The following is a 113,396-nucleotide window of genomic DNA, read 5'->3' on the forward strand; positions in this document are numbered from 1 at the left end:
GTTATTACCACCATAATAACCAGCTTGAAGTGCCTTAATTCCAGTTCTGACACATTTCCCATCATCCTAAAAACTTTAGTCATGGACAGCATTTTCAAAGCATTCTGTCCACATAAAATACAGAGGTAACTGGCTTGAAAGGGCACCATTTGCTTGGTTGATTGCTTATGCTAACACTTTTCAGTCAGTGTCTGTTTAAACTCGTACTGAATCGCTTTGTGTGGACAGAATGTTGTTTCCACTGTGAACATGCTATGACTGACTAAATATTATAGGTGTTATTTTGAATAGCAAATATGTTTTCAGGCTGAGAATGTGACCTTTCAGGCCTATTATGCTAGCAAGAGGAGAGAGGACGTATCCACATTAGACATCTGGTCACACTAGAAAAGTACACAGGAATCACTTTTACTCCTAGTCCTGTACCCTGTATAGATATGAATAGGCATCAGCTGAAGAAAGTTTTGAGAACTGGCTCTACTTAGTAAACCATATACAGTTAAGTTCTACCATGTGAATGAATATTGCAGAATATAAGTGAATCATTTACTTTTTTTCTTTACATGACGACTGTGGAAGCCCATTTCCACTCCAGGAGAAAAAATATATAGCCATTTAGTGTCAAAATAGTGAGTATTATATCATAATTATGACTTATTCTCATAATGAAATTCTGACTCAGTACCTCATGACTCACAATAAGAATGTCATAGTTATGACTTAATGTCATAATAACTCCTGTCAGAAGGAGAAAGTGTTCTCAAAACTTTGACAGTTAGAGTTTTGATACAGTAAGCCATAGATACCAAGTCATAAGATTGTCATAATCATCATACACTCAAGATATTACGTTGCAATTATTAGATTGTAAGTCATAATTATGACATAGTAAGTCATTATTGCTAGATATCAAGTCGTACTTATGAGATTGTAAGTCGTACTTATTAGATTGTAAGTCGTGAACATGAGATTGCACGGCATAATTATGACAGTATTTCATTAATACTAGACATTAAGTAAGAACTATGAGATGCCAAGTTATAACTATGAGACAGTCATAAATTATCAGGATGTAACTAATAATTATAAGGACGTTATAAGTATGAGAGACTATTGACTTCCTATTATTATGAGATGCTAAGTCATAATAATGAGATATTAGGTCATAATTATGGAAAACTCTCATTGCAATGACTTAATAAACGGCTACATATTATTTCAGTGGAGGAAACGGGCTTCTATACACCGGAGGACAACACATCCCTGTCGCAGTGTCTGCGCAAAAAAACACTCACAATTTTTTGCCCTGAAGTTTGGAGCTGATGGAAAAAATGTACACCGCCTCACTATTTCGCAGGAAGGCTGGGCCCGTTGCGCCAGGACGCGGCCAACGGCGGAGCACTATTTTGCCGAGCAAGAGAGGAGGGGAGGGGAAGGCAGGGCCGCCTTCTGCTCATCAAACGGAGAACCAAGGGGGGAGAGTGAGAGAGAGAGCAGGAGAGGAATAATTTCCCCCATAGCATGCTAAAACAAATTTCCAATAAAAAGAGGGTAAGCTGACAAATAACGTCCGACATGCATATGTTTAGCGCTGCGGGAGAAGTGTGAATACAAGATTGCGCGGGCGAGAATAGAGGGATTTTGGGAAGCGTTTACAGTAAGGCTGTCGGAGGCTGGATGCAGACATGGCTTTTTTTCCTGCTTTCGTTTGAAATGGGTTTCTCGTCAGGCAGAGGCTGCATTACAGTCCCTCCTTTGTTCGGCTGCGGCCGCTCCGCTGCTCCGGCTCTGCTGCTGCGGGGATTGTGGCTAAATAATAGTGAGGCAACATGGCTGACGCGGCGGCTGCTGCTGCTGCTTAGCTGGCTAATGTCTCTGCTTTCAGGCTGATGTGCTGGTTGTCCACTGTTTTTGGTTGCTTCAGTTATATGGCTTTTTCTTGACGTCCCTCTGGAATGATAACCTCTGCTGTTGCTAATGTTGGCTGGGGTAGCTGTTGGTGCATCGTTAGCCAGCTAGGTTAGCTACCTGCAGAGCGTTAGCTTCCATTAGCTAACGTTAACTAGAAAGCCAAAACAGGGCTGTTTGGTTTGTAGTAGCTAGTAATCATGACACATAGCGTATGCCTTTTTTACCATCTGGTAAAGAAGTCGTCTGGGGCTCCGTGCATCTACCACAATGGCAAAGTTATGTTTTACAAGGTATTTTGTTCATGGGAACAAGCTAGCTAGCTTGACTAGCTCTCATTCGCCAGCTTCTTATTCGAATTTTCCCGTTCCACCTTAAATGGTGCAGCAGTTACATTCTAGCACCTGAGGCGCCAGACTGTAAGTGCTGCACCATTTAAGGTGGAACGGGAAAATGCGAAGAAGGCGCCGACTTCAGCTTCGTATCGCTCCTGCGCTTTCTAGAACATTTCCATCTGCGAGCCTGTTTTTCTTCTTTAATAAATACCCCATGCTAGACTACCTCGTAACCTGTCTGTGAAAACTCCCAGGCCTGCAGACAGCGTTTAATGAAACGGTGAAGTAACTTGTCAACATAACTGTTCTCCCGCTGTCTCTGTCCTATTAGCCACCTTCGCCTTTGGCAGGCGACGCGGTGAAATGCGATCAGGCTGAACTGATCTCTCCCTGCATTGTTGAAACGTCCTCCTCGCCAGGTTGAACTGTAAGGCGAGCGGCTCTCCGTCTCCTGAAACATCAGCCCGTAAAGAAAGCCTCAGGTCAAATTGCTCCCCGAAACACGACTGCAGAAGGCGAGATGAATCATTCGTGACGGAAACCGTGGTTTGTTTGGAGGGCGGTCGATTCATTTGTCTTTTCTGATGAACGTTTTGTAGGGCACCTCTTCAGGATTAATTGGCCAATTAACTTAAGGCGGCAAAGCGAGTGGGCCCTACTCAAGGTGCCACTTTCCCCCAACACAGAGCAGCTGTGTTATCTGTCCCACGATGGAAGAGCGAACCAAAAACAAGGGATGTTGAACAGATGTTTATATTTGATTGATAGGTCAAACCAATAGTAGATGATGTATTCGTGGTACTCCAAAAGAGCAGAATGTTTCACTAATGCTGGCCTGCTTCGCTAAAATATCTGGATTTTATTCATTTTAGTGCATTTGCAACCCAAAAGAAACAAATGTTGTATTACTCTGTAATGTTATTCCAGGTGGACCTGCTCCCAGTTTCTGCATTTTATAAATGTTTGTGTCAGGTATTGTTGGATACCTACATGAAAAGTACCAGATATTGGTATCAGCCCACAATTCCCATTTCACGACACGGATGAGCTTGCCTACAGGTTACTGGTTCGCTATTATATAAAATCTGAAATTAGAAAATTGGCTAAAAGCTGCCCAAAGATCTAATGTAGTCCTGCCAGTAGAACATCTGGGCACAACCATTAGAAACACTGGGCTAAATGTATAAGAGTAGAAGCAAACAAGCGTCAAAGCTCAACATTGTCCAAAAAAGACTGTTGTTAGCCCATGGATATGACGTAAGTTATCATGGTAAAAAAGCCCCCCAAGAATGCACGTATATGTGTGCCGCGTGTGCATAAAACACATTCTGTAAAAATAAGCATCTCTTTTAAAGGAAAAAAATCTTCTGTTGGCTAACAATCACATATGATTGTGGTCCAGACATTAAAAAAGCGCAGACTAGAGGATTGTGGAAGCAGGTTTTAGAGGGGGCGCACCCTTGTCTGCACTCTTGTTATGATTTCAAATCACAGGAGTATGTCTAACGTGAAATAACGTAAAAGGGAATTTAAAAGCTGTGCTACCCAAAGGCGCCTTACTGTGAAGGTTAAACTGGAAGAGAGTGTTCAGTATGACGCTCGCACTACCATTTAAGAATCATCCTAGTGCAAAAGTGCATTTGGGAAAACCAATCCAGGGTGGTTTGATGTGCAATAATACGTTGTAAATGAACTTACTGACTCAGATTTCTTCACAGCAGAGGTGATGGGAACTAGGGGTTGCAATATCTACAGTGCAGATTTTGCCCATTTTATTCACCATCTGAAAAGACCAGTGGACGTACATGTGTCTTCTGACCTTTTATATAAAGGTTAGTAATGGTAAAATAGTGGTAAATCTAAAAAATTGGGGAATGTTTTGCCTGACGATGCCATAAATGGCCTCTCTGCCATGAAAAATACATTGTAGGCCAAAGTTTTGTCTCAAAATTGCTAAACAATGTCTCAGGCATCAGGAGTATTTGTCCTGGTTTGGTTTGTCCTTCATTGAGTTGTTCAAATAGGATACAGGCTAGCTGTTATCCATATGTTGTCAATAAGTCTAGTTTGTTGAAAGAAATTCTTCTCAGCTGATAACAGTGATTGGGCATGTGATTTATTTTTATGCTGCATTTTCATTTCGTCTTCTGTAGCCACGTGTGTTGCCGTCAGGTCATCAGGAGTCCGTCAACAGAAAGATACAAGTTCATTGTGCTTGTGATCTTGTTCCAGCCATAACTTTAAGATCCTGATTGTGCTTGAGTGTTCTGGTTGTCGTACACTTTATTTAGCCTCCTCTCTGTGGATGTTATCTAAGGGAATAATGCATGAGCCTATTCTCACTGATCGGTTAGCTGTGACCATTAGCAGCGTAACAGCATGCAAAAGTGCTCAGCCTGGATTTTGAAAGGAGATTGAATGAGAAGGAACACAAAAGAGTGATGTGCTTATGCAAACTGAAGATGACATTAAGGGTTCATGCACTTACTTTTGGTTAAAAGGGGAATTTGACAGATTTTTCTGATTCAATATAATTCAGTTGTTGAGATGTAAACAAGCTATTCAGAGTGGTTCACTGTGAAGTGGTGCGTTGTAGAGTAACGTATTGACCTACTATTTCATGTAATAATCTTCAATGAGGAACCTTTTAGAGGTGTCAAACGGTCTAGTTGTCTGGTTCCTATCATCGGCACACTGAACAGTATTCTACAAAGGAGCTTTCACGTCAAACCACTCTGAGTGACTTTGTTTACATATCATCAGGTTAATTATTGGGAGAATAAATCAGTGGAATTCCCTTTAAACAACTGTTCTGTGAATCCCTGTGATTTACAGTATCTATTTCTAGTTTCACTTGTGTCTAATGACATTACAAATAAGGAAAACCTTCTAGTTTGGATAAGGCTTCTTGCCCTAATGCAAGTTCAGTCTCTTCACAGAGGTGACCAAATACAATTGATGTACCATTAAATTCAAATTTAGTTAAATATCTGGTTGAATGATCTCTGAGTGTAATGCTAAACTCTGCAGGGTCTCCAGGATTTGAATTCAGTTTGTGTTAATGATGCTTGGATATCCATTTTGGCAAATTGTAACCACTTTTGCACAGTCATTTATGCTTTTTTGTGGAGCAGAAGGTATTGTGAGCTTGCCGCCCAGCTGTGGTCATTTGCTCTAATCGAGCTACAGAGTGAAATTCTGTGGATCCAGGATCTGAAGAGAGGTGGAATTGAGACAAGGGTCATGATGATGCATATTATGTTCATTTCTACTTTGATTCATCAACTGTGTTCATTTGGCTTGGGCAAATTGGCTGAGTGAAAATGTTCTCTTTAGACACTAATGTAGTTTTTCTCTGACACATCTTTTTACTGATGGGAGATGCAGTCTGTAATAACGGTATTTCTCTCTAATCGGGAGACATTTTTCTCCTCGAGTCTAAGGTCTGTCTCAGCCAGCTTGAGCTACAATTCACTTGAAATATGTTTGATGGTTCTGAGTAAGGCTGCCTGGTCAAGTTAGCTCATAATACATAATGTTATGCAGCTGTTCCTGGTATGCTGTTTTTTCTTATAGTTAAAATCAGACAAACTCAGATTTGATTACCCAGCAGAGCAAATTGTGACTGCTATTTTGGTTTGGCTGTCTGTGTAACTTGCAGCACCGCTAAAGGTTAACACCACAGTAGCTGCTGGCTGCCTTTGCGTATAGAATGATCCTGATGTGTTACGCAACAGCTTCGTCTTAGCTGACTAAATAATATATGTCTTATGTCAATGCACGTTTGATCCTATTTCTAAGTAACTCCAAGTGTCTGGATCTCTGAGGCAGCCATAAGGACAGATAAGGAAGGGCCTCAAATCAGTTTTAGAAATGCCACCTATTTTAAGGCTTTCATGTCAGTCTAATTTAAAAATAATCAATTTCCGTCCAAGTATGGAGTCCTGACAGAGACGTCTGTTAAGCATTATGCATGAAAATGTTTAGATGGATTCTGTTTAGCTCATGTGTAGTACAGTTTTACTTAGTTAGTGTTCATGCATATATTTACTTTAAAAAGTCTTACTCTTGGAGATGTAAAGCTTGCAGTGAATCTCCTTCAGTGTCAAATCTGTTAAATCTCCTTCTTGGGTTTTTTTTTTCTTCAGGTTTTTGAAGCCCTTCCTCAAAAGTAAAAGACTGGACAGCCATCCGCTGGCAGAGCCCTGTGTGGGCTGCTGATAACCCAGCTGTCAGCTTTAAACCAAGAATTACACATTTCTGTCTGTTGGTGTCGTACCACAGGATTATATGCCAGCGTTTCCCCCCATTGTGATCTTTCCCCCTTTTATTTGAACCCCTGTATACTCTTTCATTCATCAGAAAGGGTACAATCAATATTTTCACCCTAGTCCGGCAGCACAGCTGCTCCCCTACATCCAGATGAATGAAGACCCCATTCGGGAAGAACGCAGGCCAGAGATCCAGAGCTGATGCAGGTATAATTGGTCGTGGTGCTGTGGATTTGTTTTTATATGCGATTCACTTTATTTGAGATATTTAATAATATTTGTGTGGGTCTTTTTGTTTAATTTACTTAAGGACATGCTGGTGTCTCTGCAAATATGATGAAGAAAAAGAATTCGCACAAGTAAGTTTCCAAACCTAGATGCTGTAAATCTTATAAAATAACATTTGCCAAGAAGCACAGTTTAAATTATGAAATTTATTTTCCTTATAAATATTATAAGAGCTTTACAGGATTTGTGTAGGATTTAGATGTAATATTTGACTAGTTTGTTTTCTTGTGTGGTCACTTTGATTAAATTTTTGTAGCAGCCAGCAAAATCTCTCAAGGTCACAGTGGATTTTTAGGAGCTTGGTTTTATAGCACTTCGGAATATGATTTGTGTGGTTGCTCTGCATTTTCGCAGAAAACACAAGAGCACCGTCGGACCTACCAAGGTGTCCCAGCCACGGCGGAACATAGTAGGCTGCCGCATTCAGCACATTTGGAAGGAGGGCAGTGGAGCAGCCTCTCAGTGGAAAGGAACAGTGCTAGACCAAGTGCCCGTTAACCCATCGTTGTACCTTATCAAGTACGATGGCTTCGACTGTGTTTACGGGTTGGAGCTGCATAAAGATGAGCGAGTGCAGGGGCTGGAGGTCCTGCCAGACCGTCTAGGTAAGTCTTGTTTGCTGTTTGTTTGTTTTTCCTGAATTTAATGCTTTCAGTATTTTGTCTCCTATATACTGTATTAATGCATTCATAAGGCCATGTTGTTTTGCGTATGTTCTCACGCAATATCCTTCTTCCTTTCACCCATTAGCATCTACGCGCATAAGTGATGCCCACCTGGCTGACACTATGATAGGCAAGGCCGTCGAGCATATGTTTGAGACTGAAGAGGGCTCAAAAGACGAGTGGCGGGGGATGGTGCTGGCCAGAGCTCCTATTATGAACACATGGTTTTATATCACATATGAAAAAGACCCCGTCCTCTACATGTATCAGCTCCTCGATGACTACAAGGATGGAGACCTGAGGATCATGCCAGATTCAAGTAAGTTTGGTTTGTTTAGTGCAGTGGTCTCTAGCCCTGGTCCTGGAGAGCTACCTTCCTGCAAAACCAAAGTTTCAACACAGTTTGCCACTCCTGCTCCGCCTAATCAACGTCTTCCCATGTCCCTGACAGGCTGGATCAGATGTATTAGAGTTAAGTAAAGAGTGGGAACTAAACTCCACAGGAAGGTGCCTCTCCAGGACCAGGATTGGTTTAATCTCTCAAGCCGTTTGTTTGGCTTTGTCCTTTGTAATACACTCTTTTGTGGCTCTTCTCAAGGTGTGTGCTGTACCTAGTTTCAGAGCTTTGCTCTGACATATTTTGGTATGATATTGAGTAAAATGAGTAGCTCAAAGGGGTATTCCAGCTTAAATATTTACTTTAATGTTCTTTATGTTATGCACTGTTTGCTAGCGCAACACTGTAGCCAGTTCCTCAGCCAGTTTGACAGATTTCACAGTTTTAGCATTTTTATGCTTGTTCAGTGTTTTCTCGATACTATATTCAGCATGCATTATGCAAGTGCAGGATACAAGCTTTGGAACTCCTTGCAGTGTCATCCTATCCTGACTCTATAGGCTAAAACACAACCAAGCTAGGATTAGTGTAACTCTTACCCCAGTTGCCAAATAAAATTGTAAAGAAAACAGCGATTCTCTTTATTTAACACAAAATGGATGCCAGAGACATGATTTTACTAGTAATGCTCATTCTGAGTCATTCCAAATGTCAGAGCCTTTCAAAATGCTTAGGTTTCGCAGGTGACCTGATGTCGCATCACTAAAGTTATCAATAATCATGTTTGCACATGGTACAAACAGGGAGCTCTGTTAAAAGTGCTTATACATGGTGTCTTTGTAGTTAGATATGTGTCGATTTTATAGATGTAAAAATATAATCCACTGAGCTTATTTATTTCTGACATTCACCTGCTGAGAATTCATCCTGAAAGCTTAAAGACTATTTGAGATAAAGTTTGCCTTATTTATTGTGGAAGACACATGTAATCAGTATTATTGTATCCAGAATCGTTAAAGAAACAAGCAGTTCTGATTGATGTGAGCTCAGTCGGATATGTGATGTTGAGAATGTATGTTTGGAGGATCTCAAAAGCCAACAGCTTGTTGATCGTCACCCTCATCATCTGATGAGTCGCTTCTGTCATCTGAGTAATCCATTCCATTGTAATGATGATTTGAAGAAAGTTATGACAGTTGTACAGCTGCATTAATATATTTAGCTTTCTAGCAGTAACATCAAATATTATAAAATCTCTGCATTCACCAGTTGATTGGGGAAAAAAAATTGAAAATAGCCCCACAACAATTTGCCCCAAGCAGTGGTAGTTTCTCAAAAGTTTCTCACATCTTCAAGATACATCAGAAGGGGGTTCTCATAGTCTGGAAACTAGAAAATCTCACTGAGCAGAGCCACTGTGGAATACTGTTGCTCTGCTGTAGGAGGAGTGTAGACTTGTTTACAACAGATTCTTCACATTTTGGACACCATTTTTGTAACTCATTTCTGTATTAGGTGTCTAACGCTTCTCCTTTGCGTATCGCAGATGACTCGCCCCCAGCGGAACGGGAGCCCGGAGAGGTAGTGGACAGCCTCGTCGGGAAGCAGGTGGAGTATGCCAAAGAGGATGGCACGAAACGGACTGGCATGGTCATCCACCAGGTGGAGGCCAAGCCCTCCGTTTATTTCATCAAGTTCGATGACGACTTTCACATTTACGTGTACGACTTGGTGAAAACGTCATAGGCCGGGCGCACCAGCGAGAGCAAGGGAGGAAGTCGCTGTAGCGAAGGAGGAGACTGACTTGGGATGTGATCCACAAACTCTGCCAAAAGTTCTCGTGGAACGTTTCTTTGCACCATCTTGTGGAGACGTAACGATGGATATTTCACTGGAGCCTTGGATTGCCACTAGTTAAGTGTCTTTTTATTGTTTTTCAGATGAAGGGATAGCTGTGTTTGACATGATATTCCCTAAACAAAAGTAGCTTAATATTCAAATGGTTGTCTTTTAGTATTGTTCATTCCTGTTGATAACCAGTGAAGATAATGAGCATACATCATTTCCACTAGCGAAAGGGGGGGCAAAAAAAAAACAAAAAAACACAGGTCCCAGAATCAGTTGTCTGCCTTCAAGAGTTAACATGTTCTCTGTTTGAAATGGGATGAATCGGGTGGTTTGATGACTGACAGAACAGAAGTGTGACTGTTACAGCTCCGTGCGGAGTTCAGCCTTTATGTGTCACCCAAAGTTTTTTTTCCTTGTTTTTTTTTTCGCTTTGCTGAAGTCAACAGCAGCTCCCAGCAGTGGGGATGACTTGCTCAGTTTCCCTTTTAACATCGTTTTACTATCACTATGAATTTTACTTGTCATCTGTTTGTTAGATGATATGTATATTTGTAGTGTGCACACCAGCTTCTTCTTCTTCTTCTTCTCCTTTTTTTTTTTTTAACAACGGTGTCTTGTACTTACCATATGATAAACTGCTAATGCAGCTTATCAATGAATTAATTATATTAAGCACTAATGTCATTTTACCTCTATGGAAGATTGGAGCACTTGATTATCTTTTTTCCTCAAATATGTGATTTATCACATTCAGTCACTTATTTAAAAAGCTATTTACAAATGAGCATTTTTAAGCTTCGACAGAACTTATTGTATGCGTCTTGTGGAATTCCGCTGTGGCTCAGCTATAGCTTATGTACTGACGGTGTTTTAAGTGTTTTGCGACTTGTATTTACTTTCTTCATCTAATATACATGGACGCTTGTCTTAATTTTCTTATCCAACATATGACAAAACAATTTGTGGGTTAGATTTATGATCTTTTATTTTATTTGGAAGATTGGCCGCCTATTTCAAGAACTATTGTGACAAAGACCAGTTTAAAAAAAAAAAAAAAAACTAACTAAATTGATGCAATAATAATTCAAAAGTATTCAGGAAACACATTCAGGAAGTGCACTGCAATCTTTACGGCCCACTCTGATCTCATTTGATGAGTAATGCTTTCTTACACAATTAGCCTTTTGAGATTTTTTTCAATTTTTTTCACTTTATGTGTAAATGTGCGTGCCTCGCTGTTCGATTGTCAAATGTTTTAACGTTTTGTGTGTTCCCAACCAATTTCTATTTTCAAGCTGACCTGAGGGCCCCCTCTCAGGAATGTTACAATGTTTAAAGTAACACATCCACATTCACAGCCACATGTTTTTCATTTACCTCATGCTCCTCGTTCATGAGCGTTCGGCCCACTACAGCTCACTCCTCCTTTTCTTTTTTAGCCGCGTATAGAAGCTCGGCTTCTGAAGGGAACGGCAGCGCGACTGCAAAGGTCACCCAAAGCTGTTGTATTTTGCTTTTGATATGCACAATGGAAAAAAAACAATGTCACTGCAGCACCACAGACAGTGGAACTGATGTCGCTTTGTATTTCTTTTATGTTCCATTCTCCCAGTATTGACCCTAAGACCTTAAGCCTGCTTAACTTACCAAAAAAAGAAAAAGAACCATCATCGATTAAACCGTCGTGATTCTTACACGGTTGGGGGAGCATCGTCCTCTGTTGCCGCGCGGGACTTGTCATGTTCTGTTAGTTTAAGGGGAGACTGTGGGCCCTGTAACAAAACTTTATGCACCCCCAGTATCTGTTGCAGCTACATGTACTTATCAAGTCTGTTTTTTGTTTTTTTTGGGGTTTTGTTTTGTTTTTTAAAGTAGGATTCTGTCTTATCAGTGGCATATGGACGTGTCATTATGCAAACGGACATTCAGAAAAGACATGTTCGACGGATTGGCCTTTTATTACATTTACCTACTGTAGTATTGTACCGTGTTTGATGTCAGGTCGACGTGGGAAATTGAAACAAAGAAGAAAAAAACGAACGCTAGGCCATTCTTTTTGCATGATATGAGTAGAGTTGTAAGTGTATGTTAGTGTGATGCATGTGTACCTGTCTTTTTATTTCAGTTATTTGTTCCCTAAATGAAAGTTTATTGTGTTGCTAATTGTGAATTTCCTGTTATTGGTTATTATAATTATTATTTTTATTTGTTTCCAATTTTTTCCCATTTCTTAAAAAAAACAAAAAAGTATTTTATTTTCTACTATGCTCTATCGGATCAAATGCACTGGTGTTCTATGTGGAGTGCCAATTTGAAGGGCAAGGTACCAGTGTTACACAGCATTTGAGGGATCATATCTTTAACGTTTCTACATTTGTATGCATTAAGAGTCCCAGAATTAACATTGAGAAAAAGGCCTTAAATGATTGGGATGAAATTGTTAATACATAAAAAAATCCTATGTGAAGTATGTAAGCGTATGCCTGTGAGCGTGTATGGAACTTCACGCTAATGACCACACATATCCGTTTCAGCCTTGTACATATCGAATTGGAGAAAACGAGGGGGTTTTTCTGTTTAGTGCACAACTTTACGCTGCTTGAAGAGAACGGTGGCCAATTTGAGAATATGATCCCTTTGAGATGCTGTTGCTCTTTGATTACTTTGTAAAAAACAAAAAAAAAACACAAAAAAAACAGTGCAATTTGATGATTGTCGCAGATACATGTATAGTTCAAATTTTCATGTTCTCCTTCACGTATAGTTAAATGGCTTCTATTGGACCGCATTTTTTTTCTAAACATTGTAGATAGTTCATTTTATTTGCATTTAGAAGTATAAACACATTTTAAAACCTGTTACTTAATTCTGTAAGTAATTTTTATAATTATTATGTAAGTCTATCCTTATAAGATTAAAAAAATAAAACTTCATGTGAAACAAGAGCGTCATTGTATCTGGTCTCCCCTGTACCGCGTTTATTTGATCCGTAGAGTTCAGTCGTTTCAGACTTGCCTGGTCAGGATTGTTTACAGTGGTGGCGATGGGAACCAGACATCTGAAAGCTACATTACAGCTTTACAAATATGTTGCCTGACGATTGAGATGTTGATTTTTTCATAGTTTTGAGAAGCTTTTGGCCTAAAAAGTAATTTTTTTGGTGGAGAGGTGCTTGTAGGGTGTTGTAAGGCAGAATAATCCCCAAAGAAAACTATTTGCTATTCTTTTACCATTATCACCATGTAAAAACAGACATGTAGATTCACTACACGCTTTTGCATAGTAAATAAAATGGTTCTATAGTTGCATTGTAGACGTTGCAGCCACTGGTTCCTGTTACGACCACCGTAAAGAAACCTGAGTCAGTTTGTTTCTATTTATTTCAGATCAAACCGCTATGAATGATGCAAGGATTGAATTATATCAGTGGAATTCCTTCTTATTTCATTTCTCCAATCGCAGTTACTTGTTAAGCTGTGTAGTGCAGTATACTAGTATCTAAGCTACTAAGTGTCTTAGAAAAGTCCAAAACACATTTCAAGACAATAATAAAAAAATTCAGTGTAAACCTCAAGAAGAAAATGAGGGCTATATATAGATCATCCTACAGACTTTTAACTGACTTGGACTTTAGACTAAAATCCTTTTTCGTTGAGGGAACCAATAGATTAGGTATGTCTGTTTTATTAAAATAATGATAGAACATTCCATTTTGTCACTAACAAGACAATCAAAACTCTGCTGAAAGTTTACCAAATGTTTCATTAGTGACCATTTTAACTAATTTTGAGCAGAACTCAAAAATATGAGCCAGTGCACAGCTAATAAACACAGCTCTGAACAGTTGTACTCACATAACTGTAGAAAATATGTTTCCTTAGTGATGATTCTTAATGTTCCACACTGACTTTCAGACTTGGGACTGTTTGGGAAATGTTTACTTCAAAACAATCGGATCTAACACAGGAATGCAGTCTCACTTCTTGCTCTAAAATGCAGGGGTTCGGCAAAATGAAGGCTCCTTGTGTTTCGGTAGTGACATAAACATGTGTGGCATTTTTGGAATCAAATTGTTTTGTTTGGGTTTTTTTTGGTTTTTTATTTAAATTAAATCTAAGTCTTTCAACTTTAAAATACATCGAAAAAGATCTTTTAAAAAACAACTTTGAACAAAAAAAATTTTATTTTCACAAGTTGAGATGGTCGTCCACTGTGTTTGCATAATGCATGCTGGGTGTTGTAGTGAGAGAACACTGATGAATGAAAATATATCAGCGATATAAAACCGTGAAGTCTGTCAAACCGAGAAGACTGAAGGGTTTTAGGCTACATTACAGATTATCACATAATATGACAAATAACATAAACTAGTTTTACGTTCCATTTTAACTTCACCAGCTATGAAGAGTTTAGGTAATAAGATAAGGAACACATATTGGGCCAACTGTACATTAAATCAATTCTCATATCTGTTTATCATTAATAACTTGCGCAGAATATTTATTGATTGTGCTTAAGAACTGCAGTTACTCATGTTTCTTAAGTAGATTGCATCTTTCTCCATACAAAACCAAGGAACATGGGCAAACGCAAAGGCCCATATCCTGCACATTTCACATATTTTATATTGTTTCGAATATTAAAAGGTCCAGGTTCTTGTACCAAAAACAGTCATAATTCACATTCACAGGACCATTTCTTTATCTCTTAGAATTAAACTGGCTGTTTTTTTATTACTGTGCTTTTAGGACAGATATATACAAGTCACCTCTGTTCTGATTGGCTGTCACTCATTTAAAAACCCATTAAGCACCCTAAGCTTTGCAGCCCTCTCCAAAGTCTGCACTTCTGTAGATGTAGAGAGCAAGAGGCCAGGTGCATTTAGGCTATATGTGAACTTAATTGGCAAAAATGTCTTACTCATTTTTAAAAGAGCTAGTTTGCTGATCGAAAGTGTCTCAATATAGATTTCAAACATGAAGCAGACCAATGAAAAGTTAATAAAAAAAAATGCATTTTGGCTCAAACTTGAAAATCTTGTTGGTCAGACAGCTGCAAAGCCTTCCAGTCCTAGCCTTGTTCTTCAAGGAATTTTGGGTAAGAGGCCACTGCAGAATCAGAGCCAGTGCAAGGTGAGCCTGGCCTCTTGCTATTTCTACTATTATATCGGAAACATGACTGCAAAACGATAGAGGGCGCCCACAGAAGAGTCCTCAATCAATGGAAGTGAATGGAGCTAAATGGCTAATGATGTATTAGCATTACTGCTGAGTTGATTGGTTGGTGAGCTATGGAGAGGAATTTATGCCAGACTGAAAAACTGCAATGCACATGCCTTACTTTTCCATAGTGGCATGCAGAATACATGCCAAAATGAAAAAGAAGCCATGAAAAACAAAAAACAATGACTGTTTTCACGTCACTTGACCTTTTAACTGAAATGAATTAGGATTTGCATATAAAAATCATACAAAGACAATATATTAGATGTTAAAACAGAGTTTTAATTGTTTTTTTTAATATATGCCCATTTTGATGTTACCAACACATTTCAAAAGAATGGGGCAACAAAAGGCTGGTAAATTTGTGTAATGCCCAAAAAATTGGCAACAGGTCAATAACATGATTGGTATGAAAGAACAACCCAAAGAGGCTTTCAGAAGTAATAATGGTAGGGCTTTACCACTCTGCTGAAGATGGGTAAATAGTGCAACAACTCAAGAATAACGGTTCTCAAACTAGCAAAGAATTTGTTTTTCATTGTACATTAAATATCATGATACATAATATCATTAAAAGATTCAAAGAATCCGAAGGAATCTCTGTATGCAAAGGACAAGGCTGACAACCAATACTGAATGGCTGGAAATCACTGCATGGGCTCAGGAACACTGTCTGTGAGCAGTTTGTTGCTGCATCCACAAATGCAGAAACTCTAAGATGCAAAGAAGAAACCTAATATAAACAGATTCCAGAAATGCTGCCGCCTTCTCTGGGTCTGAGCTCATTTAATATTGCACTGAGGCGAAGTGGAAAAGTGTCCTGTGGTCTGGCAAATCAAAATTTTGAATTCTTTTTTGGAAATTATGGACTCTGTGTCCTCCGGGCTAAAGAGGAGAGGAACCCTCCAGATCACAGTTTAAAAGGCTGCATCCATGATGCTATGGGGGTACATTAGTGTACATGGCATGGGTGACTTGCATATCTGTGACAATGCCAATACATTCTGCACATATTACAACAACATGGCTCTGAAGTAAAAGTCTGGATGCCAAACTGGCCTGCCAACAGTGCAGACCTGTCACTCATTGAAAGCATTTGCTGAGTTATAAAATTAGAAAAAGGCAAATGGCAAAAATATGAAAAATTCTTAAATGAAGTGCTGATGCAGCACAGTGGTAAACATGCCCATGTGTTAACTTTTTTGAAACGTGTTGCTGGCATCAAATTCAAAATAAGCATATATTTTTCAAAAGCAGCAGCCCTGGGAGCAGGACCAGAGGTATCTGCTCCAGTTGTAGTTGGTACCCCAGGGGACGTGGCTAGAAGAGCCACCACTGACGAGGTGTCTTGGTATGCCACCACAGCCATACTAGCTCAGCGTGGAATGATGAAGGCAGGCATCGACTCCCCGCCTCATAAATGGGAGCCTCCTCCTCTTTCAGCAGCAGGCCAAAAGCAGACTGGAAGGAGCTCCAGAACTTCTCTAGTGAGTGAGCCACCTTGCTATGTGAAATCCATGTGTGAGCTCCCAGTCTAAGGCAGACCGCAGTAAAAGTACCACAAAGGCCACTGTGTGTAATGGAGGAGTGGGTGGAGCTGGAAAAGAGAAAAACAAAAGCACATGGCCAAGCCCTGTGCACTACCTCACAGGCCCAGGAGGGGGTAGATTGTGACACATACTCTCCATCTAATTTTACAAATATTAGCCAGAGACCACCGAGTTACTTAGCATACTATAACATACTCTCCATCTAATCTCACAAACATCAGACAGAGGCCACCAAGTTACTTAGCATGTTATAATACTCTCCACCTAATCTCACAAACATTAGCCAGGGACCACCAAGTTACTTAGCACGCTATAATACTCTCCACGTAATCTCACAAACATTAGCCGGGGTCCTATAGCTAAATACAGACTATAGTTAAAGGCAGATAAATGTTTATAACAACACATATTAGGAAACTGATCCTCTATGTTTTGTGTCCACAAGGTGACACGGTGATTATTTTTTAATACTTTTTTGATTAGTGGTTGGTTAGTGTAGTGGGTAACACCTCTGCCTTCTACGCTGTAGACTGGGGTTCAATCCCCACTTGGGTCAGCACCCTACACTACACCAATAAGAGTCCTTGGGCAAGATTCCTAACACCACCTTCGCCTACCTGTGTAAAATTATCATACTGTAAGTCGCTCTGGATAAGAGCGTCAGCCAAATGCCGTAAATGTAATATGGTATACCCACAAATCAATGAGGCCACAAAATAATATATTAAGCCTGCAAATTACTATAAAACTGATTTCATAGCTATGTTTGTTTTGTTTTTTCCTCAACCGCCAGAGCATTTGTAAACCAATAAGAAACGGCGGTAAATCAACCTGTATTTTATCGACTAGTTTTCCTCCAATATTCTCGATTTTATACCCTCATTTCACAGCTGTATGAGCTCAGTTATAACAGCGTTGTCATGGTTAACGCTACACTGTGCGAGTTAAACCGTAAAGGCAAGTAAAACTGGAATTAAATGATAAAAAATGTAAGTCATGATGTAATGATTAGTCATCGCCTTTCTTTTTGTTAAATAATAACTGATATTTCCACCCTGACACACATCGTTGATAAATGATAAACCATGGCTCATATTTGATCACATCAACACTTTTTTAATACAATAATGGCTGACTTTATTAAATCAGAACTCTCACATTTTCAATCCATGTGCATTTTAATCTGCTCATTTTTCCATCCCTCATCCCAGGCAGCGCAAAAAAATAAACGAGTCCTGACCCAGACTTTCTCGGAAACTGCACTAGAACTCGGCTCCTGCTGGAGCGATGTCTGCGGAGTTTCACCTCACCTGGCAACCACGGCGGCTGCGTGTCGCCGTGGAGATAATCGAGAGTGCTGATTGGTTCTATCCAACGTCATCTATTTTGCATAAGGCGGGTCTTAGCAGGTTTGTCTGCTCGTCCAATGAAAGTAAAAGCCGTTGATCTAAACAGTCGATTTTGGGAGTGTTGCCAGTATTTGTCTCTTCTCCCCGTTTCTCTGCAGGCTGGGTTTAGCGTACTCACACATTTCGGGTTGGGTGCCTTAAGTGAACGACTTATTGGCACACAGTTATTTAGCTTAATCTAACCAGAGTCAGAAGGCGTTAAAAAGTGCTGCTGCGTACATTAGGTAAGTATGGTGGAGGTTTTCTCGGGCCGAGCACTTATCAACAAAGAAGGCGACCTCGTCGACCCAGAACAGGCTCTCCGGAACAAAGTTGTGGGTCTGTATTTTTCCGCCGGGTGGTGTCCACCTTGCCGGGACTTCACCCCGGTGCTGTGTGATTTTTACACCGAGCTGGTGGAGGAGAGCGACCCTCCGGCACAGTTCGAGATAGTTTTTATATCCTCTGACAAGTCCACAGAAGACATGGTGGAATACTACCATGACATGCACGGAGACTGGCTCGCCCTGCCTTGGACCGACCAGTATAAACAGTGAGTGGATATTACAAGTTAAAGGGGAATTCAACCCAATTTTAAAACTTTCTCTATAATTAAATGGCCGACATGTAAATAAAGTCATTCCAAGTGTTTTTTGTAAAATGTTTCTTTTTAGTAAATTCTTACGGAGTCAGAATTGGTCACAGTGGTGGTGATAGGAACCAGATGTCTGAAGAGTTTAATGCCTCTTTAAAACTCGACAAAAAGTTATTTCCTGAAATGATTGCGAACATGCTGCCTGATGCCTGAGACATTGTTTTGCAGTAGTTTTCAGAAAAGATTTTGGCCAACAATTATTATTTTCATTCATTTATGGTGGAGTGATACATGTAGTGTGTTCTAAGGCATTATAGTTCTCAATGAGAACCTGTTCTTTCAGATTTATAACTGTTTTACTAACTCAGACAACACATTAAGGTTAAGTGATTGTTTTGAATAGTAAATAAAATGCCTGTATACTGTAACTCCACACATTTGGTTTGTGTACTGAATACAATGTACTTGAACATAAATACTCTTAATTATACAAATTCATCAAACTGAATAGCTGGATAGCCTCCACTAGAGGTAGCCCACAATAAGTCTAGTCATTTGTAAAGTAGGCTAACCCTTCTTTGTCTCCTTTGTAAGAGGTTTAGTGAACACCCTTTGGAGGATTAGGTGTAAAAGTAGGCTAATATCCCTCTGCCTGACCTGGACTGTCCATTAAATTGTGGCTTTGACAGCTCGTGTTTGGAAATAATTACAAGGCCAATACTAACCTTATGTTGTCCTTGTGTCTTTCAGTGAGCTCAAGAAGAGGTACAACATCAATGCTGTCCCCAAGCTGGTGATAGTGAAAGAGAACGGACAGGTAATCACAGACAAAGGCCGGAAGCAGATCCGAGACCAAGGCCTGGCGTGCTTCAGGAACTGGCTGGAGGTGGCTGAAATCTTCCAGAACTTTAAATGCTGATGTTGGGCAAGAACAATTGCTTTTGCGATGCCACAGAACCAAAGGGCTAGTGAAAAACTGTGAATTTTGAATCAAGCACTTTGAGAGAAGATCTGGACACTTTTATGCCACCATAGCCATAAGCTTTAAGAAGGCCTTATATCAGGAGGCCGGTAAACTTGAATGTGACTGAATGTGAAAGAATGTGACAAAATGCTCTTGCAACTTCTGAAAAATGATATTATTTGCACTGCTGCATTTGTATTAGTGTTTTTCTTTATTTTAGGACAAAAGATCAATGTGCTGCTGAGTTTCTTGGGGACTTGCAGCTGTTGTTTTTATGCATAGCATTGTCATGGTGCTACAGAGTCATTTAGCATCCCCAGCGTTTCATTAAAGCACTGTGATATATCCCTGAGAGAGTCTTTTTTCCGCCGTGCTTTGCTCCCAGTCTGCCGCTGTTTTCCTGCAGTTTGCAAAACATTCAGTGACTATGAGAACAATGTTGGGTCTCAGGTGAAAAGCAGTCCTGAGGGAGTCCTTCACTTCCTTTGGTCTTTGTTGCGAAAGAGCTGCTTTTAGGCTTCAACACCTAATGACCAAGGAAGGTTTTTTCAGAAGTCCAAAGGCTGTTCAACAGGAGACAGGAGTTCAGGGAGATCCCTTATTAGACAATCCTCACTTAAGGCTTAAGTTAGCTGATTTACTGAGAAAGCTTACTGCTTTGAGAAACAGCCGCCGTGTCAGGAGTGGGCAATATCATGATATTTAGCGGTACTATGATAAATCATGTCATGTTTACAAGACCTGCATGTTACCATATATCGTCAGTACTAAAAGAACTCTGATCGACTGAATGTTTCATTACAAAGAGAGAATAAATAGGCCTGTTTTGATTGGATTTCTCACAATATAGCTGGTGAAGTATTGAATAAATCCACTGTATTTAGTTTTTGATACAATTCTTAAAATGTGGCACTATCATTTTATTTGCTGGTTTCCACTCAAGCCTCAGAAAAAGCAAACTAACATGATGCATGTTGTGTATCATGTATGGTTTTATTATTGAAACATCACCTACATCTACTTTAAGTTGTTGGGAAATTAATGATGGATGAACATGATTCACAAATCGTGTCCATGATGTTCGTATCTTAAAACAGGGGTCAGAAACATGCGACTCTTTTACTGCCCTGTTGCAGCTCCACAGCAGAATAACATTTTTAGGTAAAAAATAAAAACTGCTTTCTGCATTCTACCTCACATGGTGCCACAGTTACATTCTGGCACATCGGGCGCCATTTGAGGTGGAACGGGAAAAAAGCGACTTCAGCCTCAAAAAAGTGGAACGTCGCAAGACATTTTACAAGAAACTTATACTTTTGGAAAAGTTTTCTGCCAGAGAAAACCGACTATAGTTGAGCTAAAGCTGAAAGCAGAGCAAAGTAAGCCTGCGTTTTCCTTTATATTAACTTTGTTAGTCTATAATAACACAGCACATACTGAGACATATTTGCAGGCAAGATGGTAAAACAGATCAAATGTGGCTCCCAAGGTGGTTTGATTTGAACAAAGGACAATATGGCTCTTAACATTTGGGTTGCCAACCCCTGTACTAAACGATTGCCAATGCAGTTGAATGTTCATTCCCATCTGTGAAAGCAAAGCTTCATGTAACAATAAGGTTATGTCAATATTGGATTAGAATATTGGAATAGAGGACTTCATAGTCCTCACAGGGGACTGATGTCATTCACCGCATCCAGATCTTTCCATGCATGTCCTCCATGCACCACTGGAGGGCAATAAAACAATAGCAACATGTCACACTCAATCTCTGTACTACGAGGCTGTGCAAATTTTCGCTGCAAAAATATCAGTACTGTCCTCAAATATTAATGCTATGATGCATTATTATTAATGTCATTAAATATTTTTTTATACTGTGAGAATTTTATTTGGAGAGGTTCCTTGGACCATGGATGAAACCAGTCCCATTAAAATCCTATTTAGTCACACTTAGCTTGATCTGGACCTGGACAACCAGACAGTTTAATTTCCTTTCATGTATTGCTGCTATAGTGCCTGGTTCTTGAAGGGGAATTCCATCTTACTTCCCAAAATTTCTGTGTAAATAAATTGTTAAGATGAAAACAAAGAGGTGTTTGACGCGAAATGCTTCACCCTAGAGAAACGTGCTGAGTCAGAATGGCTCACGGTGGTGGTGATAGGAAGAGTTTGGAAGAGCTCATTGCCTAAATACATGCTGCTTGATGTCTGACACATTTTGTCAGTGATAGTTGTTTCGTAATAAGGTTTAGGCTTACAATGTATTTATGTGCTTTACTCCATTCACCACCCCTGTAAAGAAATCTGAGTTGGTAAGTTTCACAATGAACCATTTATTATCAAACCACTCTGAATGACTTTACATGTCAGGGACTGAATTATTCAGACATTTCAAAAAATTGTTGGAATTTGCCTTTAATAACGGATCATTTAGCTGAAAGATGGCATTGCTATATGTCATGCAGGGAGGCTCCAGGATAAGGACTACAGATCAAGTTTATAGCCAGCTGATATATAATGTAAAATGTTATAATGTAAAAACCAAGTGAACCAGAACTATAAAATGAATTAAGAACTAGGCACTGACCATAAGAACACCCAAGACAGATCCCTCCTTGATGGAACCTGGTAGAGCAGTATTACAGTAAAATGCTGATTTTGTTCTATTAGTTCTTTTGCATCATGATGTAACACAATTCTACTGTTAAGGAGATCAGTTATGATCAACAACTTCATGCTCTTATATTAGTCTGATTTTGTCAGACTTTTTTTTCCCTACTGAAAGTCAACCCTTTTCCCACAAATCTGAGCTATAAACCATTAATAGATGGTGTCTCTTCAGTTATCTGCCCGGTAAAAATGATTTTTATAAAAAAAATTTGATTTTCAGCAGTAAATTGTAAACATATAGCAATATGTGTAGATCATTAAACACATGTTCTGTTAATTTGAAAGAGCTTTTACAAATATAAAACGAAAACTTACATTTATTTCATGCAGTTACTGAATAATTTGCTTTATGATTTGGTCACGTAAAGTCAGATGGACAAAGCAAAATATTCCCTGGAGAATAAGAGGTTAAAAAAGAAAAGCTTTTCAGATTTATTGGAAAACAATGTCTCCGTAATCTTTCGACATATTTATAACCATTTCATTAAACAACTTTACATGAGGGAACTTTAAGGGGCATTAAACTCTTCAGACCTCTAGTTCCTATCACCAGCACTGTGGACAATTCTGACTCTACAGTCATGGCCAAAAGTTTTGAGAATGATACAAATATTAATTTTTACAAAGTCTACTGCTTCAGTTTTTATAATGGCAATTTGCATATACTCCAGAATGTTATAAAGAGTGATCAGCTTAACAGCAATTAATTGCAAAGTCAATATTTGCCTAGAAAATGAACGTTATCCCCCAAAACACACTTCAACTTCATTGCAGCCCTGCCTTAAAAGGACCAGCTAACATCGTTTCAGTGATTGCTCCATTAACACAGGTGTGGGTGTTGATGAGGACAGGGCTGGAGATCAATCTGTCATGATTAAGTAAGAATGACACCACTGGACACTTTAAAAGGAGGCTGGTGCTTGGCATCGTTTCTCTTCTGTTAACCATGGTTATCTCTAAAGAAACACGTGCAGTCATCATTGCACTGCACAAAAATGGCCTAACAGGGAAGAGTATCGCAGCTAGAAAGATTGCACCTCAGTCAACAATCTATCGCATCATCAAGAACTTCAAGGAGAGAGGTTCCATTGTTGCCAAAAAGGCTCCAGGGCGCCCAAGAAAGACCAGCAAGCGCCAGGATCGTCTCTTAAAAGTGTTTCAGCTACGGGATCGGGCTACCAGCAGTGCAGAGCTTGCTCAGGAATGGCAGCAGGCAGGTGTGAGTGCATCTGCACGCACTGTGAGGCAGAGACTCTTGGAGCAAGGCCTGGTCTCAAGGAGGGCAGCAAAGAAGCCACTTCTCTCCAGAAAAAACATCAGGGACAGACTGATATTCTGCAAAAGCTACAGGGAGTGGACTGCTGAGGACTGGGGTAAAGTCATTTTCTCTGATGAATCCCCTTTCCGATTGTTGGGGACATCTGGAAAACAGCTTGTTCGGAGAAGACGAGGTGAGCGCTACCACCAGTCTTGTCTCATGCCAACTGTAAAGCATCCTGAAACCATTCATGTGTGGGGTTGCTTCTCAGCCAAGGGAATCGGCTCTCTCGCAGTCTTGCCTAAAAACACAGCCATGAATAAAGAATGGTACCAGAATGTCCTCCGAGAGCAACTTCTCCCAACCGTCCAAGAGCAGTTTGGTGATCAACAATGCCTTTTCCAGCATGATGGAGCACCTTGCCATAAAGCAAAGGTGATAACTAAATGGCTCAGGGAACAAAACATAGAGATTTTGGGTCCATGGCCTGGAAACTCCCCAGATCTTAGTTCCATTGAGAACTTGTGGTCAATCATCAAGAAACGGGTGGACAAACAAAAACCTACAAATTCTGACAAAATGCAAGCATTGATTGTACAAGAATGGATTACTATCAGTCAGGATTTGGTCCAGAAGTTGATTGAGAGCATGCCAGGGAGAATTGCAGAGGTCCTGAATAAGAAGGGTCAACACTGCAAATATTGACTTGCTGCATTAACTCATTCTAACTGTCAATAAAAGCTTTTGTTACTCATATGATTGCAATTATATTTCTGTATGTGATAAAAACATCTGACAAACACCCATAAAAACCAGAGGGCAGCAAATCATGTGAAAATATAATATTTGTGTCATTCTCAAAACTTTTGGCCATGACTAAGTTTCTCTAGAACGAAGCATTTCATAACAACCCACTCTGAATGACTACATCGTATTTATGTAATTATGCCAAAATATTGGAAAAAAGTGTGGGAATACCCTTTATTACTGAGAAGTTCTACCCCCTGTGCTTCAATATTGTAATTAAGACAGCAAGTTTCTGCTATTTAAGACATCTAACTGACAGTCATTAAGGATTGTATAACTAAAATAGTAGTCTGTTTAATTTGTAACCATATTAAATGATGTCCATTTTATCAGCTCCACTCACCATTCGGGTGCACTTTGTAGTTCTAACATTACAGACTGTAGTCCATCTGTTTCTCTGCATACTTTGTTAGCCCCCTTTTACCCTGTTTTTAATGGTGAGGACCCCCACAGGACCACCACGCAGGTATTACTTGGGTGGTGGATCATTCTCAGCGCTACAGTAACACTGACGTGGTGGTGGTGTGGTAGTGTGGTGTGTGTGTGTGCTGGTAAGAGTGGATCAGACACAGCAGTGCTGCTGGAGTTTTTAAACTCTGTCCACTTACTGTCCATTCCTTTAGACACACCTACATTGTCAGTCCACCTTGTAGATGTAAAGTCAGAGACGATAGCTCATCTGCTGCTGCAGTTTGTGTTGGTCTTCCTCTAGTCCTTCATCAGTGGTCACAGGACACTGCCCTCAGGACTCTGTTGGCTGGATGTTTTTGGTTGGTGGACTATTCAGTCCAGCAGTGACTGAGGTGTCTATAAACTCCAGCAGCACTGCTGTGTCTGATCCTTTCGTACCAGTACTACACCTTTCACACACTTCACGCCACCACCATGTCAGCGTCACTGCAGTGCTGAGAATGATGCACCATCCAAATAGTACCTGCTCTGTGGTGAGTCCTGTGGGAGCCCTGGCCATATAAGAAAAGGGTTGTGGCATGCTGCCCCTGGGCCCTGACGATGACGGCCACAAGAGCCGGTAGGAAGACGTGGCCTAGACACCCAGTGGCGACGAACCACGCTGAGGACGCCAGGGAGAGAGCCATGAGTGTGGAGGAGACGGAGCGCAAAGCCCCCCCGAAATATACGAGTCGCAGGAGTGACTCTGTCTGTAATTGTAGAACTACAAAGTGCACCTATAAAGTAAGTGGAGCTGATAAAATGGACAATGAGTGTAGAAACAAGGAGGTTGTTTTAATGTTATGGCTGGTCAGTGTAAATGGGTGGGCTATCAGACATGGAATTTGACTCGTCATAATTTTAAAATATAGTCATAATTTTTAAATAACACAGTATACCTCATTACCGTTATACCGCTCAATCTTAACTTCTTAAGTACTCCATTACTGTAATATGATATAAAATATCTTTTGCAGTGGTTTCTTGGCCATGTCTTGGACTAATTTACTAATCCATTAAAAATCCTAGTTAGTCTAATCTTAAAATTAATCTGGAGCTGGGAAATCAGCCAAAAATAGCCAGTTTAATTTGCTTTGGCCTAATGCTACTGTAGTGTCTGGTCCTTAAAGTGTCTGACTGTTGAATAGGCTACCTGATGTCTGAGACATTGTTTAAAAATGGTTTTGAGATCAAATTTTGGTACAAAATCTATGTTAAAAACACATTGATGGCAGGATTAACCACTGTTTTACCATCATCAACATTACATATAAAAACATGCCTGTAGGTTCACTAATTGTTTTGTATTTTGACTGAGTGTAATGTATTTTAATCCATTCATGGTGGAGGGATACAAATACACAGGGCAAAATAGTCCATGACTATAGATCTATGACTATTTTATCATCATCAACATTACATATAAAAACATCCCGTAGGTTCACTAATTGTTTTGTATTTTGACTGAGTGTAATGTATTTTAATCCATTCATGGTGGAGGGATACAAATACACAGGGCAAAATAGTCCATGACTATAGATCTATGACTATTTTATCATCATCAACATTACATATAAAAACATGCCCGTAGGTTCACTAATTGTTTTGTATTTTGACTGAGTGTAATGTATTTTAATCCATTCATGGTGGAGGGATACAAATACACAGGGCAAAATAGTCCACAAAAAAAACATATTTTTTTCAGATCTATGACTATTTTATCATCATCAACATTACATATAAAAACTCAGAAGGCACATATAGGTTCACTGATTGTTTTGGATAGTAAATAAAATGGCTGTATTTGTGTTGTAGTCATTGCGACCCCTGGTTCCTATCACCACCACTGTAATTAGAGTTGAGGAGTTTCTCTACAATTAATTGTGACAAACCACTGTGAGTAACTGTTTGCATCTCAATCATTGAATTAAGCAGACATTTTTAATTCTCCAGTAATTAGTATTGGTTTTCACATTGGTGACACTTGATCACTCAGCAAGATAGAAACTTGACCTTATTTGGCTTGAGATAATCAGTGGAGGGATGGTCGGGTTTTCCTAGACGTTAGGAATTGGTAGGTCAATGACGCTTCATCATTTTGATAAATAAGTTACAACATATGTGTCACAGTTTTAGTGTCAGTTTCTGTTGGGCAACTATGGGCGTGTCTCTCTGACTTTTATGGCTTCACTTACAGCACAGTTTAGAAGTGAGCTTAAGAAATGAGGCCTGTGTTCAACAGATCCAGACCAGTTTCGGTGTAACAAAGTATTTTGATGCTAGCAAAGGGTCAGTCCAAGTCAGTAAGCAATAATTTAAAAAAATGTTCTCATATATTTGCAAAATGAAGTGATAGTCAAATAGAACACTCACACAATAACGCACAAATACCCTACAAAACCAATCCTAACCTTTGAATCATGGCTGAAAAAGCAGAATCAGAGTTTGTGCTGTAAGTGATTAACCTGCAGTAGTCAAAGGATATTGCTGTGACACCCCCAGCATGGTCATTTTCTTGTTTTATGACTGAAACTGTACATTTGCTCTCAGTGAGAGAGCGTCACACACCCAGGCCATAAAACCCGCAGAGCTGATAAAAGAGTCTAAAGGACATCGCTCGGGCAGAGGTTCAGAAATCGAGGATATAATCATTCCTGCTGGTGCAAAGAAAGGAAAAAAGCAGCACGAACCAGGGCTACAAAATGAATTCTCAACCAACTTTCCGGTTTTTGTTGCTGGCGGTCGTGTGTGCCATTGCAGTGGCAGTAGGTGAGTTGTATCATTTGTATTGCTTTTGTGACTTCAGTGATTATGTTGGATTGTATGAGGTCGTGCGCATCACTAGAGCCTTAAATTGAATCCGAAACTGCATTTGAAACTTTTCTTACACTCAAATAATAACAAATGTAAGGCCAAGTACTGAAGGCCTTAACCTGAGTTAAAGGGACATTTAACCTCAGTGATATTGTTTGTTAGGGTTGTCTGTCCACTGTTAAATCGAAGAAAAAACACACTGAAAACTATATGCATGTTAAGAATAAGAAAGCTGGACTTTTATTTAGTTTTAATTCATCAGTCCTGTATTGCTGGTCATTCTAAATGGAGACCCCATTAGAATAAGCATGTTTTGCGAACGTCGGCCCACTTGGTGGGCTTGGTGACTTTGAAATGCTCCAGGAAGCTTAAATATAAATGGCAGAGAATTACAGCGAAAAGGTCTATAGGAGTTTTAGGAGAAATTTCCCTTTAATGTAGTGATCATTTGATAGAAAATTGGAATGGTAGGGATAAAATGAGGAAATGGTGAGGAATGAAAGCAAAATTCATCGCAAGGAAAAATTTCTAATTTTATTTCATGAGAAACGAAAGCAACTGTTCGTCGAGAGTTGAGTGTGCAGTGCCTTATTTCAGAAGAATTTCAGTCCTTAAATGTAAATATTTCAGTGCTTATTGTCTCCTTGATGGGTTTGCAGAGATCAGGCTGCTCCATTTCAACTCTGTAAATGATTACACAAACAAGAAAATCCCTAAAAGCAGATGTGATGTGACGCTGGACGAAGAACAGGAAAGCACATAAAAAAATCCTCTAAAACCAATTACAGCCATATGGAAAAAATATATGGACATGTACTTTTATATATTTGAAATACATTTTAAATACATTGCAATGCATGTGGAAATATATTCTAAAATGCATTTATTTTACAATGTAAGGGGAGATATTACACATAGAAATGTACTATAGAAAATAGCCAAAGTACTAGTCTAACACTTTACCGTTTGGATACCTTTTGAAATGAATTTGTAGTCCAGATATTATTGCCAAATGAACCTTTAACCTGATTAAAGCAAGTGTTATAGATATTGATACACTGTTAATGGTTTGATCCTGTTTATTTGAAATACATTTTGCGTGAGCTGTCTTACTGCATACGTACATGGCTAATGCAAAGTATAGTGCAAAGCACAGAGGTCAGTACAGTTCATTTATGTATATGTAATTATATCTGTAACCTCTGTTAAAACTACATACAGTTGAAAAATACAGCAAATACAAATGAATGCATTTTAAATATAGATTTAAGAAATACATTTTTGACCATTTTCATATATTGCAAAAGTAGATTTGATAAAAATATTTGGAATATATATTTTTTTCCATATGGGTCAAAATTCTTTCCACCGCTGACTTTTACGCTACTGACTTAAGTCGCCAGTGAGTTATTCTACACCACTGACTTATGTGACCATTGACTTGTTCGACATCATTTATTTATTTTACACCAATTAGTTCTAAACCACTGGCATAATAAATCAATATTGATTTATTCTATACTACTGACTCATTTTATACAACTGACTATTCCTCTGACCTTTTCTGTACAAGTCACTTCAGTCACCATTGATTTTTTCCATACCAGTGACATATTCTATACTGTCTCATTCTATACCCCTGACGCAAGTCACCATTGACTTATTCCATACCATTGACATGTTCTGCACCACTGACTTTTGTCATCATTGATTTATTCTAAACCACTGACTTATTCTCATTCTTCTAACAGCTATGATTGATTTTAAAATCTTTTTCATCTTTAAAATTTCTTAACGACCAGTCTACTTGCCTGTGTGTTTAACTATATGCATTCCTAAATGCGACCTTAGATCTGTTGATGTTCCCCTCCTCCAGGTCCCTTGAGTTTCATATAAAAACCTCTTACTATTTTTTATGTTTTTAACTGGTTTAAAAAATGTAAGTTACTGTTTTTGATTTCTTTGATATATTTTTATTTATTTATTTATAAAATGTTCCTTTTTATTTTTCTATTCTATTCGATCATATTCTATTTTTCTTTCTCTGACATATTTTACTTGTGTATTTGTGATTTGACATGTTTTTTCTTATTGAGGTATGTGACTTTTGATTTAAATTACTCTCATTTTCTTTGAGTATTCAGTTGCTACATGCATTTCTTAGCAGTTAAGTGATGAGATAATCCACCTGCATTTGGACGGGGAAAGTCTAAGGAAAAAGTAGTTTCCATAATTGGAAAAAGGTTGACCCCTTAAAATCCCAGGCTTATTACATACAAAGGCTTATTATTCAGGAACTACAGGAACTTCAGTGCAAACTGTCTAAGCTAATCTTAGATTATAGAGGTGTGTAATACAACTTTGGGCCTGCTCGTGGACCCTGGCCATTTAAGGGGTTCAAAGACAATGCAACCAACATCTAAGACTGAACCTTGTAGGTGTGAAAAAATATCCTTGCACATTTCTTTAAAAAAAACTGATATCAAGTCTTCTGCTTCTGTGTAATTTTCTGTCTAATGCATTTTCTGACACTGAAAAATTAATCATTTGTACTTAATGGCTGTTTTATAATTAAATTTAAATTTAAATACATGAAGAGTGTCTTTGACTTCTGCACATAATGTTTATTATGGTTATATCATCATTATTATTCTACGTAAGCAGTTGATAAAATATGACTGCATTATTTCACTATTCCATAGATCCAAAATGCAGCTTAGCCCCGGAGAGAGAAACGGGAGAGGACAGAACAGTGAAATTTTACTACGACGACCAACTAAGATTTTGCGCCCCCTTCTTCAACAAAGGAAACTGTAACGGAGGCAACTGCTTCAATTCTGACAGAGACTGCATGGCGTCATGTTCAGCGGAGTACCAGGATTTGTACCCAGAAGGAGGTAAAACCTGGCATGCTTTAAGGATACAGTGAATGGCTGCGGTTCCAGATAATCTTGGGGGACAGGGGGGCAAACAGATGTTGATACTTTGCATGTACATCAACCATCCTCTTTATGGGTTCCACCTTCTTTATACACAATTAGAAAAGATGGTTCCTCAAGGGTCCTGGAGTAAAGGCAGTGGTTCTATGTAGAACTATGAGTTCCTAAATGTGTGTTTGTATGGGGAAATGGTTCTTCAGATTGATGGAGAAAGTATTACATATGGTTCTATCTAGAACCTTTTTATAAATGGTTCGATATAGCCCCAAAAAGGGTTCTGCTATTGTTACAATATGACAGCAGAAGAACCCATTTTGGTGCTACATAAAACCCTTTACAAAAAGGTTCCATGTAGATCCCTATATAACACATTTTCCAACAATCTGAAGAACCATTACACTAACAACCATTGAAGAATACAAATGGTTCTTTGAGTGTTCATAGTTCTACCATTGTGTAACATTAGAAGAACCCCATTTGGTGCTATATAGAACGGTTTTCAGAAGGATTCAATGCAGAACCATATACAAAACATTCTCCATTAGTCCGAAGACCCAGTTCACCATGTAAAGTACCACTTAATAATGCAAATGGCTCATTTACTGCTCATGGTTCTATATAGAACCACTGTCTTTACTAAAGAGCCCTTGAAGAACCATCTTTTTTAAATGTGTCAGTCCACTATATAGGGGTATAGTTACAGACCGTAGCCCCTCTGTCATCATGCACAGTTTGTCAGTGACCCTGTTCAGTTTCTGACCTCAGGGCTGGTGTTGACCAGACGTTGGCAGGGTAGTTGAGAGTGGTCGACCCAAAAATGGCTCTGTGGCTCTGTGGTCAGAAACTGGCCATTAATAAAGGGATAGAATGTGGCTGTAGTAAATTAGGATCTAGTCTAATTATACACCAGTAAAGTCTGTCTACAATTTGGAGATGGAGCTGCTGGGTAGAAGGAGAAGGTTGGTGTGAAAGTAGAGGAGGCAGTGGATAGGGCAAGATGGAGGCAGATGATCCGCTGTGGCGACCCCTAAAGGGAGCAGCCAAAAGAAGAAGAAGAAGAAGAAAGTCTGTCTACAATTTGCGAGTTTCTGATAAAGTGACCAGTGGGTTAATGTTTCCTGGCCTCTCTGAAGGTGTTCTCCACTCATCTTTCAGGTGCAGTGTGCGCTTTAAAGATGGATCCAGGCAACTGCTACGCCACCATTGCCATGTATTACTACGACAGCGAAGAGAAAATCTGCCGCATGTTCCTTTACAGAGGCTGCCATGGGAATGGAAATCGCTTTGCATCCAGAGAGGAATGTCAGCAGATATGTGAAGGTCAGTGCTCTTTCTTCTTTATGTCCATTATCTGTCCTCCTCTTCTCTCTTATTCTCTTCACTTCTTTCCTCTTTTCTCTTCTCCTCCCTTATGTATCTTTATCCTCTTTTCTGTTTTCTTCTCTTCTCGTTTTTTCTTTTCTCATCTTTTCTCTTCTCTTGCCTTTCCATCTTCATTCCCTTTATTCCCTCTTATTCTCTTCACTTATCTCCTTTCTCTTATTCCCTTCTCCACCGTGCCATTATCTTTTCTCATTTCACTTCATCCCTTTCTTCTCCCTTCCCTTTTATCTTTTCACGTTTATTCTCTTTTGTCTTGCCTTTCTCTTCCCTTCTTTTCACTTGCCCTCTTTTTTCCTTTCTCGTCTGTTCTCTTCTTTTCCCTCCTTTTTTTTCTCTTCCTTTCTTCTCCATCTTTTCCTCTTTTTCTTTTCTGTTCCCTTCTCTTTTGCCTTCAATTCTCCACTGTTATGTTTTCTTTTCTCTTCTATTCCTTTCTCTTCTCTCCTTATCCATTCTTTCTCCTCATCTTTTTTCCCTCTTCCCTTCTATTTTCTTCCTTTTTCTACTCTCTTAACTTTGCTTGCTTCTTTTCTGTTTTCTTCCCTTTCCTTATCTTTCCTTCTCTTCCTTTCTCTTGTCTTGTCTTCTCTTATTTGTCCTCTTCTCTCCTCATCTCATCTCTTCTCTCCTTGTATTTTATCTCTTCTTCTCTTCTTGCATATTCTCTCCTCGTGTCTTTACTTCTCATTTCTTCTCTCCTCTTCTCTTCTGTCTTTGTCTCTTCTCTCTTCGTCTCTTCTCTTCCTGTCTCCTCCCTTCTCTTCTCTCCTTCTCTTTTCTTCCTCCTTTATACATGTACTCACGTGTTGCTCTCTCTTCTTCTTCCTGCTTCTGAGCCATCTTTTCATCAGTCTCTCGCCCCATTATCATATTATGACTTTGTGTAAACCACACAAAGCGCTGAAGTCATTATAACCATCCAGTGTTTTAGACGCCACTGATTAAACCCGGCCTAGTTCATATAAGTTAAACATTAAACACAATGCCATAAAGATAGAGGCACTTCTCCTTTGAGAAGCATCACATTTATGCACAAATGCAGCCATTTAGGAACAGCAACACTGTCTGTATGCTTCTTTTTATGTGGAATGAGATAAATGGAATAGTTGTATTTCAGCTGGGCTGTAATTGCGCAGACACTTTGTGGGCGTAGTTAGAGTCTGAACCACCAGCTTGAGTAAAAGCTTTGCATGAATAAGACCAAAAGACTTCACAGTAAACCTTAATGGCAATATCATCTGAGTTGGAATATTTTATGTATTTACTGGATCTTAAGTGAGTTTTTCAGAGACCACATTCAGATGCACCGATTGTAGATGAATATATGTGGGTTGCATTTTTGAATTGTGGCTCATTCCTTTGTTGTCCACTAGAGGTCAGCACAATCCCACTGCAACAAACTCATTCCCTGCTCTATTTTACAGCGAAGTCTGGTCGATCAGTGCTAGCAGGGGACTCTCCCAACCCTGACCAGCAAACAGTTGATGCAGGTAAGTGGTCAGTGAAGTTCAGATGGGTCATTCCTACTAATAAATTTAATATATATTTTGTATGTGTATCTTTTTTGTTCACCTTGTCATTGTGTTCCTCTTCGTCTAAATCACCTAAATCATGACATGTGGGTGTTTGTTTTGTGACAGGTTTGATTGTTGGCATTCTGGGTGGGATTATATTTGCAGTGGCGGCAATTTCTGCTATTGTTCTACTTGTTAAGCAAAGGTAAGAACCATCGTAGACAAAGACCTTTACAGTACTGCATAAAATGAACACAGGAAGATGTCCAGTGTTGAATGAAAAGTATAATGGTCATTTAAGTCCAGCTAGATGTGACTGACCAGTGTTGGAGTGAATTTAAGACAAACAAAGGCAAGATGTACGTATAAATACATAAATACAAAAACACATTTTTTCAAGTCATTTTGGGCCATTTCTTTTGGTCCATTCATCATGAATTTTACATCGAATGTAAAGGGCAATAGGCAAATTATGTGACTAACTGAAAAACAAAAACAACAAAAATGGAGATACAAGGTTTTGTTCCAACAGCAGTTCTCTCTCTCTCTCTCTCTCTATATATATATATATATATATATATATATATATATACCCTTCCTGGATTGGGGCCTTGTCGTGGCAGAAGGGCTTGTGTGGTCTAGAGATCTTCAGAGCTAAGTCATTGGGAGCAATATGCTCCTGGTAGGGTCTCCCAAGGTGAAAAGGTCTGGAGTGAAGACCCAGACTAACGCGATCCAAACTACTCCATGCAAATCGGGCACAAAAAAAGCGTGTACCCTGCCTGGGAAAGGGTCATCGGGATCTACCCCTGGAGCCAGGCCTGGGGGTAGTGTTCCACGGCGAGCGCCTGGTGGCCGGGCAGCCCACGTAACCCGGCCGGGCTCAGCCCGAAGCGGCAACGTGGCGAGGCCCACCACCCGCAAGGTCCAGCATGGGGGAGTGATGCAGTGCCGTTTTGGCAGTGGGAGATTGTGGAGAAGGCTTGGAGAAGGCTTATGACCATGTTCCTTGAGATATCTTGTGGGAGGTCCTTTGGGAGTATGGGGTGCCGGGCCTACTACTCCGGGCCATCCAATCTCTGTACTCCCGGAGTGAGAGCTGTGTCCGTAGACTCAGCATTAAGTCAGACTCTTTCAGTGTTAGCATTGGACTCTGCCAGAGTTGTGCCCTGTCTCCACTCTTGTTCATGATATTCATGGACAGAGTGTCAGGGCATAGCTGGGGTCAGGAGGGCATTATGTGTGGAGGCCGGAGGGTGGCATCTCTGCTATTTGCAGATGATGTTGTTCTTTTAGCGGAATCACATGTATGCCTCCAGCGCTCCCTGGAGCAGTTTGCAGCTGAGTGTGAAGCTGTTGGTATGCGGATCAGCACCTCCAAGTCTGAGTCCATGGTCTTGGCCCGGAAAAGGATGGCATGCCCACTCCAGGTAAGGGGAAAGGACCTGCCCCAGGTGGAGGAGTTTAAGTATCTTGGGGTCTTGTTCACGAGTGACAGGAAGAGGGATAATGAGATCGGCCACAGGCTGGGACAGGCGGCAGCAGTAATGTGGTCACTGTACTGGACTGTAGTGGTGAAGAGGGAGTTGAGCCAAAAGGCGAAGCTCTCTGTTTACTGGTCAATCTACATCCCAACCCTCACCTATGGTCATAACCTGTGGGTAATGACCCGAAAGAACGAGAATGCAAATACAAGCGGCGGAAATGAGCTTTCTTTGTCGGGTAGCGGGCTACACGCTATGTGATAGAGTGAGGATCTCGGCCATCCGGGAGGAGCTCAGAGTAGAGCCGCTACTCCTCCGCATTCAGAGGAGCCAGCTGAGGTGTTTCGGGCATCTGATCCGGATGCCCCCTGTTCCAGGCACGGCCTACCGGGACAAGACCCTGGGGTCGCCCTAGGACCCGCTGGAGGGATTATGTCTCCAAGTTGGCCTGGGGGTGGCTTGGGGTCCCCAGGAACGAGCTGGAGGAAGTTGCGGGGGACAGTGTCATCTGGGATTCTCTGCTCTCCCAACTGCTACCGCGACCCTATCTGGACTGACGCCGATGAGATATACACATATATATATATATATATATATATATATATATATATATATATATATATATATATATATGTGTGTGTGTGTGTGTGTGTGTGTGTGTGTGTGTGTGTGTGTGTATATATATATATATATATATATATATATATATATATATATATATATATTTACATATATGCTTTTGCATTTATTGACATGTAAATAAAGACAATTTAATATAATATGCTATAATTTATTCTTTTTTAACATTTTTATTCTTTCTGCCAATCCTGATATGATTCCGGTGTCATTGTTTATTCCCACCTGCAATGCCATACTGCATAACAGTAGTTATTGGAATAGAATTGAGTGAACAAGGTAAAATATTGTGTTGTTTCTTTTTATCAACAGGAAGGCAAAACGTCATGAGATGAAAAAAGTGTCGACAAATGATGTCGAGATGAGCTAGACGAGACTACAACTTGAACTGCTCGCTCTGCTTTTTTGTATGACAGCTTAATTTTATTTGATCTCTGAATAGCAATAACCTGAATGGCCTCCAATACTCCATGGCTAAGAAGCATCTCGGTCTTAAGAATATCTTAAGCACTGTATATCTGTTAGACGATTATTATATGCCACATGTTTGTTTGTCTTAGTGATGTAAAATCTAAGAATGTAAAACTGCTTTATAAACGTTTTTGGCTAAATAATCACATAAAACAAAGGCCAGCTTTGTCTTTTTAGACCAACTGTAGATATTATCAGCAAATATAAGATCACAAACAGTCATTAATTTACAGTAGCCTGTAAATATTACCGTGTGGCTGGTGTATTGTTTAATCATGGAATTTTATATGGTATAATATCTTTCATACTGTTTTTTGTCATTTGTTTGCTTTACCGAAAAGGCAAATAAAAGGTGTTTTTCAATTAAAACATCTAGTTCTTTAATATGTCACCTTGCATTTACTTACTAACTCCTGTATTTCCCTGTGAACTACAAATCTCACTTCCCAAGGCATTGGAACAACATGTGAAATGCAGAAAAAGATAAAAAGCAGGGATTAGTAAATGCTCTTTGACCTGCATTTACACAAAAACAATATAAAGACAAGATAACGAATTATTAACCTTATCAATGTTGTTTTTTATAATAAATATATGCTCATTCTGAAATTGATGCCTATATCCCACTCCAAAAAAAGTAATGCAATCATGCTTGAGTGTAAAAGGAGAATCCAGGAAAAGGTGAGATGGGTCAAGGCACTCCATTATGCCAAGAAATGCGGCAGGAAAAGCCAAATAATTTAAGAGTATCATAAGTGCAAGGCTGAAAACTAGTACTGTATGCCTGTGACCTTCAATCCCTCAGACAGCACTGCGATACAAAAACAGAAAGCTTCTGTGATGGACATCACCACATGGGTTCAGGAATACTTTCAGAAAAACTGTCAAGAAAAAACATTCATCACTGTATCTATAAACATAAGTTATGGCTGTACAAAGCACAGCAGAACCTATTACTCAACAATATCCAGAAACATCGCTGAGTTTTTGGGGCTCAAGCTCATCTCAAATGGACTGAAACAGGTCGTCTGACAAGTCAACCTTTTAAATTGTTTTTGGAAATATGTATTTTGTGGTCACTTTGCCAGAGGAATGGGACCATCCACATTGTTACCAGTATAAAGTTCAAAAGCCAGGGTCTGTCATATGAGGTGTTTTAGTGCCTATGATATGGGTAACTTGCCCATCTGTGAAGGCACCATTAATGGTAAAAGATATGTACACAATTTGGAGCAAGATATTTTGCTTTCTGGATGATATCTTTTTCAGGGATGTCCATGCTTCTTTCAACATGACAACACTAAGCCACATTCTCCATGTGTTACAGCATGGCTACATAATAAGAGGGCAGATGGGGGAGGCAGTACAGACTCACTGAAAACATATGGTGCATTATGAAGCACAAAATATGATATGACAATAAAGGCCTCTTACAGCTGTGCAGCTAAAGACATGCACAATGGAATAAAATCTGTTTTCAAAGATGTTTTCAGTTGTGTCTTCAGTCCCTAAACGATTACTCCATGATGTTAAAAGGAACGTTGATCCAGGTGATGCTGCTGTCCCAATCTGTTGGAATATGTTGCAGGTATAAAAGGCGCAGTGTGTAATTCAGTTGCATTTTTAGTCACATTGCAGCCAACTGTCTACCTCTCCCTTGCACCTCCCTGTCCAAGCATGTAGTAGAACCTATGGTAGCCATCATGTTTTCACTCCTTTGATGAGGATTTGCCCTTACTTGCTTTTTCTTGACCTAAATAATTAGACTGACCCTCCATTTGTCAGAATTTGGATTCTCAAACTTCTCACAACACAAAATGGTTAGCCAGCACTGGCAACAACCATTGACTCTTCTTCTTTCTATATCTTTCAGGCACCAGATTCAAGCTTACTTGAATCTTACTTTTAGTTAAGGTAAAATGTGAAAGACACTCTCTAGCTAGTGCTCGGTTTGTCCATTCTGGGCCACTGTATGGCGGCCTCTGTTGAAAGAGGACCAGGTTCTTAGGTGGACATGAAGGGCTCATTCAAAGCTAACGATAACACAATGATTCATAGTTCCAGGTGATTATACACTAATAAATATGTGGTTCTGTATACTATATTCAATTTCTGATAATAAACCTCCCTTAATTTTACACATTGTTCCTTTAATTTTGAAATTAAAGTATTTTACACACTGTCCCAACGTTTTTGGAATTGAGATTTGTTTATGACCCTTGCAGATCAATGACAAATCTGCACATTGAAGTACTAAAGGCCTTTCAAAACCAGTGAACAAATGTCAACGTGGAATACTGAAATAAGGTCACTACTTACAGACAAATTACAGCATGGGCAGGCAAAATGCCCGATGTTTACTCTATATAAAGCAGAACAAACTAGAACTATAGTAACTCAGGCCTGTGAATACCCAAAGGAGTCCACTTTCCACTAGTAGGCTAAGCTAAATTTTAAAAAAGCTAATGCAGTGAGCTTTTCTTTGTCAAGTTTTTGAAAAGGTTTGCCATCTTAGAGGCCATTACTCGTCTTGATAAAGGGAGTAAATCGGCAAATTCGTCGAACTGAGTAAAATGTTCACAAGAAGCCACTGGGTAGGCAAGAGTTAACAGTGCTAAGTTGCTACTAAGAGATATTGCTATTTGAGATTTCCCTCAGCGCACAGCTTGGTTAAGAACCTGAACGCGTTGTTTTCCCTACACCCGTATTGCGGAACATCCCGCCTCCCGCGCATATACAACTCACGTTTCTTCTGCTAGCCAATCATAGCGCCATATTTAAATAAGCCCCTGCGTCTGTGAATTAGAGCCATGCTGAGGTTCCGCCGTGAATAAGAAACTTCTAGCCAATCCTTGGGCAGCATGCAAATCATCGTCTAATGTTTATGAAATAATAGCCTATCCCAAAGCTGGAGGCGGGGCTTGTCATAATATGGGTGGGTTAAAAACACACAACTCGGCTTATCAGAGACAGCAGAGAGCACCTAAACTGTCTCAGCGGTGAAGGAGGAAGGAGTGAGTCGACGACTTGGAGAATTAAAGAGATGTTTTAAGTAATGAGGAGCGCTGAAACAAGGCAGTCACCTTTCACTGAACTGAAATAAGTTCTAGACAAACCATGGAGGAACATTTGCAAGAGGATTTAGCGAGTCTGTCAGATTTGGACGAGAAAAGTTTGCTCGAGTCCCTGACCGGCCGTTTCAGCCACAACCACATTTACGTGAGTAACTTAACTTGCACGTATGAGTTGTTCTTGAGGTAGACAGAGTCTAGCACTGCAGTCTAGAACCATCTTAACTTTGACTTAGATAACCACACCTTTACTGGACTGTTTTTAACTTTACTTACGAACACTTAGGTTCAAAATGGTAGCATATGGGCAACGGTTTTGCTGTACACTCTTAAAAAATATGGTTCTATAGTTGTATATAGAACCATTTCATGCTTAAATGGTCCTCAGGCTGATGGAGAATGTGTTTTATGGTTCTATATAGAATCATTTTGAAAGTGATTCTGTATAACACCAAGAAGGGTTCTTTTACTATTACAAGCTTGGCAGTGTAACAAAACAGAACCCTTCTTGGTTCTACACATATGCAACAGGAAAAGAATCATTTAAGCATGAAATGCTTCTATATAGAATTCATGGTTCTAAATAGAATCATTTCCCATACTAAAGAACCTTTGAAGAATCCTCTTTTTTATGAGTGTAGTTGACACTAGAACACACACACAAACATTAATATGTTTCTGAGGCAGAACCGAGACAGACAGAATGTTCTGGTAAGCTTTAACATCTTTTTTCTGTTGTACAGACATATATTGGGGACATCTTGGTTGCAGTGAACCCATTTAAACAGCTTCCACTGTATGAAAAGGAGGTGAGACCGTGATATCCGTTTGTATTAATTCAGTCAGATGTTATCTAGAATGACACACACACACACACACACACACACATCCATCCATCCATCTATATATATATGTGTGTGTGTATGATGTATGTATGTGTGTGTATATATATATATATATATATATATATATATATATATATATATATATATATATACATGTATGTATGTGTGTGTATATATGTATATACATACACACACACACACACATTTTTGCCATTTTTCAGTTTTTGATATAATTTGAAAGTGTCTGTTACTCTTTACATTGTAAAATTGTCAATTTTATGATGAATGGCCTAAAAGAAATTACCCAAAATGACATGAAAAAATTCTGGTTCCATTGACTTACATTTAAAGTAAAGTAAGTTTTTTTGCTTCTCCTGTAAAGTTGTTATTTTCGAGATACAAGGTTTTCTTCCAACAGCAGCGATATGTATGGAACCGTTTTCAGAACGGTTCTATATTGAACCAAAAAGGGTTCTGCTATTGCTATGATATCAAGCTTGTAACAATAGAAGAACCCTTTTTGATGCTTTATAGAACCAGTTTCAGAAAGTTCTATGTAGAGCCATATACAGCCCATTCTCACCATGCAAAGAGCCATTTAAGCATTAAATGGCTCTGTATAGAACTCATTGTTCTAAATACAACCACTGCTTTGATTAAAGAACCCTAGAAGAACCATCTGTTCTAAGTGTGTGGAAAATAAATCACTCAGACACTCTTTATTGTCATTTTCCTTCATACGTACTTTGGCTTAAAGATCAGGTGAGCAAACCATCTAAATGTCTTTCAGGTGTCTGAGAGGTACAAATGCCGTGAGAAGAGTTCTCTGCCTCCACATATATTTGCTGTGGCAGACCGAGCGTATCAGTCCATGCTGGGCCGCCTCGGCACGGGGCCTAAAAACCAGTGTATAGTCATCAGGTGAGTCCCTGAATTCTCTGTGCTGGTGCATTTTAGAGCAAGAACCTCAGACCTCGTTCATGGAGGCCTTTTTGCGTTCCTGCTTGGTTCACCCATAACCAGACATGCGGAGACAGGTCTGTTTCTGGCATGTCGTGGCTGATGAGGAATTATGGAAAGAACTTCAAATGTGGTGTAGTTTGTTTGACAGTAAAATAGAGGTTAAAGCTTGTTTTATAGACTTGCCCTTTGTAGTATTGTGCAAGTCACCATTTCATTTCATTTCCAGTCCAAAATGGCCATTAAAGAGACTGGATTTAAGAAAAGTCCACTTGCTTAAGAAAAGGAGAAAAAAACAGGCATTTTTCGAAACTCAAGTTCCAAAAAATGATTAAAAGACAGTGAAACTTCAACTTCAGTGAGAAAGTGAACTTCAAACCACCATTTTGTGTATAAACCACCAAAAGTGTGACCTCAGATGATCAGTACCACAGTGCTCTGAAAGGGTGTGAAGCTGTCAACAAACTGTTACTGTGAAAAGGAAATGGACAAGAACAGTAACAGTTTCAAATCATAGAAAGAAGCTGCTGGCGTTCTCGGATCACTACACCGGCAACCCCAGAGCCCACACCTCACTGTTGAGCATGTTTGGGATTACTTGGATTGGAAGAAAATGAAAACATCTTCTAAGACTGAACTTTGGAGGTGTCGAAAAACATTGCTGTGAAAATCTGAAAGCAAGTCTTCTGAAAAAAAAGCTGTGATGATGACAAAACGTGGAGCATGCATACTGAACAATTTGAAACATTTAGTTGTAATATTCTGGTAAACGTATGGTTCCTGCAGGCAACCCCATCCATTCACAAGCTCTTAAATATCCTAACAACCTCAGCTGCACACTGTGGTCAGCTATTGTAGTAAATCTAGGGACCAAAGAGAGTATAATGCAAGTATTTCTCTGTTAAAAAGCCACTGTATGTAAAAATCGCTAGTAATACTCTGATGTCTTGGTCGCTACCTGGTGAAATTTCCCATTAAACCTTAAATGGTTAGGCACTGAGGTTGCTGCACCATTTGAGGTGTAACATGAAAATTTGATCATGAAGCTGGCGATTAAAAAGACAAGTTCAGCTTCATATCACCGAAGAATTCTTGGTAGCAATAATAAGTAATTGCCCCCCTCTCTCCTACAGAGCAGCGCTTAGTAGCTGTAGTAATGTAATGTAGTTTTTTGTTTGTGCTCTTTTTTTATTCTGTGACTCGTTTGATTGATTGATGCGTAAAACTGAAGTGAATGAATCGCGAGCGCCCACGCTTTCCAGTCTCCTTCGGATAAATGGCAAATGTCAGTGTGATTATACCATTATTGCTGTAGTCTGGAGACAAAGCAGGAAAACATGTCCTGATTATTTTTACAGGCTATTTTATATATGATTCTATATATATGAACCTGTCCTGTCATGTGACAAACAAGTGAGATCTCCACAGCTGGAGGCGGCGTATTGGAAATGACCGGAAAACCTCGTCTCGTCTGTTTACGTAAAAGTGACTGACGAGAACTGATGATATATCAGGTTCTTGAAGGGTTGTCCCATTTCATAGGGTGAAGATTTCAACCACTACCCCTTGTAACTCGGTTTCAAGGGGGAGGGTTACACTCGAAAACAAGGGGTAGGGGTAAAAATAAGACATGGGATTGGGCCTTAGATTGAGTCAGCTATATCCTGCATTCTAAATGTGCCACTCCTTGCCATGGTGAGGAAAAGAATTTGCCAACATTTGAGTCCTGTTGTATTTTTGCATCCTCCATGTGACACCGTGGTAAGCCGCTTGTTTTTCCATCAATAGCGTAACTACTGGCCCTCTGCCTATCTCTGCTTACGCAATTTACACCCATCAGTAATATGTAGCTAAAAATATACCTCAACCCATAGCCTGCTTAAGAGCAAGAGGCTCGTAAGACCCTGCCATCATCACTGGAAAGGTTCACTGAGCACAAACATCCTTTTTGAGCATGAGGCTGCATTTTTAGCTGACCGCAATGTGCGTTTGTGTTCGGTATTGCAATCAGTCTCCAGGTTTTTCAGAGAAGAGCTGTCCACATGTGTAGATGTAAGATACTGCTCTAATGCGTTTCGCAGAGGCTTGCTGCTCAACCTATGTCTTTTCCAAGTGTAGTATTTGTTAAATAGGTGGTTTGCTGGATAAATGCAAGACTGCATTTGTAATTGTGTATGATATTGAAATTTCTAAGGTTTATAGGGTGCCCCTCTTGTCATTGGGGTGGTATGCTCAAGGGTACATCTTAGTACCTTTACTCAGGAAAAACATAATTGTACCATAACGCAGACAGTTGTATTGACTCCACACACCCCCGCTCGTCTCCAGGCGTTTTATTTCATTTCTCTGTTTTAAAACGTCATGAATATGTGGAAATATAGAATTTTCCACTGGGAAAAACTGTTTAAGATACACAATCGGACCTTAAAACCTTTGAGGGTATATTTACCTTGTTTGCATCATGATGAATGAGAAAGGTACCTGCATAGTATCTTTATTTATTTATCTAACATTGTAAGAAAAAAAAGTAATAAAGTGTAAAAAAATGCTTTGTGGGATAATTGAAAGCTTTGGATTGCAATTGTATTGGTTTTGGTAATAAGTTGTGCTAAAGGCCAACCTGAGACTATAAAGCATGTGCTGGTTTCTAGGAAATGAGGCATAAGCCTGCGGTGATTCAGCAAAGGAATTTCACTTGCTGTCAATGTGTTTTGCTTTCTTAATTGCTAAAGTGACTTGCTCTTTAAAGATTCTTCTCCGAGACAGTGAGCAAAGCCTGTGGTTCAGTTTTCCAGGGGTCTGCTTGGGTTCAATAGCAAGCCCCACCAACCCCCAGCAGGGTACAATAGTGCCATCTCCCCTAGTTACCATGCAGCTGGAGATGAATGAGGAGGGGGGGTTGGGGGATGTCTGTGGTCAGTGGTGTAGAGAGTCCGATAATTGCCCAGACGACAAAGCAAGAACACACTCGTGCACACAATGACGACATAAGAAAACATCCCTATACGCATTTGTATACCTGACTGTGTTGACAGATGTAAGCAAGGGTTGTATTTGTAATGATTAAGGTATAAAAAGAAAGGCATGATCTCATCGACCCAGTACTGCTACAGTATTGCTTTATGGTATTGATGGATAACAAGCTTTAAATGCGTGATATTCAATGTGTATAACATAAAACAAACATAAAAACATAAACAAAAACAGAATACGATGATTTGCAAATCCTTTTCGACCTATATTCAATTGAATACACTACAAAGACAAGATATTAAATGTTAAAACTGATACATTTTGTTGTTGAATTCAAAATTTTATTCACTCATTTTGAATTCGATGCCTACAACATGTTCCAAAGAAGTTGGAGGGGCAACAAAAGACTGGGAAAGTTGAGGAATGCTAAAAAAACACCTGTTTGGAACATTCCACAGGTGAACAGGTTAATAAGAAACAGGTGAGTGTCATGATTGGGTATAAAGGGAGCATCCCTGAAAGGCTCAGTCGTTCACAAGCAAGGATGGGGCGAGGTTCACCACTTTGTAAACAACTGCATGAACAAATAGTCCAACAGTTTAAGAACAACGTTTCTCAACGTGCAATTACAAGGAATTATCTACAGTCCATGTATAAAAATACATTTTTATAAATATAATATGTGTGTGTAATTTTTTTTCCCCCCTAATATGTTAAATTCCACAGAACACAGAATTTGTGCACTACAATTAGCATAAAATGTCATATTTGAGTTAGTTCCCTGTAAGGGATGTGTCAACTTAATTAACTCTTAACTCTTGCATACGACCATATCAGCATTTTTCTCCCTTATAAAGAGCAGGTGCTGAGATGTGGCCCTATGACGTTGTTTACACGCTATTATTTTGATCTGTTTAACTCTGTAGTCATTTTTGTTGGGTTTAATAGAAGGAATTTCCATGGTTTTCTAAAGCTGTATGTGAAGCTAGCAATTAGTGGTATTTAATTAATGGTGTTCTCTACGTCCGATCTTCAATCTCTTCCTCCCGCTGAAGTTTGGTGGCATTTCCTGTGTTAGTAAATAGATTGTGGCCACAAACGTGGATTTGCAAGCTGTATTGCTCATGCAAATTCCCCAGATGAGCTTGTACACTCCAGCCCTTCAACATTAAGTGGTCCAGAGCACTGTGAGGCTTGCAGCATTTGATTATCAAATGGCTTTTTCAATTTCATTAACTTGAAGGTGTTGATTCATCTGCATCTTAGAATGTTGATTGCAACAGATTAAGAGTTATGATTATATCAAGTAAAACATATCCGGTTTTTGCCCAAAATAAAATGATCTGCAATTTTTCCAACATCTACTAATGTTTGTTTAATAATTTAATGTAGTAATTTAGTTGTCAGAGGTGTTGGATCGGCTTTCGCAGGACTTGTTCAGACAACGTCATACGTCTTTACATCGTAATAGCACACATACAGGCTCAAGGAAGGTCTGGCTTGATGTTTAGGTCTCAAATACAAATTCAACATTATACTGATCCAGATATGATCAAAATAGTAGATATTCACTCATATCCTTCACCAATTTTTGACTGAGTCTCTTGGAATACAGTGTTTTACACACTCGTAGTCATCAGATTCATTCGCTTATGCAAGGACTCTGAAGGACCATGTTACAAAATGTCCTGCTTGTTGCATGCAGTTGCACATTTCCGCCAGAGAGGTCTCTAAATCCCCAACACTTACGTAGTGCAACTTTGAATTACATTATATCTGAGTGAAATGAGACTTGATGCATTAAAATGTATCCTAATAAAGAAATAAGGACTTATCATTTTTATAAAACGATGACAAAAGCCACCAATGTTCAATAGACAATGTAATTGACTAATAAACTCAAACAGTATTTCCACAAAGCAGTGTAGTTCAACAATAGGCTCTGGTAGCCAAGCACCTAGAGATGCAGCAGTACACGGTATGTTATGGTTCAATAGGCACCTGAACCACAGCATAACGCTATGCTTGGGACCACCTATAATTTCCGAAGCTTGTTGTGCTGCAGACTACATGGACGTTGTACATGCAGAACATTTCTGGAGCCTATCACAAATTCCCTGGAGCCTGTCAGCACTCTGTATGTAAATAAGAGCTGAGGAGAAGAGAGGAGAACTAAAAACAAATAATCCCTCGGCACCCAACATGACAATGTCAAGCACTAGTGTCACATAGAAAAGTTAAGGCCACCAGATACCGCATCGCACAGCACCCAAACATTCGAAACCTTTGCTTCTAATGAAGGTCTGCACACTGGCACTGACACGTTGGCCCAGTCTCATTTCATCTTTTTACCCCCACCCCTCATTTTTTGGTGCTCTGTAGGCAACCCTACCAGTCTGTAGTGATAGCAGAGGAGGGAAAAGTTTAGCAACCTCACTGCTGCGCGAAGAAAGATATAAGACAATTATTTATTATCGTCCACTGCAAATGTTATGGTGATGCGAAAGCTTAAGTCAGCTATTCACCAGCTTCTTGCTTAAATTTTCCCGTTCTACCTTAAATGGTGCAGCAGTTCCATTCTGTCAAAGTTAGCTAGCTAGCTACTGAAACATTGGCATGCTATTAGCAATTTTTTATGCTTGTTATGAAGAAAAGGACCATAATACATTGAAATGACATCACACTAAGATAATACAATGGTGATCATCATTTTTATAGCCATCTTACAAGTTTTTATTTCTTTCTTTTTTTCTTTTTTAATTTTTCTTATAACATTCTGCTTGGAATGTAACTCTGAAAAACCTCCGTTTGGAGGTGCCCTAACACTTCACCCTACCCCTCTGTCTCAACAAAAATCGAGCACCCTATCCCTAGACATGATCGTGCAAAACGGAGGGCTAAGGACTAAGTGGTAGGGGTGAGGGGGTGAAATGGGACTGGTCCTTTGAGTCAACATGCAACAGTGCTCTTGACTTCGTCAGGCAGTCTTTTAGGTGAACAGATAATAGTAAGTTTACCTCAGTTACCTCTCACTAGTGCCTTCCATCGTCATGCTGGAGCCGAGGGATTGTTTTTTTAGTTGTCCCTCCTCATATTTGCAGACAGAGCGCTGATAGGCTCCAGAGATGTTCTGTCTAATACTGCGTGCACCAATTTTTTTCTTCATTTATCCCTTTGAACTGGGGTCTGGAACTCTAGTCATGGAGGGACTAAATGCAAACATGCACAAACATTTTGGGGATTTCTCCTGCTCAAACACACCTGATTTAAATCTTCATTTATTAAATGTTCTTAAACAGAGAAATTACCAAACAGTGGTGGAATCTGGCCCTCTTTAGAATTTACCAGGCTGTTATTGTTACTGTACCCTTTAAGACTGCTGTAAACGAACAGAAAGCAGTTCAAGGAGAAATACTTATAACTTCATTGTGAATCAGTGGAGTTAAACTGCTTTAGACAGGCAGGAGTGATTGCATTTTCTTTTTTGTGACATCACCAAAAACAGTGGATTCAAAATGGGCTGGGTTATTCTCATCAGCATTTTTTAAATGTACACACACTATCACTATATATTACAATATGAACAATTACCGCTTATATATCAACATATAAACATAAACCTGAATGACTTAATTAAGTTTCAATAGATTTTAAGTAACATATTCCAATTTAAGTTGCCAAATTCTCATTACAATAATACATTGCAGAACATTTTTCACAGCTTTTCTCTTGTATAATGTCAGATTATAGTTACGTATTGAAAAATGTAGCGTTCTGCAATTTTCTCACCACTTCCGCAACACATCGACAGCAGTTAAGGTATTTTTTTCTTTTTTGGAGTGACTTCTTTAAAGTTCACAAGAAAATGTTAAAGAGATTAATCAGTTAAATATGATAATAAAAAATAAACATGGACATATTTCGGTAATGAGAATAAATGGAAAAAATGTCGAACACAGTGTGTCAGTTATCTGTGTGATGCTTATGACCCTCAAATATGGATGTTTTGAGGCAGTTTTGTGGAAATGGTTCAATAGGGACTGTAAGGACTGGGAAGTGAACAGTGTGTTTTGAAGGTTTAACACTGTTTGTGTACTACGTCAAACCTTTATTTACAAAAATATCACAATATTCATATTAAGAATTCCGTTCTCTATTATATGAGCCATTTAATACAGAATTCAATATACATAATACAGAAATCAGTATACTTCATGAGTATATAGAGTACTTTACAAGGAACAAAAACTATCCATTTTATGATGATTCGTAATTGTGAGGACAGATTTGCACCCCTAACCTTCAGTGTTCTGTTAGACAGTGTTAGGTTTTCGTCTGGTTTGAAACGCTTGTTTCAGTGGTCCCAGCACTGATGTTAGAAATATGTCCCCCCATTTTAATCCCAGTCCTCACTCCATGTTGTGTGCTGGTTCCATTTCCACAGTGGCGAGAGCGGGGCAGGGAAGACGGAGAGCACCAAGCTCCTGCTGAGGCAGCTGATGGAGCTGTGCCGGGCCAACTCCCAGCTGGAGCAGCAGATCCTGCAGGTAATATAATATTATCCTCTCATCTCGCAGAACAGCGGGGTCCTCCTGGAGCGCTCATTTGAATGCAGCCTCATGGTTTGCACATGTCCAAGTCCCAAGTTAAGCCCGACTGGAAGTGGTGGATAATTGAGTCAGCATTTTGTGGATTGTTATTACTGAGATTTGTGCTAGTTCAGTGGGATTGTAGTGCACTGAACTCTGAGCAAACATAACAGACGTTGTGGAACGTGAGCACAGGGTTCCAGAGGATCAGGCAGGAATTCAGCTGTGATGTCAGAAATATTATAAGAAAATAGAAAATATTATCTATGATGTTATAATATTGTTCTTATCACCTGATAACATCTTTCTGGTGAGAAGGATTGCGTTTATTGAGTGCTATTTCATTTTATTTTGAGTCAAAATGGGCAATATATAAAAGTTACTCAGGAGATGTTTGAGGAGATTAAATCTAGTCCAGTTGCATACGGAAGGGGAAAGTCCAAGGGAAAAAAATTTTTAAAAATGATGAAAAGCTATAGAGAAACTGGAACTCTTAACAGCCACCTTTAAGACCTGGTAAACTGTCCCCATCAGATAAACGGTACTGAAAGCTTTCATCTTTCAGAGAGAGGAGAAAATCAAGCTCCACTCTTGCTCTAGGTGTGAAAAAAAATCCACAGGAGTTTCTGTCCATCCTTCTACTGTGAGACGACGACTCAACACTATGAGTCTGAAATGATGTATAGCTGTCAAGAAGCCCTTTACTGAGAAAAGGAAACGGACAAAAAAGTGCTTTGGCAAATCAGACAAAGAAGCTGCTGAACTTCTCAGAAAAATGGACAGACTACACCTGAATGTGTTTGGAATTATATGTTCATTAGAAGCGGAAAGTGCAACCAACTTCTAAGACTGAACTTTCGAGGTGTGGAACAATATTCCTTCAGACTTCTTTAAAAAAGTGAAAACAGGTCTTCTGAAAAGAATGGAAGCTGTAATAAAAGTGAGTGGTGGAAACACTCCACAACAAGACCCAACTCCATTTCTTCTTTTTACCCCCACCCCTTGTTTCTGAGTCATCTTGCCCCTTAGAACTGAGTTATGGGCAGTGGTTGGACAACCTTCTGATCAAAAAGAACATTACTTTAACAGGCTACTAGCACTGCTCTGTAGGCGACCCTGCCAGTCTGCAATGATAGCAGATTGTCCCTAATTCTTGGGTGATATGAAGCTGAAGTCAGCTATTCGCCAGCTTCTTGCTCAAATATTCCTATTCCAATTAAAATGGAGCAGCTGTTCTGTTGCCTGAGGCACCAGTATGTAATTGCTGCACCATTTAAGGTGGAATGGGAAATTTAGCTAGCTACTGAGACATCAACAAGCTAGTAGTGTTTTTTTTTTTTTTTTTTTTTTTTTTTTTTTTTTTTTTTTTTTTTTGATGTTTGTTATGAAGAAAAGGACCATAATACATTAAAATGACATCATTACACTAAGATAACACCATGGTTATTGTGATTAAAAAAAAAAGAAAATACTTTCATTTTACATTCTTTTGTCACTTGTGCAGTCATCTTGCAAATTTTTCTTTTTTTCCCCTCATAACACTCCGTTTGGAGTTTGCCTTGGAAAGACCATGTAGGCTGAACACTTCACCCTACCCCTCTATCTCAACAAAAATCCGGACACCCTTCCCCTAGGTGTGAATGCACATAATGTGTAAGGGCTAAAAGGTAGGGGCAAGGGGTGAAATGGGATTGGGCCTAAATACTGAAAAGAAAAAGTATTTAGTTGTTGGAGCTCCTGTCATTTTCTGTTAAAAGTATGACACTGGAAAACTTCTACCTAATGACTGTATTGACTGGAAGTTAGATGAAAGGTGGTCTCTGACTTATACGCACAAAAAGAAATGGAAAAGATTTCCCTTTCTGGAAATGTGATTTATGTTGTTAGCTTTTACAATACTGTTTGAAGTTTTCTTCTGTAATTTTAAGAATAGAAAACAAAGCAATCCGATCAAAACAAGGTATGTCAGATTTGTAAGACTCTTGTATGTATAGAGTTTGCTAGTAGAAATGGGTCCATTCGCTTTAGAAATGCAAGGCTCATAACATTTGCTTATCAAATGTCCACCAGCTGTGATGTCGAAAGGCTTGGAGAGAAGGCAGACATAAAGCAACTCCCTTAACGTATCTGTGAGCTTCAGCTTATCACTCCATCCTGATGAGGAAGATTGTGCAATTATTGAACAACAGGCGCCCTTAATGACGTGAAATGGAAAAAAAAGTGTCATTGTCATTGTTGGCATTCTGACTTTGATTCTACAGCTTGTGTTTTGTAAATGAAGCAGATGCCAAAAATTGACCAATATATTAGAACCAGAATAGGTAGAAGACAAAAATACTTTGATCACATCATGTGAACCCGAAATGGATGACCTTTTATAAGCAGAGCTACCACAGATCATTGAGTGCTGATGTGGAATTGGTTTTAGCTAATGGTCAGCTGGCACTCAGCCTGGCAGCCTGAACCCATCTGTAAAGTTCAGACTGTTTATGTGAAAGAGGAAGTTGAGTTTTGGAGTGAGGCCAAGTGTGAACCGCAGCTATTGATCCACTGCTCGTCTTTTTCTACATGTTACAGACATGAGCTGATCTTCAAGATGCATGTAGAATTTCAGTGCTTTCGCAGTATGGAAAGAGCAGAGTTTTTAGAGGCTGTAGCTCTTTGGTATCATGGAACTGGAACCATGGGTCTAAATCTCATAGCTCACTACTTGATTTAATTGTAGTTCTTTAGGATGTGATTAAATAGATCATGAAATCTTGTTTAAGTTTCGATATGATTCGATTTCTTTTTTTATGAGTTTCATCATGATTCAATTTTTTTATTTTGGACAGTTTTGCTGCAGCAGTGTGATTTATTTTGATTAATTTGATAGATACTTCAGTACATTTGAAGGCAAATATTTTTGTTCTTTTACTCAAGTGGAGGTCTGAAGGGAGGAACTTCTGCTTTTACTGGAGTAATATTTTACTTTGGGTATCTCTACTTTAACTCAAGGACATGATTTGTGTACTTCATCCACCACTGCATTACACTTTTCCCACAGTTCAGTGCAATTTTTTCATTGGTTTCAGTTTAGTTATTGAATTATTTTCACCAGTTTTATTATTACTTTGAAAAATATGATCTGTTTCACCATGATCCAGTTAGATTGTTTTTGACTGCGTGAAAATAGCCTGAGAATTTAATACTTTTATGATATATATATGTGTGTGTGTGTGTGTGTGTGTGTGTGTGTGTATATATATATATATATATATATATATATATATATATATATGTATGTATGTATGCGTGTGTGTGTGTGTATATATATATGTATATGTGTGTGGTGGCGTGGTGGGTAGCGCTGTCGCCTCACAGCGAGGAGGGCCTGGGTTCGATTCCCTGGCCGGGTGACTGGGGTCCTCTCTGTGTGGAGTTTGCATGTTCTCCCCGTGTCTGCGTGGGTTTCCTCCGGGTTCTCCGGTTTCCTCCCACAGTCCAAAGACCTGCAGTCAGGCCAATTGGACATGCTAAATTGCCCCTAGGTGTGAGTGACTGTGTGTCTGTCTGTCTGCCCTGCGATGGACTGGCGACCTGTCCAGGGTGTATCCTGCCTTCCGCCCGAAGACTGCTGGGATAGGCTCAAGCATCCCCCCGTGACCCTGACGGAGATATTAATATTGTAATCCAGTTCCATGCAGCTGAAGCAATATCTCCACATAAATGCATCATGACACCCTAACAGGAACCCTAATGTTGGTATGCATTTCAAGTAAGAGCTATGACTTATGAGAACTTGTAAGAATGATTCAGCCATTCTTGTGTAGTTGTGGTAGTTGTGTAATGTGGCTTGATCAAAATCATTCTTTTCATGGCTCTCGCTTGTTTTGTAACTTGAATCATGTGTTCGTCAGACATGTTTTTCTTGTTTAACCGGTACAGAATGGTGAGTCTACTCCCAGGTTACTGCTGGCTTAACAGTTTCGTACTGAAGATGCAGTGCTGTAGGTTTTCTGTGTTGTTGTTTTCTGCTTATAGCCCAGTGGAGTGAGTTTGTATCCATTTCAATGAAGGGAACTTGCCGTTGCTTTAAGTATATGGCTGAAAGACTGTGGATTTATTGTAGTGTATAAGAAAAAAGGAAAGGAAATGAAGGATCTGTGTGAAGCTCTAGTTGAGGTCTTTTACGTTTCTGGCCAAGGTCAAAGGAAACATGTTGTACGGGGCTGGTGCAAGGCTTTCTTTCAGACAGTGGATTTTTTTGACCTCTGCTTTTTATTTTTTTTTATATCAAGTCCTTATTCCCAGAAGGATGTCTTTTAAGGAACAAGTTGACATTTTAAGCTCATTATTTCCTCCCCTATTTGGTCGTATCCAATTCCACCCTCCTTCCTCCAAGTCATACGATGCCAGTCACTTTCAGGCAGCTGAACATGCTGGGAGTAGAACACTAACCACCAGTTCTGTTACATTAGCTAACAGATGCCCGTGCTGGCTATCATCGTGCCAAGTGATGGGAGGTAGATGGGGGGGGTGCATCCTACCCTCATCCAGAGTGAGCGAGGCCAATTGTGCTCTATTGGACTCCTGGCCACAGACATTTGTAGCATCACTGGGGCTCGAGTTTGCGATCTCCTGATTACAGGCCCAGCTTGGCCACACAGACATTTCTTGACCCCAAAGTTTATTGTTTATTATTTTAACTAATATAATAGCTAATATAGTCTGCTCTGTAAGTTATAGTATAGAGAATATAAAAAATATTAATGATTTGAATATAGGTTACTGATTTGATGTCATGAATGACTGTAATATGTTAGCCCTGTGTAACTTCACAGATTTCAAATAATCAGGAGTAAGAAATAAATAAAGAGTGTCCAGTAAGATGTATGGAGCTGTAAATGATTGTGAAATGACTGAAGATAACATGATAAAATACTGCATAAGTTTTTGTTGATTTCCTAAGTGACACACCTTTTTCCTGCAAATCTTAGTGTACATTTCTATTTATTTACTGATTTTAGCGTATTTGAAATTAATACATAAACATAAAATACAAAATATACCATTAATTTTATACAGGCTACATTTTAAGTTTTATTTCCCCCAGTATGTTAAATTCAGCATATAAACAGTTATTGCGCATTGTAATGTCTAGAAGTGTGTTCTCTGTAGACGATGTGTAACTTATTTTCACAGTTTTCAATATAACATAGTTATGGGGAGTCAAACTTTTGCATATGGCTGTAACTTCTTAGTTATGTTTAAATTATTGAGAATGCTTATGTTATAACAAGCATTCTCACAGCAGTCTCACAACACAGTGTTGAATAAAACCTCTAAAAATACTTTTGGTGTCTAATATTAAAATCTGCTCTGTAAGTTATGGTATAGAAAATGTAAACATGTTAATGATTTGAAATTTAACGGTATTTTACATTTCATAAGGGTCAAGCTGAAAAAGAGAATCGTGTAAAAACGGAACTTATCTCGGTGCATTTCATCAGAAAACCTTACTGTCGTGCATACATCCATTACTGATGAACAATGGGATGTGCTTTGGTATACATTCAGAGATGTTTCAGGCTCTTCCACGTTCTCACGGCTGTGCTGGTAGGACAGGAAGTCTGGGGGAGGTTCAGAAATAGGGAGAGCTGCCTGACGCTATACAAAGTCTTGTGTGAGAAACAGTTGCCTCTGAGGAATTACATCATTTGGAGGAGTTAACACAGGGCTGTCATAGTAATGCACACGTCTAGCACAGCTGGTGTGAACTGAATCACTGATTATAATTGAAGCGAATCTGGTCTCTCAGAACGACTAAAAAAGGCTTCAGATATTCTTGTTTTTAAGGATGATGTTGAGAATGGATACTTCAGTACTATTTAAATCTATGGAATGATGTTCAGGCCAATCCTGTACCTCCTGCCCCGTTCAGAACTTTTTAGTAAAGCTCACAAAGTAGTCTCGTATATCACAGGTCATGTGATTGGAGATCGTAAGAGTGTGTGTGTGTGTGTACTTTTGTGGGTAACTTGAGTCATGGGAGGATCTCCAGAAAGAGCACGGGAGTCCCACCAGTCAAAACAAACCGTTTTCCAGACCTCCGGCTTTCTTTTTTCGCTTTCCTCTCTCTCGTGGCCTATTTGTTAACTGCTGGCTTGAGGCAAAGCTGCTTGAGCAGCACAATAGGCCTGCTCAGCATCCTCACTGACTTACTACACCCAACTCCTGGGTTTGCCCATGTGGCAAATTCTCCTTCTGCAGACTGAGCTGTTCATGTTCCGTGTGTGTGTCATTAACCCCATCCTGTCTCATTCTTGTGAATTATATAGACGGCTTTATGTGGTAGAATAGTTCCAGCCCCACTATCACAATATTTTCAATGTTTTAATGAATGTTATCAAGGCTATTTATGTTTTCTTTTTTTGGCACTGAAAAAAATATCACTGATAAATGACTATTTTTATAGCAATGTGGGTCAGAATGCCAGGGACCCTGCACAATCTGGCAACCCTGAACTGGGGTCTGTATTTGAACCATCACCCTAAATAAAGATAAAATATGTTTTTAAGCTTGTTAAGCTGTTCAAAGCCCCTGCCACACACGCTGGACTCTTGCCTGGTGTCTGAATTGGACAGTTATCTAGCCAGTCCGCTCTCATTTATAGTGATGCACAACACTGGATTTTCTGAGGTCAGCTCTGACCATTGACTCCTGCCACTGGAACTGATGGAGTCGATTCCTCCACTTTATTGTAACTAAGACGGCGCCAGAGCTGTTGATAAAGAGATCCAGCAGAGATTAATCAATCCTAAACCTTCACCCACCTTTTGAGTAGCTACAGTTTATAGTGATATGATGAGAAGCCAGTTTAGTTCATGTGAGGTGAAGGGAAACTCAGGGTGATGTGTTAACTTCACTTAGAAAACCAACAAAATGTGTGATTTGACCAGGGCATCTAAACTTTGCGTATTGTTTTCCATAAAGTGTCTAAGCTTCTTTACCAGTTCTTTTAAAAAGGTTTTCCTGTTCCTCTTTTCACATGGCTAAAGTTGGCTTCAGATTCAGATTGTTGGCAAGCTGGCAAATAAGGGGTTAACTTCAGCTTCAACCTCTTTTCCATCAGGTTCTGTAAAAAATATTTTTTCTTCTCATTTTTTGTTCCTTTTGTTTCTAGTAATTGTTTTATTGTGACCCTAATCATGAACAAAATGAAGACTTGCAGTATCGAAAATGTTTTTATGAACAGAGTTTGTGCTTGCCGTGGCTGGTGAGCAGCGTTAGCATTGCTGAAAGTCGGTAGTTAAACAGACTCATGCTGCGCAAGACTCTTTCCTGCACTGCGATCGTCTCAGTCAGCAGGATGTAACCTGAGGCCATATTGTTGACATTCTGTCAGCATAATGTGTGTGAGCAGTTAATGCCACCTGTGATTTTCAAATCCTTACCAAATTCATAAGTTGTCTTTGAGACCTGATTGTACCTTAGTGCCCATGATAACATGTGTAGATGTTTGCTGAGGCAGTATTTACAGTAATTACAAACACACTGCAGGAGCTAAGAGCATACAAATCACTGGAATCATTTGGCCTGTGGAAAGGTCAGTGACATTCAGTGGTCATCTTCAACTCCACCATCAAACGCAATCATGATGGCAAAAATTAGTGATGGCAACATATGTGTTTGATGGGAATTGGTACTTTCTGCTAATGTTCCTGTTTCTCAACAAGCTAAAGCACAAGAGATATTTTTAATAGTTACAATGCATAAGTCAGTCGTTATTCAGTGTCCGTTATCAATCATGAACAATTATTAAAACTCGAAAATGTTCAGAACTAAAGAATTCTTCCTTCACCTAACTCTACCTGTGACAAAATGCTGAGAGCAGACTTGGTAGCGTTATGGGAAGATGCTGAAAAATTCTTTTCTCGCTAGGAAAAGATTTCTCCTTCACTGGCTCGGCTCGTCAGCCTTTTTCCCCTCACGGCATCAGACAGGAGGGATGCTGTAAAAGCGTACACCATTTTGTTTTTCTGGTTGCTGTTTTTACTACAGCCACTAACCACACGGCACACCATGGCTACATTTTATCTTTCTGGATATTTTCTTAACTAAAGGAGTGCAAATGGTGGATCTACGAGCACCACAATCACTGTTGTCATCACTGCACTGAACGGTGGTATGTCAACAGTATGGTGGCGGTGATGGGTAAATACTTATCTCAGTTGAATAAGCTTACATGGAACCAGAAAAGACATTCTGAATTTTGAACGTTGTTGTTGTTGTTGTTGTTGTTGTTGTTGTTGTTGTTGTTTAAGCAAGCAACCTCATTCAAACTCTATTTTTAGAGAACCCTTCTCTGGTGCAGCTCAAATTGCTTTAAACCTGCATACCTGTGGCAGCTCAAATTGCTGACAGGTGATAAAGTTTAATGGTAATGGTACCAACAGTAAAAGAAATTCTGAGCATTTAAAATCATATAAGGCGATGATTGAAGGTAAATTAGAGATGCATTCAAATGAACTGAGACACTTTCAACTGTTCCTTAAAAGTGTGCACTGAGCTTGACAGTCTAATAAAAGGCGGACAGTTTAGAAGAGTAGTGTTTTCTTTTACAGAAGGTATTTGTTGAAGGTCAGTATTGGTCAAAGAATGTTGGAGATGGAGCTGCTGGGTAGAAGGAGAAGAGGTAGACCTCAGAGAAGGATTATGGATGTAGTGAAGGTGGACATGGAGATGGTTGGTGTAAAAGTAGAGGAGGCAGTGGATAGGGCAAGATGGAGGCAGATGATCTGCTGTGGCGACCCCTAAAGGGAGCAGCCGAAAGAAGAAGAAGAAGATTTGTTGAAGGTCAGTATCTGCAGATCTAAGATCACATGTTGGAATATGAACCGATGGACATTCTGTGAGGAAGGCAGGTCCTGGATCATATCTTAAACTAGTAGCAGAAATTTAAATAAGCAATAAGTAAATCTGATTTATGCTGCAGTGTGCTTAAGAAATTAACGAAAGGCGATTTTGCTCTGTATCTTACAAGTAGCACACGTTTAAAAAAAAAAAACACTGCAGAAAATCATTGAAATTTTCCTTAAAGCATGTTTGTGGTTTATAAATAATAGGTATAGTGTGTGGTAAAGCAGACTAGGGATGGCTATAATTATGGTTCTTTTCCATCAAATAACTTCTCGTAGTGTTCATTCCTAAAAAAGGCACACTGCGTGTTCTGCTGTTGCTGTAAGGTTGCTTGTTTTCATTCTGTGATTTTCTCTGGAGCACTGCAACTAAAGTGGGTCAGTCTGTGGGATATGTGCTGATGAACAGTAAAAGGTGTTTACCTCGAGGCCTGAAAGGACAAACATACAGTTTCCCAGCTTAAATTAGTTTTGTGGCGAACAAGCCAGATTCTTATGCTCTTGTGTTTGTGTCTTATGAACAGGTGAACCCTCTTCTGGAAGCATTTGGAAATGCCCAGACGGTCATGAATGACAACAGTAGCCGGTTTGGGAAATATATTCAACTGCGCTTTCAGAATTCTTCAGGTGAGTTTATTAGGCACAGTAACATAGAAATGAAGAATGGCTGTCATAGCCCTTTGTATTTGTAATCAAGAATTTTACAGATTATTTTGATGATTAATCAAGTAAGCAGACAAAAAATGGACTTATAAACCTTGCACAGCAAAAAAGGGAAATGAGCCCTTCTATAAATGAGCTTTGACACTATTGGAAAAAACAGTGCACAAAGTTTAGATGCTTCTGGTCCAAGGTTGGTTTTCTAAGTGAAAATAAGTTAACACATCCTGTACAGTGAACACACTTCTGTAGATTTTAATGTACACCTACTGTTTATTTGCTAAAAATGGGCACCAAATTGTAATAGATTTATCAGTGGAGTCTCTACACTATGTAAGATTTAGGGATTTGGAGACCTCTCTGGTGGAAATGTGTAATTGCGTGGAATGATCGGAAGAATGTGTTTATTTTTTTTGCCTCTAAGACCTAAACATCAAGCTGGGACCTTCTTTTTGAGTGTGTTTTTAGGACATAAAGATGTATGACGTCCAAAAAGTCTGACTTGACACCTCTGACCTTTTAAAATGTTTTCACACCTAGTTTGTTTGCTGAAGTGCAATTATCATTTGCATGAAAACAAAGACCTTAATATTAGTGTGAATCACAGTCAAACTTGACTTGATACTTGATATCTGCTTCTTTATGATTGGGGTGTCACTTCAGTTTAGCCAGTCAGGTTGTTGATGTGGTATGTTACGTAATCCAAGTGCCAAAATTACAAAAGCAGTACTTCACAATTATATTATTGCTCATCTGCCATTAGTAGCGGCAGCTTGTGCTGCAAGAATGATATGAGCACCACCTAAAGTGTAAGACATTAAACGGGCAGATTCTGAGGCAGTACAGCATAGATGTTTTTCTAGAAGAAGTAGAAAAAACGTGCTATAATATTGAATTCCTTCGTTTGATGTAAACCATCACAAAAATGCATTCCCACAGCAGGGTACTGCGCCAGTGTTCATTTGGAAGCAAACGGAGACCTGCGACTTTCGCTGACCACAGGGCATTTGTTTGGTGTGGACTCAAGTATAAGTGGAGTGTTCACACCCGTCAAAATGGTCAAAATTTAAAGAAAAAGGTTCACACCAAACAAAGTAGGCTAACACAGTATTAATTCTCTCACAAAGCTTAGGCCTTAGTCTGTCTGCATATGAGATTCTAGACACTGGAAGGCACTGGGTTCACACAGAGAGGGGCAAGTTGACCTTGAAAAGTAAAGCAGTCTGGTAAAAAAATGACCAGGTTGATGGATGAAGAGATGCACAAACTATAGAATGAGCTAATCAAAATTTGAGAAGTAAGGTGGGGGACAAATGACCCCAGATAAATGGTATATAAACTGCTGGTTGAAACACTGTATTTGCACAGTTAGGTCTCTTGAGACCCTGTGCCACCTGATGCTGAAATGAAGAAGCCTTTTTCCCCTCTTCCATAAACTTTCCTTTTTGACATCTTTGAGAACTTGGGCTTAAAACAGTTATTAGTAAAAGGGTATTAAAAGATTTCTTTTTTACTTATGTTGTAGGCCTGAGGTTGAAGGGGATAACCCTTGGTCCCGACACAGTCCAAAGGTCATGCCTCACTGACAGGAATCGGTGACACAATACGGCATATTGCGCACTGTGATGGAGTTTCTTCCCGTATGCTGTCATTACTCACACTGTATATATTTACTCCTACAGTGAAAGGGGCCAAAATCAATGAATACCTCTTAGAAAAGTCCCGTGTGGTCCACCAGGATGAGGGTGAGAGAAACTTTCACATATTCTACTGCATGCTGGCTGGCATTTCTCCCCAAGATAAGGAGATGTACGGCCTCCTGGATCCCACTCAGTACCGGTAAGTCATTCCATGTATCATTCTGTAACTTCCTTTAGCATGTGTCATTATATCAGCAGAGTGATTATAGTAAACATTGCAGTCTTGACGTCATTTATTGTTGTATGTAAAGTTGCATTTCGGGAGTGACATCTTATCTATTTCTGCATGCGTCAATATGAGTGACTTACCTTTTGTCGCTGCCTGTTTTAGTTTCACTCTAAAGGTATTTATGGCTTAATTATTAGGTTTTTATGGTAGGATCTATTTTGACTGACATACAGTGCTATTGTAGGATTCCTTTAGTGTCAATTCCCATTAATTTTATGACCGTTTGCCACAGCACTTGAGCTCATAAGTGCATTGTTGTTTGGCTCTCAGGTATCTAAACGGAAAATTTGTTCAGGATGACATGGTGCAGCACTGGAGTGCAAAGTACAGTGAGGTGTCCAATGCCATGGATATGGTGGGCTTTGAAGAGCAGGTGAGATATCTTTCCCTGGTACTGGACAAAATATAGGTCAGTAGCTATTGTGAAATAACATTTCACTATCATATCCTAATTTCAGATAGGAAAAGAGCTTTACCAAAGCATCCTAACTTGACCACATTTACTAAATGCAGTCCTAACTTTAGTGTCCTAACTTCTATTTTGAGCTAATTTTATGACTGGGTGGTGTTAGTACTATAAAACGGAACCAAAATACAAAGTAGTTTAAAACAGAAACAAAGTACTCCAACTTTTATACTGGATCGCCAGTACAAGTGCACAAGTATTAGGCCCAATCCTGTTTCACCCTTTGCCCCTAACACTTAGCCCTGCCTGTCCGTTTTGCACATTAATTTCTAGGGGTAGGGTTGTCCCAATTGTTGTTGAGATGGAGGGGTAGGGTGAAGTGTTAGGGCTATATGGCCCTTCAAACTGAGATTTTTCAAAGGCTCACTACATATGGGGTGTTATGAGAAAATTCCCAGAATGCTATGCGAATTATCGGCAAGATGGCTATAATGGTGGCTATAATAAATAATTGCCCCCCTCTTTGAAGGCGGATGATGTATTTAAACAGCAAGGAGCTGAACTTTCCCCTCTCGTTTGATCGTTTGATGTGTAAAACTGAAGTTGTGAATGAATTGTGAGCGCCCACCCTCTTCAGTCTCCTTCAGATAAACAGCAAATGTCAGTGTGATATACCATTATTGCTATAGTATGGAGACAAAACAGGAAAACACGTCCCGATTTATTTTTTCAGGCTATTTTAAATATGATTCACCTGTCCTGTCATGTGACACACAAGTGAGATCCCCACAGCTGGAGGCGTATTGGAAATGGCCAGAAAACCTTGTTTCATCTGTTTACGTAAAAGTCACTGACAAGATCTGATGACGTATCCGGTTCTTGAAGGGTTGTCCCATTTCATAGGGGGGAGATTTCAACCAGTACCCTTTGTAACTCAGTTTCAAGAGGAAGGGTTACACTCGAAAACAAGGGGTAGGGGTAAAAATAAGAAATAGGATTGGGCCTTGGTGTTATTGTCTATTTTTATTCTTATTATTGGTTTTATTGATGTTGATAATAATATTGTTAATTAAATGCAAATAAAGCATTTTTTCAGGTTGTTAAACTATTACACTCAAATTTACTCACTTTCTTATCTGAGTTTCATTATGAAGCCAGTTATGACACAAAAAATGATAAACAAGAAGGTGCATTTACACTCTGCAAAGAAAACTAGCTCCAGTCGAGATGCAAACGCTGCAGCATGCAATATAATGCTGCTAAATAATCACGTCACGTTGCAAAGACTCTCTACACAATGTTTCTGTAGAACATTTCAATTTAAAAACATTTAAATTAAAATGTAATATCAGTGGCTGGTGGTAAAAATAAAAATGCTGGTGTTACTACCTGAAATGTCCAGCAGTCTAGAAAGTGTGACCACTGTCTTTAAGGTGGAACATCAGTGCCGAAAATAGAAATGAGTAGGGATGCACCAATCATAAACTTTTGCGTCTGATTCCATCTTCTTTAAAGCTCACTTGGCAAATGTTGTGGGGTTTTTTGGCCAATTAATTTTTTTTTTTATATCCAAATGCTCCACTGTGTGAGTTAAATGAACACATCAAATAAATCAAATAAGGTTCTACGCTTAAAGAAAGAGGCAACTGGCTATTTAGCACAATGAATATTGCATAATTATACTACAATATTTTGGTATAAATGCCGCTGCAGTGTTCAAAAGTACAGCCTGAGTGCACTTAACCGACTGCAGCACAGACTTGCCACAATGTAAGCAATAAATTGTCCATTTTGTGTTTTGAGCAAGAGTGTGCCAGTACTGATCTTTGCCAATTTTGATCCCTAGAAACAGGGTCTCCACCAGAACTGGCACTCAGCCTGTGCTATAGACAGCTTATGTAATTACAAGGGGAGCGCTGTGGTTTGGTTGTCGCTGCTCTCTTGTGTCTCTTGCTGTTAGCCCCATAAAAGGCCAAGGCCCACTGGTGGACCCAGAGTTTTATTACACACTTCCATAACCTAAAAACGGTTCAAGCAATCTGCACTGAAGTCCTTGTAGTTACTGAATAATAAAACCCCAGGCTTATTACGTAATGAGGTTTAAGCGTTGAGACAAGATCGTATTACAGTTCTTTTCGGCAGGCTTGTTACTTGTAATAACCTGTTGCCTTGTTCCTGATATTACATTTCTAATCTGCTGGTTGTTGGTAGGTGACAGGAGAATAAGGCAGAGTGATCTTTAAAGAGATGATGCCACTGAAAACCGGAGAGCAGTGGTATTCCTGTTTTAAAACCAAGGGAAGCGCAGATACAATATTAACTTTTTTGAACTTCGGTTCATCAGACTTTAGTTTCATTTTACTTTTTAATTTTACATTGGTAGCAGTCTTGCTATCTAGCTGACTTGCATTTTTATGATTTAGCTGTGCACACATTGTCAGCTGATTGGTAACAGATGTGACGACCTCAACCGAGTAGTTTTTGGACTTTTTAACACAAGATGAGAGATTGTAAAATAAGATACAAGTCATACATCACAATAGGATTTGCTTCTGTAATATGACTTTAATGAATTTGCCAAAAAAAAAAATCTTGGTTTTGTCTTAAGACATATGGGAAACTTCTGTAATATGATCTCTGATGTCCACTAAACCCTCCCAGCCCTCTCACCCAGAAACCCTCATCCCCCATGTGCTATTTTTTATAACTTTTTTTAGTTTAGATTTTTTTTTTATGCAGTGTGACAGTAGCTGGGCATTAAATTGTGTGAACATTTAAATTATTTATAGAAATAAATTGTCTATTTAAATAAAACTTTGACTCATTTTTATGCTTATTAATAATAAGAGCATAATCTCTTCAGAGATGCAAGGTTTTGTTATGGCAGCAACTATATATTTAATAGAGTGGGTAGTCCACTAAGTCTGTTTCTGACAGTCACTTGTTTTCTGACTGATAAATGACTTCTGAACTTTGTAAGTTTGCCTCACAAAGCTCTCCTTTGTTTGATCTGTATATTTCTGATCTGTATACTTCTGTTCTTATCTGGCCTAGGAAAAGTTGAGTTCCCCTATTTGAGTGTTGTTTCCTCAAGTTTTTTTTTTCCTGCCTCTGTTGCTGAATTGTGACAGTATTTGTTGTGCATTGTGTTAAAATCTGCATTGACCTGAATTCTGTTATGACTCAGGAAAAGGTGGACATGATGACCATCCTTGCTGGGATCCTGTCTCTGGGGAACATCACATTCGAGACAACAGACAGCGATGCTGTGAAAGTGTCCGAGAAGTCTCAAGGTTGGCTCAAAGCCACTGCTGTGAGTTTGAGTTTCAGTGTCTTCAGTATTTCCCTTTCAGCAATAAGAGGTCCCTTTCTGAGGAATGTCCACATAGAATCCTCGTTAGAGCTCCACAGAAGAGATCAAGGCAGTAACTGGGGTGGTTTTCAACACATGCTTCTCAGTTGAAAATAACCACTCCGTTTTCATAGTGTATTTTAGCAGTAACATTTCATCACATGTTCCCACATACTTTTGAGTGGGACTGTAAAAATGCATCAATGGATTGTGTTGCATCAATCTGAAGATGGTGATTTAGACCCAATCACATTTCTTATTTTTACCCCTACCTCTTGATTTCGAGTGTCACCCTAACCCTTTGGAACTGAGTTACAAGGGGTAGTGGTTGAAATCTTCACCTACAAAATGGGACAACCCACAAAAAAAAAAAAAAATCACATACTCACATTTATGGGTTTCTTTGGTTGCATATCTTGCCGGTTTTTATTTTTTTCCTCATAACACACTGTTTGGATTGTGCCTCTAAAAAAAAAAAAAAGACCTCCAATTGGAGGGACATCTAGCATAACACTTTGCCCTACCCCTCTATCTCATCAAAAATTAGGACATCCTAACCCTAGATGAGAACAAGCAAAACATAGGGATAAGGGCTAGGTGGTAGGGGCAAGGGGTGAAATGGGAATGGGCCTTAATTTCACTGTTTTTGTCATGCAATGGTTATTTTTACAGGGTTTGTCTGTCTGTCCTGTTTCCAAATTCCTGTGATCTATTATTTTCCTGCTTGCCTTGATTTTGACTGAACTATAACCCACAGACTTACTAAACTCACTGGCAGAGTTGAGTAGCTTGTTAATCCACATAACTACACAATCAGGACAAGCAGGAAAAGCCGATATGAAAAATATTTCATATAATTATGCAGCGAAGCATTATTGAAATAGTACATAGGAAGCATTGCCGTAATAGTACTGATAAACATTAATCTCAAGCTCGAGACTTATTTTATAGATTTAATAGAAAAGAAACTGCCATCATTTAGTAAAAACTGTATCATGATGTCACGACCAGGCAGGGAGGAGACAAGTGCAGATATATAACTGAGGCTTTATTAAATGGGGCAAATCCAAAAGAGTCGTCAAAAACAGTCCAGAGTCGTAATGTTAAACAAATAAACCAAACACAAAACATATCAGAGGGGTAAGACAGTCCAGGGTCGAAGCACGGCAGATCAATTCTTCTTCTTCTTCTTCTTCTTCTTCTCCTGCTGCTGCCTTTAGGGGTCGCCACAGCGGATCATCTGCCTCCATCTTGCCCTATCCACTGCCTCCTCTACTTTTACACCAACCATCTCCATGTCCACCTTCACTACATCCATAAACCTTCTCTGAGCTCTACCTCCTTCTACCCGGCAGCTCTATCTCCAACATTCTTTGACCAATATATCCACTATTCCTCCTCAACACATGTCCAAACCATCTCAACCTGGCCTCTCTGGCTTTATCTCCAAACTGCTCCACCTTCACTGTCCCTCTGATCTGCTCATTTCTAATCTTGTCCATCCTTGTCACTCCCAACAAAAATCTCAGCATCTTCATCTCCGCCACCTCCAGCTCAGCCTCCTGTCTTTTAGACAGAGCCACAGTCTCCAAACCATACATCATAGCAGGACGCACTACTGTCTTGTAAACCTTCCCTTTCACTCTTGCTGCTATCCTTCTGTCACACATCAGCCCTGACACCCGTCTCCACCCACTCCATCTTGCCTGCACCCTCTTCTTCACCTTTTTCCTACACTGTCCATTGCTCTGGTTGACCCAAGATATTTGAAGTCATCCACCTTTACGACCTCTACTCCTTGCATCTTCACCTTTCCACCTGCCTCCCTCTCATTCACACACATGTATTCCGTCTTGTCTCTACTGACCTTCATTCCTCTCCTCTCCAGTGCAAACCTCCACCTCTCCAGATTCTCTTCCACCTGCTCTCTACGCTCACCACAGATTACAATGTCATCTGCAAACTTCATGGTCCATGGAGCCTCCTGCCTGACATCATCTGTTAACCTTTCCATCACCATTGCAAACAAGATGGGGCTCAAAGCTGATCCCTGATGTAACCCTACCTTCAACTTGAAACCATTTGTCACTCCAACTGCACACCTCACCACTGTCTCACTATCCTCATACATGTCCTGCACCACCCTAACATACTTTTCAGCTACACCTGACTTCCTCATACAGTACCACAGTTCCTGTCTTGGCACCCTATCATATGCCTTCTCTAGATCCACAAAGACACAATGTAGCTCCTTCTGACCTTCTCTGTACTTCTCTACCAACACTCTCAATGCAAAAATTGCATCTGTGGTACTCTTTCTGGGCATGAAACCAAACTGCTGCTCACTGATCTGAACCTCTCGCCTTAGCCTTGCTTCAACAACTCTTTCCCATACCTTCATGGTGTGGCTCATCAACTTTATACCTCTGTAGTTACTGCAGCTCTGCACATCACCCTTGTTCTTAAAAATGGGGACCAGTACACTGCTTCTCCACTCATCAGGCATCCTCTCACTCTCCAGGATTTTGTTAAACAACCTGGTTGAAAAGTCCACTGCCTTCTCTCCTAAACATCTTCATACCTCCACAGGTATGTCATCTGGACCAACTGCCTTTCCATTCTTCATCCTTTTTAAAGCTGCCCTCATTTCCACCTTACTAATTCTCTGCACTTCCTGATCCACTATCTCTCCCCCGTTGTCCTCCTCTCTCTCTCGTTTTCCTCATTCATTAGTTCTTCAAAGTACTCCTTCCATCTACTCAACACTCTCTGTTCACTGACTAGTACATTTCCCTCTCTGTCCTTTATCAGCCTAACCTGCTGTACATCCTTTCCAGCTCGGATAAACATGAACAGCAAAAGGGAACGCTTTGTAATGAAGGGAATGAACCGCAAACAATACGTGGCAAGGAAACACTGGAAACAAGGAAGTATGGATACTGGTAGAAACAGGTGAAGGTAATCTAAAATTTAGGTGACTGAGATCTGGTGAGTGTTGTGATCAGTGATGCTAGAGTCCGGGGCATTGTGGGAGTTGGAGTTCGTGGGTAGGAGTTCACCATCGGTGACAGGTGCAGGCACCAGAAACGACGGGCGTGACACATGTTTGAAATCAGCTAACTATATATAAATAGCTGTAAATACCAGCTAAAATGCACAAGGTAAAGTACATAATTCTGATGCCAAGGCTAGTAGTGACTTGACACTTAACATTATGGTAAAGACTGTAGGTTGACTGCCATTTTAGTGTAAACTTCAAGCCATGTGTGATCAACTGTAGATTTTTGTGGGGTTTAATTTACCACAGTTTACTAATAATCTTCAAGTCAGCACCTTAATTACGCTAGCAGTGCTGGCTAAATGGTGACATAGAGTGAAATATGCTAGTGGGTGAGTAAAATATGCCAATAACTGAATGAACTATGCCAATAACTGAGTAAATATTGCCAGTGGCTGAGTGACATATTGCTGGTAACTGAGTGAAATGTTGCCAGTAACTAAGTGAAATGTTGCCAGTAACTAAGTGAAATATTGCCATTGGTTGAGAAATATTGCCAATGTCTGAGTGAAATATTGTCAGTAACTGAGTGAAATATGCCAGTGTCTGAGTGACCAATTGCCAGTAACTAAGTGAAATATTGCCAGTAACTGACTGACATATGCACATTAGCTGGGGAAAAACTTCTGTGAATGAAAGAGGAGGCATTTTCAGATTGTTACTCCACTCTTTGTTTGGGAGTTTGTATGAATGCTCACCATCAGGCTGCTTTTATCAATGTTCTGTTGTTTGACATCGCTCTGAAGTTGTTTAGGATACACCCCGTTCTCATTCGACTTTTCAATTCACTTTTGAACATAAGCAAACAATAAACTGCAGAACAAAACCACAAAACCACAAAAACCACCACAGTATTTTTAAGCTCCTGCAGGGCAAGTGAGTATTTATAGCATGTACACAGAGAAGCAACCCTGCCGATACGATACAACGATCTCACAGTGCAGTGTGATGTGACATAAATTCCCAAGCCACATCTTCAAACCGAAATCTTGGTGTATTCTTAGGACACCACTGTGCAGGTAGTTACATTAGTGCATTAAGTATTTATAAAAATAGTAGTTGAATCAAATTGTGGAGCAGTTTTTATGATGAAATTAAGCGCTGTAACTGAATATCATTGTTGTGAAGTGAAGATGTGCACTCCTATGTCTCAATGAAATAATACCCTGACAGAGCCTAGCGCCTGTTCTCAGATGAGTGGGTGAAGGAATACAGCAAAGGGGGAAGCTGGGGGATTATCAGCCATGCACATGCATAGTAAAATAAACAGACTGATTGTTCGTTCAAATACCCTGGCTTAGGCGTAGCCCTCAGGCATGTGTTCTACGTGAATGGATGCTAAGAATCTACCCTAGCGACTCTGCTCTCCGCCTGCTAGTCAAACACGTGAATTATTGCTGGCTCTGGCACAATAAAACTCCTTGGAGCAAAGGCTAGGCTATTGGCTCTGGCTACATCTGGCTGTCTATGATAAGATGAGTGGTGCAATAAAAGGTCACGAGTCCCTATATTTAGATTCTACTAGGATTTAGCAAGACTACGTATTAGCAGGTAGTTTATTGTAATGTGCGTTTCCTGCTGCATTGTTAGACCAGTACAGACCAGTTCAGTCTGCCTCACCTTCTGTTGTTACCATGTACCTCCAATAAATGTTACAGAGATCTCATACAGTGGAGGTGCAATGGTATCTAAAGTGACATTTTCTGGTTTACAGATGGGGAAACAACAAAAAAAAAGCATTTGTTAACTGTGATCCTAAAAACACTTAAAAGAACAATTAAGTATTCAGACCTTACATATTTACAAGGGTAGTGTATTAAGCTATTTAAACTCAAGGCATTAGTAGAGATAGTAATAAGCTAAGTGAGACGGCATACCTGCTGTCCAGTTAGATGCCTTTGTTTTAATGTAAATGTGTCAAGAGCCTGTAATGTATTTTAAACTTTACACTTGGAACCAATTTGGTAGAATAAGCCATACAGACATTCATAAAGGCTTATTTCAGCCAGCGTTGGTTGTCATAACACTTGACATCGAATGATATCAGAATTGACAAAAGTGGCCTTTATAGCAACTGGCACTTGTTGATATAAACCTTTAGAAATGCTTTGCTTAGTGCTGTGGCTGTTCCGAGGGTTTATATGATCTCTGTTTAAAGCATGCTAGGTATTGTAGTGAAAGAACACTGTTAGACAAAACACCATGCAAAATATAAATTAATATAAAAATGCAAGTTTTATGCCAGAATGCTCATTTAACAGAAGCAAATGCTAAAAGACGCTACAGCATGAAATTGGCCAAGTATGTGTTTTGATCTAGAAATACTCATTGTGACTTACAGTTCTTACATGCTTGGAAACTGTTTTGAAAACAGAGCTTGTTTTTCTTCTACGGTCTAGTCATTAAAAGTTTCGCTTCTGCTTCAGGGTCAGTTTGGGGTTCAGGAGGAGGAACTGCTGAGGTGTCTCACATGCACAATGTCAGTGACACGAGGGGAGTCCATCCACCGCCTCCACAACCAGCAACAAGCTGAAGGTACAACAACAAGCACTTCTGATTTTCACAGAAAACAGTTTGAGCTTTCATATTGCATTTTTCATGAAACTGGATCCTGCGGTGTTTATGCTTGACACATGATCAGGATGCTCAAATTCCTTGACTTGGTGTTTTGCAGATAAAGGTTATTACAGTGTTACAGTCCTCTAAAATACTTTAGTACTGAATGTAGGAACATTTTGTTCCGCAATTGCAGCAGATGATGCTTCATTGAATTGTGTTGTTTATTTTTATTCTTAATAATAGACATTAAAGGTGCACTGTGTAAGATTTAGTGGTGCCTAGTGGTGAGGTTGCAGATTGAAATCAATCGATATCCCTCCCTCATCCCTCCCTTTCCAAGCTTGAAGTAGAGCCTATGGTGGCCATCAAGTTTTGTGCCGTCACCTGTCCTGATTTCTTTTTCCTTCTGTGTGTTTCTGCTTCTTTGACTGAGGATTCCCCCTCCTTTGCTTTTTCTGGTGCTTAATAATAGATACTCAGACTTCTCACAGCACAAAATGGTTAGCCAGCACCAGCAGCAAACACTGAAACCTTTTCTTTCTATGTATTCTAACTGGTGCTACAGCACCACCAAATGAATCTTTCAGCCCTAATGGTGGAGTATCGTGGCAGCCTCTGTTGTAAGAGGATATGCTCCCTGTGTAGATACAATGTATTTCCAAACGTATTCGCTTGTCTGCCTTCACACACACACACACACACACACACACACACACACACACACACATACACACACACACACACACGAACTTGAGTGCCATCCCATTCTTAATCCATAGGGTTTAACATGATGTGGGCCCACCCTTTGCAGCTATAACAGCTTCAACTCTTCTGGGAAGGCTTTTCACAAGGTTTAGGAGAGTGCTTATGGGAATTTTTGACCATTCTTCCAGAAGCGCATTTGTGAGGTCAGACACTGATGTTGAACAAGAAGGCCTAGATAGCAGTCTCCACTCTAATTCATCCCAAAGATGTTCAGTCAGGTTGAGTTCAGGATGCTGTGCAGGCCAGTCAAGTTCTTCCACACCAAACTCACTCCCCCATGTCTTTATGGACCTTGCTTTGTGCACTGGTGCACAGTCATGTCTGTCATTTTACGTCGCCTACCACTTCGTGGCTGTGTTGCTGTCAGGAAGGAGAGTTGGGAGCTTGAAATTGTCCCAAATCTCTTGGTGCTGACGCATTAAGAGTTCCTTTCACTGGAACTAAGGGGCTGAGCCCAACTCCTGAAAAACAACCCCACACTGTAATCCACCCTCCACTAAGCTTAACACTTGGCACAATTCAGTCAGACAAGTACCGTTCTCCTGGCAACCACCAAACCCAGATTTGTCAATTGGATTGCCAGACAGAGAATTCGTGATTTGTGGCTCCAGAGAACATGTCTTCACTGCTCTGGAGTCCAGAGACAGCGCTTTACACCGCTGCATTTGATGCTTTGCATTGTGCTTGGTGATGTAAGGCTTGGATGCAGCTGCTCAGCCATGGAAACCCATTCCATGAAGCTCTGTACACACTGTTCTTGAGATAATCTGAAGGCCACATGAAGTTTGGAGGTCTGTAGCAATTGACTGCTGAAAGTTGGCGACCTCCACGCACTATGCGCCTCAGCATCTGCTGACCCCAATCTGTCATTTTACGTCGCCTACCACTTCGTGGCTGTGTTGCTGTCATTCCCAGTCGCTTCCACTTTGCTATAATACCACTAACACTTGACTGTGAAATATTTAGTAGTGAGGAAATTTCATGACTGGACTTGCTGAATAGGTGGCATCCTGTCATGATGCCACGTTGGAATTCACTGAGCTCCTGAGTGCGACCTATTCATTCACTAATGTTTGTGGAAGCAGTCTGCATGCCTAGGTGCATGGTTTTATACACGTGTGGTCATGGAAGTGATTGGAACACCTGAATTCAAGGATTTGGATGGGTGAGTGAATAATTTTAGCAATATAGTTTATAAAGGGCTCATTCTGAGGTAATTGTGGGTACAGGTAATTACACAAATCAAATCATGGTTTTGTGTACTATATTCCATGTCTGCCAATAGACAATCTTACACAGTGCACCTTCAATGTCTAAATTTAAATACAACAGGTTTGTTTCCTTTCAGATGCCAGAGATTCAATCGCTAAAGTGGTCTATGGCAGAGTGTTTGGATGGATCGTTAGCAAAATCAACGAGCTGCTGTCACATAAACTGGATTCAGATGTTGCACTCAGTGAAATTGGTAAATATTTTGAGTAGTCCATGTTCAGTCACATTCAGCATTTTATTCTCTCTTCTTTGAAACGTTTTTAATTGATTTTCATTTACCCATTAAGATTAATTCCAATTCAAATGCATACCAAACACTAGTCAAAGGACTTTTCACTGTACTTCACATATGAAGCTTTTGCGGTTCTGGTTATTAACTTGTATCACATGCATGACGTTGTCGTGGTAATGTTGGTCATGTAACCCAGATTGTTTTTGCTTTCCAATTTGTAACACTTCACTGAAGAGCAGCATTCATAAAGCTGTACAACATCTACATAACATGACACCTGACATAAAGCTGAATGAACAGTTCTACCTAATTAGTCCAGCCTGCGATCCCAAAATAAAAAAACTACTTAAAAGAACAATTAAGTATTCCGAACTTGCATATTTACAAGGATAATGTTATGTTCTATTTAGACCCAAGGCATTAGTAGAGATAGTCGTAAGCTAAGTGAGACAGCATCCCTGCTGCCCAGTTAGATGTCATTGCTTTTGAAGTAAAAAGCTGTGTTTACTAGTCATGTACTGGCAAGTGTTTTTGAGTTAAGCTCAGAATTACCTAAAATTGTCACGAGTGAAACATTTAGTAAAATTTCAATAGTGGTTATGATTGTTTTAGTAGTGACAAATTTCAATGTTCATTTATTTTAATAAAAAATAAAGATAATTGAAGATAATTTCAAAGCAAATAGATTTTAGCCTAAATTTTAAGTCAAAAGTCTGTAATTTAATTTAAACTTTAGGCTTTGAACCAGTTTGGTCGAATAATTCATACAGACATTCATAAAGGCTTATTCCAACCAGCATTAGTTGTCATAACACTTGTTGAGATCTAACGATATCAGAATTGACAAAAGTGGCCTTTATGGCAACTGGCACTTGTTGAAATAAATTTTTATAAATGCTTATGCACATTTGTCAGTTATCATACAAAGGCCTGTGTATCCAACCTTCACTAAATGTTATCAAAAAGGTCTCTAAGCCAAGAAAAAAAAGATTGTGAAAACTGTTTAACACCTTGTTTTTCCTCATTGCAGGTATACTTGACATCTTTGGGTTTGAGAACTTTGCTGTGAACCGATTTGAGCAGCTCTGCATTAATCTTGCAAATGAGCAGCTACAGTTTTTCTTTAACCATGTGAGTTGTTATTTGTTCAACTGTGTGTGATCTAGAGTTGTTCTTTTGCATTCATTGTTGAACCACAGGCACAAAATTATACTTTGATCACTTAAAAGTGGACGGCATGGCATCGTCTTTAAGTGCCTTGTGCTCAGGCACATACTATTCAGGCACGTATGGTCATGTAAAACCTACAGCTCCACCTGTTGCCTGTCCTCAGTTTTTACTCGGTTTCTTCTGGTTGTGGTGAGGAAAATGTTAAAGGCACCATGTTTTGAACATTCTTTCATGCTCATACTGTTGTGGGATTCTGTTGCTGCCAAAATGCTGTTACTGCATAGTCATTTTCTTTAATGCACTCCTTCCCATTGACCCAGTTTTGAGGATTGGTGCTGATTTTAGTAGTTTGCTCTAGGCTGATGACACAGTAGGGAACATTATTCATAGTCAGATGGCTGATCCAGTATTGTTTGTTTGCTCTACAGATGAATTGCCACCATTAGCAATTTTCACTTTAGCTATTTAATGAGCAGGAGCTAATGTTTGAGTTTCATCTTTCCACAGCATATCTTTCTAATGGAGCAGAATGAGTACAAAGAAGAGGGCATCCAGTGGGAGACCATTACCTTCAAGGATAACAAACCAATACTGGTAGGCTACAGATCTGTCCCTCTTACGCGCTGTCTAGCCCTTTTTGAGCTGGATTACTGATTTTTTTATTTTTTTTTTGGAGATATTTTGTTATAAGTGTATTTAAGTGATTTCTGAAGAAGTACTGGATTAAAATCACTGACAAATCTGAAATAATAGCCCTAATTCTGGAAGGAGGTAGGAAGGCCTTCAGCGATTGGCTGAAGCTGTATCTCAATCAGTAATAGTAGTCCTTTTCTAGTCCACTATATGCTAACAAAATAGCAAAACCTGCTAACAGATACAGCTGTGTGCGGTGTTGTTGTTGTTGTTGTTGTTGTTGTTGTTGTTATTGAGTGTAAAGCCTCTCGCATAACACCGAATATCAAGGCTATCATCTTTCAGTCTGGGTTTTTTGTGGAAATTTAAGGAAAAAGTAAACTTTTCCGAGTTATGTTGGCAAACTGTTACTGGTAAAACTAATCCAACTCTTATAATCCTTCAGTCTATGTAGATATATTTTCTATTCTTTCTTTGGTTCCTGTGTTTTCTTCTTGTCTGTCTATGACAAAGTGCCAACCCTCTGAGCAGAGAACTTTGCAGACAGGAGCTCTTTTGGTATATCCCAAAAACAAGTGCTGACTATGCTGGTTGCATTTTCGGACGCATACCAGATGCTTTGTGCCTTATTGGCCTGACACATCAGCTTTGAACATTTCTATCTTTGTATCTGACCACTCTGAGAGCCACTTGTGACCACTGAAGTTGTATGTGGTCTGTGTGAGAAACCTGTGAGTTTTGTTCTCTTCATATGTTCATAACTAGAACATTCAGCCTGCCTGTTCTTGCCTTGCTGATATTGACCCTGCTCTGTAATTATGGCCCTATTGCAGCTGCAGGAGCAAGTTTAGAACACATAAGCTCACAGGACTGCAGAAGGTTGAGGTCCACTGTCTTTCATATAATATTACATTATTGAACATATAATCAATTAGAATCGTTGTCTGATTCTTTTCTGTTGTCAGCACTGTCACTGGCAGTATAGTCATATATTTCCAACCCAGCCCTAGGCTAAGAGGAAACACTCTGAAGTTGTCACTTGCGTTCATGTTAGCTGACATGGTTCACTTAGTTTCATGCCTGATCAAAAATGCTCTTGAAAAGTCATCTTCTTATTTATTGGTGGATATTTGAGGATATGGAAATTTTAGCTGGTCTAGTGGTTTGCTAAAAGTGGAGAACCTCTTAACCATGTGACCACTCAAACCACATGTTGTGTGAAATGTTAAAGGCATCTATCTGACAACAGGCAGTGTTGACCCCTATGTACTCAAATATGCCAAACTAATTTAACTCCTGCATACATGTTTGTGATTGTGAACTTTGAGAAAATCCAGAACTGACCCTAAACCCAGGATGCCCTTAGGTCTCTAAGTAGCTCTAAGCAAAAAGTATTCATGGCCAAACATTTTCCCTCCAGGACCTGTTCCTAACGAAGCCTATCGGGATCCTGTCCCTGCTGGATGAGCAGAGTGCCTTCCCTCAGGTGAGCAGATGGGCTTTAAAATTATACTTCAAGGCTAATGCTGAGTACCATTGTTATGTAGTCAGTATCACTCTACTTAGAAAGTAATGTTTAATACTATACAAATACTAGCCATGAAAGGGCTATTCTAGTCTAAAACTGAGCAGACTGAGCTCATACCACAATGCCCAGCATGCATTACACAAATACAACAACTGGGAATGCCTGTGGTGTCAACCAATTCTGACTACTCATCAAGAAGCTAATAAAAACATCTGTGGTGTACGGCATTAACCTCAAATGTTTTTGCTTGTTAAAATAATGATTCGGACAAGACAATAACACAAAGAAAACTGAAAAATTCAAGTCTTTCAAAAATGTATTTCCATCTTCAAGCTGCATATTTTCCTAAACTTAAACCAGGAGGCTTTAGAGGCTACTGCAGTACTGTTGTAAGAACACTTTTTGCAACAATACATTTTTTTATTTTGGTCAGTGTGTGCCTTTTAAGCTCATTCTTTTTTTTTTTATTCTTTTTATAGACTGAGACAAAATTACAAACAGATGCAAGAGCATAAAGTACAAAATATTGTAAATAGCATAAATAACAAAACCTTGTCAGGTAAGGAATTAACATAAATATGGGTCTCTAGTTTTAAATTAGAACAAAGAAAAAACAAAACAAAAAAGGGGGGGCAGGGGGGGTTGGGGGGTAGGTACTCAATTGACAGACAAAGAGGACAATGATGCAATATATGAAAGTCATAAAAGTTGGTAACACGGGCATTGGAGGTTGCCAGTATCTTTTCCATTTTTAGAGCTTGTAACACATTCCTAAGCCAAACAGAAATTACGGGAGGACTGGGAGATTTCAACAGATGGAGGATACACCGTCCGGCCATTACCGAAGTAAAGGCTAGTACCCCAGACTGCATGGCTGACAAATGAGGGAGATTCACGGAATGTCCAAATATGGCAAGGAAAGCATCTGGAGCAATGCTTACACCTGTGATCTTAGTGAGGGAATCAAAATAATTGGTCCAAAAAGTAGTCAATGAGGGGCAAAAATAAAATGTGACTAAGGTCACAAGGGGAATCGCCACATCTGTTACAACAATATTCTACTGATAATGGATAAAATTTAGATAATTGTGACTTTGATCGATGAACTCTATGTAGAACCTTGAACTGTAAAAATTGAAGCCTGACACAGGGCGCTCCTGTACGTATTTTTTTTAATTGCCCCATTCCACAAGTCATCCGTAATATTAATCCCTAACTCACGCTCCCATGTCTGTCTAGTTTTAAGTAATGTAGTCTCAGTAAATGTCATGAGCTGTGAATATATAGAAGAAATGAGAGATTTCTGAACAGGGTTCAGATCAAACAAATGTTCCCAAAGTTTGGATACAGATCGAGCGTTATATGAAGGAAATAATGTGGATAAGGCGTGCCTAAGTTGCAAATAACGAAAAAATGAGACGGATCAACTGAAAATCAGCCTGCAATTGAGCAAAGCTACGAAGACAGCCCTCCTTAAAAAAATCACAAAAGGAAACGAGGCCATGTTCATGCCAATTTCGAAAAGCTGAGTCTGTACAGGAAGGAGGAAACAGGTAGCAACATAGAGGGAGATAAGAACTTAGTGTTGCCTAAATTGGTACCAAATACAGAGTGTAGATCTGACCACTGGGTTGTTTACTTTACCTACCAGAGACAGTGGCAAAGACGTAAAAATGAGAGCAGGAATAGAAGAATTTATCACAGATGAATGCTCTAATTTACACCATAATGTTTCAGGGCTCTTCATCAAAAGAAGAATTCTATGGATATGTACCGACCAGTAGTAAAAGCAGAAATCTGGGAGAGCCAGTCCACCGTCCGATCAAAATTTTTGCAACAAGGATAATCCAATTCTAGGTGATCTGCCATCCCAAATAAAGTCAGTATTTCAGTTTATCTAATTCAGTAAATAACTTTTTGGAAAGAACCACTGGGAGAGTTTGAAATAAAAACAAAAATTTAGGCAAAACATTCATTTTCACAGTGTTGATCCTGGCAATCAAAGACAACGGAAGGGATTTCCACCTTAAATCTCCCTTTAATTTAGATATTAGAGTATCAAAATTAGTGCGGATAATAGCTTCTAGTGAAATCAGTAATAAAAACACCTAAATACCTGAACCCATCATCTGAGAAAAGAAAAGGTATATGTGTTCTAACAATAGATTTGGCCTGTGAATTTACAAGATGGCAGATACTCTTCTGAAGGTTCACTTTATACCCAGAGAAGGACCCAAAACCTGATAATGTATTCACTATGAAAGGAAGGGAGTTAGACGGGTCAGCTACAAATAAGAGTAAATCATCAGCATAAGGTGAAACCTTCATTATAGTGCCCATGCGTTGAATACCTTGAAACTGAGACAAAGTTTTCAATGCTAATGAGAGGGGCTCAATAGCCAGAGAGAACAATAAAGGGGACAACGGACCACCTTGTCTAGTTCCCCTAAACAGAGGAAAATATGAAGATTGCATATTATTAGTACGAACAGAGGCATGAGGAGCACTATATAATAGTTTCACCCAAGAAATGAACATAGGACCAAAACCAAATCTGCTTAAGACTTCAAACAAATATGGCCACTCCACTATATCGAAAGCTTTTTCTGCGTCTAATGAAATAACAATTTCTGGATGATCTGCAGAGCCATCCATTGATATCACATTGAGCAACATATGAACATTATATAAAAGATGACGGCCTTTAATAAATCCATTTTGGTCAGATGAAATAATATGGGGGAGAACAGATTCCAACCGCAAAGCTAGTAGTTTGGCTAAAATTTTATAGTCAACATTGAGCAGGGATAATGGTCTATGAACAAAGTGATGGATCCTTGTCTTTCTTCAAAAGAAGAGAGATGGATACCTCAGTCAGAGTGGGAGGTAATACCTCAACTGCTAAGGCCTCATTGTAAACTTGTAAAAGAAGAGGGGCAAGCTTGGTGCTAAATTTTTTTTTAAAATTCAATAGGAAATCCATCTGGACCAGGCACCTTTTCTGACTGCATTTTAGAAATAGCTATAAGTATTTCATCTAGATGGATAGGCGAGTCAAGATCAGACACCTGTGCACAATTAACTGTTTGGAATGATAAACGATCAAAAAATCTATTTGCCTCAGGATCATTATTAATTGACTCAGATGTATATAGCTTTTTGTAAAAGTCCTGAAACGCGCGATTTATTGACAGAGGGTCTGTCACATGTCACCATTCTCATCCCTAATTTGTGAAATTAATCTAGCATTGGTAAAGCCTCTTAGACGATGAGCTAATAATCTTGAAGGCCTATCCCCACTCTCATAGTATTTGCTACGGGAGTATAAGAGAAGCCGCTCCGTCTCCTCAGTGGTCAAAAGGTCGCTCTGAAATTGAACCTCAGCACGCTCCTTATGCAAGGATGGTGACGGAGAAACAGAATTGAGATAATCCAGGCTAGCAAGCCTGTCCGTGAGATTCTGCAGATCATTTCTGTATTGTTTATTAGAGTGGGCGGTGTAAGATATAATTTGACCACGCAAATACGCCTTAAGGTCTGTGTGGAATCAGGGGGCGCACTCGAAGCGCTCGAATGCGGGGATGCGGCACGAACTGCAGGCCGGATCGTAGACTGTGAAAGTCCGGCAGATTTAGCTAACTAAAATGGCATGACCACAGCATGAAATGGAACCCGATAAGTGCAAATAAGGTAAAATACACAATACAGTAGGAGATTGACACTCCGGCATGTGAAATAATACAATTTAAAGAAGGCTTTGCGGAGCCCCTAAAAAAACACCACTACTCCACCCACAGGCAAACCGGAAGTCTTAAGATCATTCTTTACTTCAAGCTAGTACCAGCTTTTTGTTTCAATTTTGTTTCTTTTTTCCACTGGTAGAAACTACGCCACTGATACTGCCTGTAATAGAACAGCACTACCCAGAACCCTAAGGATTTTATGCCATTGTAGCACCACCCAGCAAAATACATGGGATGTGCCGGTTACACCTAGAGGCTATTCACAGAACAAAGCATCTTGTTGAGCATGAAATGTGGTAGCTGACTAGCAAGATGCCAAGTTAATGAGTAATCATGTAGAAGCATTTGTCGTAGTCTGACTGCAAGTGTGGAAAGACACGTGAAACGTTCAGGTGAGGTTTCCCTCAAAGGCTGTTTTTCAACCTACAGGCCACAGACGGAAACTTTGTGGACAAGCTGAACAGCAAATTCAAAGCCAATCCCCACTTTGAGGTGGTCAAGAGTCACAGCCCTCTCTTCACTATTGTGCACTATGCTGGAAAGGTATGTCTGGATCCACAGTTCATTAGAAGGACATTTATTAAAACAATTTTCCAATGCAAAACAATGAGTATGATCACACTGAATAGTTTCTAGTACAGGTTTACTTGTACTGGCAGTTAGTCAGGTTTGAGCGCCCCTTTTCAAATGACGCTATGTTGATTTTCAGAGAACATACTTCTGCATGTTTTAATGCACAATTACTATTTATTTGCTGCATTTGACACATCAGAGAGATAAAATACACAAAACGTCACCTTTTTTGTATATTTTATTTTGGCAACACTTTCTATGAGTGTTACATTTGTAAGCATCTTTAAACGCAATTCATAACCTTATAATGCATTCATAAGGCATCATAAACATGGCTATAAATATTTATACAAATGCATTACATGTTATAGCCATTCTTATTATGCATTATGAATTGTTAACAATGTATTATGAGTTGTGTTCATAACAAATAAGAGTTTATAAGTTGTATTTGTCGGCTCTGAGTAAAGTGAAGCGTACTGTACTAAAGCCTCCTCCATTGTTGAGTGAAGCTTCAAGTTAAAGTATTTACTGAAACACTAAAACATACATAATAAAGCACATTACAGGCTTCAAAAGTCATATTTTAAACTAGTGCTGCCATCAGTAGTGTTTTACCCAATGTGGGAAAAGTCAGTGTACACCACCGTTAGCTCAGCACTAACTTAACACTGCATATCCAATAGAATGCTATCAGAAATTAGCATTACTGTAGTGCAGTGTAGGGAGGTTACAGAGTGAAGGGTTCTAGTGTTTGATGTTAGAACCAGTGAGGGAACAAATTACAATGATATCACTCTACTATCTCGCCTCTCCCTCTCTAGGCCTTCACTTCACAATGCCTTCACTGCTCAGTGTGATGTCAGAGGGGGTTCAGATGAGGGGCCGATGGGTATTTGATTTGCTCTCATGTAAAGTAACATTTAAAGTGAAAGTGCTGGGTAAGAAAAGCACATAGTAGCAATAATTCTAGGCTGGACAGCCTATTTGGAGCATCTCAATATTCAGGACTTAAGCCCCAAGGATGCAGCCCTAACAGCACCAACAGCAAGAAATGAAATATTAAAAATCTCAGGATGTAAATAAACTTTGTATTTGTCTTTACGCTCTTCAAGCTGGGACTGCCTTCTTTGGCACTGACAGTATAACATGTTATTAACACTACTTATAATGCATTATATTAACAATTCATAATGTATAATAAACATATCTATAAAATGTAATTTGGTGTAATTCATTTTTATAAAACCATTCAAAACCATGTTTATAATGCCTTATTGAATGCATTATAGCATGCTATAAATTAGTTTATAGATGCTTACAAACATGACAATCATAAAGTGTTGCCTTTATTTCTTCTCCAACTCTACCAAATTCAAAAAAAAAAAATCACTGGCTGAAAAAAAGCCATACTTAAGTTCGCTGTACAGGATAACTTAATAACTTTATTAACTTATTTTCTCTTTGAAAATTAAACACGCATGAAATTTGACAGAGGCGTTCAAACTTTTATGTCTACATTACATACACTGATCATCCACTTTAATAGAAACACCTACCCTGTTTTCCCACTTGTGAACCACTTTATGGGGCCCACCTGCCTTATAAGTATGCTATGTTAAGTGTACAGTGTACAGGCTGTAATAGTGTAGTAGATGAAGAAATACATGGATATTGTTCTTTTTAACGTATTCTTTCCAAATAATTGTTCAAACTGATTCACAAGTGCAGCTGAATCGGTTTATTTGGTAGCATCTTAGCAACATTTACGTCTGTTATAAACTGAATAATTAAAAAAAACTTTCACAATGTAAACTTATCAAATAATGTAACAAAATACCAAAGCCATTACTGTACAAAAATGAGACCACTCTTGCATTTACTTGATTTCCAGTTAAAATGGTCATCAAATACATTAAGCTATTCATTTTAATAATTCAATAATTCAAGAAAATAAAGCAGAAGGTATATATTTAACAGAAAATTACACAGAAGCCTTAACAACAAAATATAATATCACATTTTTATTTAGTATATTTAGTGTGAAGAAATCTGCATGGATATTTTTCCACATCTCCAAAGTTCAGTCTTAGAAGTTGGTTGCATTTTCTGCTTCTCATGATCCAAGTAAACTCACATTCAGTGATGTGAAGGTGTTTGATTTACAAAGTTTTTTGTATTTTTTTTTTTTTTTTTTTTTGAGTAAGGGCTTCTTACAGCTACACATCCTTTCAGACTCAGTGTTAATCTGTCTTCTCACAGTTGAAGGATGTGAGAAACACCTGTGGATTTTGATTTTGTTATCTCTTAAAGATGGAAATTTTAAATACGGTTTATCTGATGGGGACAGATTTGATGGCCTGTCAGGTCCTGCATGGTTGTTCAGAGTCCCTTTTTATCTGTATCTTTTGATACTTTTTTGAACTCCAGTTTTGGAAACTCCAAAGGAACCGAAAATCAGTTAAAGAGCTGATCCTAAGAGCCACTGCAGTCATTCCTGACTGTGTTTGGCTTGACATAATTGACTCTCTGTTATACCAGCTGGAGGAGCTGGTTTCGAATGAGCCACTCAAAAGAGCCAAACTTATAGAGCACTGTGATCTTACTGATAACAGAAACATGTAAACATGAAATAAATCATAGTATATTTGTCATTTTATTTATACTAAGGGGCAGATACAGTCATAAAATTGAGTTTGTGTGAGCCATGCCTCTTATTACAGTGCAGAAAGAAGGCTTTTAATGTGCTTTGAGTAGCCTTTGTCCTGTGTTATCTAACACATTAGCTTTAGCATTTAGTTTCTGGCTTAAAAACAGACAATTAGGTGATGTTTTTATCTTTGCATGTGAGTTTTAAAGTAAGTATTAAAACCTAAAACCTGTCTGACAACTTTTAGCCTGTTGGCATAAGAGCTCTCTCCTGACCTGGCCTACTTTCATGATGGATGTCTAGGTACACTATAAAAATATTGACCACATAAAGAGAGTATAAACTATAGACCATATAAAGAGAGCCTGTTAACAGTTGTTTGAACTTCACAGCATAAGTTCAGTTTCTTTGTGTAGTTTAATAATTTGGCATTGACTTGCAGTGTCATGTTTAAAGAGAATAGAACACTGCTAGGTTGGTCCAACACCCAAAAAATATCCATCCAAGAGCAATTCTATGGCCAAAAACTGGCCACTGATGAAGTGCTAGAGGATGGCCAACACCAACTGTTCATCAGCAGATGAGCTACAGTCTCTAACTGCACACCAGCCACACCAGCAAGGTGGAGCTATAAGGCCAGTTTCTTATAAAGTGGTCTGGCAGTGAATTTGAATTTGCAACCCTGTCTAATTGCTCTCCCTGGTCTGTTCAGGTGCAATATAATGCCAGTGGCTTCCTGGAGAAGAACAGAGACAACATTCCAGCCAACATCCGCGCTCTCTTCATCAACAGTGTTACTCCCCTCCTCAGTGTCCTCTTTGCTGGTAGGCTAGATGCATCAATACAGAGAAAAAGGGCTGCACGATTAGGATGAAAATGATAATAGCATCATCTTGATTGATTTTTCATTAAACAGTTCATTCTAATTCACGCATAGCTGGCCTTCATCGCTACACTCGGGAAAAAAAACTAAGGGGTTACGTTCACTTAGGGAACATAAGTGTACCATATTCTGTGGTAAATTATTATTTTGTTATGAAATGGTATTCATATGGGAATGTACATGTGTACCTTTTAAAACTAATTTAAGCTGCACAATTGGATCTTTTATTCTTTGTTGTTTGTCACTTGGAAGACTAAAATGTACTTGGACAGTGCCTTTCTGGCCATGCACATCTGCTCACAGCACACTCAGTAGAAACCTTAGAAACGCATTTGTTCATGTGAACCATGGCTGAGTACAGGCAAACTGTTCATTAGATTGCATAAGTTAGACAAGACCTCATTCCAGAAATATGTCACTTAATATGTAGTTAAGCAGCAAATACACAAAACCACAGAACAAACTAATTGCGCTGCTTGTATTAATGTTGCAGCTCAGCCAGTGTGAGCTCACCATAGTGTTGAAGTGAACTGCAAACAACTGTACACCACCTAATGTGTATTATTGCCCTTTTATTAATTCAAGTGAAACCTTATCTTATGTTTTCTTATGTTGTTTTTCTTTTTCCCCAGCCACAATTTCCAGAACGGGGACACTGATGCCACGGAAAGCAAAAGTATGTTCTGCTTGTGTCCTTTGCCACCTGTGCAAGTCTTAATCCTCTTAAAGTTCAAAATGTAGAAAAACTGAAGCTAGCTTTTGACCACATTTGCTCATCTTGGGTTTTAATGGTGTTAAACTCTGTGTTACTTTCAGTTACAAGCTGTGGATGACAACTTCAACTCAACCAGAAAGCAATCTGTGGGGGCGCAGTTCAAGGTAAAAAGTCAACTTATTTTTTGTACCCCTCAATATTTTAAATTGTTATAATGTAAGTCATACAAAGTGTTTTGATGCAAGATGCTCCATTCTAGAGAAACATACCAAGTCAGAGTTGTTTTTTTTGTTATGATAGGAAATAGGGTAGCTGGATTATGGCAAAAATCATACTTTTTTTTATTTATTATTTTGATCAATATTAAGATCGTTAATACACGATTACTCATCAAATTAGGAAACAAATGGCTTTTATCAGTGGGCTATAAGAGGAATTGAACTGCAAAACAAATAAAAAAAAAAAAAAATATGTAAGAAAAGTACCTAAAAAGTTTTGAGAAGGTTTCAGCCTAAAAAGTCATTTTATTGCATGTAAAGTCATGTTGCATGTACATGCAAGTAAAATAGTCGCCAGAGAATATTTTTTTTCCAAATTTACCACTATTATTTTTTTTATACTCAACATAATCAACATTTAATGTGTACATTTGTGCTGTAGACAATGAAACCCCTGGTTTATCACTGTCATGCTAAATGTCCCATGCAGCATTCCCTGGCCGTCCTGATGGAGAAGATGTTTGCAGCCAGCCCGCACTTTGTAAGATGCATCAAACCCAACAGCAGCAAGCTGCCTGACCAGTTGGACAGTAAGCTGGTTATGGATCAGGTAGGCCACGTGTGCTTCCTCTTTGCTGAGTCAGAACCCCACTTTGGTTTTGTTACTCCTTCTTGGCAGGGCTTTAAAGAAAGCATAGTGACTTTTCAGCCCCGCTCTTGGCCCCATTATCCTGATGATCCAAACACGCACTCACTCTTTCCTGCTCTTTAAGAGAAGCAGTAGTGCTTGCTGTGAATTCTGGGTCCATTTAATAGTAGGAGGGTTATACTGATCTTAAAGCAGTGGATCGAATGGTGTCTGAAGTTGCTGCTTTGTGTTTGAGGCTAATGTTGCTAATAAGAAAGAGGCTTACAGGTGCCTGTTGAGCACAAGGCATGCCAAAATTATATCTGTAACTATATCATATCAAAGTTAATCTGATATAGACTTGCTTATGTGGATTCTGATACTGTATGATTTATTGTTAAAACTAAAAATTATGAAAAATTGAGGTGACTGCTACTTCTGCTTTTAACTATGCGATGATCCCTAACTGTCACACAGTGTCAGAAACCACATGTGCTGCAAGATTTGTCGTTTCGACAGCTCTGCTGTCCAGAGGCTGTGATGGTGTCAGGCATGAATGTACTATTGTGGGTTAGTGGATGGGAGCTAATTCAGTCCTTCCCAGAAGGGCTGGGTTGTCTTGTTGCAGTGTTCAGGAACCATGATGTCTTGTCTGGATGTATTGTACTGAGTGCAGTCGAGCTACATTCTAAACTCAGCCTGAAAATCTTACAGCATCTGGGAATCCCAGTCCACCATTCATGCACTATCCAGGCTGAACTGGACTTAACTGTTTAGATCCGACGACAAGGGCTTCTCAAAGCTGTTTGGCCTTTGGTGAAAACTGGCCAGCAAAATGGCTTTTTAAAATATTTTACCCATTTGTATAACCTAATACATCAGTGTGCAAACAAAGTCTCATATCTCTCGTATCTCTTCTCAACTTGTTAGAGTTAATGTTACAAGTTATATAGACTGCTGGAAAACTTTAGAATGATGTTTTGCTGGCTATATGCATTCACACACACATTCACAAGGTTTTTTGTGACATTTTGTTGATTTTCTAAGGGAAAATTTTACACATCTTCTTACTGTTTATATGCTGAATTCAGTATTTACTATTTTGAAGAAAAATAGCATGTAAGGTGTGGTCTGTGTAAATGTTATGCCACTTTATGCCTTATTCTATGTTTTTTTTTTTTTCTTTTCTAATTTGTTAAGCTAAACAAAAATACATCAGAATTGTGCACTAGCATTTGCAGAAAATAATGTTTATTTAAGTTTATTGTCTTTAACATTTAGAGGATGTTAATTCTCACTCAAACTCAACAAAACATGACCGGAGTGCTCAAACTTGACTTTTAAACTCAGATCTGTTTGGCCTTTGGTGAAATCTGTCTGGCAAAACAGCCTTTTATAATCTGCTAGTCTATATAATCCAAGACAGGGGTGCCCAATCCTGGTCCTGGAGATTTACCACCCTGCAGATTTTAGCTCCAACCGTAATCTAACACACTTGATCCAGATAATCAAGGCCTTTGGGGGCATCTGACTATTTGAGCCATGTGTTGGATCAGAACTCCCCAGGGTGGTAGATCTCCTTTTTAAGTGTTAAGTTCCTTAAAGGCATCTACATTTGGCTATTCACAGATGATTTATGAAATAAAGGTAGAGCTGAAAAGCCTGGCTGTCTCCTATTCAAGCAGTAACTGGGCTGAAAATGTTTACGACCTGTAATTCTGACAAATGTCATGTCTTTGAAATCCACTGCCAATCAAAAGTTTGGGGACAACTTGCCTTCTTTTGACGTTTTCTGGATGCTTTTTTTTTCCTTACTTGACTGAAAACAAATAATCTAAAATTGAAAATAACCTAATAATGAAAATAAAACCTTTATTAATATGTGCGTTTTGCAACACTTGGCTTCATGTACATCAAAGTGCCCTCCTTTTTCATGTACATAATCATTTGGCTTTTCGTTTTCCTTTCCAAACTGTTGTCAAAAGCACATATTTAAGTCTTGGGCCCAAAGGTGTGTTAAATAGCTGAAATATTTGAGCACTGAGTAGTGCTTGGTATTGAAATCCCATACTTTTATGGTTCCACCAGTACTATTGGTCCTGTTCAGCTGATAAATTGCTCAACAACACATACGAAAACACACAACACCCACAGCGCTTTGAATTATAGTTGAAACAGGCATATTGGTATGCAGGCTAAAGTAGTCGGTGAGTCAGTAAGCAGGTATGTTCCATAATCTAGATCTGCTGTCTAATTTACATTCACCGTACATGTTTAACGTCAGCACTTCTTATTTAGTGTGCAGTCCAGTGCAGTCAGTAATTATACCCACTTTTAGCACCTCGCACGCCTTTCTGGTTTAAGCAGTGAGGTATTGTGCCCAGCCCTACTAATTAGTGCTGACATGGTATTTGGCATTACTCCCAAAGCAGTGCCTGATGTTTTTGCAAAAAAAAAAAAATCTGTTGTTTGTTTAGTGTGTTAAATTATTTCAAACCAAAACATTTTGTAAGTTTTCAAACTGTTTCACATTTAAACTTTTGAAAAGTCTTGTGTCCCCAAACGTTTGGCCGGCAGTGTTTGTGTAAATATGAGCTGTGTTCTGAAAAGTGTTCCTGTTCTTGGCCTCTTGGGTCCAACAACAGGTCTTCTGTAAGTTCTCACAGGCTTTTCTTTTCTTTTTTTAAACACAATGACCTTTAATCCTTTTGTGTGTACTTTTCTGAAGTCACATGACACGGTGACTTTGACTGTATTTGTCACTGAGACCAAAATCACAGAGGTGCTGGAAGAGCAGCGTGCCTTTAGCTGCAGTGCCACCATGTGTGCAGCTTAAAAAGTGCAGCTGGGCATCGGTGACATGGAAACTGAGATGATGATGATGATAAGCACATTGCTTTCTGTAGTCAACTTTAGTGAGAAAGTGCAGTACAAAAACATCTTTAATTTCTTGAATATTGTTCCACAATCCAAATATTTCATATATTTATAACATAATTGATCTAATACAAGAAGGGAAATTGTATTTTACAGTCAAGTGACATGTTATTGATGGTTTTGCAGTGAAAATAACACTTCATCTACACAGAACACACACCTGCACATTTTAAGACACAATTACTCTTTATTTGCTCTGTTTAAAAGAAAAAAGAAAAAGAAAATGGTCTCTGACACAGTGTGCATTAAAATGAGCAAAAATGCCATATTTAAGTTCCCTGTGTAGGATGTGCATAACTTATTTTCACTTAGAAAATCCTCAAAATGTAAATTAATCAGTTGTGTTCAAACTTTCACACCAGTACCAGTTAAAACTCTTACAGAGTTCAGGGAAATGTTTTTTTTTTTTTTTTTTTTTTCCCCCCTCACATAGAAGCTGCCTAAAAACTGTTCCTGTAGGTATTACACATTGCTCTGTCACCATTTTACAGCAGGTTTTCTGTTTTTTTCAATTCACAATACAAATGACCAAACATTCCTTGAATTCATTGAAAATATTAAAAATGCTATGCATAACACCTTTTCTGATTTAATAGCAATTTTGTGTCCTGTGCATTTCATGCTTTGCTGAACAGACAGGCAGTTAACTGAAAGTTCAGTAGTTTCAAGTACAGGAAGTTTTGTAGTCATAACTAAACAGCTTAATTTGACAGCTTAATGAACTGGCACTTCTTGCTGATACATGTGTCTTAGGTTTAACATTTAAAAAAATATTTTCTTCCTCCTTAGCTGAGGTACAACGGCCTCCTGGAGACCATCCGCATAAGAAGAGAAGGCTTCTCCTGGCGGCCATTCTTTAAAGAGTTTGTGCAGCGGTAAGACCTACGATTCTATGAAGGACCACTGGTCAAATTATGTTTTGTTGATTTTCTAAGAGAAAATAAGTTAACAACCTCTATAGGAAAGAAGCATAATTGTATGTGTTTTATTTATTTTAGTGTTATAATTAGTTTCTTAGAAACACAGTGGGGGAAAAAACATAAATTTAGCAAATAAAAGTAATTGTGCATTGAAATGTGTAAGGTTAGTTCTCTTAGTTCTTATTTTTACTTAGTGAGTCAACAAAAAATGTCATTTGACCAGGGGCGCCCACACTTTTGCCTACGACTGTCGACCGTGAGAGTTTCGTTTTCAGCTAAATGCCAAACTCTTCTAATCCCTCAGGTACAGCATCCTGCTGCTAAAACCGGATATGCCCTTAGACAAAGAAAGGTGGGGTTTAAACATCAGACACTGTTGAATCAAATTCACTGCTATTGTTCATAATGCATGAATACATACATGAGCTTATTTTTGTTGTGAAAGTTTCTGACCCTTTTGTGCTTTTATTGAATGTCTGTATGACATGTTTTGAAATTCTCTCTCATTTTCAGCTGCATATCCATCCTCAACACTACAGAACTGCGGGGCTGGAAGTGCGGGTAGGTTTCAGTTTTACATGCACACGCACATAAGAGTTCTGTTTGAGTATGAAATTGAAGCTCAACTGCCCGTACTAACAAATTTAAGGCCTGACCCGACCAGGACCTGACCACTACTGCTAAATTTGGAATCTGAACCTGATCCAAACCTGCTAACAAAGATGGATTTGGACAGATATTAGGGATCATCACAGGTCCTAAGCGCTTGTATTGATGGACAGAAGGTATCATGCTGGGATAGACTGATATTTTACACATCTGTATTACAGTAACAGTATTATCAATATATCATTAGTATATTTACAGTATGTATTTGTGGATTTGCTAATTGTATGTGGCATCCACACTTCATTAATTAAACTGTTAGCCCTGCATGCTAAAGTTTGCTATTGTTGCTACTCCAGAAATGCACTTAAGTGAGCTGCAAAAGCAAAAGGAAATATCCACTGAGATGTTTTCACCAGCCCAACACATCACTCATTATATATGGTTTGCCTTAAGTGCACGTTCACTCATTAATCAAACTCTGAAGTTATTCCGAACGTAGCTACAGGCTATAACATTTCTAGAGAGAGGGAGTGAGAGAGTAAATACATGATGAATGCAACATTTATAGTCAGAAACCACCACCGAAGGCAGGGATATGTCAAAGGAAACTAATTAAAAAAGGACAAAACATTTTTAAAATATACAGAGACTCATAAGAACCTCCTGCTAGACCTGGTAGACACCAAAACTGCCACCCTCTGATAAACAGATAAACTTAAAGCTTTCATATTTAAGACAGGATAAAATTAAGCTCCACTCTTACTTCATATCTGAAAAAATCCACAAACTTATCTTTCCAATGTGAGAAGACACACAGTGGGTCCAAAAGGATGTGTAGCTGTCAAGAACCTGGTACTAGGAAAATCAATAAATCAAACAAAGTAGCTGCTGGTGCTGTCAGGCCCAGAGTCCAGATCTCAGCATCACTAAATGTGTTTGGGATTACTCGGATTTTGAGAAACAGGAAATGAAAACAATTTCTGAAACTGAACGTGGGAGCTGTGGAAAGACATCCCTGTAGAAAGGCAAAAGGTAGACATACTCCGTACTGTAAAATATCAAATATTTAATTTAGTTGTGTAATTTTCTGTTAAATGTTTTCTGCTTTTTTCTTGACTCTGACAAATAAATAATTTGTCCTGAATGTCTGTTTTAACTGGAAATTAAGTGATACCATTGTACTTTTGCACAGTTTTGTATGTAGGCCTGCTCCTTCAAATAAAACCACAATCGCTAGAAAACAAAGCCAAGCCTGACGTACGTGAACATTCGGCCCGAAGCCAACCTGAGACCTGATATTTTGTCAGGCCACATTGGGCTCGGGTCACATAGCAGACCTCCAAGTATATTTCAGTTGTACATCATGGTGAATGAAAATTTTTAGTACCCATGAACTTCCTGACATACTGATATCACAGTCCGCTGTGGACAGGCCTTCAAGAAATATAAGTATTATATGTAATACTTTATATAAAAGTGCATTGTGACATGATTTCCAAGCTCAAAGTTGGTTGCATCATCCCAATTTTTTCCACGAATTCGACCCTGATGGGAATTTTTTTTCTGAGGATGTATGGAGCTTGCTGAAGGATGGATGTTTTGCTTATCTGTTTCAGATCTTCCCGGTTGTTTTTTAAATACTGGCACCAGGAGGAGTTGGCTCGTCTGCTGGAGAGGCTGGGCAAGGCAGCTGTCGTCATTCAGAAGAGTGAGTGGCAGCTAGTGTTTGTTTTAGCCGTCTAATAATGATGAACCATTTTGATCTGCAGCTGTTTCTCATAAAAGCTCATCTAAGTGTCTTTGCCAGCTTTGCGCTCTGTTGTGAATCATCATGTAGTTTTGCCTGAGGCCTGCTAAAGAGCTACATTAGCACACAGTTGAAGCAGGGGGGAGATAGTCACGAAAGGGCATGATCAAACCTGAAACGAAAGTGTATGCTCGTATATGTCTTTAGGCTCATAATCAAATCTTTCTTTATTCATTTACTCTTTTTGGATAATCCTCAAGAGAAATAGTACCCTTAGCACTATGAAAAAGAGCAAAAGGATTACAGCGTGTCACTCAGCTTGGGCAAAACCCTTTCTTTTGTTTTAACATGCCAACCCATAGTGCTGCTCCAGCATGTTCTGTCACACAGATCTTACCTTCTCCTGGATTCTCTCACTGAAAGGAATATAACGTTAGTGTGGGACCATGGAAGGCACAGCCATCAACAATTGCATAGGCAGGATAAGTTAATTGACACCTAGCTCAAAATTGTTTTAATAAATAAGCATGTTTGTTTCATAATGAAACATTTGAAGACTGCCTATGTTTATTTTAAGGATAACAATATTGTGTAAATATTTGGGACAATATTAGTAACAATTAGGGCTGGTTATTAACTGGTATTATCAAAACTATGTAACTTTTATGTTATTGCCTAAATTACTTTAATACTACAGTATTATAGAGTATAATTGAGTACCATTATACCTAAGCAGCCAGTCTTATCAGCATCTGTGAGCCAATAAGCATGTGATAATCTAGACTGCTGATTGATTGACTAAAAACTATTAAAAGAAAAAAGAATACAGTAATGTTAACATCAGCACTTACTGATTAGTCTGCAGTCCTTCCTTTACAGTTAATAAATATACCCACTCCCAGCACCTCACACTCATTTCTGGTTTAAGCCACAGCCATTTTTTGCCTTGTAATTAGTAAGAAGGTATTGGAAAAAGAATAGTTTACGAATTGGTATTTAAGTCAAGCCCTAGTGAAAGTACATTTTTAGGAAAAATGTCAAAGGCCATACATTTTATCCCCTCATTGTTGCACTCAAACCACTTTGGACCAGGCCAGGAGTTTCAATTTATTAACAGCCCTGCTCACATTCCCATCCTCCAGCCAACATGGGCCATGTCACAACATCCTGAGTTGGTGCTTTCCTAGCTAAATTTTACTGTTCCACCTTAAATGGTGCAGCAGTTACAGAATTGCCATTTAAGATGGAACGGTTCCATCCGTTTTTCTGCTTGTTGTAAAGAAAAGGACCACTGAATGTGAACGCTCAAAATGGAGGGTTGGGGCTAAGTGATAGGGGCAAGGGGTGAAATGGAATTGGGGCCAAAGGTCCTATAGTCATGCATGCAGTGGCTGCTGGCTTGCATTATCCTATCATGCAAGAAGAAACCTGGTAGTATTTGGCTGTGAGAAATATTTCTGAAAAAATAAACAAATACTTTTTTCCCTTCCATAACTTGGGGGTCATGGTCACTTCTCACCTGTTAGACATCACACAGTATTGCCAAGCTGGGAGGGTGAAAGGCTAGCATTGGTTCTTCCAAAACACATGAAGCACCACTCGATTGTTTTGAAATGTTGGTAATGCAACACCATTGAACAGCATAACATACTTCAAGGAGAATGGAGGGGAGGGAGGGAGGGCCAATCAGAGAGCGAGAGAGAAGCCAGTTTGTTCTTTTGGACTCCCAGCCATGGATGGCTGTGGCATCACTGGGAATTGCACTCACGGTGTCGTGACAGTAGGCTGAATGTGATTTTGCCTCTTGGGAGCCACACATACATTTTTATAAATGAATTGTTATAAATTCCGTGTTATTAGAAGTGCATGCGTTATGCAGTGTTAAATTATTCTGTATTTGTACTGCGCTGGGCTGGGCATGGCACAGAAGGCCGTGTGTGTCCTCAAAGGCACCGGGGAGGTGACCGGTACGGTTCACTTCGAGCAGCAGGATGAAGGTGCTCCAGTGAAGCTTACAGGAGAGATCTCTGGCCTCACCGCTGGCCTGCATGGATTTCACGTCCATGCTTTTGGAGACAACACGAATGGCTGCATAAGTGCAGGACCTCACTATAACCCCCACAACAAAACCCACGTTGGAGATCTGGGTAATGTGACTGCTGGGGATGATGGTGTTGCCAAAATAAACATTGAGGATAAAATTCTGTCACTGAGTGGGCCGTACTCGATCATTGGGAGGACCATGGTGATTCATGAGAAGGTGGATGACTTGGGTAAAGGAGGTGATGAAGAAAGTCTCAAGACTGGTAATGCTGGTGGTCGCCTGGCCTGTGGTGTTATTGGCAGACTCCAACACCAGCTGCCCCAGTTTAGCACTGGAACAACTCAGACCACTCAAGTGACCAATGCAGCTGCCCTGTCCGCCACTTAACCTGTCTAAGTTTATTTTTTACAGAATTTAGAGAGAAATTGTGTACCCGTGACATAGCTGTCTGTATCTTGTTTCCTGCAGTGCACTTACGCCTGGCAATCAGTTGATTTGTTTTCTTGGCGAAATGATAAGGCTGCGGCAGTGACGTTTATTAAATGTAAATGTACAGTATCTCCGCTTTAGCATTTCTGTGCTCTTGTGGTGCTCCTTCTCCCAGATTACCATGCGATGAGCTGCAGGAGGAAGTATCTGGTCCTGCTGGCTGAAGTGAGGAGGCAGCAGCAGGCCCAGCGAGAGAGAGAGATGGAGGAAGAGATGAGGATGAGACGGCAGCTTTTGGAAGAAGAGGAGAGAAAGAGGCAGCTGTTTATGGAGCAAGAGAACAAGAGTAAGAGAGAACATTCTTTTGTCACCGTCTTCCTTTTTCGGTAGAAAAATGAGAAATTTTTGAGGTTAAACAAAGTTAAAGCCATGTCAACATTGGGCTATTTTTCTTTAGTATACAGAACTGTTATATGAAAGCATGAGAACTCTCAAGCTTGTGCGTTATTGTGAATAAAATCATGGTAGCGATTTGGTCATCGGCATGTTGTGATGTTAAGTGTTTTTTTTTTGTTTTTTTTCTTTTCATCTGTCCCCTCAGGACCAGTCTCTCCCCCGGTTCCTCTGCCCAGGAAGAAAAAGCCTGAGCCCAGACCTCGGTCCATACTCACTGGAATTGCCCAGTCATCCCATTTAGCACCTGTCCCCCGGCCACGCAGCAAGCAGTTTGAGGTGAGTCATCTGTGCTATAAACTACACATAATCCATCATTGTAAGAATGGATGTGTAAATCTGTCGCCAGTAGTCCAAGAGAGCACAATTGACCTATCTCTCTGGGTGGGTAGGATGGTTTACCCCCTTCTCTCCCATCACTCAGTGCAATGCCTGTCAGCACAGGTGTCTGTTAGCTGATGTAACATAACTGGCGGTTGGCGCTTTCCTCAGAGTGGCGCTTCGAAAAGATATGGTGGCTGGCTTCACAGGTCTTGGATCAGTTATGTCCTAGCTTTAACCCTCCTAGTGCTGGTGGTATCATGTGTTTAGGGGAGTCCTAACTGGTCCGTGGAACTGGACTTGAATAAATTGGGGGGGAAATTAAAAAAAAAAAAAAACAACAGTGGCAGTGATTTGAAGCAAACTGCCTCTCAAAACCTGCAGACTTGATCAAAATCAGCTTAAGACCAAAACTGATCATTTACAAAAATTCTTAGAAGTTTAGCCTGTTTGACACAGAGCTGTTAGTTGAATTCAAAAATGTTTCAGGTTTGTAAATAAAATAATAAAAAAAACCCTGAGGATGACCAGGACAGCATATGTCTTTATTCAACCATGTTCCTTTTCATGCATCGCTGACTAATGACTGACTAATTTACTGCCAACACCATTCTCACTTACTTGCTTAAAGATGTTTGGTAAGTAGTGGCTGATTAAGTGTCCTGTCAGTCATTTTTGGTCAGTCATCTTCTTTCGAGTCTGTGAAACAGCGTTCCTCTTGCAAACTGCTTTGTTTCTAGCGTAAACCTTGGGCTTTCTTGAATCTCGGACAGGCAACTCCGTTTGATAATGACTTGCAAGTGAACACTGATCTCATGAAGCTACTGGGTCAGTCAGGAGATGAGGAGCGGGCCAAGGAGAAACGGAAGAAGAGGAACAACACCATCCGCTGGTTCAAGGAGACACAAGTCCGTAAAGTGGCCAGAAATGGAACTTTCCCTTGCTGGTTCCATGGCATGATCACTCGGAGGTTTGTACATTTAGATACGAGAGGACACTTGGTGCTTGTTTTTCACTTGTCAGCTTACATAGTTAACAGTAAATGCTGACCTTGATGTTAAGTTTCTTTTTATTCCTTAATTTTTTCAGGCAAGCTGAAGATCTCTTGATTGACAAACCTCTTGGCTGCTTTTTAATTAGAGTTGGCCAAAGTCGAGAAGGATACACTCTTACGTACAGGTAAGTCTTCCAAAGCTGTCAAACTGCAAGTGCTATTAAATATGTAATTTTAGGCCAATGTAATTAAATTACAGCTTGAATTAGTTTCCAGTTTTTTAGTGGCATTTAAGTACATATACTTTTCCTCTACTAATGATTGTGGTTGTGAAATGCAGGGGAGCTGACCGCTGTCGACATTACATGATCGAGATGCAGAGTAATGGGAAGTATGTGATTCTGGGTGAGGACCGGGCACACTCCTCCCTGCCTGATCTGGTTCAGTACCACACCCAAGTAGGCATCGAGCCTTTAATGGAGCTACTGACCATACCATGTGGACAGGTGAGTTCAGCATCAGCTGTCTCAAAGGCATCATTTCTGCATAAAAAATTTTATATCATAACATTTTCCTAACATTTTATCACAGTTTTGCTAATGATACATTTATTGTTATCATTACAATTTTATTCTCAAATGATTTGTGAGCATATTGTGGATATTGGCCATAAACTCAGAACTCTCACTGACTGCATGTTTAATCAAAATGAGAGCATCATTTGGCCTGTTTAATTAGGTTTAATGCAGTGCAGTATGTGAAATGTTGAATGAAAGTCATTGTGCCCAGAATTTAAAATGTGGCAGTACTGCTTCATTATACCTGGGTCGAAATATCATGAAACATATTGTGTGAAAGTATCATGATATGATATTTTTGACATTTCTCACAACCCTACAAGTTAGTCCTCCAGAGAAAGCTTGATGAAATAGAAATTTTAATGGTGAAACTCCACTGGCATTGCAGTTGAAACCTATGACTAGGCTTTATACATTGCCTTCCATGAATGTTTGGCAACCCTGGTAATCATGAGCAAAATGAGCTGTAAAAAATATCGATAGCCCTCTGAATTTTTATGAGTGAAATTTTAGTGAAGTATATTCTCCTTCAAACTCCCCCAGTTATCCACCACTATGAGAAACACCAGAGAAAACAGCAATGATGAGGAACAAAAGGTTGCTGAGCTGTTCTGCTGTAAAAAAATGGTTTGATGCCACTTTGTATAATAGTATGACTGCAGTCCTAGGTGGTAGGCCTTTGGTGCTCTTGCACTTTAAGTATGAACATGAAAACATACAATTATATTGAGGTTAAACTGCGCTGTCAGGTTTCATTTGAAGACATTTTCATATTTGATACATTTTTAAATGTCACTTTTTGCAAGCAGCCACCAAAAGACATGGACAATTTGTGGTAGACTCATTTGTATTTAATAGTGCATGCAATTAAATGACCAAGTTATTTAAACCAGTCTGCAATGCAACATAGTATTGGTCAAGTCTGTGGTCATTGCATTGATAATACCGTCAAGTTTATATATTATAGCCTGTTACACTCATCATCATTCTAATGATTTCATATAGCCTTGTTCTCTTTAAGTTGCTAGTGTAGCATGGTCTGTGTTTATGCCTTGTTGATTTTGTTTACCTTTCGTTCTGCAATACAGCAATGCGACCATGAGCCAGACTATGAAGAGCTGAAGGCCATTGTGGCCCCTGCCATGTTGAACAGCAGCAGTGTAGACTCTGAGGAGGCCATCTATGAGGAGCCAGACCAGGTGCATCTGAAGCTGCAGAGGCTCTTCCTGCCACCAGGACAGAACCCAGGGCTGGATGCCAACAAACCACCCGTGCTGAAGCGTGTGACAGACAGACGCAGGCGTCTGGAGGCTGCGGAGCTGGAGCACAAAGCAGAGGATGAGACTGAGCACATAGGCAGGCCTGTTCCACGCCTGTATCCCTCCATCCGGCTAGCCATGAGAGAGATTCAGCAAATACAACAGGTGCAGGTCCACACTCATTATATTCTGTTATTACAATATTGACCCGTTTCAGCTTTTCCTCTGACAATGACAATGTTGCAAATGTGTGGGTAAGCTGTTACTGTGGTATCCCAGTTGGTTGCTAAGGTGTTGCTTTTTACAGGACATTGAAGAAATATTCTTTACCTTAAATAGACAACAGTGGAACAAGATGTTTTTCCAAGTAATTTTGGACCATTTTTATTAGTCCATTTATTCATTTTAGCACAACGTAAAGTGCATCAAAACCTTCCATACAACGCATATGTTATTGAAATGATGCTTTGTTAGTGTTGTAAATAAAACAAATAATTACCCCTTTTGATGCAGTGTCATTTACTTTGTTAAACATAATATTCTGTTTATAAATGTTATTCAATGCTGCATATGGTATGATGTCCCTGTAGCCCTTAAAGCATTACTGAAAATAAAGTGTTACTGAAATGTGTATCTTTAATAGTATACAATAAAATTTTTATTTATTAAAATATTTTTGGTGATTAGGACAAGGGATGTAATACTTATCACCGAAATTTCTTATGTCTGATATATTCTTACCCTACTTCACTTGTGAATTACTATTCTGATAACATTGAGAGCTAAAAGTACAAAACAAATATTTTTGTTGCAATATATCAAGTCTCTTTTTGCCCTCCAGAACAAACCTGGAGTTTTTTCTCACCTGTTCAGACATGCAGGTGGATCCTGTCAAAAATGGATTTTGTTTTTCATCGAAGCAGTTGCTATAAGCCCTTGAGAAGGATTCCTAATCAACAGTCTCTGTATAAACTTGTCTCATGTCTTTCACACTTGCAGCAGTTCTCAGCCGGCCAGGAACAAACCGCCGTGCCTTCCCACAAGCCGTGGGGACCCTGGAGGAAGAAAGGTGACTGTTACACATCCATTCACAACATCTGACTTGATGCATGTGGGTGCATGTACCTCTTTCATGTAACCCCTGTGTACTTTCATTTGTTTCAGATTCATAATGAGAAGGAGAGATGAGGAAAGACCACAGATGTTCTTGCTGCTATTTATTTGAAATGTGAATACCAAAATTGTACTGGCAAGGCTTAAGTGTGACTTACGTGATGAATAGAACTTGAACAAACTTCTCATCAGGGGAATTTTAGGCTTTTTAATGAGTGTGAGTTCGTCTTAGTTTCTTTTATTATGTTTCTAAATAGTTATTTAATTTGTAAATTGTGTTGTAAATGGGCTGCTTAATAAATGTCTGATTTAATTTACTTCCATCTGCCTGGTATCTATTAAACTAATAGAGTCTATATGTCAATCTAGTAAAGATTTTATTTTTATTAAACATTTTCTGGTGCTGACATGATTGTATTACACATTTGCTGCAGGTATGTCAGTTGTACATTCATGCTGTGAATACCTACCACATACCAAAGTGCCCTGTTGTATTGAGAATTGATGACTGGGGGCATCCTTTGAAGCTCAATTAATTCATTGTCGTGTTAATGCAACTAGTTTGAGATGACTTGGGATTTGTGATAATGCACATTGTAGTGGTGGACCTAGCCAATAGAAGATGGAAAAATCTGGCCATAAAGAGACACACATGATGAACAAATAATACTCACTTAGACTGTGACATTCAAATAATGCTTGATTGATATCAGGGGGCCCAATGTATGACAGTAAAGGACTGCCCACCCCATTACACAATCAGCTTGAATTGTTGGCAGATAGGGTTCATGGGTTCAAGTTGTTTATGCCAAATTCCAACCCTATCATCTATATGTCAAGATTGATCAGATGAGGTGATGGTATTTCCTTTCTTCAGTTGTCCAGTTTGTGTGAGCCTGTGCCCCCTGTCACCTCAGATTCCTCTTCTTGGCTGACAGGAGTGGAACCTGATCTTTTGTAGCCCATCCACCTCAAGCTTCAACTTGTGCATTTAGTGATGTATTTCTGATCATCACTGTTGTAAGGAGTTATTAGAGTTGCTGTAGCCTTCCTGTTAGCTGGAACAAGGCTGGTCATTCTCCTCTGACCTCTTCTCAACCAGGCATTTATAACTTTTACACAGGCTTTATTTGATCTTTTTTCAAATATACCAAATTTAGCAAAATGTGCAGAACTGTGTTTACTATAGAGAATGTGTTAACTTTTGTTTATTTTCTAAGTTAAAATGTCATTTGAACAGGTGTGCCCAGATTTGACTGTGCCCCCAAAGCAGATTTAAAAAAATTAAATAAAAAAAAATTAAAACTTCCTACGTTACCTATGGGCGGCATGGTGGCGTGGTGGGTAGCGCTGTCGCCTCACAGCGAGGAGGGCCCGGGTTCGCCGGTTTCCTCCCACAGTCCAAACACATTCAGTCAGGCCAATTGGACATGCTACATTGCCCCTAGGTGTGAGTGTGTGAGTGACTGTCTGTGTCTGTCTGTCTGTCTGCCCTGCGATGGACTGGCGACCTGTCCAGGGTGTATCCTGTCTTCCGCCCGAAGACTGCTGGGATAGGCTCCAGCGCAACCCTGACGGAGAAGCGGCTTAGAAAATGGATGGATGGATATGTTACCTATATTTTTGCGGCCTGGTGGGTGACCGTAGCTCACGATTTGAGAAACAGTGACTTTCTCAAGACTGGTCCAGGAGGCCCAGTGCCCTGCACGTTTTTGTGCTATTCCTGTCTTAACATACATTTTAACTTTATAATGGGCTGTTAATGAGTTGATTTCCTGGATCAGGTGTGACTGAGCAGGTGTTACTAATAAAGTATATGTCCAAATGTTTGTGGACAGGCTTTTTTCCCTGAAATTGAGGACATTATTAGGAAGGTTGTCATTCATTTGCTGTAGTAACAGCCTCTACTCTTCTGGGAAGACTTTACACTAGATGTTGGAACATTGCTGTGAGGATCTGACCGCATTCAGTTGGAAGAGCATTAGTGTGGTCAGGTACTGATGTTAGATGATTAGCTCAGGATCAGACTCATTTCAAAGGTAATGGATGGAACTCCACTTAAGAGAATGCAGTTCCACTGTGCCGCAGATCAGTACCCGTTGTATCCTTCTAGCTGGTGCTTGGCATTGGGCATAGTGACATTGGGCCCAGGTGCGGCTGCTCTACAGTGTCCCATTCTTTTGGCAGTGCTTTTCTATCAAGGTTACAGGTGCATCTTAAATTAGCCGAAATTACTAATGAGAAGGGCTGACTGGATATTTTGGGTATATACACCGATCAGCCATAAGGAACCAGAGCAAGTATTATTTAGGTGGTGGACCGTCCTCAACACTGCAGTGACACCAACATAGTGGTGGAGTGTGTGTTCTAATGGTGCAAGTGGATCAGACACAGCAGCACTGCTGGAGTGTTTAAACATCTCAGTGTCACTGATGGACTGAGAATAGTCCACCAACCAAGAATATCTAGACAACAGCGTCATGTGGGCAGCATCCTGATCTATTGTCTCTGACTTTACATCCATAGGGTGGCCCAACAAAGTAAGTGTGTCTGAGAGTGAACGGTGAGTGGACACAGTGTTTTAAAAACTCCAGCAGCACTGCTGTGGGTGATCCACTCATACCAGCACAATACACACTATGTCAGTGTCACTGCAGTGGTGAGAATGATCCACCACCCAAATAATACCTACTCTGTAATGGTCCTGTGGGGGGGGTTCTGACTATTGCAGGACAGGGTGAAAGGGGGCTAACAAAGTATGCAGAGAAACAGATGGAGTACAGTCTGTAATTGTAGTATTACAAAGTTCTCAATACTTTAAAGTGAAAATGAAAGTTTTCATATTTTGACATTTAAATTCAGTCACAACCACTAAGTAAACACCCAGTCTCAGCTTAACCTACAAGTCAACTGAGACCCAATAAATAAGACACAACACTAGATGAGCTACGGAGTATAACAGGAAAAAAAGGCTATGAAGGCTGATGCCTCCTGAATATTCTGCAGGTATTCTGCATGGTTTGGGAGGTGTGGCTTCCCCTCTGCTCATAAAACCAGTGTGAAATCACAGACGGGCAGGATTCTTTAATAGTGAAGCGTGGTTAACAGGAGTCTGAGTCACAGCCGAAACATCCAAATGGATCTCAAAGTGCTTCTGCTGGTCCTGTGCATCACCTTCAGCTCTGTCCAAGGTAAATATAGGGCTACAGATATGGCTAAATAAACCAGACCAAAGAGTTTTCTGAACAACTGTTATAAATTTGGTCATACACTGGAATGTTCTAGTTTGAGCTTTTGACATTTCACTCACTTTGTTGAGTGAAGTAGGATAGAAGTTTTTTTCATTATTGGAAGACAATTCTTTTTCTTTAAATTCTACAAAAACTTTATTTTCCAGGAAAGGTTGGAAATGGAACAATGTTACTTTAATCTTCAGTAGCTATTAATTTTAATTATTTATTTAAATTCAGTATATTCTGTGAGCAGTGATGGGATGTGTCAGAATACGGATATGGGACTTATGTATTCAGAATGCAGAAATTATCTTAATTAAGAAATTAAGTATCTGTATTAAAGCCATATCACAGTTACCTTTTACATTGTTATGTGAATGCTTTTGGAAAACATACTCACTAAATAAAAAAAGAAGTTTAACATTTGAATGTTTTTTAAAATCAGTATATAGTGTGTAGCCAACATGCCTGTTATACAAATTCTAAAAAGGGCCTCAATTTACAGATTCCTTACAAACACTGAAGTTCCCAGTAAAAGCTGAGTAGACTGATAGATCAATGTGTTGATGTTATTAATCTCAGTGTTACTGAGCTCTGCTAAAGCCTGAGTAGACTGATAAATTAATGTGATGTTCAATTATTAATCTCAGTGTTACTGACCTCTGCTAAAGCCTGAGTAGACTGATAAATCAATGTGATGATCAGTTATTAATCCCAGTGTTATTGGGCTCTGCTGAAACCTGAACAGACTGATAAATCAATGTGATGATCAGTTATTAATCCCAGTGTTATTGGGCTCTGCTGAAACCTGAACAGACTGATAAATCAATGTGATGAGCCCGTTATTAATCACATCATTATTGAGTTCTAATAAGGAATGATTAAACTATCAGTCTCCTCAGTAGTGGAGATGTTTGCCAACCTCAGTGTTGTACTGGACTTATGTGGATTGTGGGAGCAGCAGTGGACTGAAGCAGGTGATCAGAAGGAAAAAAAATTAGTTGAGAAAGTTTTCGCCTTTTTCAAAGTATTTTGTCCAACTCTGACTGTGAGTCAAGATGCTTCTCACAAGTGAACTGGCTCCAATCCCAGGTGCTATTCCAACATGCTGTGTTCAAACATCCCGCATCCCTCTAGCCATACTGCAGGAGGTGGAGAAGTTTGATGTCCAGAGTCGGAATGGAGCCTGTGAGATCGATGCCGTGGTGTGAGTTTGATGTGACACTAAATTATGCTAATTACTAATTACCTAACGAGTTTAATGGAACACTTATAAAGTCCACTACCAAGAAGTGTTTGTTTTGTTATTAAACACAATTTTTCGTGCTCATCTAATGTTGCTTTTAATTTTGCCCTGACGAACACCAACTATACAGTGTACCAGGATTTATCACTGGCACTGCTTAATACTACTGCATTCAGGTATGGTTCGTGCCAAACTCTATACTGGTGCGAATGCTCTTCTTTTACCTACTGTGGTATTTTCTATATTTTATTTTTTTATTTAACTGATATTTTAAGAATTATTGTTTTAAATAATCTATTCTTGAAGAACGTGAAATATAAGTCATTTTTCCCAATATGCTGAGTAATGTGTTTACACACATATTTATGAAGCCATATCTTTATTCAAACTTGAGAATTCAGTACTGTCAGAATTCAGAACCACCTGTCATGTGTTTAATTTCCAGTCAAAAAGGCCTCAAAGCACAAAGAATTAGAAGAAGCACCAACAACTAAGTACTATATCAGATTATTCAGTATTTAATATCCACCTTTAACTTGATTACAGTTTCCATTCTTTTTCCAGACTTGCTTTCAGTTTTTCAAAGAAATAGAGGTATTTTCCAAAGTTCAGTCTCAGTTGCATTTTCTTCTTCCAAGAAATCCCAAACACATCTAATGATGTTGAGGTCTGGACTCTGGGGTGGTCAGTCCATTTCCTTTTTTCATTAAAGGCTTCTTGACAACTACAAAGCCTGTCAGAGCCAGAGGTGTCTTCACAGTGGAAGGATGGATATAAAAAAACATGGAATTTTTTCAGATCTGAAGCAAAAGTGGAGTTTGAATTTCTAATCTAATCTCCTCAGAAACATTTCCTTAAAAATGAATAATGTGTTCTTAAAGGCCGTTTTGACAGGAAATTAAATAAGTGAAGGGTGGTCTCTGAACATTACCCACTCTAAATGTATATTCCTAACAAACAGCATTCATTATTGTCGTCCTTTAGCAACTAACACCTAATACTGAAACCTGAAATTGGGTAGAACTGATAAAAGCAAAGACGGGACCTGCCAAATAATTAAAACTCTTTTTGGCTAATAAAAGTGAAGAATAACATCTTGTTTGTGAAATATTATTTGATAACAAGTGTATTTATTTTTCATCACTGACTGAAGTCAAGGCAGTTCTTGGTAGTGGACACAGTCTTGGACTGAACACATATTTATAAAACTAAACCATCTTTTTGATTCCAGGTTGCATCATAAGGGAAAGAAGTATTGTGCCCTGCCCAGAGCAAAGACCGTACTGCAAATCATACATAAGAAAAGGATGGGGAGCAAATATATGGTTTAAATGAGGAGATATACTGTTACATACAGAGGAAGTTTTCTGTTAATACCAGTCCTAAAACTGATTTACATTACCAGCTAAGACCTGTCCATTATCTATTTTATTCCGATATTAATGCACAAATTTAATTCTACATGATGTATTCGCTTTCTGATCCTCCAAAACAGTAAACGCCAAGTTTCCTTTCAATGCTTTATTTTGATGCCCCCATGAAATGTATTTGCTGATGCATCATCTTATCCAGTTAATCCATTCAAATGATTCTGAATAGATCTCAACTTTTCATATCTATCGCTGCATTCTGAAGAAAACCTTGTATCTCCAAAATAGTAACTTTACAGGAGAAGGTAAAAACCTACTCTACTTTTAATGTAAGTCAGTGAAACCAGACCTATTTCCAAGTAATTTTGGATCATTTCTGTTGGTCCATTCATCATGAAAGGACAACGAGTATTTTCAAATCATGTCAAAAACTGAAATGCGAAACTGAAACGCAAAAAATGCGAGGGTTTGTTCCAACAGCAGGGATATATACCATCATTCAGTGATGGTAAAAATCTGTAAATATTGCCTTTTACTGTAATAGCAATAGAAATAACAGGAACAAATATTTAAATAAACAAAAATGACTGTGAAATAAAGCTGATAATTTGTTCTTCACATTGTATTTCTGTAAATGAACATCAGCAATGTTCAAATACTTTTCTACTTGGTACTTTGTACTATTGTATTTACATGCATTTAACCTTTTATAAATGTGTATTTCTCATTAAATTGGTATTCAGATATATATTGCTCTCACTAGCCTTTTTATATACCCACCTTATACTTATTAAAAAGTAGATTCTGTCTTAACAAAACATCCTCTGTTGATTTATTCCTAAATGGTGAAGTAATTTAAGGTTTTGAACTGTTGCAGGTCTTGACAGGGATTATCCACATATGTTCTCAAAATTTTGAATTAACCCTTATGAGGTGTTCAGGTCTGTGGGACCCATTTTCAGTATTTACCAAAAGGAAAAATTCATGTGCAAATTATTATTATTTCAACCTTAGATTCCTTGGTGTTTGCTTATTTTCTGTGAACAAAATATATAAAATAGTGTGTGTGTGTGTGTGTGTGTGTGTGTGTGTGTGTGTGTGTGTGTGTGTGTGTGTGTGTGTCTGTGTGTATGTGTGTGTGAACTGTTTAAGAGTGAGTTAGCGTGCACTGGTAACAGCTAAAATAATAATAATAATAATATGTTCTATCATGGTGTAGAGAGGAAGAGAAATGGAGTAGGGATAATCCTAAATGAACAGCTTGTGAAAAGTGCTCTGGATGTAAAGAGAGTGTCAGACAGGATCATGAGCCTGAAGTTGGAGGTTGATGGTGTAATTTTGAATGTAGTCAGTTCATATGCACCACAGGTTGGTTGTCAGTTAGAGGAGAAAGAGGAATTTTGGAGTAAGATGGATGAAGTGGTAGATGGTGTCCCTAGAGAGGAGAGATTAGTGATTGTGCAGACTTCAATGGGCATCTTGGTGAAGGGAACAGAGGGGATGAAGAGGTGCTGGGTATGTATGGTGTGAAAGACAGAAATGTGGAAGGTCAGGTGGTTGTAGATTTTGCAAAGGAAATGGCTGTGGTGAACACGTATTTTCAGAAGAGGGAGGAACACAGGGTGACATACAAGAGTAGAGGGAGGGAATTAACCCTTATGAGGTGTTCAGGTCTGTGGGACCCATTTTCAGTATTTACCAAAAGGAAAATTTATGTGCAAATTATTATTATTTTAACCTTAGATTCCTTGGTCTTTGCTTATTTTCTGTGAACAAAATATATAAAATAGTGTTAGTGTGTGTGTGTGTGTGTGTGTGTGTGTGTGTGTGTGTGTGTGTGTGTGTGTGAAGGTGGACAATATGGACAGGATGCTGACTGGCTACAGCTGCTAAAGGAGAGTCCTACACTGGACACTTGTGATATTTCAATCATCTGGTATTTTTACATAAATTGTTACAGCAGCATTTATTTAACAAAAACAACAATGTGGTGGCTCCATTAGACCACTGAGTAACAAACACATCAACACCACACAAGGGTTAATATTAAGGCTATATTTAAGACCACCACTGTCGAGACCAACCCAAACAAAAGCGACGGGTCAAGACCAAAACTGAAACAATCAAGTCTTTTATCTCCTTCCAGTACAAATTACTGGAAAAATACTGAGAAATGTTCTTTCCAAAAAGCTATAACATATAAAAATAACTCAAATCAAATCATAATAAATCACCTTCCCCTCCACATATTAACATAAGTGCATGGATTAGAAGTTTATTGGCCTTCAGTGCCCACTTTGAATGAATGCAACTATTGCTCAATGTGAATTAATATGTTGATTTATAATAAATATCTGCTTCTGTCTCCATGGCTTAATTAAATCAAATCATGTATTTGGTTGTTTCAATCTAAATTTTATTAAGGCATCTTCTGGTTATTTTCTGACAGAACTTAAATCCAAACTAAAGCCTTCTTGGCTGAAGGCACTGTTCCAGTCAATAAGGCCACTCAGCTGACCTCAAGACCCCTTCCTTCTTGCTTGCATCATCTTCCTCTTTTTACACAATACAGTTTATACTGAAAATGTGAAAACCCTGTGCTGCACTTCATTACTACATTCAATGACATCCAATCAGATTTTGGAAACATGCTTCTCAAACTACTCTAAGTCCAGCCTTCCTACCTAACATGAGTAACAACTTAACTCTGGACCTAACTATTGTGTTCTAGCTGGTGAGGTGCAAATGTATGCATTTGAGAACAATTATCAAAACAGCAGACAAAACATCATAGTTAGGCAAAGATGTAGGTTCAGTAACAGACCAGCTGATCAAGAAACCACACCTGGTTAACCCCTGAACTGTTTAAGAGTGAGTTAGCGTGCACTGGTAACAGTTAAAATAATAATAATAATAATATGTTCTATCATGGTGTAGAGAGGAAGAGAAATGGAGTAGGGATAATCCTAAAGGAACAGCTTGTGAAAAGTGCTCTGGATGTAAAGAGAGTGTCAGACAGAATCATGAGCCTGAAGTTGGAGGTTAATGGTGTAATTTTGAATGTGGTCAGTTCATATGCACCACAGGTTGGTTGTCAGTTAGAGGAGAAAGATGAATTTTGGAGTAAGATGGATGAAGTGGTAGATGGTGTCCCTAGAGAGGAGAGATTAGTGATTGGTGCAGACTTCAATGGGCATCTTGGTGAAGGGAACAGAGGGGATGAAGAGGTGCTGGGTATGTATGGTGTGAAAGACAGAAATGCGGAAGGTCAGGTGGTTGTAGATTTTGCAAAGGAAATGGCTGTGGTGAACACGTATTTTCAGAAGAGGTAAGAACACAGGGTGACATACAAGAGTGAAGGGAGGTGCACACAGGTGGATTATATCCTTAGCAGGAGATGCCACCTAAAGGAGATTGGAGATTGTAAAGTGGTACCAGTGGAAAGTGTAGCAAGGCAGCATAGGGTGGTTGTCTGTAGAATGAGATTAGAAACAAAGAAGAGGAAGAGAGTGAAGACAGAGCCAAAGATTAGATGGTGGAAGCTGAAGGAGGAGGATGGCTGCAGGCAGTTCAGGGAAAAATTGCAACAGGCCCTTGGGGGCAGTGAGGAGCTACCTGAGGACTGGGAAACTACAGCTAAGGTGGTGAGAGAAACTGGCAAGAATGTGTTGGGTGTTTTGTCTGATCAGAGGAAAGAAGACAAGGAAAGTTGGTGGTGGAATGAGGAAGTCCAGGAGAGTATTCAGAAGAAGAAGGCAGCTAAGAAAAAGTGGGATAACCAGAGAGATGAAGGAAGTGAGGCTAGTCGCATAGCGAAAAGAATGGTGGCAAAGGCAAAGGCTCAGGCCTATGATGAGCTGTATGAGAGGCTGGAAATGAGGGCAGCTTTAAAAAGGATGAAGAATGGAAAGGCAGCTGGTCCAGAGGACATACCTGTGGAGGTATGGAGATGTTTAGGAGAGAAGGCAGTGGACTTTTTAACCAGGTTGTTTAACAAAATCCTGGAGAGTGAGAGGATGCCTGATGAGTGGAGAAGCAGTGTACTGGTCCCCATTTTTAATAACAAGGGTGATGTGCAGAGCTGCAGTAACTACAGAGGTATAAAGTTGATGAGCCACAGCATGAAGGTATGGGAAAGAGTTGTTGAAGCAAGGCTAAGGCAAGAGGTTCAGATCAGTGAGCAGCAGTTTGGTTTCATGCCCAGTAAGAGTACCACAGATGCAATTTTTGCATTGAGAGTGTTGGTAGAGAAGTACAGAGAAGGTCAGAAGGAGCTACATTGTGTCTTTGTGGATCTAGAGAAGGCATATGATAGGGTGCCAAGAGAGGAACTGTGGTACTGTATGAGGAAGTCAGGTGTAGCTGAAAAGTATGTTAGGGTGGTGCAGGACATGTATGAGGATAGTGAGACAGTGGTGAGGTGTGCAGTTGGAGTGACAAATGGTTTCAAGGTGAAGGTAGGGTTACATCAGGGATCAGCTTTGAGCCCTATCGTGTTTGCAATGGTGATGGAAAGGTTGACAAATGAGGTCAGGCAGGAGGCTCCATGGACCATGATGTTTGCAGATGACATTGTAATCTGTGGTGAGAGTAGAGAGCAGGTGGAAGAGAATCTGGAGAGGTGGAGGTTTGCACTGGAGAGGAGAGGAATGAAGGTCAGTAGAGACAAGACGGAATACATGTGTGTTAATGAGAGGGAGGCCGGTGGAAAGGTGAAGATGCAAGGAGTAGAGGTCATAAAGGTGGATGACTTCAAATATCTTGGGTCAACCATCCAGAGCAATGGACAGTGTAGAAAAGAGGTGAAGAAGAGGGTGCAGGCAGTGCAGGCAGGCAGAGTGGGTGGAGACGGATGTCAGGGCTGATGTGTGACAGAAGGATAGCAGCAAGAGTGAAAGGGAAGGTTTACAAGACAGTAGTGCGTCCTGCTATGATGTATGGTTTGGAGACTGTGGCTCTGTCTAAAAGACAGGAGGCTGAGCTGGAGGTGGCGGAGATGAAGATGCTGAGATTTTCGTTGGGAGTGACAAGGATGGACAAGATTAGAAATGAGCAAATCAGAGGGACAGTGAAGGTGGAGCAGTTTGGAGATAAAGCCAGAGAGGCCAGGTTGACATGGTTTGGACATGTGTTGAGGAGGAATAGTGGATATATTGGTCAAAGAATGTTGGAGATGGAGCTGCCGGGTAGAAGGAGAAGAGGTAGACCTCAGAGAAGGTTTATGGATGTAGTGAAGGTGGACATGGAGATGGTTGGTGTAAAAGTAGAGGAGGCAGTGGATAGGGCAAGATGGAGGCAGATGATCCTCTGTGGCGACCCCTAAAGGGAGCAGCCGAAAGAATAATAATAATAATAATAATAATAATAATAATAATAATAAAATTATTTTCTATTTGCTTCACTATTCACAACTATTACTAAATGATTTTGTCATGAATATTAATATAATAAATGTGTTAATTTTATGTTTATATTATTATTATAATTAATGTGACTAAAATAGAATATTAATGTTTTTTATATAAATAAATTCATTCATTCAATTATATGTTGAACTGAAACATCTATCTATCTATCTATCTATCTATCTATCTATCTATCTATCTATCTATCTATCTATCTAGCAACAGCTCCGCCAGCCGGACGCAAACCGTAACTCCAGTGTTTCTGCTTCAGTCATTAATAAAGCGCTCAGCAGGGGGCGCTGTGCCGACATTTGATTTTTCTGTGAGTGCTGTCACTCAACCCATTGCGCTCTCCGCCAAGCTCCCTTCTTTTCTCTCAGTCCTCCAGTCACTGCTTAGCAACTGTTCCTACCCACCATTTTCTCCACTTCGTTGATAAAATTCATTTTTACTTAACATTTTGCCATGACCGTAACGGGCCATTGTTCATTTAAAACATGCCAAAACTGCAACAGAAAAATAGGCATTTAAATAAAAATAAATTGTTTTATGCATTATTTTGCAGTGCATGCTGGGGACTGTAGTGCTGCTCAGGGTGAAACGGGCTATTAATGATACACACACACACACACACACACACACACACACAGACACAGACACACACAATTTCTAAGCCGCCTATTGTTCTGGGTCACATAGGGAGCTGGAGCCTATCCCACCAGTCATTGGGGGAAGGCAAAATACACATGGCAGGGCAGACGCTATTAATAATAGAAAATATAAATTATTTCCCAGGCTGAATAGGACTATGTGGGCCTTGTGCTGGTCACATGGGTAGAGTATGTGATTTTATACCCACTAAAAGTCAAAAAACAAATTTAAAAACAATGTCAGCTTCAGTTTTTTTCCGTTTTTACTGCGAATTTCATACTTACGCTGCTCATTAACTACAATGGCTGACATTGGCTTCATGAAAATGTAAAAGTAAAAAGTATTTTGCCCACAATAATTAGGTTTGGGTTTTAAATTTTGCTGTGTTTTTTCTGGCTTTGTGCATCTCAGTTTTCTGATTTTAACTTCGCTTTGTCCTTTTCTCTGGGTAGACGTTGCACCTGTGGTGAGCAGAGCAGAGCATATGCTTTACACTGAAATGTGCTGCAGTGTTGATTGTGTTTATGTAAATCCAGCTTTTTGGTTAGTTGCTATTGTTTTGTACCAGCATGAAAGTGTTAGAGTAAGTAGTGTGATGACTGCATGGCTGTCAGCAATAGGCTGTAGTCTGAAGTAAGGACATTGTGGGACAGTAGGGTGTATATCTACCAAATTGGCCTAACAGCTGTTTCACAGGCCTGCCCAACGTTTTATTTTATTTCACTGCCTTGAAGAGAATATTCAGCATGTTAACTTAAAGAAATAGTTTGGCAAAAAATTAATTTTATGAAATCTTCCGCTTACCCTAGATGTGTCAGCCAAGACAGGTTGCTAGTCTAAATTTAGCTTCTTTAGATTCAAATTGCAACTAAACGTCTAATGCTGCTAACTGCTAGTATCAGTAGTCAACAAAATAGCCCAAAGATTTCTGTAAAAATAAACCCCCAAAACTTCACTCACTCCACAAATCATCATTGAAGGCACAGTCTATGATCCTGAAGAACAGTTGTTGATATATAAACTTCCCAAGTAATGTAAATAATGTAATGTTAGCTAGCCTGTTGGTTAGCAAACTGTTGCTACAATTGCTGCTGTGAAGCTAAAACAAACAATACTGGCCTATTAGCTCAAGATAATGTAACCCACCTGTTAAGCAGGAGCAACCCCCTCTTTCCTTTTTATGCTTTTCAACAGTGACTGATGCTGAAGTCAGCTTTTCTTAAAGATTGAAGTCATATACAGTAACACAAATTTGACAGTATGATTTAGAGCACAGAATGAATTAATGTCAGCTATAAAGATGAACTCTGGTACGGACAGCTAGCTGGTCTTCACAAAGCAGGACTGATTTAGATGGCACAAATATTCTAGATCAGTACTCCTACTCCTGAGGGGCTTTGTGAATACAGTCCCTTTCGCCTAAAGTTGCAGTTTGCACCAGCTGAAAGAAGCTTTGGTGATGTATTAACACAGAAAGGGAAAGAGAAGAAGAGCCTTGTGTGAGACTTAGGCTATTTGGGTGACAATCGAGTTCAAGTGTTTGTTAGTAGTACTAGCCTCATGCCTTCAGTTCTAAACTAAGGAAGCAAAACATCTACATCTGTGGTAAGAGGAAAATTGTGTAAATTAGACTTTTCACTAACCCATTCTTTAAAGTGAGAATCAGTTATAAGCCAGATGAACGAAACACAAGACAGAAAAGCTGAACAGCACATATTATCAGCACCAAGCAAACCAACCTAGAAATAAACAACACAAGACCATCTAAACCCTATCACAGCCAACGTTTTCAAAAACACAGCCAACACAGAATTCAACAAATAACACGGAATATATATGATCTCTAAAAATAAGATAAGGGAAGTCTAGCAGGATGGCTTGCCAATGAATAAAGACCTTTAGCCACAAGGCTAAAGATGATAAAAAACAAATGCATGCCATTATAAAACTCCTTTGATACTCACCAAAACTGGGTTTTGTCCTATTTAAACAGAAATTATGTCAGAATTATATGTGTTAATATTAGCATTTCATTTTTCACGAATTCTCTCAAATGGATTTAAAATGAGCTCCTCAACTGTATTAGCAGGCTATGTTATGTTAGCCATGTTTACTAAATCTGGCGACTGAAGCTTTTGATTGGAGAAAATGTGGCCAATCATTTTCAAGCAGTGTGTTAACTTTGCCTAGGAACAGCCGCTCGATTGGTCAAGGCCGTCCCCTTATTTGGCCCCTATATGTGTGTTTTACATTATTCTACAGGGTGGGCCATTTATATGGATACACCCAAATAAAATGGGAATGGTTGGTGATATTAACTTCCTGTTTGTGGCACATTAGTTTATGGGAGGGGGAAAACTTTTCAAGATGGGTGGTGACCATGGTGGCAATTTTGAAGTCGGCTGTTTTAGATCCAACTTTAGTTTTTTTAATGGGAAGAGGGTCATGTGACACATCAAATCGGGAGACCTTGGGGGCCATTCAACTGGCCCATGACGACCAATCCACTTTGGAAGCTGGCACGTTCCCTGACTTTTTCCAGCAAGATGGTGCACCACCACATTCCTAGATGAACAGTTTCCTGGAAAGTGGATTGGACCCCCTTAGACTTTTATCTTTGGGGTCATCTGAAGGCAATTGTCTATGCTGTGAAGATACGAGATGTGCAGCACCTGAAACTATGGATACTGGAAGCCTCTGCTAGCATTTCTTTTGCGGTGTTGCTATCAGTGTGTGAAGAGTGGGAGAAGAGGGTTGCACTGACAATCCAACACAATGGGCAGCACTTTGAACACATTTTATAAGTGGTCAGAAACTTGTAAATAACTCTTGCTTTTATACAACAGTTAAATAATTAAAGTAAGAAATTAATAAATTTGGCCGTGAACGGCAAAGTAAGAAGTAAAAACGCTTAAATGCCTTGAGCACTTCCTACAGATGTCAAAGTCGTTGCTAAGCAACAAGTTTGACAGCTTTAGGAGACACTTAAGCCATTCGAATGTTTCGTTTTTACTTCTTACTTTGCGCACACACAGAAAAAGGATTACATGTGACCTACAGCTGATTTGGTCAGCTGAGTGCTGGTGTTATATGTCTGAAGAGGGGGACTTTATTCATGCTATGCGGTGCTGTCCTAGAGTTCAGGAATTTTGGATGGCGCTTTATGATTTTATTTGTAAAGTATTAAGAGATCCCTTGGTGGTCAAAACCAGGGAAAAGCATTTAAAGACATGGATTCAAATCTGTTTAATGATTTCATTTAAATTGTTTATGTTAAACATTTATAGAGCGTTCTTAAAGATGTGTACTGTGGCGTGACCTGCTTTGTTATTTATTTATTTATCCGTTTTTATTTCTATGGTTTTGTTTTTTATTTTATGTTATTTTCTTAATGATACAAAACCTTGTACTGCACTGGATTAAGTCAGGTCATGAAAGTAGTACTGACACAGTTTGGGGGGGGTTGTTATAAAATACAAACATATGTGGTTTTGTATTCATCTAAGATAAAAATTAATTTAAAATATGTTAATCATAAAAAAAAATTTAATTGTTTATGAATTTTAGACATTTGAATCCCAGTGTATATGAAAGTTGTAATTCTGTTTTTTTGTCTTCAGTCGCAGATTGTTTTATTCAGCTTGTGAGCATGGCGCGCTCTCTGCAGGTAAGGTGTGTGTGTGTGTGTGTGTGTGTGTGTGTGTGTGTGTGTGTGTGTGTGTGTGTGTGTGTGTATAGAATGTAATTGTAGTCTAATCAATTACTCACCATTATTTATTATTACCGCATGAGTTTACAGAAAGACCCATGAAAACACAAAACTCATCAGGAAAGTAAGTTTTATGACATTGTAAACATTGTTCAAGTTACATAACAAATACACTGCCCAGTCCATGCAGCATATATACTGAAACTAAGTTGTCAAAACAGTCCATTGTTGTTGGGATGTCATGAAAACCAGCATATTTGCATACA

General features: G+C 39.3%; 6 protein-coding genes across 8 annotated transcripts; all 6 read left to right on the forward strand.

Annotated features, from left to right (window-relative positions):
- Window positions 1–1,428: 1,428 nt before the first annotated feature.
- LOC108441066 (spindlin-Z) lies at window positions 1,429–12,382 on the forward strand. 2 transcript variants are annotated; one of them, XM_017720355.2, is made up of 6 exons: window positions 1,429–1,551; window positions 6,392–6,721; window positions 6,825–6,873; window positions 7,157–7,407; window positions 7,553–7,786; window positions 9,351–12,382. In XM_017720355.2, the coding sequence occupies exons 2-6, from the start codon at window positions 6,670–6,672 to the stop codon at window positions 9,548–9,550; spliced, it is 786 nt and encodes a 261-aa protein (XP_017575844.1). In that variant the 5' UTR covers window positions 1,429–1,551; window positions 6,392–6,669; the 3' UTR covers window positions 9,551–12,382. The 2 variants fall into 2 exon arrangements, with proteins under 2 accessions (XP_017575844.1, XP_017575845.1); XM_017720356.2 differs by lacking the exon at window positions 1,429–1,551 and adding an exon at window positions 3,745–4,075.
- Window positions 12,383–17,728: 5,346 nt separating this feature from the next.
- Window positions 17,729–19,723, forward strand: nxnl2 (nucleoredoxin like 2). The gene is made up of 2 exons (XM_017720421.2): window positions 17,729–18,365; window positions 19,158–19,723. Exons 1-2 carry the CDS (start codon window positions 18,064–18,066, stop codon window positions 19,324–19,326), a joined length of 471 nt encoding a protein of 156 aa, XP_017575910.1. The 5' UTR covers window positions 17,729–18,063; the 3' UTR covers window positions 19,327–19,723.
- Window positions 19,724–27,169: 7,446 nt separating this feature from the next.
- wu:fb59d01 (uncharacterized protein LOC322379 homolog) lies at window positions 27,170–36,150 on the forward strand. Its single transcript, XM_037547094.1, has 6 exons — window positions 27,170–27,328; window positions 30,076–30,270; window positions 31,468–31,632; window positions 33,120–33,185; window positions 33,336–33,414; window positions 35,642–36,150. Exons 1-6 carry the CDS (start codon window positions 27,262–27,264, stop codon window positions 35,697–35,699), a joined length of 630 nt encoding a protein of 209 aa, XP_037402991.1. The 5' UTR covers window positions 27,170–27,261; the 3' UTR covers window positions 35,700–36,150.
- A 2,631-nt stretch (window positions 36,151–38,781) lies between these two features.
- On the forward strand, window positions 38,782–97,833 carry LOC108441067 (myosin-IIIb). 2 transcript variants are annotated; one of them, XM_017720358.2, is made up of 30 exons: window positions 38,782–39,019; window positions 39,615–39,680; window positions 40,507–40,637; window positions 48,094–48,196; window positions 57,663–57,765; window positions 59,481–59,637; window positions 59,998–60,100; window positions 63,321–63,446; window positions 68,970–69,078; window positions 71,216–71,332; window positions 72,402–72,502; window positions 73,049–73,135; window positions 74,595–74,660; window positions 78,875–78,988; window positions 82,381–82,492; window positions 83,184–83,227; window positions 83,368–83,430; window positions 83,975–84,094; window positions 87,839–87,924; window positions 88,274–88,321; window positions 88,483–88,530; window positions 90,195–90,286; window positions 92,974–93,144; window positions 93,400–93,530; window positions 94,346–94,542; window positions 94,662–94,751; window positions 94,907–95,072; window positions 96,233–96,568; window positions 97,403–97,472; window positions 97,568–97,833. In XM_017720358.2, the coding sequence occupies exons 1-30, from the start codon at window positions 38,918–38,920 to the stop codon at window positions 97,573–97,575; spliced, it is 3,267 nt and encodes a 1,088-aa protein (XP_017575847.1). In that variant the 5' UTR covers window positions 38,782–38,917; the 3' UTR covers window positions 97,576–97,833. The 2 variants fall into 2 exon arrangements, with proteins under 2 accessions (XP_017575847.1, XP_017575848.1); XM_017720359.2 differs by having other exon boundaries at window positions 97,406–97,472.
- Window positions 92,244–92,771, forward strand: LOC108441068 (superoxide dismutase [Cu-Zn]-like). The gene has a single exon (XM_037547663.1). The coding sequence runs from the start codon at window positions 92,244–92,246 to the stop codon at window positions 92,754–92,756; it is 513 nt and encodes a 170-aa protein (XP_037403560.1). The 3' UTR covers window positions 92,757–92,771.
- Window positions 97,834–100,604: 2,771 nt separating the features above from the next.
- On the forward strand, window positions 100,605–103,699 carry ccl27b (chemokine (C-C motif) ligand 27b). The gene is made up of 3 exons (XM_037547626.1): window positions 100,605–100,707; window positions 101,842–101,956; window positions 103,227–103,699. Exons 1-3 carry the CDS (start codon window positions 100,653–100,655, stop codon window positions 103,324–103,326), a joined length of 270 nt encoding a protein of 89 aa, XP_037403523.1. The 5' UTR covers window positions 100,605–100,652; the 3' UTR covers window positions 103,327–103,699.
- The last annotated feature ends 9,697 nt before the right edge of the window (window positions 103,700–113,396 follow it).

The sequence above is a fragment of the Pygocentrus nattereri genome, chromosome 18 (assembly GCF_015220715.1).
Source record: "Pygocentrus nattereri isolate fPygNat1 chromosome 18, fPygNat1.pri, whole genome shotgun sequence".
Classification (NCBI taxonomy): Eukaryota; Metazoa; Chordata; class Actinopteri; order Characiformes; family Serrasalmidae; genus Pygocentrus; species Pygocentrus nattereri.

What these genes read in the sequence shown, in the direction of transcription:
- LOC108441066 (XM_017720355.2), top strand. Translation starts at nt 6,670, where the DNA reads ATGAAGACCCCATTCGGGAAGAACGCAGGCCAGAGATCCAGAGCTGAT. An exon ending in GAGATCCAGAGCTGATGCAG is followed by an intron (nt 6,722 to 6,824) that starts GTATAATTGGTC and finishes AATTTACTTAAG; the next exon opens with GACATGCTGGTGTCTCTGCA. An exon ending in GGTCCTGCCAGACCGTCTAG is followed by an intron (nt 7,408 to 7,552) that starts GTAAGTCTTGTT and finishes TTCACCCATTAG; the next exon opens with CATCTACGCGCATAAGTGAT.
- LOC108441068 (XM_037547663.1), top strand. Translation starts at nt 92,244, where the DNA reads ATGGCACAGAAGGCCGTGTGTGTCCTCAAAGGCACCGGGGAGGTGACC.
- nxnl2 (XM_017720421.2), top strand. Translation starts at nt 18,064, where the DNA reads ATGGTGGAGGTTTTCTCGGGCCGAGCACTTATCAACAAAGAAGGCGAC. An exon ending in TGGACCGACCAGTATAAACA is followed by an intron (nt 18,366 to 19,157) that starts GTGAGTGGATAT and finishes TGTGTCTTTCAG; the next exon opens with TGAGCTCAAGAAGAGGTACA.
- wu:fb59d01 (XM_037547094.1), top strand. Translation starts at nt 27,262, where the DNA reads ATGAATTCTCAACCAACTTTCCGGTTTTTGTTGCTGGCGGTCGTGTGT. An exon ending in ATGTCAGCAGATATGTGAAG is followed by an intron (nt 31,633 to 33,119) that starts GTCAGTGCTCTT and finishes TCTATTTTACAG; the next exon opens with CGAAGTCTGGTCGATCAGTG. An exon ending in CCAGCAAACAGTTGATGCAG is followed by an intron (nt 33,186 to 33,335) that starts GTAAGTGGTCAG and finishes GTTTTGTGACAG; the next exon opens with GTTTGATTGTTGGCATTCTG.
- ccl27b (XM_037547626.1), top strand. Translation starts at nt 100,653, where the DNA reads ATGGATCTCAAAGTGCTTCTGCTGGTCCTGTGCATCACCTTCAGCTCT. An exon ending in CACCTTCAGCTCTGTCCAAG is followed by an intron (nt 100,708 to 101,841) that starts GTAAATATAGGG and finishes CTCCAATCCCAG; the next exon opens with GTGCTATTCCAACATGCTGT. An exon ending in TGTGAGATCGATGCCGTGGT is followed by an intron (nt 101,957 to 103,226) that starts GTGAGTTTGATG and finishes TTTTGATTCCAG; the next exon opens with GTTGCATCATAAGGGAAAGA.
- LOC108441067 (XM_017720358.2), top strand. Translation starts at nt 38,918, where the DNA reads ATGGAGGAACATTTGCAAGAGGATTTAGCGAGTCTGTCAGATTTGGAC. An exon ending in CAACCAGCAACAAGCTGAAG is followed by an intron (nt 69,079 to 71,215) that starts GTACAACAACAA and finishes GTTTCCTTTCAG; the next exon opens with ATGCCAGAGATTCAATCGCT. An exon ending in TGATGCCACGGAAAGCAAAA is followed by an intron (nt 83,228 to 83,367) that starts GTATGTTCTGCT and finishes TGTTACTTTCAG; the next exon opens with TTACAAGCTGTGGATGACAA.